The sequence below is a fragment of the Enhydra lutris genome, unplaced genomic scaffold (assembly GCF_002288905.1).
Source record: "Enhydra lutris kenyoni isolate GAN:26980312 unplaced genomic scaffold, ASM228890v2 scaffoldscaffold93, whole genome shotgun sequence".
Taxonomy (NCBI): Eukaryota; Metazoa; Chordata; class Mammalia; order Carnivora; family Mustelidae; genus Enhydra; species Enhydra lutris.
The window spans coordinates 2,600,220-2,739,393 of record NW_019154177.1 but is presented as its reverse complement, the minus strand read 5'-3'; the positions used below and the strand labels follow the sequence as shown (position 1 = coordinate 2,739,393).

The 139,174-nt window shown below is 47.1% G+C and overlaps 5 protein-coding genes, 18 non-coding genes and 1 pseudogene across 27 annotated transcripts; 19 read left to right on the top strand and 5 right to left on the bottom strand.

The window, feature by feature from the left end:
• Positions 1 to 16,244: 16,244 nt before the first annotated feature.
• LOC111162579 (butyrophilin subfamily 2 member A2-like) lies at positions 16,245 to 25,885 on the top strand. The gene is made up of 7 exons (XM_022527081.1): positions 16,245 to 16,329; positions 17,069 to 17,416; positions 21,904 to 22,185; positions 23,477 to 23,677; positions 24,048 to 24,068; positions 24,167 to 24,193; positions 25,260 to 25,885. Exons 1-7 carry the CDS (start codon positions 16,245 to 16,247, stop codon positions 25,883 to 25,885), a joined length of 1,590 nt encoding a protein of 529 aa, XP_022382789.1.
• Positions 25,886 to 28,761: 2,876 nt separating this feature from the next.
• LOC111162589 (endogenous retrovirus group V member 2 Env polyprotein-like) lies at positions 28,762 to 44,565 on the top strand. The gene is made up of 2 exons (XM_022527092.1): positions 28,762 to 28,982; positions 42,145 to 44,565. The coding sequence occupies exon 2, from the start codon at positions 42,386 to 42,388 to the stop codon at positions 43,667 to 43,669; it is 1,284 nt and encodes a 427-aa protein (XP_022382800.1). The 5' UTR covers positions 28,762 to 28,982; positions 42,145 to 42,385; the 3' UTR covers positions 43,670 to 44,565.
• A 3,900-nt stretch (positions 44,566 to 48,465) lies between these two features.
• On the top strand, positions 48,466 to 61,357 carry LOC111162578 (butyrophilin subfamily 1 member A1). 2 transcript variants are annotated; one of them, XM_022527079.1, is made up of 8 exons: positions 48,466 to 49,438; positions 54,115 to 54,250; positions 54,459 to 54,806; positions 56,682 to 56,963; positions 58,399 to 58,548; positions 59,026 to 59,046; positions 59,136 to 59,162; positions 59,563 to 61,357. In XM_022527079.1, the coding sequence occupies exons 2-8, from the start codon at positions 54,172 to 54,174 to the stop codon at positions 60,228 to 60,230; spliced, it is 1,575 nt and encodes a 524-aa protein (XP_022382787.1). In that variant the 5' UTR covers positions 48,466 to 49,438; positions 54,115 to 54,171; the 3' UTR covers positions 60,231 to 61,357. The 2 variants fall into 2 exon arrangements, with proteins under 2 accessions (XP_022382787.1, XP_022382788.1); XM_022527080.1 differs by lacking the exon at positions 59,026 to 59,046.
• Positions 57,735 to 58,240, bottom strand: LOC111138580 (annotated as a pseudogene).
• Positions 61,358 to 64,184: 2,827 nt separating the features above from the next.
• On the top strand, positions 64,185 to 64,267 carry TRNAL-CAG. The gene has a single exon. It is a non-coding gene; the product is annotated as a tRNA-Leu (tRNA).
• Positions 64,268 to 67,784: 3,517 nt separating this feature from the next.
• On the bottom strand, positions 67,785 to 67,858 carry TRNAT-AGU. The gene has a single exon. It is a non-coding gene; the product is annotated as a tRNA-Thr (tRNA).
• A 3,582-nt stretch (positions 67,859 to 71,440) lies between these two features.
• On the top strand, positions 71,441 to 71,513 carry TRNAR-ACG. The gene has a single exon. It is a non-coding gene; the product is annotated as a tRNA-Arg (tRNA).
• Positions 71,514 to 71,954: 441 nt separating this feature from the next.
• On the top strand, positions 71,955 to 72,027 carry TRNAV-CAC. Its single transcript has one exon. It is a non-coding gene; the product is annotated as a tRNA-Val (tRNA).
• Positions 72,028 to 72,301: 274 nt separating this feature from the next.
• Positions 72,302 to 80,535, top strand: LOC111138558 (high mobility group nucleosomal binding domain 4). 4 transcript variants are annotated; one of them, XM_022490577.1, is made up of 4 exons: positions 72,307 to 72,423; positions 75,881 to 75,925; positions 76,046 to 76,183; positions 78,803 to 80,535. In XM_022490577.1, exon 4 carries the CDS (start codon positions 78,889 to 78,891, stop codon positions 79,159 to 79,161), a length of 273 nt encoding a protein of 90 aa, XP_022346285.1. In that variant the 5' UTR covers positions 72,307 to 72,423; positions 75,881 to 75,925; positions 76,046 to 76,183; positions 78,803 to 78,888; the 3' UTR covers positions 79,162 to 80,535. The 4 variants fall into 4 exon arrangements, with proteins under 4 accessions (XP_022346286.1, XP_022346285.1, XP_022346287.1 ...); XM_022490578.1 differs by lacking the exon at positions 76,046 to 76,183 and having other exon boundaries at positions 72,302 to 72,423; XM_022490579.1 differs by lacking the exons at positions 75,881 to 75,925; positions 76,046 to 76,183.
• Positions 80,536 to 87,476: 6,941 nt separating this feature from the next.
• Positions 87,477 to 87,549, bottom strand: TRNAK-UUU. Its single transcript has one exon. It is a non-coding gene; the product is annotated as a tRNA-Lys (tRNA).
• Positions 87,550 to 89,420: 1,871 nt separating this feature from the next.
• Positions 89,421 to 89,492, top strand: TRNAA-CGC. The gene has a single exon. It is a non-coding gene; the product is annotated as a tRNA-Ala (tRNA).
• A 518-nt stretch (positions 89,493 to 90,010) lies between these two features.
• On the top strand, positions 90,011 to 90,084 carry TRNAI-AAU. Its single transcript has one exon. It is a non-coding gene; the product is annotated as a tRNA-Ile (tRNA).
• Positions 90,085 to 91,123: 1,039 nt separating this feature from the next.
• TRNAP-AGG lies at positions 91,124 to 91,195 on the top strand. The gene has a single exon. It is a non-coding gene; the product is annotated as a tRNA-Pro (tRNA).
• An 881-nt stretch (positions 91,196 to 92,076) lies between these two features.
• Positions 92,077 to 92,149, top strand: TRNAK-CUU. Its single transcript has one exon. It is a non-coding gene; the product is annotated as a tRNA-Lys (tRNA).
• A 5,511-nt stretch (positions 92,150 to 97,660) lies between these two features.
• Positions 97,661 to 97,732, top strand: TRNAA-CGC. The gene has a single exon. It is a non-coding gene; the product is annotated as a tRNA-Ala (tRNA).
• Positions 97,733 to 98,250: 518 nt separating this feature from the next.
• On the top strand, positions 98,251 to 98,324 carry TRNAI-AAU. Its single transcript has one exon. It is a non-coding gene; the product is annotated as a tRNA-Ile (tRNA).
• A 1,039-nt stretch (positions 98,325 to 99,363) lies between these two features.
• TRNAP-AGG lies at positions 99,364 to 99,435 on the top strand. The gene has a single exon. It is a non-coding gene; the product is annotated as a tRNA-Pro (tRNA).
• An 881-nt stretch (positions 99,436 to 100,316) lies between these two features.
• Positions 100,317 to 100,389, top strand: TRNAK-CUU. Its single transcript has one exon. It is a non-coding gene; the product is annotated as a tRNA-Lys (tRNA).
• A 12,959-nt stretch (positions 100,390 to 113,348) lies between these two features.
• TRNAY-GUA lies at positions 113,349 to 113,437 on the top strand. The gene is given in 2 exon segments: positions 113,349 to 113,385; positions 113,402 to 113,437. It is a non-coding gene; the product is annotated as a tRNA-Tyr (tRNA).
• Positions 113,438 to 115,195: 1,758 nt separating this feature from the next.
• TRNAA-AGC lies at positions 115,196 to 115,268 on the bottom strand. The gene has a single exon. It is a non-coding gene; the product is annotated as a tRNA-Ala (tRNA).
• Positions 115,269 to 118,787: 3,519 nt separating this feature from the next.
• Positions 118,788 to 118,876, top strand: TRNAY-GUA. The gene is given in 2 exon segments: positions 118,788 to 118,824; positions 118,841 to 118,876. It is a non-coding gene; the product is annotated as a tRNA-Tyr (tRNA).
• An 8,321-nt stretch (positions 118,877 to 127,197) lies between these two features.
• TRNAY-GUA lies at positions 127,198 to 127,286 on the top strand. The gene is given in 2 exon segments: positions 127,198 to 127,234; positions 127,251 to 127,286. It is a non-coding gene; the product is annotated as a tRNA-Tyr (tRNA).
• Positions 127,287 to 129,186: 1,900 nt separating this feature from the next.
• On the top strand, positions 129,187 to 131,602 carry LOC111162610 (activator of basal transcription 1). Its single transcript, XM_022527122.1, has 3 exons — positions 129,187 to 129,461; positions 130,056 to 130,261; positions 130,416 to 131,602. The coding sequence occupies exons 1-3, from the start codon at positions 129,221 to 129,223 to the stop codon at positions 130,776 to 130,778; spliced, it is 810 nt and encodes a 269-aa protein (XP_022382830.1). The 5' UTR covers positions 129,187 to 129,220; the 3' UTR covers positions 130,779 to 131,602.
• A 2,439-nt stretch (positions 131,603 to 134,041) lies between these two features.
• TRNAN-GUU lies at positions 134,042 to 134,115 on the bottom strand. Its single transcript has one exon. It is a non-coding gene; the product is annotated as a tRNA-Asn (tRNA).
• Positions 134,116 to 139,174: the final 5,059 nt, after the last annotated feature.

Here is a 139,174-nt window from a genome sequence, read left to right as displayed (position 1 = left end):
CAGGGCGACCGGGGCGAGGTTCGAATTTGTTTCCCGAGCGTGGACTGCAGCTGGTGCGGAAGGAGGTCGAGGCGGGGGCAGCGCGGTGTGAGGTTAGGGACCTGGGAGAGGGATGTGTTGAAGCCCGCAGCACTGGGAGGTGGGATGAACCGGCCTTTCGGAAAGTAAACCACCAAAGGTTGGGAGAATCTGAGGCCTCTTACCGAAAAATGGGTGTACAAGCGTGCTGCTGCCGGAAATTTCAGCGTGATCGTTGTTAGCTGAGACTTGTCGTCTATACTTTCCTCACCTACCTGTAAAATGGGGATAGTAACAGTATTGCCAGCCGCCTAGGATTGCCTTCATACATGTCATGTGCCCTAAATGAGTTTATATATTTTTTTATGTTTAGAATGATGTCTACCGGGCTCAGAATAAGCTCTCAATAACGGTAACTGGGGTGTCTGGCTGTCTCAGTGCAGAGAGCATGCAGCTTATCATCTGTGGGTTGTGAGTTCAAACCCCATGGCAGATGTAGAGGTTATTAAACAAGTAGATAAACTTTGAATAAATGTCAGTGTAACTACTATCACTATAAAGCTTGGTAAAATTCTTTTAAGTAACCTCTACACCCAACATGAGGCTCAAACTCACAACCCCAAGATCAAGAGTCACACACTGCACCCACTGAGCCAGCCAGGTGCCCCTAAGGCTTGCTGGAATTCTTAAAACATTTACACACATCGCCAGCCTGGTTTGGCAGAGACTGTGTAAAATGTACGTTTGTCACTTGTTAGTTTCCTCCGTGGATTTAGAGTTCGCTGTCATCAAACAGAATTAAATGAACTGGCTTATGTCAAATGGTAGAACTATTTTTTTTTTATATATAAGTAAAAATTTTTAAATTAGTTAAAAAAAAAAAAAGCTCTGTATTGGAGTGGTTTGGGATAATATTTTTAAATCAAAGTGTTATTCATCCTCACAAACACGTTCCCAGAGCACCAAGTTGCTTCTCTCACTCCTTGCTTTGTTTTGCTGCAGGCGTAGCACTTTCTTTCCTGGAGACCCACGGTCCCAGGCGTTGCAGACTCGTTTCACTAATTACCCTATTCCAATCTGAGGCTTCAGGCAAGTGAATTTTCAGGATCCCTCCAAGCCGGGGTCTTAGCACCAAATCACGTTTATAGTTTATTTTGATCTTGAGCCTCAGTTCTGATAGCTGGCCTTGTCTTTGTGTTCATGTTTTCTGTTTCTACCTAGTACCTATTCCAGAAACTTGGATCTAGTCCTGGAGAGCTCAAGAAGGGGACTCCAGGAATAAGCCCTTTGGTTCTGGCCAGGCCCCTCCCACAGACCGTCTCCCGCCCACCATCATCCACCTGCCAACAGACTGCCTCCGTTTCAGTAGCTGGCCCGAGGCTCCAAATGTCTTTGTTCCTGTCACACACCTCATTCCTGAGATCTTCACACCCTCTTTAACAAGATACATTACTGAAATCTCCTGACTGCTCACCTGACTGCTCACCGACCACCCCCCCACCTCCTCTGAGGGGTCCCCCCTCTTGGCTGAGTTCTCTCCTGGTTCCTCACCCTCAAGCCTCCCCCACCTGCTGGGCAGGCCAAGTTTCAGGCTGCTTCTGCCATGTCAACATAAATTTGTGTTTGGGGTGTAATTCTGTGTGTTTAAAACTAACCTGAAAGATTCACACCCATTATAGTGGTTATTACCAAAAAAGAAAGACAAAGGACACTGGGTGTTGGCAAGATATGGACAATTTGGCACTCTCTTGCATCACTGGTGGAAATTACAGTGACACAACCACTTTGGAAAACGGTATAGTGGCTCCTTGAGAAATTAAACATAGAATCACCATACAGTCCAGCAATTTTACTTCAAGGTGTATAATCAAAAAGGTTGAAAGCAGGGACTCAGACACTGTACTTGTGATATTTTACCGGAGAATTCCATTTACATGGGGGCTCCTGGAATAGTCAAATTCAGAGACAGAAGGTAGAATGGTGGTCACAGGGACGGAGAGGTGGGAATGGGGAGTTGTTTAATGGGGACAGAGTTTTAGTTTAAGATGATAAAAAGTTCTGAGGATGGATGGTGGTGATGTTTTCACAGCAATGTCATTGCTCTTCTCGCCACTAAATTCACACTTTAAATTTGTCCAAATGGAAAACTGGGGTATGCATATTTCACTACAATAAAAAGAAATACAAAACTCATTAAAAAAGAAAGGCAGAGGGCAGACATAAGGAGGAACTGGAGGTTAGAAAAGACAGCCACAGAGGGGCAACATGATGACTTTTCACTGTCCCCTTTTTGGATGTGGAAAAATGACACACTGGGTGTGTTCTGGGTAAGGTTGGCATCTCCCCACCCTCCTTCCTTTCGGTGCTCTGTCCCTGCCGCACTGGCCTCAGTAAGGGAAAAATCACGGAACTTTCTTTGAGAAGGGAGGCAATGTCCTCTTCACCCTTACTTCCTTAGTGCATCTCCTTAAAAACACAGTATGTTCAATATGAGGTCACACTTTTTGATTTTACAATTCCAGGTCTGACCCTTGGCTGTAAACCCATGCCATTCATGAGCTATAGAAAAGATACAAGGCAGTAGCACCTGGGTGGCTCATTGGGTTAAAGCCTCTGCCTTCAGCTCAGGTCATGATCCCAGGGTCCTGGAATGGAGCCCCGCATCGGGCTCTCTGCTCAGCGGGAAGCCTGCTTCCCTTCCTCTCTCTCTGCCTACTTGTGATCTCTGTCTGTCAAATAAATAAATAAAAAAAATTTTTTAAGTATTAAAAAAAAGATACAAGGTGTATCCTTTGTATCTCGGGGAAATTGAACTTTGAATGGATACATTTTACCAGGCAAATTATTTTAAACTGTATAAATTTGTGTGAATTCTTTCCAGACTTTTCAGCCACTTTTGTGCTACCTTATACACCTGTAAATGTGATAGTGTGTTTAAGTAAGTCATAAATTGGATTCCCTCTTCTAATTGGTATAGAGATATCTTTTGTTGGCAGGATTAGTTAATTTCCCCAATATCTCCCTGCTCCAGGCTGGTCCCACCTCAGGGCCTTTGCACTTGCTGTTCCTGCTGCCTGGGCTGTTCTTTCACCAGATTTTTTTCAGAGGATGTCCCCTCACCTTTGAGGTCTTTGTCAGCTTCCCCGTCCACTCTGATCAAAGCTCTATGCCTCCCTCTCTGCACACCTCTCCTCCTTGCTTTCTTGTTCTCTGTAGTACTTAGCAGCCTCTAGCGTACTATATGTTTTATTCATACATTTATTTATTACCTATCAAGACTAACTAAATTAAGAGCCAAGACACAGCCACTTCGGGGCTCTGTGTGGGAGGTCCGCTTGCCCTCCACATTGTATGTTCCCAGGGGTTACCACACCCCCTCCCCACCACATCAGGTGTACTGCTCCCTACAGAGAACAAACACTAGGGAGTTTACCCACAGGGTTGGCAGCCGCTCAGGAAAGCAGACTCTCAGACTAGCTACACATCTTTCCCTTGGTTATGGACCTCCTGTGATCCAGAATAAATGGTACATTATTGCGGCAGAGGCTGCTCTTGTCGGTTTATCAAAGTCCGTTTCCTTTTCCTGTTGGAAACACACCTGTCTCATCCCACTCAGGGAGCGAGAGCAAAGACAGCACAGACTGGGGAGCTGAACAACCAATGTTTCTTTCCCACCGTTCAGGAAGCTGGGCGTCCCAGTTCCTCCAGATGGCAATCGAGAGCCAGCGACTCTTGGCCTCGCGGGCACAGCTCAGAACTCTTCTCTTCATTCCCCCGAGTGAGATACAATTCCGAGGTAACAGGGAGCCCCTACATTAACTCCTGAGTTTGTGGCCCACAGAACCCAAACAGATTCACGGGATCTTCTAATTCTATTACAACGTTCTTGCCGGCAAAACCCCCGTCTTTCAGTTCTTAGGGTCCTCACGGTGCGTAGCCCTTGGCTTGTGCATTGCCAGGACCCTTCTCTGATCTCCCGGCACAGGTGGCTTGCTCGGCGGCGCGGGGCGCGTGCAGACACGCGCAGCGGCCACTAGGGGGCGGAGAAGCCTAAAAATGACCAAGTGGGACAAAAACGGAGGGTGAGGCCGTGGGAGAAGTGGAGGGAGCAGGGAAGGGAGAGAGGGGGGGAGAGAGGCAGCTGGAGGTCCGCCCCAGAAACAACGAGAGGTGGAGGGAGCCGGGGAAGGGGGGAAACAAGTTATTGGGGCGGGGGGTGGACGTAACTGTCTGGGTGGCAGTTAGGATACTTCACATCTGTTAAAGATAAAAGATCGAACTAAATAAATTTGAAGATCTAATAGGCTCTATTGGGGGAGCCCTCAACCGGGAAGCTTCCAATCTAGCAAATAGGTGGGGCTCTGAGGGGTACTATAAAATGGGAGGCTTTTATAGGAAGGAGGGTGGGGCGAGGAGGTTATTAGCAAAACAAAAGGCAAGATTGTTTCGGGCAAAGTTGCCTTCGCCCCGGGACTATGAAGAGGAATTGGAGCAGGCTCTGGGAGAAGACCACCTCGTTTTGGTGGGGACCAGAAGTTTTCTGACTGACCTGTTAAGACTGCATTTCTGGGGGAGATTAAAAGTGCAATTCGGTCAGGTCTAAAGCCCTGGTTTGGTAAGTGTCCCCATTTGAGGCCTGTGGTTTTCTCCTTGACATTTTACAATGGGTTATAGATACTGTTTCCTTTTCTCCTAACAAAAACCCAGTTGGATCATGATTCCTACGCACTTTTGTGTTCAACCTGAAATACTGTGGATTAAAACAGAAAACAGACTTTATACGTGAAAAAATGAAGAGAAAAAGTTGAGGTGGGGCTGTCCAGACTGCTGGAGCTTTACTCGATCTTACACTTTTATTAAATCCATTTCTTTTTTTTTTTTTTTTAATGACATCTATAGGGCTTTTTTTTTTAAGATTTTATTTATTTATGTGACAGATCACAAGGCAGAGAGGCAGGCAGAGAGAGGGAGAGGGAAGCAGGCTCCCAGCCAAGCAGAGAGCCAGATGCGGTGCTCCATCGCAGGACCCTGAGATCATGACCTGAGCCGAAGGCAGAGGCTTAACCCACTGAGCCACCCAGGCGCCCCCTAAAGGATTCTTTTTACTATTTTCTCTACTTCCGTGTATATTCAGAATTTTCCTTAATACACATTTTTAAAATAGGCTGAAAAAAATGGCATGAACATCTACCTAGTACACTGTTGAATTATAAAATTGCACAAAACTTTAAGAATTCATTTGGGAAGGAAAAAAAAGGAATTCATCTGGGAACAGATACATACATTGATCCATTCCACAAATAATTAGCAAACCCCTACAATGTATCAGAGACTGTTCAAAGCACCAGGGAAAGAGTGGACTGAGACCTACAGTGACATAGACAGAGTTCATGCTCTACAGTGCTAAGAAACAAACAAGATGCCTGAAGAAAATTGAAAAGAGGTAAAATAGAGCAGTGGTTCTCAGCCAGGATGGAGATGATTTACATGCCCTCAGGGAACATTTGGCCACATAGGGAGGCATAATTGATTAACACAAATGGGGGGGGGTGATGCTCCTGGCACCTAGAGGGTAGAGTCCTGGGGGGCTACTAAACATCAGACCACGTACAGGATGGCTCCCCACCGTCCGGGTCTAAACGTCAATAGTGCTGAGGTTGAGAAACTCTCCAGCAAGATGGGGTGGTCAGGAGCAGCCTGTTTGAGGAGGTGCTGGCTGAGCTGAGCTGAGACAGGAATGATGAGGAATAAGGCATCTTCTGAGAGGAGAGTGTGCAGGCAGGGGAGCAGAGTCCTTGGAGCTGGAAAGCTTTCAGCAGAAAAGGAATAGAAGGCCTTTGAAGGGAGGTGGCTGAAGGGTAAGTGGGGGGGATGGGAGGTGGGGACAGGTCACAGAGGATGTTCCACTGGGGTCCATGAGCCTGAAGCACCAAGCTCACTCAAAATGCCAAGTCTCAAGCCCCACTCCAGATTTACGGAGTCAAGTCTATATTTTAATGAGATCCCCATGGGGGGCATGGAGACACACATGTCAGGGAAGCACCCTCTGGAGAATGGTTAAGGAACTTGGATCTTATTTAAGCAGCAAGTGTTGCCAGCTGAACTGGGAAGACCCCAGGCCCTGGGGCCTTGACCCAGCCAGAGCTGAAGGAGACACCAAAGGTTCTTGGTCGTGTCAGGAGGAGGAATTCAAGGACAGACGCGCAGCAGAGTGGACAAGCGACACCGTGGAAAGTTTACTAAAATGGAAAAGTACACTCTGGTGAGATGGAAGGGGAGGGGAAGAGAGAGGTGCACGACCTGGGGGGTGGATTTCTATCTTTTACTGACAGTTGTTAACGAGGGGGCAGGAATAGTCATTACTTGGAGCCGGAAGCAGGCGCAGGGGTTTCCGGTCGTGGCGCCGCCATCTTGGGCCTGTCTGGTGGGGTCTGGCTTCTCGCCAGGCTTCTGACCTTCCCCATATAGGTCCGTGGCCTCCTCCTTGCTGGCCTCTGGGCATCCCGTTAGAGCCTCAGTAACTATCTACCCTGACCCAAGGACCACTGGGGGGCGTGGGGGGAGCCTGCAATGGTGACCCTCCTTCCCCGTGATGTGAGGTACGCGGGGCAGGGCCAAGTGCAGAGGAGGGAGACAGCGGCTGCCGGCTGTGCCAGAGATGGTGGCGCGGGCTTGTGTCGTGGTGCGAACCGTGCAGTCGCAGAATGTAAATCAGGGTTTATTTGGAAGTCGAGCTGATAGGACTGGCTGGTGGCTTAGATGCTGGTGGAAATGGGAAGGATGGAAGCAGGGACTTTCCAGTTTGGGTTGAGCATATGCGCAGATGGCAGGCCACTAGGAGAAAAGTAATTCAACCGGGTTTCCTTTGGTGTTGGGAGTGTGTGTGTGTGTGTGTGTGTGTGTGTGTTTTGTGTTTAACACATGCTACTTCTGTGGTCAGAGCTCTTCTCCTGTCGCATAGGACCAATTCCCCCCCAATTCTTCTGTTGTCAGCCATGTGTCTTTGCCGTGCAACATTTCCTTTTTTTTTTTTTTTTTAAGATTTTATTTATTTATTTGACACAGAGACAGCAAGAGGAGGAACACAAAGCAGGGGGAATAGGAGAGGGAGAAGCAGGCTTCCCTCTGGGCAGGGAGCCCACCCGACTTGGGGCTTTATCCCAGGACACTGAAATCATGACCTGAGCCAAAGGCAGACGCTTCATGACTGAGCCACCCAGTCCCCCACACCTCATGCCACACCTCCTTAACTTTGGGCTTGGCCAGTGGAATATTGGTGAAGTGGGCCAGAGCTCTAGATGGGCTTGATACCATCCCCTGAGATGTTTGGTGTTTGTTTTGAGGCCTGGTTACAATAGAAACCTGTCTACTAGACATGCACCCAGTATAAAGTAGGTGTTATTACCATTATTTTTTTAAATATAAGAATGGTAAATCCTTGCCACTGATTAGTTGGGGGATTATTTTGGCTATATCTGAGGTTCCTGTTTTGTGACTTTGAGCCACGTAATCATTGCTGAGCGTGAGGGGGCAGGGATAGGGGGTGGGCAGAAACCTGACTGAGGACAAAGGACCCTTGCTTAACTCCAGGGCCGAATCTGGATAAGGGATAATTCCAGGGACGAGAAGGAAAAACCTGTTTTCCAACATGCTCACTATTTCATGAAGTCTATTTAATGAGGAACGTAGCCTTTTATTCAACAATTAGAAATCACAGATTTCAAATGCAGGATAAAAAAAGTAAAGCACGGCACCTGGGTGGCTCAGTTGGTTAAGCGACTGCCTTCGGCTCAGGTCATCTTCCTGGAGTCTTAGAATTGAGTCCCAGGATCAAGTCCCACATTGGGCTCCCAGCTCCGTGGGGAGTCAGTCTGCTTCTCCCTCTGACCTTCTCTCTCTGACCTCTTCCTGCTCTCTCTCACTCTCTCTCTCTCAAATAAATAAATCTTTAAAAAAGAAAAAAGTAAAGCAAATAAGTTTTTAAGGTAGATAATGATGATCTCCCTCACTCTCTCATCTCTTTTGTTCTGTTTCTTCAGCCAGTGGTTTGGGTACCTACCTCGGTCTTTCAGGCACTAACTCCAGTTCTGCTCAAGTACACCAGTGCGAAATACAAGAGGCTTCACCTTACAGAAGCTCATCTGATAAGGGGTAGGGTTAAAAAGTCAGCAGGGCCTGGGCATTTGAAACTGAGTACCCAGAGGAGACTGGATATTCTAAAGTCAAACTTCTCGAATTCCACAAATTGGCCTCAGGTAAGGTCTATTTTTAAAACAAACAGAAACAGGGGCTAAAGGTATTTGCTCCATTCCATGCATGGATTAGCCTGTCTGTGCAAGCCTTCAGACTCTGTCAGTTCGAAATTACCATCGCCGGAGCTGAGAACAACATTTCTGGAGGGTACCTCTCTCTTGGCTGGTGACAGCCCCACAACAAACAAACAAACACAAAAACAAAGCAGAAGAGACTGCCAAGGTTTATTTGTTCTCTGGAGTGGGGCTCGCCTCTCAGGTGTGCTCCGAGTAACAACAGCTTTCCCCACTTAGGCTGAGGAACTCATCCGCCAAATTCATGTTTTCCTTCCAGAGTATAGCATTATCTCTGGTGATTAGCTGTCCAGCAGTGGTGGGGGATGGAGAGGGGAACCAGAACGGGACGCATTTCCCAGCATCCCTTGCAGCTTGGAGGGGGGTTGGTCCACAGACTGATTCTCTGCAATAGAATGTGGGTGGAAGTGAGGTGTGTCACCTCTGGGCCAAAGCCTTTAGGAGATGGTTACATTCTCTTTCTTTTTTCTGGCCCCATGTGGAGGACTCTGCTGTGAGAGATGGGGACTCCCAGATAAGGGGTCACACCAGCAAAACCTACCTGCCAACCAGAAGCAAATGACAATTAAGTGAGCGAGACATTGATTACTGTTGAATTAAGCCCCTGACATTTTGGAATATCATTGTTACAGCACCTAGCAGTAGTCTAAGCAATATATATGCCTTCCGTGTTCTGGAATATACAGACATAGCAACCGGTCTTCAGGGAGGCAATGTTTACAAAAGTTTCCTCACTTTCCCCAACTCAGGAACCCGTCCTGATGCAAATGACATCAGAGGAATTTGGTGACATGCGCCTTGTCATGTGCCTGGGCACATGACCTTATCAACAAGTCTAGGGCTTTGGCATGTCTGTCAGGCAGTATCTGGGCGGGTGGGGGGAAATGCATCTTCCGCAGCCCTTGCCTGAAGTTTAACATCCAGTTTGGAAATCAGGCTGCTGCTGCGAGTCAAATTAACATGGATCCTCCAGGCAAGAATGGAGTGTTTCATTCTCATTGATAGGATTTCGAGCTTGAAGCTTTTGGTAGCCTTTGGATTTGAAAGATCACATTTCCCAGCGAGTAAGAAAGCAGGAAGCACTCAGAGAAATGGCTCATTTGCGTCTTTGTGGGGGCCTCATGACATGGGGAGAGACAGTATTCCCTGTTAGCTATGCAGTTGGCTTTAGCAAACGTGTCTATTATCCCAGCCTGCCGACCGGACAGGCCAAATTTTTACATTCCGAGCTAACTCGCGCTTCCTCACTCCTCTTTCATGCCATGCCCACTCCTGTTTTACTGTGTCTCTGAACTCAGCCCCATCCCTGTCCTCAGTCCTTCACAGTTTTATGGTTTTTGTGCCTGTCATTCTTCGAGGGATCTCTGGGGCCCTCGGGTCCTCAAGAACGTCTGGTTTCTTCTTGCAGGAGCACTTCTCCCAGCAGGTGCTGGGAATGGACAGCAGGGAGCCCTCCTGCTTCCAGAAGCCCTTTTGGAGGCAGTCTTGATTCTCATTGGGCGTGGCCCGGTGCCTTGGGCCCCACTGCCAGTAATGTCAGGAATGGCCAGGCATTTAGGAGCTGCGGATCCCCAGATAAAAATAATCCACTGATCATTCAGAGTGGACAGCGGAAAGGTATTCCTACACATATTTCGAGTGCTGTATTGGTGCCTGGAGAATTTCGTAACTGCATTCTTCTGCTTGACGGGTGAGCTGAGTATCCGGGGAAAACGCACTGATGTCTGCTACTTACTCTAAAAGGCACGAAACAAAAAATAAGGATTGAAGTACATCAGAGAGAGAGAATAGGGGGCTGAATGGAAGGCTATATTACGTACTAAGTAGCGGTCCAGATCTGGTCCCTTCTGAGTGTACTCTGCCCTCTCAGTCCCTGGCCTCTGGGGCTTCTGCTCATGTCTCCGTGGGACCTGGGGGCAGATGCAGAGTTCAGGCTCCAAATCCACCTTGGAAGTCTCCTGGCTTGTCACTAGGAACTCCTTCCCCCACCTTCCAGCTGTTTCTGTGATGCCTTTGAGAAAGACCCAGGTTTTCTTCCAGGAAGAATTCCTCCTGACCCTGTAGTATCAGGTAAAGAACTTTCTCGTTCTGCTCCATGGGGTCTGAGGGTTTACTTGTGTTCCCAGTAGCTTCTGTGGTCCTCTGTGTGCACACAGCTGTGGGCCCCAGGAGGCTGACCTGTAGGCAGCCGAGGTTCTCCAACCGAAGGCCCCCAGGCACACATCCATGGCCGAGCAGGTGGTCTTTATGACCTGTTGCAGCAAGGGGAGCGTGGGCCAGGTGGGAGCTGCAGGGTGTCTCCAGAAGAGGGTATCAGAGAGGCATAGAGCCTGGGCTTGAGTCAGGGAATTTGGGGGAGGGCTTATGGAAGCGGGGCTTTGCTCTGGACTGGGAGCTCCCAGGGAGGTGGGGAGGTGTTCTTTATCCAGCTGCTTAATAGGTCTGATGGAGGAGGAAGACTGTGTGCAGGGAGGCAAAGGCTGTACCGGGTAAAGGTTCAGCAGTCTGCCGAAGCCTCTCTCCTGGCGGGATGTTTGGTCCCCGCAGCGGCAGGGACGGTGTTCATGTTTTCCTCCACGTTCACACACAGCTGTTGAGTGACCTTGTGTCATCTCCATCCATCGTAGTGACGGAATGCTCTGGTCTGATGTTGCTGTCCCGTGAAATCGCTTGTGTTCAACAGAACACTGAGACCGGGCTGATGGGCAAGGGCTGAGGGCCGCATTCCTCCTCCTCGGGCACCCTTTTGCCTGTGGCTTCTGGCTCGCCATGATCCATGGGGAACCACAGCAGATGCTGGAAGAGGGAGAGAGGAGAAAGAGAAGTCTGGGTACTTACGCCCCCAGGCTCTCTCCCTCCTGGGCCGCCTGTGGCTGGCTACACGTTCCCCTTCAGAGGTCGCACACAGCACCTCTTCAGAGAGCCTCTCTACATGCCTCGGTTCTTCTAGGTCTTCAGAAGAGCCTCCTCTTCTCCTCCTCCTCGCCTGGGGGGTGGCTGGTGCCAGCTCCACCATTCCTGGCCCTGCAGTATAGCTCTTGCCCACATTTTGTAAACAGCTCCTTGGGAGACCCTTCTTGTGTTATCCAAGGTGAGTGTGCTGTCTGATGCCCGTTGAGAGTTTCCCCGAAACAGGAGGCTCCCCAGAACGCAGGCTCATTATTCCTTCCACAGTGCTAGGCTCTGATAGCACTTTGTTTGTTTGTTTTGTTTTTTGAAGATTTTATTTGACAGACGGAGATGACAAGTAGGCAGAGAGGCAGGCAGAGAGAGAAGAAGGGAAGCAGACTCCCCACTGAGCAGAGAGCCCCATGAGGGGCCCAATCCCAGAACCCTGGGATCATGACCTGAGCCAAAGACAGAGGCTTTAACCCACTGAGCCACCCAAGAGCCCCTCTGATAGCACTTTGTATTGAAGTTAAGCATTATGAAGATGGCAGGATCCTTCTGGAGCGCATGACCACTGGCTTTAGTCCCCAGCCCCAAACCCGGTGGAGGAGTGCCAAGGGAAAGAGCCCGCCAGCTAAGGCAGCACCTTTGGGGGCAAATAGAGCAGGTCAGTGTGCAGAACAGCAGCTGTGAGCCTGAAAAGGGCTCTGGGGCAGGCAGGTCCTGTGTCATCCCAATTCCCTCCTGGGCCAGATGAAGACAGCCCGTGTCTGCATAAGAGGAGGGGCCCCTGGACAGCCTCGGGGACAGTGTGCTGAGCCAGGCTCCATAATGGAGGGTGTAGGTTCATCTGCTGTTGACTTAGTTGACTCAGGTCCTCGCAGTGAGTGTGGGGCACAGAGCAGTCATCCCAAGCCTCCTTGCTCCAGACAAGCTTCTTTCCCCCACAAAGCTGTTTGGGCCAGAATCTCTGCTAGGCAATGAGAATTGGTCAATATTAGACCTTTAAGAAAGACAAATGGTAAAGATGGGGGGAAAATACAGACAACTCGTATCTTGGAGAAAGAGCTAATCTCCATAAAATAGAAAACAACCCAGGAGAAAAAGGAGCAAAGGACATCAATTCTTCGTTCACAGGAAATGACACATGAAAGTTTCTCTATAGAGAACAGGTCTATATGTCAGAGGGCACTTCTCCAGAAAAGATCCTTCCAACTGTTGGATACAATGCTTGGTAAAATGTCTACCTAATTCCATCTCTTTGTTCAAAAGCTGACTTTTGAGTCAAGGACTTGGGTGCCCGCAGTCTACTTGGGAAGTGACCCCAGGAAACCCAAGTTCATTTTCTTTTCTTTTCTTTTTTTAATTTTATTTATTTATTTGACAGAGAGATAGCGAGAGAGGGAACACAAGCAGGGGGAGTGGGAGAGGGAAAAGCAGTCTTCCCACTGAGCAAGGAGCCTGATGCAGGGCTTGATCCCAGGACCCCGGGATCATGGCCAGAGCCAAAGGGAAATGCTTAACCAATGGAGACACCCAGGTGCCCCTAAACCCAAGTTCAGAAATAAAGGGGGAAAAAAGTCAGCTAAGTGAAAAGTGGCAGAAAGGGTATGTTAGCTAGTTGGTCACTGGTCACCTGGGCCCAGTTGACCCACCCCATATGCTCAGAGCCCTCCTGGCAGGGGTGGGGAAACCGGGCCACTTCCCCACAGTCTCAGCCCCCCTTTGGTGAGGGTTGCCCCTTGGGGTGGCATCTGCCCTGCTCTCCAGGTTGGGCTGCATTGACGCACAGGAGCAAGCGTCCTCAGTGTTAGAGAAAGCTCTCGGATGGAGAACAGCAGCAGGCACCTGGGAACTTGTTACCTAACAGGAAACTGCCTGCCTGACGTGGACCTAGGGGACATGGGGTTATACATCAACAGCATTCTTTACAAGGCTCTGCCTCGGAGAATGTAGGGAACACCTGGTAACATCTGTCCCCCCCCCCCCCCGCCAGCCCCATCCACATAGCAGCTGTTACTTCTGTCTTCCAGTACATGTCCATGTACTGTGGCCCTGCTGCCCACGGCCGATGCACAGAGATGGGATATCGTCCAGACACCCTACCCAGGCCGGGCCAGAGGGAGTAATGAAGTTCTAGAACATAGGTGAGGGTCGGTGGGGTGAGGTCCGGAGCCAATGACCAAGAAAGAATTCTTGAGACATCTTTGGTGCAAAATAGTGGTTTATTAAAGCCTGGGCACAGGACCCGTGGGCCAAAAGAGCTGCTGCCCTGGGGTGGTGAGGGATGGCAGGTTACGTAGGATAGGGTAGGGGGAGGTAAGGAAAAGGGAGATTTCGATAGAACTTTCATATGCTAAAGAGGACCTAAAAGATACCGGGGGCCTTGAGCCTTTGCCATTGTCAAGGTCATTTTTCCCCTCTACCAAAGTATTAACATTAAGATAGCTGGGGGCTTCCTAAAGAATGTCACATGTGTCCCACCCAGGAGTGGGGGTGGGGGAGGGTTGCAGGGGGGTCAGCTTTTGCTTTGTCCTCAGCCTCCTTCATCAAGAGGACTTGCCGGTTTCGACTGAATGGCCCAGCGCTGCGCCACCTGTCACACGTGTAGCAGGAACGTGTGAGAGGTTCTGGAGGGCAATTCTCATCCACGGTGTGGTCCTGAGAAGGAAAGGTAGGTGGTGTCTGGATGGACAACGTTGGGTGGGGGGCCTCCCTCTTAGCTTTCTCACTCAGGCATTGAACAACAGCTGAGTGCAGAGCAAGGGCGGGGCCCTGTAAGGGAGAGAGGACTCGGGGCAAGTGTTGCTCCCAGGGAACACGAACTCCAGTCCCTGCTAAGATGTACACTCGTGCTGATGGGGTTGTAGAATATTGGTGAGGTTCAGTGGGGTGAGGTCCGGAGCCCACGACCAAGAAAATTCTTGAGACGTCTCTGGTGCAAAATGGTGGTTTATTAAAGCGCCTGTGGGCAGAAGGGCCTGCTGCCCGGGGTTGTGAGATGAGGCTCATTGTGTACGAGGGGGTTGGAGGAGGTCAGGAAAGAGGGAGGTAAGGAAAGAACTTTCATATGCTAAAGAAGTCTCACTGGATACCGGAGGCCTTGCCATTGTCAAGGTTGTTGACCCCTCAAGTGAGGCATTAGCATTTAGATAGTTGGGAATTTGGGGGAACAGTACACTTGGCCTCTGGCCTGCAAGTTACAAAGACCTTAATTGTATTTACATTTCCTTCTGGAAGCTCTTGCTCGGGCGTTTTTAAGTAAGCTGAGGGAGACTTGTAGAGGACTGTGATCTCTACAAGTTAACTATTTGTTTTAACTTTAGGGCAGCCAGGAGTACCTGAGGATGTCACACATACCCATAGAGTGGGGGTTGCGGGGTGTCAGCTTCTGCTTTGTCCCCAGCTTGCCTTCTCTTCCTTCATCAATGCCACATACACAGCAATAACAGGACAGGATGGAGTAGCAGGCAGAACCGGGAGTCAGAGGAGTCTGAGAACACTGCCGCCTGCCTCCACACTCTGAGCTATTCTCGGAGGAGGGGGGACAGGAAGGCTAGGCTGGGCCTCCAGAGGCTGAAATGGAGAGCGATGGGGGAGTGAGGGGGTGCGGGAGAACGGGTGTCAGGACTTTGAGCCCTGGGATACAAGGCCAGTGCAGTTCTGAAGTGAATCAGGGATTTGGAAGCCTCTGGAGGAAGCATGTAGGCACTTGGGGAAATACTAAGAAATGTGCATTGGAAGATTGTTCTAGAAGAAAGCTATACAGTAGCCGGAATGGGTTCTGGGAGGGGAGCACTGTGTGGCTGTGGGGGTGTTGGCTCAACCAGACCATCCACAGGCAGACCATGAAGCCCAACGGAAAAAGCCTTTGCTGGGTGCCATCTTCCAGCCCCCACTGGAACGGGGCTCTCCTCAATACCTCTCAGTGGTTTTTGAATGAATAACAGGGCGTCTATAATGGCTACTGCAGCTCCCCTACCCCTCCTGCATTCCCTCCCTCTCTCTCCAGCGTCCCCACTAGCATCCGCACAACCCCAGCAACTGGAACACATTCCTTGGGCCTTGGAAGGGAGTCCACTTCTGTTTCCCTCATCACCTCCCCATCTCTAACCACTACACGCTCATCAGTCTACACGCAAGAGGCCGCTCCTGGGGGTTTTCCTGCTTCTGAAAATTAGAAAAAAGACTTTTAAACATTCAGATAATCCCAAAAAGCTACACGCAGCTATGTGATTTTAAACTTAGTGTGTATTCTGCCTAGTGACTGGTGAGAAAGCAGGCTCAGGGATACCATTGGCTGGTTGACACACAGCTGGCCAGCCCTGGGCTCTAGACCATTCAATGACAGTTAGGGACTCTGTGGTCACAGTGGACCGGGTCCCAGGTCCCAGGTCCCAGGTCCAGCGTCCGCACACAGAGAGACTAAGGGGTGGCGAAGAAAAGGGTTTCTCTCTCCGACAAGTTTTGTTTCCCCATTGTGATTATGAGATTAGAGAGAAGAAGGACAATAGGAAAATCTTCATTGGAAAGTCGGAGGAGATAAAATGCAGTGGAGAATTCAAGAAGGTAAGAAAGGGAGGGTGGGGCGGCAGGTGGGGAGTGAGATGGGAAGGCGGGGGTTCCCGGGAGTGGGGCGGCCTCGTCTGTCTTCCGTTACCTCCCCGTGCCCTTCGGGATTCCAGGGGAGGTTGGGGGTGGGGGGACGAGGAAGGGTATGGGATGATATCAAGTGACACCTGAAGAAACTCAACTCTGGTTAGAGAAGTGAGCTTGAGAGGGCAGAAAACTGCCTCCCGGATCCTCGCCTTGTGGCTTATCTGTGGAATGTTTAAGGAGTCAGTCTACAGAGAGAGGAAGGGCGCTGCCCAACACAGAAGTTGGGGCGCTGAGGATCCCAGTGCGGGTCACAGGAAAGTTTGACTTCCATCAGAGCTGGTGCCAAATTTCTCGTCTGCACCCCCAGGGCTTGCGTCGCTGCTTCTCCAGGGAGCCCAGTCTTTGGCGCGGATGGAGGCTGCCGCTGCTTTGCGCTTCTCCGCGCCCCGCTCCCTTCTGTCCTTCATGTTCGTCAGCGGCTTGGGCCTGCTCTCAGGTAGGGGCTCCTGCCTCGAGCTCCCGCCAGCTCTTCAGAGGGGAGAGAAGGCACTGCCGTCTACAGAGAGGAAGAGCGAAGAAGGCCTGCGGTTGGGGTCTGGCAGCTCGCATTCTGCACGCGATACCCGGATGTCGACCAGCACTGTCAGCCCCCCAGGGAGAGCCACAAAGGCGGGCTGCACGTACAATTTTAGGTTTTCCAGTAGCTGCCTTTAGAACAGCAGAAAGAAACAGATGAAATAGATTTTGATAATGCATTTTGTTTAACCCCGAATAACCAGAATATTGTTATTTAAACTTTTAATTAATGTAAAATATGAACAGTGAGCTATTTGACCTTTTTTACTCTAACATTTCCAAATTGTGTGTATTTCACACTTAACAGCACATTCCAGCAGGCGCTGGCCTGTGGCTGCCATAACGGACAGCTTGAGTGTTAGGGAAAATCAAAGCACAGGGTCTGCAGGAGGTGCTCTATGGACTCTGTGGTCACAGTGGACCCGGTTTCAGGTCCACGGCTTTCCATATGTGAAGCATATATGTGCTCCAATAAATATAAGCCTCACTGGGTACCCCCACCAGGCATCTGTGGCTGCTAGCCAACCTCAGCGGCCTGCCCCCAGAATCCTCTGGTGTGGCCTTAGGAAGATTACTTTTGTCCCCTGGAATATCTGCTTCCTTTCCTGCCTTAGATCTTTGATAACTGTGTCCTCTGATTCTGCTCCTTTGTTGAACAGCCCCGTTTACTGTCGTGGGGCCAGCTGACCCTGTCCTGGCCATGGTGGGAGAAGACACCATGTTCCACTGCCACCTGTCCCCCGAGAAGGACGCAGAGCACATGGAGGTGCGCTGGTTCCGTGCTCAGTTCTCCCCGGCAGTGCTCGTTTATAAGGGTGGACAGGAGAGGACCGAGGAGCAGATGGAGGAGTACCGGGGAAGAACCACCTTGGTGAGCGACCACATCAACACGGGGAGTGTGGTGCTTGTCATACACAATGTCACAGCCCACGACAATGGCATCTACCACTGTTACTTCCAAGAAGGCAGATCCTATGACGAGGCCATCCTGCGCCTGATGGTGGCAGGTGCGTAATTTCATTTTGCTGGTTGCTTTTTCAGGGTGACCCTTAGGGGAGGTTTCTCTCCTAACTTCAGGCCCTATTGCAGCCCAGCAGGTTTTAAACAGGGAAGGTGGTGGGAAGCCTGGGTGGCTCAGTGGGTTAAGCATCTGCTTTCAGCTTAGGTCATGATTCCAGAGTCCTGGCTCCTTGCTCAGCTGGGAGCCTGCTTCTCTTTCTCCCTCTGCCTGCTGTTCCCCCTGCTTGTGCTTGCTCTCTCTCTGTCAAATAAATAAAATTTTAAAAAACAAAACAAAACAAGAACAGGTAAGGTGACTTCCTCCTCCCCAAGGACCAAATGAATGGGTTTGCCCTGCTACACTGTGGGCATCAGTTCCTGAGAAGCACACATAGCACTCCACTGTAGCCTTGAGCCAGAGAGAGTGTTTAACGCCTACAGATAATTTTTTTTTTAAAGATTTTATTTATTTAATAGAAAAGCAGGGGGAGCAGCAGAGGGAGAGAAGCAGGCTTCCCACTAAGCAGGGAGCTCAGTGGAAGGCTCCATCCCAGGACCCTGGGATCATGACTCCAGCTAAAGGCAGACTCTTAACTGACTGAGCCACTCAGGCGCCCCGCTCTTCCTCTTTAATAGATACTATAAATTTGTTTTCTAAATTTCTTTTAAAGTGTTTTTTTTTTTTTTTTAATTTATTTGACACAGAGAGAGTACAAGGAAGCAGAGCAGCTGGCAAAGGGAGAGGGAGAAGCCTCGTATCGCATTGACCAAAGCAAGTCATGTGGTGGTCCTCCCAGTACAGGAGAGGGAACTATGATCCCAACCTCATTGCCTGGGGAAATGACAATTTTTTTTTTTTAAAGATTTTATTTATTTATTTGACAGAGAGACAGATCACAAGTAGGCAGAGCAGCAGGCAGAGAGAGAGGGGGAAGCAGGGTCCCCGCGGAGCAGAGAGCCTGATGTGGGGCTCGATCCCAGGACCCCGGGACCATGACCCCAGCCAAAGGCAGAGGCTTTAACCCACTGAGCCACCCAGGTGCCCCGACAATTTTTTTTTAAAGATTTTATTTATTTATTTGACAGAGATCACAAGTAGGCAGAGAGGTAGGCAGAGAGAGAGGGGGAAGCAGGCTCCCTGCTGAGCAGAGAGCCAGATGCGGGGTTGGATCCTAGGAGCCCAGGATCATGACCTTCTAAAAGGAGAAAAAAAAAAAAAAATTCAGAGTGGGAAAATTGCTTTTTGCGCTCCCTCACATCACAGACATTCGATAAGTCGTTCAGAAAACACTTAACAGACTACTTCTATGTTTAAGTCACTGTTCCAAGTAACAGATCAAAACACTGAAGGAAAGACACGAAGGTTCCTGTCCTCATGGTGCCCATGTTCTAGAGAGTGCAGAGAGCCAATCAATACGATATTTAAGAAAAAAATATAGAATATTTAAACTATCCTAGCTGGTGATGAGCACTGTAGAGAAAATAAAGCAGAGAGGGGTTGAGACTGCAAGGTGGGGGTTGGGAGAGTAGCTTTCCTAATGGGATGACAGGGGAGCACAACGAGAACGAAGTGAGAGTGAATTGCACCTCTCGGGAGCTCAGAGGACCCCGCATGAAGTCCCAGCACAGCACCCAGAAGCTGGGTTTGGAGAGGGGACCATAGACTTTCTCATCGAACTCTGACTGTCAGAGTGAGAAGAGCCACTGTCCGTAACTGCATGGGGACAACATAGGGACATCCTTCATCTTGATAGTAATTTTGCCGTTTCTGACCTTTCCCCAAATGCCAGTGTAGTGAGAGTGTCTGACATGTCCAGATGATTTCTTTAAAGCCTGATAAAGTATCAAGCCTGTTGGCCCCACAGGAAAACGAGAGAATTTGACCAGAGGAGTTGGGCAAGGCTTCAGAATAGAAGTGGCATATAAACCAGGATTTCTAGGAGTTTATTAATAATGGTTTTAAGGTATGACCTCACTCTTGGGGCCAGTGTATTATACTTTAAAAGAAATGTTTGAAGGCTGGAAGAGCTTTATTTTTTTTATTTTTTTTTTTAAAGATTTTATTTATTTATTTGACAGACAGAGATCACAAGTAGGCAGAGAGGCAGGCAGAGAGAGAGGAAGGGAAGCAGGCTCCCTGCTGAGCAGAGAGCCTGATGTGGGACTCAATCCCAGAACCCTGGGATCATGACCTGAGCCGAAGGCAGCGGCTTAACCCACCGAGCCACCCAGGCACCCTACTGGAAGAGCTTTAAAATACACCTAAATAAATCAGTGGCATTTCAGTCAGTCTGACCAATGGAAGTAAGGCTTAGAGGACAGGGGCCTCAACTCGTAGATAGTAGGAGACGCCATCTTTGTCACCTAGAAGGGCATATGAGATTAATAGAAAATATTGAAATATTGTGGCAGGAGGGTTTCTCAACCCTGGTGTCCTGACTCTTCATAGCAGCACTGCACGGCTCACCAGAATGGGTATGTATGTGGCAGGAACCCTCTGTTCTTTCCCTGTAAACATGACCTTGGCCTGACCTGCCCCAGTCTGAACTGAGTTGTAGAACTGCTTATTGTTTTTGTTGGTTGGTTGGTTGGTTGGTTCACTGGCTGGCTGATTTTGTCTTTAAGTCTATTGTCTCAAACTTGCCTTGACTAAACCCCGTGGAACCCCATTTTGTTCGTAGAATTTCCTTCCAACTTGCCGAATTCTTTTGAGTCTTAATCACAGTTCAGAGTTTCTGCACCAGCCTTTCAGTGTACAGTTGTTTTTTTTGTTTTTGTTTATTTCTTTTTGGCAAGAATCAGATGGAGCCCGTAGTACTGAGACTTACATGATTGCTTTAATTTTGTCTTTTGTTTTCATTTTGTCTTTTAATTTTTTGGATTGCCTTAACAAAGGAATTACTTAAAAGAAGTTTGGATGTGAGGCTTCTGTGGCTCAGTGGGTCTGCCCTTGGCTCAGGTCATGATCCCAGTGGCCTGGGATGGAGTCCCGCCCCAGGTCCCTGCTCAACTGGAAGTCTGCTTCTCCCTCTGCCCTTCTCCCCCCACACTTATGCTTGCTCTGTCTCTCTCAAATAAATAAATAAAATATTTTTTATAAGATTTTTAAATTTATTTATTCGAGAGAGCGGGGGTAGGAGCAAAGGGAGGGGGCAAGCAGATTCCGTGCTTACTGCAAAGCCCCACATGTCTCGATCTCAGGACCCTGACATCATGACCTCCGCCAAAACCAAGAGTTGGATGTTTCACTGGCTGTGCCACTCAGGTGCCCCAATAAATAAAATCTTAAAAAAAAAAAAAAGATTGGATGAGACAGTGTTGTCCAACAATAAACAGGAATTTTATTTTGCTGAGCTGTTCTAAGATAAAATCTAATTTAATTTCATTAAGAACTTTGGATGATCTCTAGATCCCTGGCTGAAGAAGCAGAAGTCTCCTAGGTCTTGAACCACTAATCTATTTTATTAGAGATTTTTTTCTTTTTAAGATTTTATTTATGTATTTATTTGACAGAGACACAGCTAGATAGAGAACACCGCAAGAGGAGTGGAAGAGGGAGAAGCAGGTTTCTCGATCCCAGGACCCTGGGATCATGACCTGAGCTGAAGGCAGACCCTTAACAATTGAGCCACCCAAGCGTGCCTTTTAAAGACAAGAATAAGTTGGGAAGAGCCTGGACTCGGGATTTTCTGTGACGTTCTGCTGACATTGAGCAGGTGATATTGTGATCCTGAGGATCCCAGGAGCACCCAGATCTTCCTAATTGGTAGATGTTGTGGAGAGATACAAGGACATCCCCTGGCTAATTGAGCCCCTGGGAGGTACATGTCTCTGAACTGGGGTAGGGGTTGGTTCTGCATTCTAGTTCTCTCAAAAACCAACTACTCCGGATGACCTGTGGTTCACATGCAGCCTTTAGCTGGGACAAAAGGGACTGTGTCTTGAGGGCAAAAAGTTTCCCAAGATTCTGCTGGCCTGGCAGGCTTCTGTCCTTATCAGATTATTCCCGAGCTTGGGAGACAGGCACTGTGAAGTCCTCCCGGGACGGAGAGTGAGATCCTCGACCTGATTGTTTCGGGTTGAGCAGAGACACTCACCCACAAGTGAGACAAGGAGACCCTCTAACTGAATGAATCAATTGGCAGTCACTTGGTGGGAGACAGACGGGGGTGCCTCTGTGATGGGGTCACGGGTGGCACACGAAGCCAAGTGCATTGTCAGCCTGCCCTCCGAGAGCTCACGATTTATTGGCATATTGGTCTTATGGTCTGTCCAGCACCAGGGCCTTCTTCCTTCCTCTCCTCCATCCCTCCCTCCCTCCCTCCCTTCACAGAAGGGGGACTATGGGAATGCAGGGAATACACCCAACCAGTTCTCTGGCCACTGACCCCTTGCTGCCTTCCCCATCCTTGGCTCTCCCCGTGGAGAGCTGATCCAAGACACTTAGGCTGAGACACCATTGCCTTGTTAGCTGCTTCCTGGTCTCTGTCCCCAGGCCTGGGCTCTAAGCCGCTCATTGAAATGAAGGGCCAGAAGGATGGAGGCATGCAGCTGGAGTGCACGTCCGGAGGGTGGTACCCGGAGCCCCATGTGGTATGGAGGGATCCTCACGGCGCGATCATGCCGGTGCTGGAGGAGGCTTACACGGTGGACACAGAAGGCCTCTTCATGGTCACCACGGCCGTGGTCATCAGGGACTGCTCGGTGAGGAACATGTCCTGCTCTGTGGTCAACACCCTGCTTGGCCAGGAGAAGGAAACCATCATTTTCATCCCAGGTTGGTTCCCTGCCCTCTGGAGGCTCATCACGCCAAGGTAGGGTCTTCAGACAGACCAGAGCCTGGAATAGGGATGGGGAGATAGAAGCAAGGGGCCCTGAACCCCAAGGCCTCTCCTCCTGTCTTTTCTCAAGGAGAAAATCAGAGTCTTCTCTGAGAGTTGTTTCTCTGTCCTGGTCCTTATCCTGCAGCATTTTTTTTTTTAATTTATTTATTTAAGTAATCTCCGCACCCAGCATGGGACTCGAACTCATAATACCCTGAGATCAAGAGTCCCGCGCTTTCCTGACTGAGCAAGCCAGGTGCCCCCTGCAGCCATTTTTAAGTATTTAGAACAATCATAAACGGAGAGCGGTACAGGCAAGGGAGCCCTACACTCAGGGAGGGGGTGGATTTTCTATCTACAGACATGCACGAATTCATCCAACAAATACTTAACAAAGTATCACCTGTGTTCAAGGCACTGTTCTCAAGATCGAAAATAAATCAGTGAACAGCATACACAAAGATCCCTACCATCATGGGGCTAATATTCTAGGGTGGCAGAGAGCTATAACTGAAATAATTTAACTGTAGATTATATCAGATGGAGAGATGTACTGTAGAAAAACTTAACTGGGGGAGAGGACGGGGAGTGCTAGGGTATAGGGGAGTTGTAATTATAAAGAGGATGGTCAAGGAAGTCTTCACTTGAAAAGATGGCAGTTGGGCAAGTAAGGAAGGAGCTGTGGAGATACTTGAGTTGTTTGCTTCTCTGCAACCAGGGAGCAGGAACAGCACATGCAAAGGGCCTGAGGCAGGAGCATGTCTGGCAGCTTTAAGGAACCCCAAGGGGCAGGTGTGGTGTGTGGTAAGGCAGGAAGAGTTGGGTGAGTCTGTGTGACACAGGGTTTTGAGCAGAGAAGTAGCAGAATCTCACTCAGCCTGCTGGGCTGACAGACTGCAGAGGGTATGGACAGAGGCAGGCATTGGGGAATTGCAAGCTTTCAGGCAAAAAGGAGTGGTGGTTCGTGCAGGGTGGTGGCTTGGTGATTCCGTGGTGGCTGTGTTCACCCTGGTCCTTCCCATGGTGACCCCAGGGGTCCCTGCTTTTTTGGCTCCTGGGCCCCCAGCCCTGGCAACTGCTATGGGATGAGTCAGTGCAGAGTCAGGGTCTCTGTCCCGGGTTTTGGAGAGAGGAGCCAATGGAGAGGGGACCCCAGGGAGCACTTCCCATGGGCATCGTGAGGGGCTCTGTCATCGGGGGTCTCCTTTCTCTCACTGAATGGGACTCTTCTGGTTCCCTTTTTAGAATCCTTTGCTCCCAGCATGTTTCCCTGGGCAGCGGGCCTCGTTGTCCTCCTGCCTTCTCTGCTTCTCTTCATCACCGGGAGCATCTGTCTCATCAGGAAACTCCACAGGGGAAAAGAGGTTGAAAAAGAAGAGAAAGAAATTGCATGTAAGGAACTGGAGACAGACCAGATGGAAAAAGAGAAAGAATGTCAAATAAGAGGTAAAAGAATAGGAGGATAGGTCGCTGTCCCATAGGGCCACGGTTCTGTTAGCTAGAGGCCTGGGGACAGGGAGGAAATGACCAGAGACCGCAGCAAGGGGCTCGGACCTGTGGCATCCGGGGACCCCCCCCCCAACTTCTGCCTGCTTGCTCCCATTCTGCGGACTCAGCACCACGCTGCCAAACAGACACAAACCTAATAAGTTCCCATAACATCGAGCCACCTGCGCATGGATTGTTCCTGGAATCTCCAGAAGCAGTGGGGGGGGGGGGTTGTTCACGAAGGGCCCACCCTCCCTCGTTTAACACAAACTCAGATTCTCTGATTTCTTCTATTGAAGACATGAAGTGGTTTCTGTTTCTTTGTCAGAGCAACTTGAAGAAGAACTACGTAAGTGTACCATTTCCTGAAGTAGTCCGTGCAGGTTTGCGCTCTGCTCTGTTAGCCAGCAGCTCCTGAAGCTCGTCTGTCTGTCTGTCCCATTGCAGGATGGAGAAGAACCTTGCTACATGCCGGTGAGCGCCCCGGACATGCCCTCAAGCCTCTCCCCGCTGGCCCTCAGGCCTCTCCCCAGCCAGCAGGACCTATTAGAGGAAGTGGGCAGGGGGCGCTGGGCGGTAGAGGGGCTGGGATGCGATCGCTAGCCACACCCCTGCAGCACTGGGTCCCAGCTCTGCCATCAGGGAACCCAGGTGATATTAGCATAATTTCATCTATTACCAGAGCCTCATCCTAATGAGCACTTTGCATCTTACGAGTTCTCCCCTTCTGCTCAAAAGCACCCAGGAATCCAGGCTTTACCAGTTACCATGGTACTCCAACCTTTCCTCTTTAGGTGAATTTCAAAACTCCCAGTCAGACATCTCAACAACGTGGGGAGAGGAGAAAATCACGTTCACACGACAGCAGTGTAGACCAGCTGAGTAGCAGGGAGGTGGTAGTACGTGGGCGATCTGCAGAATGGCAGGGCTTGGAAGCCTTTCCTACATCCAGAGAGGTCAGACCCTTGCAGAAGCAGGTTGTGGAGATGTGACCTTCCCTTTTTCCCTTGGGAAGGGGATGCCCTTGGGAGTCATCTCAGTCAGTAGTCAGCTGGTGAAACTGGTAGAATCTGGAGAACCAATGAAAGGAACTTTGACTACCCAGGAGTCTGCTGGGGAAATTGGCATTAATTGCTTCACTGGGAGAGGGGGTGGGGTGGGCCTCTTGGTTGGTTTAAGCCAAATTGGAACATTCCTGACTAAAAAGAGTCCCAGAGACCATATGTCTTGAATAGAAAAGGGAACAGAGTGGAGAATGTTGAGAGAAAGCGGGAGCCATGAATTTCGGTTCCTTTGCTAAACTTCCCACGTTTTTAGAGCCCAGATGATCCCCTACCTGAGGCCAGGCTCCTGTCAGACAGGGCGGAAGTGCAGTCTCAGGGGTTCTGTGAGCCAGCTCCCTGGGAGTTGTGATCAAGGGGCCTTCGTGGAAAAGGCCACCACACAGGGGTCTCCCACCACCTTTCTGGGACCTCCCTGGGGTCCAGGAATAGCACCATCCCCCAAGACCCCAGGCCTAAACCAGAGACTTCTTCTGCAGCCGATGTGGTCCTGGATCCGGACACCGCTCATCCTGAGCTCTTCCTGACAGAGGACCGGAGAAGCGTGAGACGAGGCCCCTCCAGGCAGAGTGTCCCCAACAACCCGGAGAGATTCGATTGCCGGCCTTGCGTGCTGGGCCTGGAGAGCTTCTCCTCAGGGAGGCATTACTGGGAGGTGGAGGTTGGAAACGTGATGGTGTGGGCTGTGGGGGTTTGCAGAGGCAGTGTTGAGAGGAAAGGGGAGGCCCTACTGGTCCCCCAGAATGGCTTCTGGACCCTGGAGATGTTTGGAAACCAGTACCGGGCCCTTTCTTCCCCCGAGAAGATTCTCCCCCTGAAAGAGCGTCTTCGCCGGGTGGGCATCTTTCTGGACTATGAAGCCGGAGATATCTCCTTCTATAACATGAGGGACAGATCACACATCTACACATGTCCCCGTTCACCCTTTTCTGGGCCCCTAAGGCCCTTCTTCAGGCTGGGGTCTGATGACAGCCCCCTCTTCATCTGCCCAGCCTTCACGGGGGCACGGGGGCTCCTGGTGCCAGAGGGCGGCTTGATTCTCCACAGGATGGGGACCCATCGCCGCAGCCACCGTAAAGAGTTTCCTGGCCTCAGAGCCAAGTAGAGAAGCCTTGGGCCGTCTCTGCTACCAGAGCACAGCATCCCGGAAGGAAATGGGCCCTTCTTCCCTGTGGACCCATGGAAGAACTGAGGGGAGGGAAGCCACAGCTGGAGGTCAGGGACTGGGGAAGCAGCCGGGGAGGTGAGAGCCACCAAGGGGTACGAGTGCTGCGAGCCTCACCCTCACAGCCGAGGGGCTCAGCAGCTGATGGTCCATTTCCAGCCCTCCCCTGAGCTTTCCAGACCACACAGCAAAGCTCTCCCGGCCTAGAACTGAGCTGAAGGATGAAGACACATCTTGGCCTGGCTCAGGTGTCCTGTCAGTAAACTGAGAGTCAGTACTCCATTCTGAGTATGGCCTGAGGTTTAAGGTCCCTACTGAGCAGGTGAGTACTGAACCAGGTAGATCCCCAGGTTCAGGTTCAAGGGGAAAAGCAGCACTTTCCAACTTTTTGACCTCAGGCTGCCTTTAGACATTAAAAATTATTGAGGGGGGTGCCCTGGTGGATGAGTCGGTTGAGTGTCCTACGCTTGGTTTTGGCTCAGGTCTTGATCTCAGGGTTGTGAAATTGAGCCTTTCATTCAGCTCCGTGCTCAGAACAGAATCTGCCTGAGATTCCCTCTACTTCTCCCACTGCCCCTCCTCCTACTCCTTGCTGTCTCTCTTGCTAAATAAATAAAATCTTAAAAAATAAATAGATAAAAATTATTGAGGACCCCAAAGAGCTTTTGCTCATTTGGGTTTTATCTGCCCGTATTTATGGCATCGCAGATGGAAACTGAGACATTTTAAAATGTATTTATGACATATTAAATAGCAATAATAAACCCATTATAAGTTAATATAAAAAACATGTTTTATGAAAATTGTTTCCAAGGCAAAATAAATTGTATTGAGAAGTGTGGCATTCTTTAAGTTTTCTACAAATCTAATATCTGGCTTTTACTAGAAGATGGGCTGGACCCTCACATGCGTGTCTGCACTGAATGTTGGGGTATCACAAGCTGGGTCATCTCTAGAAACTTCACTGTACACTAGTGAAAGAATGAGAGCAAAAACAAATAATATTATTATTATGTAAATAGTATTAACCTTGCAGACTCCTTGAAAGTATATCAGGGACCGCCACCTAACCCCCCGCCAAAATCTGCAAATCATAGGTTGAGAACCAGGATAGAGAATCCTGGGACAGAGTCAGGAGTCAGGTATCTAAAGTGATGGTCTAAATGGTAAGTAATCCAATTGTAAAAAGTAGGCTGAAACAAAGAATATTTAAAAACTTAAGGCAGTGACACATGGCCACCTTCTGGAAAGTACGGGGCACTGAACTAGCTGACTCGGTAAGATGCAAGACTGGGTTATGAACGTGGATGTGTTTTTATTTTTGGTTCTCTTGTTACAATATTGTTTGAACAGGTTTAACCAAAAACACAGGTCTGCAAGTCCAGTCGGAGAACCAGGGCTGCTCATGATTCAGCAGGCCAGGTCCAGAGACCCGCCAAGAGGGTCCTGGGCTTCGAGCAGGATAGAAATCAAATGTGAGCTGGGAAAAAAGTGAGAGCAGCATTTACGGAATAGTGTGACAAGAGTAGAGCAGTCAGAGTGTCTGGGAGACTGAAGGGAGTGTCCTCTTCCTATGGGGATTTATGTTGGAAAGGGGTCCGGGGTGCATGTTCCTTAAGGAATCTAGGGTAGGGTCCAATCAAAAGCATCAGGTGTTATTCCATAAATCACCAAAGGTGGGGGATGTTGACACCAGTGAAAACGGAGGTTTGTTTGGAAGCTAATGTCCTGAAACATTCTTCTCAGATGTTATCAGGTGTACAGGGGCCTAGGAGGAAACTCAGAATGATGCACTTTCTTGCCTCCCCCTTGGAGTGGGAACAGAGCTTCTTTGGCTCACTCAGATGCAAGGTGAGATATCGAACATGAGTACGTGGGGCCTGGCAGAGATGGAGCCTTCCTAAAATGCAGTCCTTTCAGCTTCCCTTTGTCACCAATAACTCCTGTGCTGATTTTGAGCAACTTGAAGCCTTGCAGTGTTCTGGCATTCTGTACAGTAAAGCTTTGAGCAGGTTTGTGTATCATTAAACGGGTTCACCTATGCCGAACTCAACCCTGACCGCCTCAGAAAGGTTCTGACTCTGAGAGTCGAGTGTGTGTTGGTGGAGGGAAGGGTGGGGGGGCTTGGGGGGTATACTGTGGGAAATCGCTTCTAAAATTAATAAAATCACTTGGGATAAGCATTTAAATTTCTCCAAACTACCTTAAGATGGGAAATGAGACAGGGGATGGAGTTAGGAGATGAGTCATGCGGGCGCCCCGAGCAGGTGGCCCCCAAAACGTTCTGATTCTTTCCTAGTCCTCAAGGAAGTCCATCACTTAAGGAGACCCTTCCTAACTTTGCCATTAAAAGTGGTCCCGAGATAGAATAGGGGCTGCATTCCGACCCCATCTCTCCCCTCACTAACCACAAAGCCCAAGGCTCCCAGCGTGTCACCTAAGAAGAAAAGGTTGAGCAATCTTTTTTTTTTTTTGAGCAGTGTATCTCATAGGAACGCGGAAGCACGACGTTTGCCAGAAAGAACTCCGCGGGAGAAACCGGCCTAAACCAGCCTGTGCCGCGGTCGACCCCGGCACTGACCCGTCACCGGCTCCTCCCTCTGTGGAATCCGAACACTCGCGGCGGCCGGGGGGCGGAGACCTGACATGCTAATGAGACACGCGGGGCGGGGCCTGTGCCGCCCGCTGCGCTGGCGCAACTTCGCGGCTCGGCGCCCTGGCAGCCGGGTGCCCTTTTTCCCCGCCTCAGCTTCCTTGCAGAGCGCCGGCTGTTCGGGGAGCCGGCGGGCACTTCTGCTCCCAGTCTCAGCCCCCAGTAAACGCTGCCGCATTTTTCTCGGCTTCATGTCAGTTTCTGTTTGCGCTGAAAGCCAAAGAGCCCTGCGGTCGGGAACGTATTCTGGCGACCACGCAGGGACCCCGAGAGAGAGCCCCGGTGAGTCCCCGAGGACCCAGAGCCGGCAGACGGCGGATGGAGCCCCTCTGACCCTTGGGACTGGTGAGCGGCCTGCAGCTCTAGTTCGGCGTCTCGGCGGCGGTAAGTTGTGCCTCCTGCCTCAGCGACTCTGCCCCCTCAGTCAGGCCTCGAGCACTGCTTCGCCTGTTTTGGCCCCTCGGTCGCTTGGGTTTGAATTTTCCGGCGGAGGAAGGTTTTTTGGCCTCGCGTTCCTGGGTCGAGTGTCCCCCGCCCCTTGACTCTCCCCTCCCTGATGTTGGTACCCCGCGGGTCACAGGAGGACCCTCTGGTGGGTTGAGCCTGGTCTGAGTGTCCCCTGACTCTCCCCTCCCCGTTGTTGGTCCCAGGTTGAGCACGACCTGAGTGTCCCTCCGCCCTCTGACTCTCTCCGCCCCAGTGTTGGTCCCCTGCGGGTCACTGGGGAACCCTTTGGTGGGCTGAGCCCAGCCTGAGTGTCCCGGGTCCCCTGACTTTCACCTCCCTGGCGTTGGTCACTGGTGGGTTGAGCCCACTCTGACTGTCCCCGTCCCCGTCGCTCTTAGCCCCTCCCCAGCTTTCCTTCTGGCTGGTCTTTTTCCTGGGTTTCTTTAAAAGTCCCATGGATTACATCTGCTAGTCAGCTTTCACCTTTTTTATGTCACCAGATTTGTTCAACTTCCCAAGCTGGGCAACACCTTAGATGTGATAAAGGACTCCCTTCTAGGAAGGGATCAATTTAAATTGGATGGTTTGAAGAAAAGGAAATTACTATTATTATTTTTAGCACTGGTCCCAATATAACTTGGGGGGCCAGGAATAGTGGCCCCAAAATGGATCATTAAATTTTAATACTGTCTTGCAATTGGGGTTGTTTTGCAAAAGATCTCAGAAGTGGAGAGAAATACCAAGACCCCAGATTCAGGGACTCTTGTAGAGTCTTTGGTAGAGTCTTGTAGAGTCTGTGGTAGGCTTTGTTGCTACCACAGGCACCCATCCACTCACTGCTGGGTTGAAACCAGACATTTTAAATGATCCCCTGTTCCAGTCAACTGGGACCTAGTGCTCCTTCACTGGAGTCCCCTCCCAACCCCCTCTACTCCTGCAACTTTGACTCAAACAACCTCCCCTCCCTCTCCACCAGCTCCCCACCTCCTTATTCAAATGGAGCTTCCACGCCCTCCTCTGGAGTGAGCCTCACTGGCACCCACAGCAGGACCACAGACTTAGGCCCCAGCAGGATCTGGTTCCCCTTGGGGAAGTGCTGTACCCGAGGGAGGGGTTCCTGTCTCTTTCTCCCTCACAGACTTGGGGCTATGTAAGGAAAAGTTTGGTCATTCTTCCAAAAAACCGTCTCCCATTTAGGGATGCATTTATTAAGTTAAATCTCACATCCCTCAGCTGACAGATGGCATCACAGTCGCGTCTCACTGTTGCACCCTAGATGAGTGGGACGAGATCCTTAGGAAAGCTGGGCATTCTGCTGACAGGGGTCTGCCAACCCAGGAGACAGAGCACTTTGGGTAGGAGGAAACGCTATCCCTGACTGGGACCCACAATGGGATCCTGAGGGCAGAACCGACAGGGTGCTGGTGAGGCCCTTTATTACCTGCCTTTCTGAAGGGTTGAGGAAGTGCATGGGGAAACCAGTTAGTTACGACCAAGTGTGGGACAGAACTCAGGAGGAGGATGAGAATCCCCCTGTCTTTCTAAACCAGGGCTAGAGGCCTTGCACGCGCGCTCACACACACACACACACACACACACACACACACACACACACCCCATGGGAGACCCAGAGGCAGCCGAGCCTTTTATCGTCCGGACTGCCTCTGATATTAGGGGGAAGCTAGGAAAGTTAAGAGGACCGCTCTCAGACCCTGCTCACAGCCTTGGTGGAGGAGGCCTTCAAGGTTTTGAATAACTGAGACAGGACAGAGGAGGCCAATACAGACAAGAGGTTAGTGAACAAGGCACAGATTTTGGCTTCCCTGGTACAGCCGCCACTTGGGGTGACTCCAGGAAGCCCAGAAGACCACAGCCTGAACCATCTGACCAGAGCAGAGGCAGCCTGGATGGAGAAAATGTGCCTGTGGCAGGTGGGAAGGTCAGGGGAAGGGAGTGGGCCCCATCCTGGCCATTCTCTCAGAAGTGGGGCCACCCCACCACAGAGAAGAGGCCGGAGGACATGCCTAGCTCCCATACCCACTGGGCCCCTCACCATCACACTGGTGGAGCCCGGGGTCACTTCTGATGTGGCAGGTGGGAAACTAAATTCCTGGTGGATATGGGAGCTGCCGCCTTTGTCCTGCCTCACCCTGTTGGCCCCTTTATAACTGTGACCATGTGGGGACTGGGATGGACAGATGGACGGACGGACAGACAAATGGATAGCCAAAGGTAAGACAGCTTAGTCCCCTTATTGCCTGCGGGGCCTGATCCAGTGTTTTTACTCATTCCGTTCTGAGGTCCCTGCTGTTGGGGAGAGATCTGCTAAACAATTCTGGAACCACAATTTATCTTGAAAATGGTGATATTAAAATGGAGATAGAATAGAAACCAGGAATCCATCCATGGGCACTGCTGAATGGTCCCAGGTTTGAGCCCTCAAATATTGCTCTGAGCACAAAACCAAGGAGATCCATTTGCATGGGATATTCATGTCCGGGGTAAGGTAAAAATGTCTCCTCCAGTCAGATAAAGTTAAAACCCAGTGCACGCTGTCCTTGGAAAAAACAATACCCCATAAAATAAATCTTTAAGAGGAATCCAGCTGGGGCGCCTGGGTGGCTCAGTGGGTTAAGCCGCTGCCTTCGGCTCGGGTCATGGTCTCAGGGTCCTGGGATCGAGTCCCGCGTCGGGCTCTCTGCTCGGCGGGGAGCCTGCTTCCCCCTTCCTCTCTCTCTCTGCCTGCCTCTCTGCCTGCTTGTGATCTCTCTCTGTCAAATAAATAAATAAAAATCTTTAAAAAAAAAAAAAAAAGAGGAATCCAGCTGTTAATTTCAAAATTTCTCAAATATGGACTATCAAGCCTTATCAAGCCCCATGTAATACCTCAGTCCTCACAGTGAGGCAGCCCAGTGGACAATTTTGCCTTATACAGGATTTGAGGGCTATGAATCAAGGAATTGTTCCCACACACACAGTAGTACCCAACCTATATACTCTGCTTACCCAGGTTCCCAGCTATGCTTGAGTTCTCACTGTCCGAGACCTAAAGGATGCCTTTATTATTATTATTATTATTATTATTATTATTATTATTATATTCCTTTATGAGGAGAGTCAGTATTTACTAGCCTTTGAATGAAAAACACCTGGTACTCAAGGGAATGCTTAGTACATCTGGACTTTAGAGATCACCTATTTGGAAAGGTACTGGCAAGAGAGTCAGGACGGGAATTAAGAGTGAAACATGGGATCCTCTTACGGTATGATGGTGATTGGTTCATAGCCAGTTTGACCAAGCAGGCCTCTGATCAGAATACTGGAAAAACCTTAAATTTTCTACTAAGGGAGGATATAGGGTTACCCCATCAAAACAAAAACAGGGCCAGCATTTGGGCTTCACTCTGATACCAGGCCGTGGATCCCAAGAGGACCATCAGCGCCTTGTCTGTTCCCTAAACCAGAAAGTGACTCTGACTTTCTGGATACAGCTGAGCTCTGATTCCTTAATTATGGCCTAACGGTGGAGCCCCTTATAAGCCTTGAAGGGGGGAGAAAGGGGACCCCTACAAAAGACTGATGTTAGTGGGCCTTTTTTTTTTTTAAAGATTTTATTTATTTATTTGACAGAGACCACAAGTAGGCAAAGAGGCAGACAGAGAGAGGGGGAAGCAGGCTCCCTGCTGAGCAGAGAGCCCGATACAGGCTCCATCCCAGGACCCTGGGATCATGACCTGAGCTGAAGGCAGAGGTTTAACCCACTGAGCCACCCAGGCACCCTGTTAGTGAGCCTTTTTAAAGCCTTAAAAACCGAGTTGGATGAGGCCCCTGCACTGGGGCTTCTCAGTTTGGATATGCCTTTTACCTGTATGTCCATGAGAGGCAGGAGATTGCTTTGGGGGTCCTAACTCAAAAGCTGGGCCCTGATCAGAGACTGGTGGCCTATTTTTCAAGATAACTAGACCAAGTCACAAGGGCATAGCCCAGCTCCCTTAGTGAGTGAGGCCTCAAAGCTGACCCTGAGTCACCATCTAACTCCCCATCAGGTTCAGACAGTATTAGAAATTAAAGGACACTATTGGCTGACCGGAGGAAGGCTAACTAAGTATCAGGCCCTCTTGCTAGATAGCCAGATGTTATTTTTAAAGTATGCCAGACTCGACCCTGCTGCACTGCTCCCGTCTGCAGAAGATGAGGGTCTCCAGCGCCCGTGTGTGGAGACGATGGAACAGATGGAATATTCCAGCAGACCTGACTTTCAAGACAAATCCCTCGATCGTCCAGATAGGGTTGAGGTGGAAAGCCCACAATGGCCACCTCGCTGAGATGAAAGGCCGCCGAAAGTGACATGGCATTTCTCCACCAAGTCAGTTCTGCATAGCTCTAAGAACTACCACGAGACTCCTGAGCCAATCAGCAGCGAGAAACCGCAAAAAATCTCTAGTTTACCTATAAATGACTGTCCCAACAAAGGCCGGATGCTCAGACTTTGGGAAGGATCCCGCTGAGCCCACCCGCGTTCATAAGCTGTGTTCTCCCATTTCTCCGCGTGCCTCTTGAGTTTCCTTGGTCGCCTCAGATTTTCCGCAACATTTGGTTCCCTGACTGGGAAACTCAACCATGCTGGCCCATTGTGCCACCGGTGTGGGACAGGAGACAGGCTGCGGAGGGCAACGGAGCACCTGCCCTAGGGTTTAGGTGCACCCTGCTGATTTCAGCAGACCCAAGGCTGGGTTCTCCCCAACAGCCGTGGCTTGCCTCCCCCCGCCAGACCAACAGCAGGAGACTGGGGACAACTGACTAGATCCACCCGTTGAACCAGGGAAGCCCCAGGGCCACTGTCCAAGCCAGACCCACCCCTGTGGGTGGAACAGGAGACTGATCACCTCCCATCAGTCCAGGATACCCAAGGGGGGTGTCCAGCCTGTTTGAATCTGAAGAAACACTTGTATGTATGAATGTGTCCGTACAGCTCCACAGCTTCCGCTATGGAGTCTGAGTGGGCTGCACCCTGAGCCTCGCGGAGCGTCATACAGTGTAATGGTCATCTACTCTATGGAGTAGCCTGTCCCGGGGCTTATATGGATAGACCTTAGCTACGACGCTCCTAAGTTCCCGCGAGGGATGGGAGCAGGACAGCAGCTGAAAGTACCCTACCCTTTGTTTGCAACACTTCATGATGGATGGGAAACCCAGCAAACCCGTTGTCTTAGATTGCATGCTTAAAAACTTCAGGAAAGGCTTTAGTGCTGACTACAGGGTACATATGACCCCAGGAAAACTGAGAACCCTATGTGAACTGGAGTGTCCCACTTTTTGATGCTGGCTGGCCCTCAGAAGGAACCTTAGACCTCCCCACCGTCCAACGCATTTATCTTGTAGTCCCAGGAAACCCAGGACATCTGGACCAGTTCCCATACATTGATTCCTGGTTAGAGATAGCCAGGACCCTTCCCGCATGAGAATGGTTCTGTGCCAATGGCAAGGGACAGTACAGGATTCTCGTGACACAACCGACTAAAAGCATCCGAAATAAGTCTATACATCAAGGGCTCCCACCACTCTATGGGCCTCCGACCTCTCAACTGCCTCAGCCCTCCCAACTGCACCTGAAGTGGAACCCAACACACCACGACCTTCCGTTTCATCATCAGGCATACCCTCTCCACCTTCTCTCACTCGTATGCCGTTAGTTGCCCCACCAGTGGCTCTGGCTCCACCAACAGCAGCAATTTCCCCACTGCCTCCGACTCCCCAGATGCCAGTAACCCCGCAGCCAGCACCAGCCTCCTTGCCAGTTCCTAATGGGGACCCCTCCCCAGACTCTTTGCTGACTGTTCCTGATGAGGATCCCTCCCCAGAACGCGAGCCATGGAACATCAAACGTCGCCTCCGAATGCGATAAATTCCCACTTACCAGATGCCCCTCCAAGAAACTCAAGGTCCTGACAGAATTGGAGTAGATGGCACCCCCCAACCAGGCAGACCCATTATCTACTACCAGCCCTTCACCCCCACAGACCTGAACTGGAAGCATAACACTTCTGCCTTTTCAGAAAAACCACAGGCAAGGATCAACCTTATGGAATCCATCTTCCAGACCCACCTACCAACCTGGGAAGACTGCCAGCAGCTTGTTGAACACGGAGGAAAGAAAAATTCTCCAGGAGGCACGTAAATGGCTCGAAAAGCTGGCACCATTGGGCTCCTTAAACGCAGAGGGATGGACCCAAGAGTCTGCCCCGGACAACCGGCCCGGCTGGGACTTCAACACAGAGGAAGGCCGGAATGCCATCAAGTGCTACCAAAATGCTATCCTGCGGGGCCTCCGCCAGGGAGCCAAAAGGCCTACTAATATATCAAAAACAGCTGATGTGACTCAGGACAAAGAAGAGGTTCCCGGTAATTATGATGAGCAGCTCTGCGAGGCTTTCCACATGTACACTCTATGTGATCCAGAAGCACCAGAGAATCAACGAATGGTAAATGCAGCATTTGTGGCTCAGTCAGCCCCTGACATCCGCCGCAAACTCCAAAAACTTGAGGGTTTCGCTGGGATGAACATCACTCAACTACTAGAAATAGCAAACAAGGTCTACCGCAACTGAGACACTGAAGCCAAACGAGAGGCTGAAAAGAAATGAAACAAGTCACTCTGCTAGCCGCGGCCCTTCAGCAAGGCTCCCAACCACATGAAACAACAGGGCAATCAGAGACGCAACCTCAGCAGCGCAGAACCCTCAAAAGGGACCAATGTGTATATTGCAAGGAAATGTGGCACTGGAAAAATGAGTGCCCAGATCGAAAGCCCAGGTCACAAGCCCTCCACCCAACCCAAGATCCAGGCAAACCAAGGTCCTGACTTCATCGGGCTGGCCAATATAGATTTAGATTCATGGAGACCAGGCTCAATGATACTAGGCCCTCCAGAGCCCACAGTTAATATGAACTTTGGGGGCCAGAAGATCACTTTCATGGTTGACACCAGAGCATAACACTTTGTAGTGACCACCCCAGTGACACCCCTAACAGGATGAACCATAACCATCATGGGGGCCACGGGATCGGACCACAAGTCAACCCTTCTGCCAATCGCGGACCTATAAACTAGGAGGACATATAGTCTCCCATGAATTCCTATATGTCCCAGACTGCCCAATACCGCTGTTGGGAAGAGACTTACTTTCAAAATTACGGGCACAGATTTCTTTCGAGCAGTCAGGACAGGCCACCATGAATCTAAGCCCCACCAAGCCCTGGATTATCATGTCCCTAAACACACCCCGATGAGGAATGGAGACTATTTGAACAAGACCATCCTGAAACCAGCCCTGAAGCTTTCCAGACCGCAGTCCCCAGTGTATGGGTAGAAGATAACCCACCCGGGCTTGCTGTCGGCAGGCCCATTATTATAGAACTAAAAATTAGAACTCAACCCCAATAGCAAAGACAGTATCTGATCTTGCAGGAAGCTCAGTTGGGCGTACAGGCTCATCTGTAGCGACTGAAAAAGGCAGGCACCCTAATTGAGTGCCAATCCCCTGAAACACCCCGCTGCTCCCAGTCAAGAAACCTAATGGTGACTACCAACCCGTCCAGGACTTGCGTGCTGTAAATCAAGTTACTCAAACTGTATATCCAGTAGGCCCAACCCCTACACCCTTTTAAGCCATATCCCACCAAACGCTGCCTGGTTCACCTGCCCCGATTTAAAGGACGCCTTCTTCTGCATTCACTTGGCCCCAGTAAGCCAGCCCCTATTCACCTTTGAATGGGTTGATACCAGCACAGGGTGCCAGACGCAGCTAACCTGGACCCAGCTCCCACAGGCTTCAATAACTCACCAACAATATTCAGTGAAGCCCTGGCCTCGGACCTGGCTGACGTTCCCCGAGACCAGACTGGTTGCACAGTCCTCCAGTATGTGGACGACTTTCTCATCACCAGCCCCACTGAAGAGACTAGCCATCGGGAAACGCTTGACCTCTTATAACACTTGTCGAAGAGAGGATATCGAGTCTCTTGGGAAAAGGCTCGACTATGTAGACAAGAAGTTAAATATTTGGGATTCATAATAACTCAAGGGAAGCGAGCCCTCAGCATAGAATGAAAGGCTATAATAGCTAGCTTCCCACAGCCCACTGCTAAGTGGGACCTATGTGAGTTCCTGGGAGCCACAGGATTCTGCCGGATCTGGATACCGGGGTTCTCAGTCATAGCCAGGCCCCTGTACAATCTGCTAGTGGGACTTGGAGACACAACCTTTACAATGGAAAGGCACACAAGAAAAAGCCTTTAAGGAACTTAAGGACCTACTTGGAAAAGCTCTAGCCCTGGGCCTGTCTGACACCGGAAAACCTTTCTGCCTATATGTCCATGAAAAGGATAAAACAGCCTTAGGGCTCCTAACTCAGCCCATAGACCCCTGGAGAAAGCCAGTTGCATACCTGTCCAAAAAATTAGATCCCATTGCTTCTGGATGGCCCCCTTGCCTGCAAGCCCTGGCAGCTACCATACTTCTTATCAAAGGAGCTGACAAACTCACTCTTGAACAGCAGCTAACGGTAAAGGTTCCCCACTCAGTAGTAACTCTAATGTACGGCCAAGGTCAAAAACAGATACCAAATGGCTGGCTCTCTCAGTATCAAGGACTACTCCTGGAAAATCTCCACATTACCTTGCAGACTGTACAGGCTCTGAGCCCAGCCACATACCTTTTGACGGCAGAAGGAGAACAAGAACATAACTGTCTGGAAATCATTACTGAAGTATACGCCACCCGTCCGGACCTCAAGGACTCCCCTTTAACAAACGCTGACCTCACCCTATACACTGATGGCAGCAGCTTCCTGAGTAATGGTTCAAGGAAAGCGGGTTATGCTGTCACCACAGCCACGGAGGTCCTGGAAGCTAAAGCCCTCCCTGCAGGATGGTCTGCTCAAAGGGCTACCTCTGGGCCTTAATATGGGCGCTTACATTATCGAAGGACAAAAAGCTCAACATATACACAGACTCAAGATATGCCTTTGCCACCTTACATGTGCACAGGGCAATATACAAAGAAAGGGGTCTCCTGACATTATTAGAGATGATACAGGCCCCCCAAAGCCTAGCTGTCCTTCGTTGTTGGGGACACCAGAAAGGGGATGATGAGCCTGCCACCGGGAACTGCCGAGCTGACCAAGCGGCCAGGGAGGCTGCACAAAACAGACAACCTGCCACCATAGCTCCCGTCACTCCCTCCCTGCAAAATCCCACATTACGTGGCTGCTGAAGATAGTTGGGCCAAGACCGAAGGAGCAGTCCAGCACCCGCAAGGATGGTGGATCCTCCCAGACGAGCGATTGTTCCTTCCCGCGGCCCTCGCCCCTCATGCACTTGCGGAACAACATTCAACCTTGCACCTGGGAAAAACAGGACTGGAAAAACTTCTGGCAAAACACTTCTACATTGTCAGACTGGCAACACTGTGTAAGTCGGTCATGGACCGTTGGGTCACTTGTGCTAAACATAATCCAAAAACGGCCCACTCTGCCCCTGGGCTACAACACATAGGGACAGCACCCTTTGAAGATTTAGAAGTAGATTTCACCGAGATGGTCCCTCACCGAGAAATCAAATGTCTCTGTCCTAGTCTGCACCTTTTCAGGATGGGTTGAAGCCTTTCCCACTCAAACTAAAAGGGCCAGAGAAGTCACCAAGCTACCGCTCCAGGAAACTGTCCCCCGATATGGGATTCCGCTCACCATTCACAGTGACAGTGGCCCTGCTTTCATCTCAGAAGTTCTACGAGGACTAACTTCAGCCCTTAACATCTCCTGGAAACTCCATATGGCCTATCAACCTCAGAGTTCAGGGAAAATAGAGCGCATGAACTGTACCCTAAAGGAAACCCTCCAAATTACATGCTGAAACCTCCCTGGGTTGGACAGAGTTACTCCCCTTAGCACTCCTCCATTCCTGCTGCATTCTACAGAAACATGGATACTCTCCTTTTGAAATACTCTATGGCAGACCGCCCCACCTTATTAATCCCCACCCTCAGCAATCTCAAGGTCTTAGGGGATACACATCTCCAAAGCCAACTAAAATCCGTAGGACAAGTCCTTACAAAACTACATGCCCACCTGTTGGCGAGAGCCCCTGTATCACTAGGAACTCCCATCCATTCCTTTCGCCCTGGGGATGAAGTCTGGGTAAAAGACTGGAAACATTCACCCATCCGTCTACTTATAACCCCTACCGCCCTCAGGGTTTCCGGCCTCACACCATGGATCCACCACTCATGAGTAAAAAAGACCAATCCAGAACAGATCTCTTGGACTTCACATCCATCACCATCAGACCCCCTAAAAGTTACTCTCAAAAAGGGCCCCCAAAGTACCGGACTCAAAACTGGGGAATCCAGTGTGGAGTAATACTTATTCTCCTCCTGGCACCCCTAGAGACTCAGGCCAGTATCCATGTCTGGACACTGACTAGAGAATGGGTGGGGCCATCCAGGGGGCAAGGGAGGAAAGAAATTGTTATTGCCAACCAGACCACCTCCCCAACCCAGCGTCCTACCTTCCAAGTACCACAGTGTCAGCTCCTGCCTTGGCCCTGGGCAAGCCTATGTCGCCCTGGGGACAATATACACATTTGTCCAGGAGACAACGGGATGTGGGGGTAAAGCAGATGGCTTTTGTTCCCGATGGGGATGCGAAACTCTCGCCCCCTGGACGGAAACGGACTCACATCTCACTGTTTCCCCTCTTGAAACTGGAAATCCAGCAGCAACTCTGTCTTTCACTCCACGGCGGTGCAAAAGTGCTTATTGGGATCAACAGAGGTCCTGGGGACTCCGGCTGGATGTCACGGAAAGGACCCAGTGGCCATACTTTTCACTCAGACATAAGGGGGGACGGACTCCTATTCCCTCCTGTGCTCCTCCTGGTCCCTCTATTGCTAACTATACTCGCCAATTCCTAAATACCACCTGCCACTTCTGGCTTCATTCTACGTCTTCTCTTATAAACACTGCTTGCTGGATCTGCCTCCCCTTAACTGATTTAGGTTTTGTCGGCATTCCTGTTCCCCCTGGATGGTTGATGCCCAACAGAACAGATTCCAAAACTTTCGGACCAGTATAGTTAAAAAGAGTTCCATTAACCCCAGCACCCAATCTCACTTGTTTCCTACCTCCTGGTCTCTCTCAGACCCAAGATAAATGCTGCCATAAATTTACGGCCCCACTCTCTTATTGCCCCCCACCCCCGGCATTTTCCTTTCCTGCAATGGCCTCCTCTTGAGGTGTCGTAATACTGACAGAACCATTTCTGGTCGCATACTTGTCTTCTCGTCTCCTGTTTCACTTTACTCGGACTTGAAGATCCAAACCTGAATAACCTCTGGCATACGGGACCAATGGGCCATAGCATTACCTTTCCTGAGAGCCCGAAGCGAGGCTCGATCCCAGGACCCTGAGATCATGACCTGAGGTGAAGGCAGCGGCTTAACCCACTGAGCCACCCAGGCACCTGAAAGATTTTATTTATTTATTTGATAGAGAGAACAAGCAGGGGGAGCAGTAGAGGGACAGGGAGAAGAAGAAACAGACTCCCCGCTGATCAGAGAGCACAATGCGGGGCTCGATCCCAGGACTCTGGGATCATGACCTGAGCCAAAGGCAGACGTCTAAGGGACTGAGCTGCCCAGGCGCCCCCAATCAGCTGGTTAAACAGGCCACCTGAGCTCAGGAGCCAGCTCAGATTACCACCATGAGTTCCCCAGTCACCCTCAGAACCCCCTGATGGAACAGGAGGAGGCGAAGAGATACGAATATACAGAAAAAAGCCCTGGCTGGCTTATGAGAGAAGACAAATTTCTCATTCCCGAGGCCCAACAGTAAAAGCTCATTCAACATTTCTATGATGTCACCCATTATGGAAGAGACCTCCTATAGGACTTGGTGTGAAAGGTCTTTTCAGGATAGGGACTTAGACTATAAAACAAGTTACCCTCGCCTGTGCCTTAGGCACCCAAAGCAAACCACAGACCCATCCAATCAGCCCCCACTTCTTACACCAGCCCAACACCAGGGGATGTATCCTGGGGAAAATGGGCGAAGTAGCGAAGTAGTCTTTAGTCTGCTGCACCATGAGCCGGCCACAAATACCACCTTGTGTTTGTTGATACTTGTACTGAATGGGTAAAAGCCTTCCCCACCTGGTATGGGAAGGCAATGGAGGTCTATAAATTCCTCCTAAAAGAAAGTTCCCCAGTTCGGGCTCTCCAAGTCTGCAAAGTGAGAGACTCCTTTTACAGCTGAAATACGCAGAGCCTTTCAGCGGCCCTGGGAATAAATTATAAATTGCATGCTCCCTGAGCCCCCTATTCCTCAGGCAGGTTGAAAAGATGAATCATGGGGTGCCTGGGTGGCTCAGTGGGGTAAGCCTCTGCCTTTATCTCAGGTCATGATTTCAGGGTCCTGGGATCGATCCCCTCAGCAAGGAGTCTGCTTCTCCCTCTTTCTCTCTGCCTGCCTCTCTGCCTACTTGTGATCTTTGTCTGTCAAATACATAAATAAAATCTTTAAAATAAAATAAAGAAAAGATGAATCATACCCTAGAAAAGACTTGAGGAAAAGTGTCAAGAAACTCATGAGCCTTGGGTCCAGTTGCCTCCTACCGCACTACCCAGGATTGCCACAGTCCCTAAGACTAACCTAAGACTCAGCCCATTTGAAAGGACATGGGAGACCCCTCCTCACCCCCAATATTTTACTGGTTGGGAACATAAGCCAGAGCTTGCGTCATTTTATTTGGGCCAGGTGCAAAAAGCCATTGTGGATTATGCTAATTACATGCTACCAGCACCCCCTAGAGGTCATTTAGAAGTGACCCCTTCTCCCCGCCACCCCAACCTGTGCAAATTAATCCAGGGGATCAGGTCCTCCTGAAAACCTTGGAAGGAGGGCTCCCTGGAGGATCAGTTGCTCCCCAAGTGGAAAGTTCCCTATTGACTGATTTTAGCCACCCCAAGAGCAGTTAAGCTGCAAGGAAACCCTAGCCGGGTACATCTTTCTAGGCTAAAACCTTTTTCTCCTGGACATCCTCAGAAATGCCCGGAAGGCCCAGAACCATCTGACTCATGTGAGCCTGTGGAAGACCTCAAATACTTGTTCAAGAAGCGACCCTCAGAGTCAGATAAGTGTTTAAACCTTGGTGGTTTGGTTTGCTGACGTTGCTTTTTGTTGCCTTTGTTTTACTTTTCCCTTCTCTGTGAGTACTGTTTTGGGTCATCTCTCCTCCCTGGGAAAGACCCGTTCTGCCCCTGCGGGGTCTAGAAGATCAAAACCAATGATGAGACTGATGAAGTGGACTCTTCTCTTGGCCCTTCTCCCGGGGATGAGTTGGGAAGAAAACAACAAAGGCGGGGAAACCTGGAGAGAAAACGCAATTGTCAACATTTCTAGCATTGTGGCCTCAGGAAATAACCTCTCTGATTGTTGGATCTGTCATCCTCCCCCACAAGACGGGGTTCCGAAGCTCCAGTTTGTACCTGTCAATGAGGATATTACTCTCACCTTGACTTCTGGTCCTATTAGGAGCACAGCCCTTCTAGTAGTAGAACTCGATGATCGCGATGATATGAAGTGTGTCGGGCTTACAGACTCTTGGAACCAAACCGGTCTCCAGGTTAAGCGGCCTCTTCTCTGTCGAGAGCAAGGACAGCCCTGTTGCCCCTGCCAGACACACACTTGCCTTACCAATGTGGGAAGCTTGCCCTCTATTTATCCTATGTCATTTTCCTCTTCAAGCTCTTCATGTACTCCCAACCAGACCCACTGGTGTGTGGACTCCTCTCTTCTCTCCCAAGGCGACCAACCTAACTTCTCCTGTACCTACTGGAAAGGAATAGCAACCCCTTCCTGGAGGCTCACCTATCAGACCCCATCTGCCTTCAATAGCCAGGAGGGAATAGAAGAGGATTCAGACCTCGGTGGGGGGCCACTGGATGGAGGGCCTCTGTCCCCCAGATGCAAGAGTACACCTAACTGGGGTCGCCTTTTACGAAGTTGGTTTAACTCCTCTTCACCCCGCCAAGCTTGTACCCCACCAGGGTATCTGTTTCTCTGTGGTACCCCCCAAAATAAGCTACCCTACGAAGGGAGCCCTAATTCCTCCTTCTCCAAGCCTCTTCAGGCAGTGGCCTATTCGTGTGTAGATAATGTTCACTTCCAGGGAGAATGCACTTTGGGACGATTGGGCCCTAAAGGGTTAGGCGCCACTATATATAACATCACCTCTCAAACCAGACATAAAAGAGCACTTGGGCTTATCTTGGCAGCAACTGGAGAAGCCATAGGACTGGCTGCCCCCTGGAGGGGGTTTGCTTATCATGAAACAACCTTAAAAAACCTTACCCAGCTCATAGAAAACCTGGCCACACACACTGGTGACAGCTTAGAGAGCCTCCAGGAGTCCCTGGATTCCGTGGCTAATGTACTTGACACGCGGTTAGCTCTAGATTATCTTCTGGCCAAACAAGGGGGTGTCTGTGCGGTAGTCAACAACACTTGTTGTGCCTACATCAACAGCTCTGGGGAAGTGGAACCAAACGTTCAGGAGACTTACAGATGAACCAGATGGTTGCATGGGTTCGATAATCACACTGCCCAAACTATGGGACGCAGGCAGAGGCTCTCTGCCTAACATTGTGTGATTCCTCCCTTTCCTGGGCTCTCTTGTGGTCATCATTCTTTTGTTATTATTCAGGCCCTGCCCCTTTAATCGTCTGTTTAAGTTTGTGTCTTCTAGATGACAGCAGTTTCCTGTGGAACTGTGGTAGCACAAGGGTTCCACATACCGGTCCCAAGAGGAGCAACGTCCCTATAGGGCGTTAGAGCATTTGGTGAGAGATTTGTACCCCTCCAGGTTAGGACAGGGACAACACCCCATTCAGCAAGAAGCAGTTTCAGAAGGTGAGACCTTCGGCCCCTACTCCCTAGGAATAAGCAGGGTAAAATCTCTCAGGGGGGGACTGAAATAGAATAGGGGCTGTGTCTGGGACCCTATCCCACCCTAACCACGAAGCCCATTGCTCTGCGTATCACCTAAGAAGAAAGAAAAGGCTGAACCAACCACTTGTTTTTGAGGAGTGTATTTCAGGGGTGCAGAAAGGAGATGTTTGCAAGAAAGAACTCTCGAGAAGAATCCAGACTAAACCAGCCTGTGCCGCAGTGGACCCCAGCGCTGACCCTCCACCTGCTCTTTCCTCCAACAATTCTAAAGACAGTCATAATACTCGGACAGTCCTAACACTCTTGGCCCCAGGATGAAGACCTGACATGCTAATGAGACACACGCTGCCTGTGGACGGAGTTACCCGCTGCGCCTACAAGCAGTTTTCTGTATCTCCACCCCTTCCAGCTGGGATGTCCCTGCTCTCTTGCCTCATCCCCTTTGCAAACTCCCAGGGCCTTTGTTCCCAGTGCTGCCTCCCCGGTACTGGGGCATGAGCCTCAATAAACACTCCCTAAATCTTTTCTTGGCCTTGTGTCAATGTCTGTTTTTGCTGAGAGCCAAACAGCCTTGGGGTTGAGAACAATCCCATCCAGTCCTCTTTCTTGCCTTTCTCCGGTCCCTATTCTCTGGTGATGTGGATGCCTTTTTACTTCTTAGTACAGGGAGGGTATTTTTCATATGGGAGATTTGCTTCCTGCTGTCAGTGGGATGGAGGAGGGTGTGGGTGTCCTTGAACTCAATGTTTCCTAAGTAACTTTAGATAATCAGTATTCCAGAGGGGTACATCATGGGGCACCCTGCTCTTTCTCCCTAGATCATTGTTGCGGGGGGACTACCCCTCCCCATCTTAGGTTTTCAGGTAGGACGGTAGCAAAAAGATTAACAAGAGAAAAACAGTTAATGCATCACAAGAGAGGAACCTACGTGAAAATAACTCTGAATGGCACTTAGAATTCCAACTTATTTACCACCTTCAATAAAGGACAGTCAATTTACAGAGAAATGACAGGGCAAAGGAATACAAATTTAGGTCGCAATGGAAGGTAAAAAGAAGGGAGGGAGTCAGAGGAAAGTTTGCAGATTATTCTGGTTCCTCTCTGGACAGGTAGATGTCAGTCTCCGGTAAAAGAATTTATATCCAGCCTTTAGGCAGAAAAGGGGGAAGGTAAAAAGCAGTGTTGGCTGTTTTTTTCCTTTTTATTTCTTTTTAAGATTTTTTTTATTTTGGGCACCTGGGTAGCTCAGTGGGTTAAGCCTCTGCCTTCGGCTCAGGTCATGATCTCAGGGTTCTGGGATCAAGCCCCGCATCGGGCTCTCCGCTCAGCAGGGAGCCTGCTTCCCCGACCCCCCCCCCACCTGCCTCTCTGCCTACTTGTGATCTCTGTCAAATACCTAAATAAAATCTTTTAAAAATTTTTTTCATTTATTTTTGAGAGAGCATGAGCAGAGAAGAGGGGCAGAGGGAGAAGCAGACTCCCCGCTGAGCAGGGAGCCCAGTGTGGGGCTCAGTCCCAGGATTCTGGGTTCCTGACCTGAGCCAAAGGCAGATGCTTAACCAACTGAGCCACCCAGGCACCCTGTTATTTTTTTTCCCTAACTTGAAAACCTTTAATTTATACAAGTAACTATTAAATACAAAAAGTAGGTTAAACAGGTTTTTGTTTTTGTTTTTGTTTTGTTTTTTTTTCTGGCAGAGTTTAAATGCACTTAATGGATATTTCCAAAGAAAATGCAATTTCACTGCAGTGTTCAGAACTAAAATACTGAAGTTTTTGCCTCTAACTGCGGTGGCTGCTTCTAAATTACCTTCAGCTCAGAAGAATTTCTGTGACAAAGTGGCATGTTTGGGGTAGCCTATTCTGCTACCTTGCATCATCAGAATTTCTGGGGCTTCTTTTTTCTCCCTTTCATCTTAAGATTGATTCTCTGCTCATTGGTCATCACATACCTGAGGCTTCACTTTTGGACAGTATTTTTATTTTGGAATGAAATGGGGCTGGGGAGGGGTACACAGGGCGGAAGGATGAGTTTGATTGCTTGTCATGGATGTTTGTGCCTTAGACGTGCTTGGATTCCATACCTTTTAAGATGACTGCCAGTCAAAAGTCATCCCAATCCAGAATCTAGAAATAAGATTCCAGGTTTTTCAAAATTGGAAGGGATTCATGGTGACCGGGTGGCTCAGTCGGAAGAGCATACAATTCTTGATCTTTTTTTTTTTTTTTAAACAGGCAAATTTGTTGTTGTTGTTGTTGTTTTTTAAGATTTTTAAAAAATTTATTTGACACAGAGAGAGAGCATAAGTAGGGGGAGCAGCAGAGGGAGAGGGAGAAGCAGGTTCCCCACTGAGCAAGGACCCCGATGTGGCACTCGATCCCAGGACCCTGGGATCATGACCTGAGCTGAAAGCAGAGGCTTAACCTTCTGAGCCATCCAGGGTCCCCAGAAATTCTTTTTTTTTTTTTTTTTTTAAGATTTTATTTATTTATTTGATAGACAGAGATTACAAGTAGTCAGAGAGGCAGGCAGAGAGAGGAGGAAGCAGGCTCCCTGCTGAGCAGAGAGCCCGATGCGGGGCTTGATCCCAGGACTCTGGGATCGTGACCTGAGCTGAAGGCAGAGGCTTTAACCCACTGAGCCACCCAGGCGCCCCTCCCCAGAAATTCTTGATCTTGATTGAAGTTGAGTTCTGGCCCCACGTTGGGTATAGAGATTACATAAATAAATAACCATTTTGAAAAAATTGGAAGGGATTCTCAAGGTTATAAAATCCCAAATACCTTTAGATCTGAAGGAGATTGTGGTCTCTGAGAAAGTAAAAACCAGGTATGACCGCTGCTGTCAACATCAGACTAGACCATTCCGTAACTGTGGAGACAAAACACCTCCCCTCTGTAATCAGGCTGGAGCACAGACAAAAATACAAGACCACATGCAAACCACAAAAAGGACCATACATGCCTGTCTCAGCTCGCTGCTGCTTTACCAATTACAGTTTTAACCGGCTCTGTTCTACTTCCTAATAAAAGTTGGAATATTGGATCCCAGCCTCCTGGTTTCCAACAGCATCCATCCAGAGCAACCTTTCCAAACTCCCAACCAAACTGAAATCCTGCAAATTCCTCCCACGCCCTCTCACTGAAACCCCCCACCTCCCAGCCCCCCCACTGTGTGCGGGATCCATGCTGCTTTCACAAGTACCATCAAAGTCAGCTGGGTTCCGCCACAGGTGGGCTTTAGCTGGTGGGGTCCAGCATGACCACAGAAAAGTCAACCCCATCAGGCTCCCAGCCCTCGTTCCCATCCATCCCAAAGTTGGCTCCAGACTTTTGGGTAAGTTCCCCAAGTACAGCAACATTTCTTAACATCCAGCGCCAAAAGGAACTTCCTGCAGATTTCTAAGAATTTAAACTGAAACAAAGTGCATTCTTGTTCATGATTTATTGATCCGTTTTCAGTAATCAGGTATTCACAGAAGGGAACAGTCACTCCATTGTGTGAATCATAAGCACTTTCCATCCTCCTTCCCATGTCTTAAATCTTAATTACTTTAGTTCTGTTTATTTTCCAAAGAAACTCCTAAAAGAGCTTGGAGAATTCTGGGGTTATCCCACATTTTTCTTTCTTTCTTTTTTTAAGTGGCTTTTTTTTTTTTTTTTAAGATTTTATTTGTTTATTTGACAGACAGATCACAAGTAGGCAGAGAGACAGGCAGAGAGAGAGGAGGAAGCAGGCTCCCTGCTGAGCAGAGAGCCTGATGTGGGGCTCGATCCTAGGACCCTGAGATCATGACCTGAGCCGAAGGCAGAGGCTTAACCCACTGAGCCACCCAGGCGCCCCCCACATTTTTCTTTAAACAAGGCTTTGCATCTCATAAAACCTCTCTGTTATGGCAGAATGGAAGAACCACAATTGTACATATATCAGTGACTCTTCATTACTCTGGGATTCTGGGCTTCTGCTTACTGGATTTGAAGCCTCAGGATACATGAAAATGAAAAATAATGACAGCATTTTAGCAATAAGGGCAGAGAGAAGACAGTGTAAATTGCCTCAGCTTTCTCCTTAGGAGACATCTAGGCCTCTTGGAAAGTGACCCTAAGATTAGTGAACTCATTTCTCCCAGAGTAACTTGAAGGCATATCATCTGTAGCTGATAATTAGGAAAGAAGTTGAGGGGGGAAGGGGTTGCAGGCAGGAGTGTGGTGGCTATGGGCTGGGAGTGGAGGCCAGGGAACAGGCTGGAAAAGGTCTTTTCATGAGGATAATAGACGATTCTTAGCATGGTGTCTCATTTCTTTGGAGAAAAAAGAGGAGCCTTCAGAATCTAGCATTCACTCTCCCTCCCTCCCTCCCTTCCCCTCCTTACCTCTTCTCAGTCTCCCTCTGCGTGTGTGTGTATGTGTGTGTGTCTGTCTTGTCTGTTTCTCAGTACTCACCTGCATGCATACACTTTTCTGTGATACTCACCCTGAAAGATCCTCAGCCAAAAAGAGGCTAAACTCTGTTTTTTCAGGTTTTTATAGCCTCCCCAAAGAGGGTGAATGCATGTAGCCATGCTTTGGAGGGTTTGCCTACCAGGTAGCAGGAAAAGAGGCTACATTCTGGAAAGAACTCAAACAGTGGCCCACACAACCCTGACCCTTTCCCAGGATCCTCCTATTTTCCCCTGTTCGGTCCAATTGCACTTGGCCGGCTCCAGAAAGTTCCCTGTCTGTCCCTCCTCTGTGTTTCCTGGAACTCTCCATTTCGAAAGCATTTCCAGGAATATGACTCAAAGATGTCCCCACTCAATCAGACCTCAGTGTCTTCTTGCTCCCCAGGGCACACTTCATCTCCATCTGCCTCCACGAGCCCCTCTAATACACAGAAATCCGTCTGTATCGTCTCCAGGTCTCCCCCCTTCCTTTTTAGCCGCCCTTCATACATGCAAAGCCTGGTGTGGCAACTCACGTAAATTGAACACAGGCTGGGTAAATAGGGGAGTGGGATCACTGTTACAATGTGGACATATCATTAGGTCACTTCTGATTATTACCAGCGTGCCAACCATGTGTGCCCCAAGAAAGAGCGGTTGACCACAAAGCTCCCTCACAGGCCACTGCGTTCAGTTCGACACCTGCTTGGTGCCCATTTGCTCTCATCCTTTCTCCTAGCTCGGTTCAGCAAAAGAAAGAAGCGCGAGACCCTGAGCCAGAGCCGCCCCTCAGGGCCATCTCCACAATCATGGAAAGCCCGGAGCCGCCGCCTCACCTGCGGCTTCTGAGTAAGGATCGAGGTAAAGCTCTGCAGACCAGCAGCGGGGGGGAGGACTCGGATCCTGCTCCAGGCCGACCGGATCCGAATCTGCTATTTAGAAAACCCTCCGGGGAAGCATAGGCTCCGGTAAGTTAAAGAAGCCGGACTCTGGGAGGGACGGGGTGGGGCGGGGATGACCGAGTGCTGATAAATCATCCGGAGTGTTCTGTGGTGGAAACGGTACTCCGGCTGTTGGAGGGTGGGAAATATGCCTGATGAGAGCACAGAAAAGTAAGCAAAGGAATGAGATGAACCATTTAATGCCTTCTCTCCTCCGTCCCCGAAAAGCACAAGAAGTTGTACAGGAAAAGAAATGACATCAGATGTGATACTTAGATCCATAAAAATCACAGCTACATAACCAATAGCATTGGAAACATTGAACAGAAGGGATCTATTTCTGTTGTATTAGGGTTCCCCAGAGAGACAGAACCAAGAGGATATATACAGATATATAGAAAACCATGTGTTAGGAGCGCTGGTTCCTGTGATTATGGAGGCAGAGAAGCCCCCTGATTTGCCCTCTGCAAGCTGGAGGCCCAGGAATAGTGGGAGCGTAGCTCCAGTCCAAACCCCAAGGCCTGAGCACCAGACAGAAGGATAAGATGGAGACCCTCCCGCCACCAACTCAAGCAGAGACCAGACTGTCCTTCCCCCGTCTTTTTGTTCTCTTCAGGCCCTCAGTGGAGTGGATGAGGGCCATGCACATTGTGGAGGGAAATCTGCTTTAACTGTCCGGATTCAGATGCTTGTCTCTTCCAGAAACATCCTCACAGACACACCCAGAGATAATGTTTTATTAGCTCTCTGGACATTGCTCAGCCCGGTCAAGTTGACACATGAAGTTAACTGTCACAAGAATTAAACTGTCATTGACTTCAATGATAGGGCTCTGCAAAGTAATATCGAAAAATGGGTATGTCACAAAAAGTGACAGAAGCTGGGAGGCTCAGTTCGGTTGAGCGACCAACTCAGTTTCAGCTCAGGTCATAATCTCGTGGGTTGGTGGGCAGGGGGATCTCTTTGAAGATTCTCTCCCTCTGCCCCCACCCCTGCATGTGCACACACTCTCTCTTTCTCTTAAGTAAATAAACCCATCTTTTAAAAAATTATGTTAAAGTCTTGAAAAAAATGTAGATAAATGCCAGATAAAACAAGCAAGCAGGTGAGGAGCTGTTTCTGGGCAATGAGGAGAGGGGGAGCGGGACTGACAACTTTGCTTAAAAGCTCTTTAACTGGATTTTTTTTTTTTTAGATTATTTATTTATTTATTTGACAGACAGAGATCACAAGTAGGCAGAGAGGCAGGCAGAGAGAGAGGAGGAAGCAGGCTCCCCGCAGAGCGGAGAGCCCATGCGATGCGATGCGGGGCTGGATCCCAGGACCCTGAGATCATGACCTGAGCTGAAGGCAGAGGATTTAACCCACGGAGCCACCCAGGCGCTCCCTGAGGTGTTTTTTTTTACCTGAGTTGGGCAGAGCTGCAAGCTCCTTCCTAAACCCCCTTTGGTTATGCTGCTCAGATGGGACCCCAGGAAGGTGCAACAAGGGAAGGAAGGAAGGTCTAGAAGACTGGCGGCACACACTTGCTTCTGGAAGAGGTTGCCCTTAAATGAGCTTTTGAGGGAAGAGCAGGAGTTTGTCCGCAGATACGAGGAAGCAGATGCTCTAGGAAGAGAGGCCCTGCCTGTTGTTAGCAGGGCCATCTGGAGGCCTGAAAAGGTGTGGGTTGAGCCCCTGGGTGGTCCTCAGAGGGGAGGGAGAAGAGGCCCAGAAGGAAGCAGGGAGACCGCTAGATCCTACAGCATTTTCTACACTGTAGTGTCTGAACTTGGTGCTGGGGTCACGGAGGGAACATGTAGGGGTTTTTAAGCAAAAAGTGACAGGATCAGATGAGCACTTGGGCAGAGTCATCCTGGAAGTCTGGCAAGTCAGCTGGAGTCCTACTCTTCTGTTAGTCTTACTCATAGTCTCAATTAAAAGGCAAAGTACAGATTAGGGTGGTGAGGAATTTAGGCCACAAGTATAATACAGGACTGACATCTTTGATTTATACAAAGTGCATACAGATTGACAAGAAACAGCAGCAGAATCTTTCTGGGGCGAAAATGGACAATTTGCCTGAAAAGATCACTTCCAGAATACATTAAATGGTTAATATGAAAAAGAATCAGCCCCATTGCCATATAAATGCCTAGCAAAGTACTATTTGACTGGTTTCACCCCTTGCATTAGAGATGTGGGCCGTCATGGCCATCAGCGATGGCAGGAATTAGATGAGAAAGACATTTCCATTAAGGGTGTGATCAGTTCAGGAGGGAACTTTGGCAAAACACTCCTGATTCAACTTATAGACCTGATGACTGTATTTCTGAGAATTTATCAGAAAATTTGTCAGGAAGTTATCAATGATGTGGACAAAGACTTATGTATAAAGTGCACTAGTTATAGTGGGCAAAAAAGAAGAAAAAAGAAAAGGAAAAACCCACCCAAAAACTTACTAAGATGTCCCACCCTTTTGGGACGATATGATAAGGAGTAGGCATAAACAGTGTTTCAAATTACGCATATCTTCATCAATTCTGCCAAAATGTGAATCGAGGCTATCATTAGTTGGTGACATTATGAGTAATTTCTACTTTTTTAAAAATGTTTTTCCAGGATTGGGCGGCCGGCTTAGTCAGTAGAGCATGCAAGTCTTGATCTTAGGCTTATAAGTTTGAACCCTACATTGGGTGCATGGGTTACTTAAAAATAAAATCTTAAAGGGACACATGGGTGGCTCAGACAGTTAAGCATCCAGCTCTTGATTTTGGTTCAGGTCATGATCTGAGGGTCACAAGATGGGCCCCGAGGTGGGGCTCTGGCTTAATGTTCTCTCTTCCTCTCCCCCTGCCTACATCTCAGCTCTCTCTCTCTCTGTCTCTCAAAATAACAATAATAAAAATAAATATTTTAAAAGTCAAAATGTTTTTTCCATATTTTAAAATTTTTTTTGTAACAATAAGAAATTGAGTCCAAAATAAGGAAATGCAGGCCGACTTCCTTACAGGGAGTAACTTCCAGGCCTTGAAAACTGAATCACACAGGCATTCCCAGCTTGCCTTTAATTTTCAACTCACATCCACAGTAGAATAACAGTTCACCCTCTTCTAAACCCCTGTGGTATTGAGCACTTTACTTGTGTAATCTCATTTAATCCAGTGCCTTTCCAAAGAAGGCATTATTAATGACATTCCTAATTTAGAGGTAGAAGAAGTGAGCTTGAAGAGGTGAATGAACTGGTTTAAGGCCTTAGGATCTCGTTTTAGTGTTGTCTTGACCCTCTTCCTTTTTCACCCGACTGCCTTTGATTTAGTACAGCTCATCAACATATATTCTGGGCTTTGAGCTGAAGACCACAAATGCAGACCCCCTCATCTCTCTGGGAAACTACCCCCGCCCCCACCCAAAGTAAATGCATCTGGGGCCTGGGGGCAGGCTTTGCTGAGAGCACTTCCCCCTTCCTTCTTCCTGCCCTTTAACTTTGCCCCTGGGGCCAGGAGCAGCTCTGTCACTCCGTGGCCAGGCTCCTTGGTGCCTCTTCCTCCAAGATCCGAGGTCAGTACCTGCGCCTGCCCTGGCTCCCCTGAGAGAGCCAGCAGCCAGGAGGGCATCTGCTGTCCTTCCGGCTCCTTCCTCCCTAGTCCTGGGCCCTCTAGCCTGGACCCTGTGCTCTCTCCAGCTCCCCTTTCTTGTGACTTCCCTCTTTTCTCCTCCAGTTCAGTCCCCTGGCTTCTGTCTCTGCCTGCATTGCTTCGTCTTTATGGTCATTGCAGAAATTGAATATCAAACTACCATATTTGGGGAAAAAGAGGCTTTTTGTAGAGCAGTGAGTGGTTCCAAGACTTGTTCATTGACAGGCAACCCATTACGGGGTGCTGCACCTCACAATTCCCTTCTAGGATTATCTTGGGGTTTTAGGGCCTGTGATGTGGCAGTGTACATGCTTGACTGTTATGCCCGAGTTTTCGCGTCTGGGAGACCACCCAGGAGCCAACACCGATGCAATCACACGAGGGTTTATTTGACAAGCTTAAGCTTGGGCCCAAGTATACCCGACACAGAGGAGTAGGGACTTGGACCCTGCACCAGACTACAGTCAGAGTTTTTAAAGGCAGAGTAGGGGTGGACTTGGCGGTGGGCGAGGACAAAGGGGGTGTTCAGAAGGGCTATCAGGGTAAAGAAGACTGTCAGAATATTGGAGTCCTGGTTATTATCAAGCCAAGGCCATTTGTCCCTCTAATGAGGCACTAACATGAAGACAGTTGGGAGTTTCCTGGTGGAATGTCATATTCCTCCTATCAAGCGTCCTTGTTAGTGAGATTTAGCATTGAGACATTTGTAAACCGAGGGAGACTCCTGTCTTGCAGGATTGTGATTTATGCAAGTCAACTATTTGTTCACACGTACTACCGAGGGGAGGGGAGCGGGAGGAGAGGGGGTGCAAGGTGCCGGCTTTTGCTTTGTCAGGATGGCTGTACTTATGTCAGGGCTGGACTTGAGGTGGGTACAGCCTTGTTTTTCTTGGCCTCCCCATGACCAGACTGGGTGGTGGGTGTGCGGTGCCAACTTCTGGACCGATGGAGAGTCTGCAGTGGGAGGAGACAAGGGGGAGGCTTCAGGTGCAAAGATCTAGAGCGTCCCAAGTTGGAAAGAGCTGGAGGGAGAACGCAGCAGAAGGGGGTTGAAGAAACTTCGTGATCTGTGCATTCATCTCCTAGGCGGAAGTTCTGACGACAGGAGGCCACCAGCAACGTGCTGCCCCAGAAGGGCTGGAGATGGCGGTTTCCCCGAAGTCCTGCCTCCACAGCTGTCTGCTCATCCTCGCTTTCCTCCCGCTGTCCAAGCCGGACTCTGGTAGGTCCCGCCTGGGTCTCCCTCTCTGTGCTGCCCCCCACAACCCAGGCTGAAACCTCTCCGTACGGGTGAGGCACCCACGTGGCTCTCGCTAGCGCCCTCCGCGGGGGTCCGGGTGGACTCAGAGCTTCCGTCGCGGGGACCAATTCGGATCGGAGTCGGTGCTCAGCTCCCCCCGCACACCCCGTCTGCCCCCTGCTTTTCGCAGCCCAGTTCGACGTGATCGGGCCGCCGGAGCCCATCCTGGCCGTGGTGGGTGACGACGTCGAGCTGCCCTGCCACCTGTCCCCGAACGTGAGCGCCGAGCGCATGGAGCTGCGGTGGTTCCGCGGGAAGGTGGCGGCCGCGGTGCTGGTGCGCCGGGATGGGCGCGAGCAGGACGGGGAGCAGGTGGCCGAGTACCGCGGCAGAGCCACGCTTGTGGACCGCGACATCGCGGCGGGGCGCGTCGCCGTGAGGATCCACCGGGTCAGGGCCTCGGACGACGGCGAGTACCGATGCTTTTTCCGGCAGGACGGAAGCTACGAGGAGGCCAGCGTGCACCTGAAGGTGGCCGGTGAGCGCGCGGGGTTTGGCTTCCCCGGTGACTTCTAGGCGGGGTACCTTTTCTTAGGGCCCCGTGACTTTGGAAACCACCGGATTCTTTGCCTAAATCCCTCTTAGGATGGAAAGGGTTGGCAGGCCTGGAGTGGGAGGAGACTGGCAGGTTGAGAGTGGGCGCAGAGCATTTCGCCATGTAATTAGTTCAGTAAATGCAGCATTCTTCGGGAGTACACCGTAATATGCTTGACCCAGTCTCGGAACTGAACATGTAAGTCGTGTCCGTTTTTCACCATCTGATGAGGCTGTGGTTCGCATCTTTTGAGGCTGCTTCCTGGGTTCGTACCTAAGGTCGGATTTCCTGAGGTCCTAGAGCCAGGCTGCTCCTTAACATTCTTGATCCACCAAGAAAAGTTTTTGGTTTTTGTCTTCTTTTTGGCATCAAGCCCAAGTTCAGGGTGGAAACCATAATGGAAACGGTAAGCAGTCAGGAGGAAAGCCTGCATTGAGCTCTGACTTTCCCACTTACTGGTGAATGGAAGCGAACAAATCTCTTTCTGACCTTGTTTCCTACTGCAAAACTGGGCGTGCATCTATCAAAGATTTTGCAAGAATGAAATAAAGTTAGACAATACCTAAGAAACTGCCTTGTCGAAGCTTGCAGAAGCATTATACACTTGTGAGATATTATTACTGTGCCTCAGACTGCCCCATAATTTGCAGCATACGGATGCATTGCCTTTTATTTATAGATTAAAATAAAGGTAAAGTTTAAAAAATACTGGGGTGTGATTGGGGTCCCTGCCTCACAACAGGGTGTCCCGTGTGGTGGCATTATGTGTAACTCACATTGCCTTTTCAGGGAATTAGCTTCAAAGTTGATTATAAAATCCTAGAGATGTGATGGCATAAAACTATCATTGTTATCTTTATGAGTGATAGACGTCTTTTTTTTTTTTAAGATTTTATTTATTTGACAGAGAATGAGAGAGCACAAGTAGGCTGAGCAGCAGCAGAGGGAGAAGCAGGTTCTCCACCAAGTGGGGCTCCATCCCATGACCTTGGGATCATGACCTGAGCTGAAGGCAGCCACTTAACCGACTGAGCCATCCATGCGCCCCTGGGTGATAGACATCTTTGAGATGCTGCTGAAAGTGGGAGCCCTTTTCATGAAAAGAATCCACACTGTCATGTAGACACACACCCTGGAACTTGGATTTCAACTAACAGTGTGGACATGTGTTTGAGGACTTTTCTCTGCAGCTTGATGTTTTTCTGTACTCTATAGAATTGTAACAGAATAATCAGGATGAAGACAGAAGGGAAAAACAGCTTTATGTTGATATGTTAGGACATAACTGTGTGTGGGGAAGACGAGGTTGAAACCCATTTAAGAAAATTCCTGTATCAGTATTGCAGGTAAAGGAAACTTAGGCCATCAGCTACAATCTCAATGCAAAGAACCTCTAATCCCCTTTCTCCTCAAGGACACTCCTTCTCTGATCATCCTCAAATGCCCACTCCTAGTTCTCTTTCTCAAATTCATTTCATAATACCTCCAACCTCAAAGCCCTCTCCCCTCTCTGGAGCTCCCTTACCCGCCTCTAAGCCATTGAGCTCGCTGCTCCTGCTGATTAGAAAAGCTCCCTATGTCTCTCCAGACTCCTGCCCTCACTTCAGACCCTAACTCCCAATATGGCATCCCTCTGTGATAAGGTTATGAAATGCCTTTTATTGATACCACATCTTCTGTGTGTCATGAAATAGGGGATAAGGCCCTCCCACTCCCAGTCCCTGTGTGCTTCTCTTTCTCAGACTGTGTAACCCTGTGGTTATAAGGCTCCCAGAAGGGTGTCCACTAAAGGACTAAGGCCAGCTTCTCTCGCCACAGCTCTGGGCTCTGATCCTCACATCCATATGGAAGTTCGAGAAAATGGAGAGGTCCAGCTCGAGTGTACCTCGGTAGGATGGTACCCAGAGCCGCACGTCCAGTGGAGGACATCTGGGGGAGAGCAGTTTCCATCCACCTCAGAGTCTAGGAATCCTGATGAAGAAGGCCTGTTCACTGTAGCAGCTTCGGTGATCATCAGAGACCCCTCCATGAAGAATATATCCTGCTCTATCCGGAACCTCCTTCTTGGCCAGGAGAAGGAAGTAGACATTTCCATACCAGGTCAGTGAAATCGATGCTGGAGTCCTATCGGACACAGTTTCAGGGCCCATATTACCTGGGACACTTGCCCAAGGCCCTCATGGTAGTTTTCTGCTGTCCCTACCTAAGCTCCTGACCACTGACATGAAGGAGTCCCACCAATTTCATTAGAAGAGAGAAGATTCTAAATGCATAACATCGGCCTCAATCTCAATGAAATTCTGGATTTTCCATTTTAGGAGATATATCTTAGATACAGAAGCTTTGTCTCTGGGACCTTCTGTCCTTGAGTAACAAGAAAACCCATTTCCACCCTTGCCCCTCTGTCTTCCCCATCCTGTGCTAGAGCTCTGTCTAGGTTTCCAGGGTCCGCAGGAAAGCAAATATTCTCATTATTCACCCCAAGGCTATCTCTGGTTCAGGCAGGAACCTCTCCTTATTCTTTGGTCATTGAGTCCCATTCTGTCACACATGGAGGTGACATTTTCCCTTCCTGATTTACTTCCTACATCGCCTTGGCTCCCATTCTGCATTGATAGTTAAGAAGGAATTTCCACATTAACATGAATCGATCCATTACTTTATTTATTTCCCACGTCCTCTCCTGAAATGACGCTTCTTTTTTTCTTGCCCATGATCAAAAGTTTATGGGAAATCAGACACTGAAATAGATCACTGTTGTATGCCTTACAGAATTAAACACAATTACATTTTCTTGGAACATTAACTGGGATTACTGAACCAGTAAGGCTTTCTGGAATATAACAGAAATTCAAGAGGTTGTGGGGACCATTAGTGTTGCTTTCTTCTAAATGAACACCCTTCTGCGAGTCTGGCCTGTCCTCCTGATGCCTGGCCCAGCACTGTTGATCAGCCTATACGAAGAACCACCGTCTGAGCACGGCTGACATCCAGGGTAGTCTTGTAGCAACTGGACATTTTCCATCCATAAAATAGGAATTTGGGCTTTGAACTAGCCTTTTCTTTTCATTTTGTTTCATTTCTCTTAGGGTTTTATTTATTTGACAGAGAGAGAGAGCATAAGCAGGGGTGGGGGCAGAAGGAGAGGGAGAAGCAGACTCCCTGCTGAGCTGGGAGCCAGATCCCAGGCTCCTGAGAGCATGACCTGACCTGAAGGCAGAAGCTTAACCAATTGAGCCTCCCAGGTGCCCCTAGCCATTTCTTTTGTTTTTTTTTCTCTGTCCCTTCCAAGGGCAGGTTTAGTAAATCCCTAGCCAAAGGCCTAGCCAGTCACCACCTCTAAGTCCCCACCTCACCCCTAGTGAGCAGCACGCCATCAGGCCCAAAATTTTTCTGAAAAGCTTAGAGCAGCAGCCTTGGAAGTTCTGTTGTTTGCCCTGGGAGGAGTGGGAGAGGACCAGGTCATCATCAGAAGCAGAGCTGGACCTGCTCGGAGTCGCCCAGCAACTTGTCCTTCTTGGGGCTTTTGTTTCAGCTCCCTTCTTCCCAAGGTTGACTCCCTGGATGGTGGCGGTGGCTGTCATCTTGATGGTCCTAGGGTTTCTGACAATTGGGTCCACAGTTTGTACTTGGAGACTCTACAAGGAAAGATCCAGACAAAGAAAGGATGAATTCAGCTCTAAGGGTAAGTAAGTCACAGGCTGCTTGTCAGGCATGCTACCAAGTGGGGTTGGATCCAAGTCCTTTGGGATGGCTGCCAATGGGAAGATACTCAATTCCAGAATTCTGAGAGTCGAGGGAGGGGGGATTATAAGGCACCAGAAGCCACTGATACCCAATATGAAGGTCTGGGGTGTAGAAGGAGTCAAAAGCAATGCTAACTGAGATATCAGACTGCTGTTCTCTCACTGTCCCCTCCTCAGACTCTCTCCTCACTTCTAACTCGGTTTCCCAGTAAAGATGAAAGATCTGATCTCAAGCCAGTAGGAACTTCCTGCACATTTCTTAGGAAAAAACCCATAATTCTTGTTTCTCATTTATTGATAAAGTTTCAGTAATCCTGAACTGACCTTTACTCCTTTGTGTGTCCCTCACACCAGTTTTCTCCCCTCCCTCATGTCTACTTTCAAAGGTCATTAAGGTATTTTTGTTTGTTTTCCAGAGAAACTCCTGGAAGAGTCCAGTAAGTTCTCTCTTCTTGTCATAAATTCAACAACAAGGTGTTCTCTCTCTCGTTAGGAAACCCATCACTGACTTTCTCTTTCATTGCAGGATGGAAAAAGGCTACGGTGCACGCAGGTCAGTGGCTCTGAACTTCTCAGACTTCTCAGGGGCTCTGAGGCTCTATCCCCCAGGGATTCAAAGTCCTGTCATACTTGGAAATAAAAACGCTAACCGATTGTTGTGGTGAGGATAGATAGGGGAAGATGATGGCGAACGGCCTCCACATTTTCCTTGAGGCACATAGAAGGCCCTTGGAAGACATTTAGAAGACAAGCCCCTCTGACAGGGACCCATTAGGCATTGGTGACAGTCAGCTCACACATGATGGGTGACAGGAGGAGGCCAAACAGCTCTCCTCCTGAGGGGGCCTGACAACTTCTCGAACAGTCCTCTATTTCTTTTTGGAGAAGAAAGAATAGGTCTTGTAGCACCTCATGCTCACTGATGCTGAGACTTGTTCTCTGTCTCTCTCTAGTGGATGTGACTCTGGATCCAGACACTGCCCACCCCCACCTCTTTTTGTATGAAGATTCCAGATCTGTCCGGCTGGAAGATTCACGTCAGGAGCTGCCTGAGAAACCAGAGAGATTTGACTCCTGGCCTTGCGTGTTGGGTCGTGAGACCTTCACGTCAGGGCAACACTTCTGGGAGGTGGAAGTGGGAGACAGGGCTGACTGGGCAGTTGGGGTGTGCAGGGAGAATGTGGTGAAGAAAGGGTTTGACCCCATGACTCCAGAGAATGGGTTCTGGGCTGTGGAGTTGTATGGGAACGGGTACTGGGCCCTCACCCCGCTGCGGACCCCTCTCCCCCTGGCAGGGCCCCCTCGTCGGGTTGGGATTTTCCTGGACTATGAATCAGGTGACGTCTCCTTCTACAATATGACCGATGGGTCCCATATCTATACTTTCTCCAATGCCTCATTCTCTGGCCCCCTCCGGCCTTTCTTCTGCCTGTGGTCCTGTGGCAAAAAGCCCCTGACCATCTGCCAGGTCACTGATGGGCCTGAGAGAGTCACTGTAGTTGCTGATGCCAAGGCCTTCACTAAGGAGATCCCACTGTCCCCCGTGGGGGAGGACTCGGCCTCTGGGGATACCCTCCATTCTAAACTAATCCCTACCCAGCCCAGCCTAAGGGCATCTTAAGGAATATCCCAGCCCAACTGCTTCCCTTTGTCCTAAGCCCCCCACCCCCCGTCCCCCCTGACACACCAGCTGCCAGGTCCACCCAGGCCCTGTTTCTCCCTGTTGGGTAGGAATCAGTTGGTCTTGGGGAGGTAGTGTTGTTGCTGCTAGAGAGTGTGGGGTGTAGGGCCTTCCTCCTCTGTTTCTGTGCTGATACTCAGGGCAGGGAGGTGACTCCGAAGCTGCTTCTAGCATTCTCCTATTCCCAGAGACCAAATCCTATAGGGAGAGAGAACTCAGCGATCAAGATGGGGTTAGACGGGCATGGGGTTATGACAGAAACATCTGAGTCTCGAGAATAGGGATGTGTAAAGGAACAGGTTTTAGGCAAGCAGGGAACTCAAAAGGTTCTGGGAAGATAAGATTCAAGGCTGAAATCCCATAAAAGAACTTGGGGGGACATCACAATGGAGGACTGTGAGGGGAACCTAGGCCAATGATGAACACCTGGCTGGCTTCTAGACTTTCGGGGCCTATATGTCCAGTTGTCGAAGACATGTCCTGGAGAGTAGAGGAAACTGGCCCTACTAGTGTAGGATCTGAGCCATCGGCTCGGGGGCTTGGGAGGGGATGAAATGATCAAGGCTGAGGGCCAAACTCTGATCCAGGAGAAAACTTCAGAGGAAACCCAGTCTGGGTGGCTGGTCTTGCTCCTGATCCTGCTGTCCTGTCTGCCTCAGCCGGCCTGTTTCCGACCCCAGGGGTCCTTCCAACCTCACTCCCCAGACCCAGCACAAGTTTCCAGCTCTCGTCCTCTTTTTATATAGAATCTGTCCATTCCAGAGCCTTTCCAGGACCTTTCTCAGTGACATCACCTCTTTATCTGCCAGGGTCGGGCCTCGGGGCCCCTCAGCCCTCCACCCTGCCTCTGGGTTAAACCCCCAAACGCACCTTCAGTTCATTCCCCCACCAGCCTTCACTCCCCCCGCCCTGTGTCCCCAGGTCTGCTTCTCCCCAGGCCCCAGACGCTACTCCATCCCTGGGTGGGCCCAGCTAGGCTGAGCACACTTGCTCAGTCTGCATTTTCCTGGCTACGCGTGGCTCGTCATGCCCACGGACTGCAGATTTTTCCGGGCTCACACCTTCCATTTCCAGAATTTTTTTTTTCCAGTTTCCAGAGTAGATGTTGCTCATGGTCTTAAGCTAATAAATAAGTATGTTGATTGCTGAAGGCGGCATCTGCAACTTTTCTTTATCCCGACAAGTGGAAGTGACATAAAAACAGGAAAGCAGCTGCGTGGGAATGCAGCCGGCTGACCACTGGGGGTCTGCGTGTCCAAGACTCCCCTGCAGGCAGGGTTGAAGGGGTGGGGGTTGGGTGGGAAGGGGGTTTGGGGGGACCCCATCTCTCCTCCTAGAAAGGTAACCGGACTCCTGGTGTAGGTGAGTGAGGCTACCTCTTCAAATGTTAACAGTACTTTTCCAGGAGGAGGCAATATTGGGGAAATTTTAAATGGTAATACCTTGTAATTGGAAAACAAAACAAAAAACCCTGGTGATCTTTAGAAACCCCTTTTCCGAAGATTCCTGTTTGAAGAGCCTTAGAAGTTACCAAGGTGACATCCGTTGGCTTGGGAGAGTCTTAGGCGTGAAGAAGGTCAGGAGAAGAACAAAGCAACTAAGTGGGCCACCTTTAATTTGGCCCCAAGGGCCTGCACCCGGAGAACCAGATAGAAAGGGCCCCTTCCTCCGTCATTTCATAGATCCCCAACACCGTGTCCTCTTTCCCATGCCTCCGCCTCTAACACGTCTCACCTGATGCTCTCCACCCCGTGCCACCCCTCCCCCATGGTCCCCCTGGGAGAAAAACATTATTTACCTAGCTTTAAGTGTTCATTTGTGCTCAAATTATTCTTTTAGAAAGTCAAAGAAAAACAAAGTCCAAAATTTCTTTAAAAATACTTAAGAACCTCCGGCCGTTGCTCTGGTGATGTAAGGTATAATGTAGAACCTGAAATGTACACATGAAATCATCCAGAATAGACTGGACTGCCCCAAGAACCCTTCTCTGAGAACAGAAAGACGATCACAGGTTTCAGTCATCTCTGTGATTCCTCTCCCCTTCCCCCTTGACCTCCCCAAAATCCATGATTTCTTTGACCATTCAAGGAAAATGGCCACCAGACAAGAGTATTGAGATGACAGCAGATTCGTTGGAAACATTTGTGTTCCTTTCCAACCCCTCCCACCTCCCCCAGGTCTATCCTCTTCGCATGAGACACTAATGAGGAAGAACTTACCTGATGAGACTTGAGGCTCTCTTTCCAGCTGGCACCAGCTACCAGGGCCTAGAGGAAATGATCAGTGTTGGTAGGTCTGGCTTTATTTCCCAATTTTCTAAAAGAGACGACAGTGGTCATTGCTGGACCTCTAAAACCCAGAAAGTTTATCTGCATCCTTGAGAGAGATATTTGTCTTCAGAAAATGCTTACATACCATCTCCTCCCATACAACCACTCCAATAATCGGATTTTAACCTTCTCTACAGATTGTTTCCATTTTTTCTCCCGGAGAGGTTGGGCTCTGGCTTTTCAGGTACCTGGGAGCACCTTCCTTCGGGCATAGTCACCGTGGCGATCTGCAGCGAGTCACGTGCAGACATGGCGGCACAGGTGGGCGCGCGCACGGAGACCACGCGCATCCCTTGCAAGCGCACTTTGAGCTCCTGCACTCTGATTCACACCTGTTGGGGCCAGAGCCCTGTAGCACAGAGGCTGGAACACTTCTGAATGGGGCTCTTCCACCTTGCCCTTAAACGAAAGATTCACCCTAAAATAATGATCTCAAACTTGGGTGCACAGGAGCATCCCCTAGGGGTGGAGGGAAATCTTACCAAATACCATTCCCAGGTGGCACTATCCACAGGCTTTCCGGTTTCACCTCCTGCGGATGGCAGAGCGGGGCGTCCGTGAGGAGCTACAGGGTTGTGCCTTAAGCGGGTACCTCGCACACCTGGGCACGGCTGGGAATTACGCGGAGCGCCTGCTAGCCGCGCACGGCAGGACTCTCCCTCCCGCGTCCGATTCGGTAGGTAGGGATGGGACTGGGAATTTGCCTTCAACTGGTTCCCTGGGGGTGGGGATTTGGTGCATAATTGAAGAGGCGAAGCACTGGAGTTCTTTCACGGAATTTTCGTAGCCGTGAAGCGCCCAGGAAAGCACGTTCTCGGGTGGACAGAGGCGAGACGACGGGTCTAAAATCCGCCTGGCGGTCAACGGTCTAGTTCGAGCTTTGTCTGAAACTCGCGCTTCCGGTCGGTGCTCTTCTGGGCACAGGGTCCTGACCGTAACGCCGGGCGAGAAAACCCGAAGCAGGTCGCATCTGACCTTAGGTACGTTCGGAAAGCGGCTGCAGGAGACGCCTGGTGTCGAGGGCGCCCCCCGCCGGGTTTACGAGATACAGAAACTACTCGCTTTTTGTTTCCTTTTGGAACGATGGCAGTAAAACATCCGTACAGCGACGCCCGCAAATCCTCAGTGCACAAGAGCTAAATGCACTCAGAACGAGAAGCCGGGCCAGCCGGTTCCCGGGGTGGGGGTCGGGGGCTGGGGGGCTAAGCACCGGCTGGGAGGTTTACAGGAGAGGCTGGGGAGTCTGCGAGCACCTGCGGGCCCGGCCTAGCGCCTCCTGGGACAGCGTGTGTACTCCGGCGTCGCGGGGCCTTTCACTATCTAACTAGGATGCCGCGGAGAGGAGAGAGAGTGCCCTGCCCGCACCCGGCCCGCCCCTCCCGGGGGCCCGAATCCGAGGTTGCACCGCCCGTGCCCATCGACCGCCCAGCAACCGAGCGCCCCGGGCGGCTCTCCAAGGCCTACTTTCTCTCACTCTTTCACCAGAGTTCTCGCGTCTTGAGCAAAGGGAATAGTGTTTCCGCAGACCCAGAAATAAATTTGGAGCAAGGCTCAGACCTGCCGGGTCAGGATGGCCGAGCGGTCTAAGGCGCTGCGTTCAGGTCGCAGTCTCCCCTGGAGGCGTGGGTTCGAATCCCACTCCTGACAAGCCGTTATTTTTCTATTGTTAAACTACTGAACGTATCCCACCACCTTTTCCTATATTCCCCACCGTGGAATGATCAATTTAAAAAAATTTCTTATCATCGCTCTAGAATTAAGCACTCTGTACCTGGAAGCCTTTTAAAAACTAGTAATTTTCATCTTATCTCCTCTTTCTTACATTCAAGAAATTGAAGGAATGTTGACTCCTAAATTACACTGATCTTCCCAGGACCCCTCTTTTGTTTTGTTTACTTACAGATTTCTTTCTAATACCCTTTTCTCAATCTCATTTCCTATCCCCCACCCCCATAAGAAATTACTGGAGAAAGTCATCTTTTTCTTTCTAAACGTGTTTGCAGAACATATGCTTTTGGTTTTAGCTCTCGAGTTTTTAATTCACGTAAATGACGCTGTTTCATGTATCCCATTCTATTTTTACTTTATTCCTGTCCTACTATGGTGTTTAGGTTTATTTATGTTGCTAGACCAATCGCTTTTAATTGCTGCACAGAGATCTGCAAGCGTGTCTTTGCCTACTCACGCAGGGATGACTCCCAAATTGGGCCCCATGCCTTGTCACCACAGAAAAGGGTGCCATCAGTGAACATCTTCCTGCATACTCCATTGTGAAGCTTTCCTTGACATACAGTGGGAGCATATGGCAGGTCATGAGGGCCTGGCAGTTTGCAAAGTTTGCACTTCATAACAAGATCCAGGACCCAAGGAATGTGATTTAGAAACACAGAAATTCATGTTTAGTGACATCTTCAGAAATATCCCTCAGGTTCAAGTTTCCTGATGTCCAGCCTGTTTATCTTAAGCATTAATAGCTAGTTACAAATATTAGCATAGAGTGTTTCTATTTTGAACTCTAAACTTGAGGATATTATTATTCTTACATGATTTATTGCAAAGCCACAAGTAATGAAAAATCTCAGGTAACTAGAATCTTCTCACCTTTCCTTTTTTAAAAAGAAATCCAATCTAATACCTGCTTACAAAGACGGAAAACAGGGTGAATCTGTTTTATGATCACTGATATTCAGAATCATTCAGCCTCCTCCTAAATTCCTCAAAATTCACAGAAACGTCCATACATATACTGAAAGAAAAGTGAATTGGTATTTCGTAGAAAGATTGTCATCAGTAAGGTTAGAAAGGAACAACCAAACAAGGTTTCCTCTTATTGCCCAGGTGGCCACATGTTCAGTCCATTTCTGCCCATTTCGAGTCCCCACTTGGGCCTCGGCAGCATAGGACAGAGGAGGAAATGGCATATAGGTGCAAAGAGGAGGAGCATTTAGAGATATCTGGAGGCCCAACAGGTTGGTTCAATGCTATTCAGGCTACATGGGCTCACCCCTGACTCTGCCACTTCTAAGCTGTATGACTGTGTACCCCCGTGCCTTGGTGCCTCCTCTTTAAAGTAGGGGAAATAACGGAACCTTCCCTTATAAGGATGCAGCGGGCATTGCGTGACTTAGCATATGTCGAGTGCTTGGCAAATAACAAATGCCTGGAAAAGAATAAACACCAGATAAATGGTACCTTTTCCCCTGATAGGGCATCTGCTATCTCTGGGGCCTGTGTGGAACTCTGGAGATCCAGAGACAGCACTTGCCCCAGGAGGTAGACAGGTTGGCCATAAAGTCAGATAAAAAGCAAGTAGATGAGTGTTGCTATCCAGGGTCAAATGGGAAACACAGTCCCTTCTTTCTCCTTCTCCTCGCAGGAGAACCACAGCAGTCCAGCTAGAGACTCGACTTACTTTCACAACCAGTAAATTCAAATGCCACCCTTACTGCTTTGGTAACACATGGTCTGTTTGAAAACAAAACAAAAACCCACGAAGCAAAAACAAAACAAAACAAAAACCCACGAAGCAAAAATAAAATAAAACAAAAACAAAAACCCCATGAAGTACATGATACTTATCAACTGTCAGGTCAAGCGCATCTGGGGTCTTCATGAGGCCACACATGGTGAGGATACTCAAAGGCCTTTGGTCATGTCCACACAAAGAAGAGTTTGAGGTGCAGACACACCTTCTCCCCTCATTGCTTCCACTTACCCACCCTGGGCATCCTCTTTATAACCTCTGGTCACATGTCATTTCCTTTGCCTGGAGCACTTTGTCTACGTCTTCTCCCCAGGCTGCAGAAGTTGGTTAGAATTCTCACCTGGAATATTCCATTGCTTCAGTAACCAGTGCCCTTACCTCAATGGTGCAGATCTACTGAGGGCCTCTGGGCAGGAAGCATCCCAGGAAAGGCATTCCTGGACCCTGATGGAGCCGGATAGTGAAGCTTAAGTCAGATTCAGTAACAAGGAAAAGTCATGGTCTAGTGTTGACTTCTACCTGGTGACTCAGCTGTCCTCCGCATTTGATAGACGTCTGTACTCGAGACCTGGAAGAAAGGCTTTCATGAGCCCAGGATGGGAGGTTGTAGTGAAAAATGCCTTTCCATTGCTGTCTGACGCCTATAAAGAAAAGTGGGAGTTAAGTGGCAGAGTGCAGTGGAGGAATTCTCCATAAGAATAGAGTTGTTTCCTGAACTAGTCCTCAAAGTCCTGGGACGTTTTGTTTCTACAGATAGGACAAGAGATCATAGTCAACCCTTGACCATCTACATAAAATAATGTGCTCTGAAGGTAAAAGCCAACTGGTGGAACTTTCTGCACCGGGTGGTGGGGAGCTTGGTGGTGGGAGATGAGCAAGAGAGCTGCTAACAGCTACAGTGAGGTTCCATTTCTCTTGATTTGGTTTCTGTAGGGCCCTGGCTGCGAGTAGAACTCCAGACTACTTTTCCACTTCCCTTTTTTTTTTTCCTTCCCTCTTGGAGAGTTTGGGAGTAGGCGCCTCAGCTCTTCTGGACTTCCTCAAATCAGCCTGGAAGCTGCCATTTTCAGGTCTGCCTGTTCTAGGGGGCTAGCCACTCTGATAATATAATCAAGTAGATGCTTCTCCCTGACGACTTCTTTTCTGAAATCTTGATGACAAATATGTGTTCCTGTTTGATTTTCCCTTCCAAAAAACTCCGGGCACAAAACCACCTTTTAAATTACTTACTTATGGTTTGTGTTATGCAGCTGGGTTTTAGTGGCTGCCAACAACACATTTATCAATCATGGCTGAGGTTGGCCTTTCTAAAAATACCGCCTGCAGATTGGGAGCGTGTATCCGTTTGGAATTCCCTCAGGAAAGAGAATAGAATGACCTGAGATGATGCTGTTGCTTGTAGTTTAAACTTGGTGATTTTGCGTGCTGCTTTCCCCGGTTCCTTTAGTAAAGTGATAAAATGTATTACATGCGAAATAAAGATGTTGACATCAAGAAAGATAGAAATTCTTTCTCCCTAAAAGAACGCAACTTCATCTTCATACCTTCTCTTTGCAAACAGTCAAAGCGCCTACCGTTAGGCCCGTATAAAACGCTTGAGTTAAATTCCATAGGGGAATTTACCCCTAATATTACACTTTGATGGCTCGTCCTCTTCGTAGAGGGCGGGAAAACCACAAAAGGCCCCGCTGGGATTCGAACCCAGGATCTCCTGTTTACTAGACAGGCGCTTTAACCAGCTAAGCCACGGAGCCAGCACGACTGCTTGGATTCAAATCGACAGTGAAAAGGAATGATCTTTGTTTTTGTTGGGTGCATTTCTGGATTTTTTTCACCATTGAGGGTCAGGAGCAGTCCAGATGCTTCTCCAGACCCTAAAGATGAAGCAGTTCCCGCTTCGCCTCGGGAAGACCTAAGAAACCGCGCGGCTACAGGAAAACTGAGTCCCCTTCCGGCGGCGCCAGAGGCGTCTAGTCCCAGAAACTGCGGGGAGAGCGGTTCTTCTGCCTGCGAGGGGAGTGTGACCTGCGGCCCGAGGCGGGGAATGCGCTCTGCTCACCCCAGAACACTTCCAGCACCGAGAATTGGTCCCTCGGGAAGCGAGCTCTCGGTCCTGTAGTTCAGTGTTTAATTAAAAGTCCAGTCATTCCTTACCCCATTTCTTTCCGTAAAATTGGGTTTCACCGGCTTGCTTCTTGCTTATAATGTTGGTTAATGGAATTCCAGAGTCACACCTTAAAAATACAAGACTTCATATTTAAAACCCAGTCTTAGACAGAAAGGAGCGACCCCCTCTCCTCTGCAACTAGAGAGGGGGAGAAGCTTTCTAATCCCAAAACTTGTCCAAAGGATCTGTTTGATAAGGTGTCAAATTGAGAGCATTCACAAGAATTTCTATATTGTCATGGGGACTTGTGTATTTGTAACTGTTCCCGGTTTATTCTATTCTCTGTAAAATAAATCTGTCCTTGGGAATGAAATTTGAACAGAGAGCATCAGTGAAACTCCCAAGATTTTACAAATCACGGGGCCATAACTGTGAAAGTAACCTCCCCAACGAAATTATGATTGGTTATGTTGCTTAAAATTTATTGTCATGGTGATAATTCCGAAATCCACATTTCAGTTTTTCTACCCCGTGTCGACATCTGAAGGATTTTGCTGTCACGCCCTAAACGGCAGCAGTTGGCAGTTAACCTGCGCCTACATGCATGACGGGGAGTGAGGGGCTGAGTGTGAAAACGTGACTCTACTAGATTTCTCATTTCAGTAAAACAAAGTCTCTGAACCAGTTTGAGACTCCATGAAGTAAGCACCTATTTCTTTAATATTATAAGATTAACCTCATATTATTATTAGGGTGCCTGGAATCAGTATAATCACAAACAGCACAGTCACTTCACCAACAGCTTTGACCTAACTGTGGCAGGCAGAAAGATGGTAGAGCCAACAGTATTTTGCTTGGGTTTTTCCTTTGGTGAGCAGCTGTCAAAAGGTACACAGCAATTCTTGGAAGTCAGCTGTTTAACAAGCCAGACACAAATCTTGGGGGGTAAAAACTAAGACTTAGAGCAATCATTTCCAGAAATCTGGGTGTGAATTCTACCTTCTACTCAATTCCCAATGTGACTAGCAAAGACCATGGAAGGGACTCTCACATTGGCTCTCTTGAACACATCTGAAATTGAAGAAGGTGCAGATCTCCACGTCATAGACTGCTGACAACAGGCGAGCGGCAGATAGTGCCATTTTCCATACACTTGAGAGAGAAACCGGAAGGACAGTGTACTGAGACACAGAGGATGGAGAGGAGTCCAGCACTGTGATGGTTAGCCTGATGTGCTCGCTCGGCTAGTCTATGCTATCCAGTTATTCAACTGAACACTAATCTACAGATTGCTACAAAGCTATTTTGTAAATATGGTTAATATCTACAATTAGTTGACCATAATATATATAATATAATTATAATATAATATAATATAATATATAATACTATAATATCTACAGTTAGTTGACAGTAATATGGGTGAGCCCACCAGCTGAACCAATTATTTCCAACCAGTTGAAAGGCTTTGAAAATAAAATGGAAGTTTTCCTGAGGAAAAAGAAATTCGGTTTCAAGACTGTCGCATCAGATCCTGCCTGACATTTTCTTAAGTACAGGCCCTCCCAGCAGAGTTCAGACTTGCCAGTCCTAGAAATACTTCTTCATTCATTCATATTCTCGTACTAGTTGTGTTTTTTCTGGACTCTGTTTCTCTGACTGGTACAGCCACTGAAGAAAAGACTGGAAACTAGAAACCGGAACTTTCAGAAAAGAAGGCATGGGAGAAAGCTCTCCAAAAACGAAATGAAAGCCTGCCTCAGCTCATGCCGGCTTGTGAACCTGGCAGAGAGGTTTGAAGCAGCAAGAGAAGCTTTCAAAATCTGCACAACAAAGGGAGGAGAGCAAATGTGGACAGGGCCTCCAGTTCTCTGAGCCGAAGCCCATTTTAGTGGTGCAAGATGGAATCAATGGCTCCAGTGACACCTTGGGACCTACCCTGTCCATGCTGGGTATGTGATTAGCACAAAATAGGACCAAGAATTACCTGTTCGCTTCATTTCTGAAAATTCAAGCATAATTGTTCATGTTTCCAAACTTCTTTCAAGAAATCTCCTTTTGCTTCTTATAGGGAGGGGATAGTCTCTGAACTGGGTTGGGAAAATACATTTTTATCTTGACTAACTTGTTACTGAAATTATGGGTTTTCTTCGACTATGAATGTAGGCAACAGATCACGGTTGTATTTCAGACTTTTTGACTTTATTACTTTCGGAAATCATAAATATTTTATATCAAAGTACAGTTGTTAACAAATTGCTTTAAATACCATTTATGCTCATGAGTGCTTTGAAATTACAGTATTTATTAGACCTCCTGCTATATATTGTCATTTAGTGCATTAATAAAGGAGCACAAGTATTACCATATCATACATTTTTAATATTTTAATAACATATTCCAATACAATTGATTGCCCTTTGACATCTTCTGTATTTATCTTTTTTCGTTATATTTAAAAGTTATTTTGTGAGGCAGCCCATAGCCGCCAAAATGCCCTAGGGGTACAGTACAACACCTCGTCAGAAGTCCCCTGCTCTACTGTCCAGGGGGAAATTCCTAAGTAGATAGACTTTAATGTTATGCAGAAAGAGTAGCAACATGTATGATCTTCCAAAGGGCTGCTGACATCTTATGAGCTGAAAACAACTATTTTCTAAACTCATCGCGTATGTCCTCAATATCAGGCAGTTTCACTCAGTCCGTTAACAGCTCTCAGCATGTTCGCAGCGCTCCCCGAGGCATGGAGATAACAATTACTTCTCCGAAATACAGAGGCCGACTTCGCACACGGAAGAGATGCTTCTGTGCTTGCTGAGAAAGCGAACGAGTGAGAGCATCCATGTGCGTGCCGGCTGATGCTGCTTCCCTAGCCTTCCCGGTTTGTTAGCTTTCCTTCAAGGGCTTATCGTGATTGTTTTACTTAGGTAATGAATGCTTCATGGTCGTAAGCTTCGCGAAGGGCAGGGATCGTATCTCTTTTCTCCTCGGATCGGCTTCCAGCGCCTCGAACGGCAGGTAACACAAGCTGGTGAGCGAACGCGTGGATGCAGGGGGGCGCGGGCAGAGAGGACGCGGCCGCCGGGACGCAAGCAGGCGGCTGCAGGGGACCCGCCGGGCGCTTAGCTTGGGCAGCGGGGAGCGCGGCCCCAGCGCGAGCGCGCCTCGCCGGGACCCGCCGGCGCCTGCGTCCTCACGAAGGCGGACAGGCGCCCCCACACTCCCGCGCGGGCCAGTGGCGCAATGGATAACGCGTCTGACTACGGATCAGAAGATTCCAGGTTCGACTCCTGGCTGGCTCGGGCGCGTAATATCTTTTACTCCTTTCCTCTGCGCACACCGCCGAGGAGGTCTATGGAGTCCGAAAATTGGGGCGAAGGGAGGTTTACCTCCAAGTTCTCCGGAGCAAGAAGCCGGCGCTTTTAGCACAGTTGGGTCGTCACCCCCTGTCGAGCCGGGTGCGCGCGGAATGTGCACGGTGCCGGGGCATGCCCATTGCGGTCGAGTTTCATAAAGATTGAGGACTCTCTATTGTTTTCCTCCAACTGGTCATTTTCAGAATAAATGGTTAAAGATTTGGTTTTAGGTTTGTACACTGCAAGGGCTTGATCTGCGTCCAGTGGCGTGCTTCGTGTGAGCGCTCGAGGTGCACGGATGCACACGCATGTAAACACTCATCTGCAAGGACGGGAGGGCGTGTTCTGCAGGGAGAACTGCGCTCTGGAGCAGTGTTTCGCCGCCGCGTTTCCGTAGTGTAGTGGTTATCACGTTCGCCTCACACGCGAAAGGTCCCCGGTTCGAAACCGGGCGGAAACAAGTGGTACTCCAATTTTTAACTAATTGAAATTTTTTCTTATGCATTAAAAAAATATATATATATAAATACGTTCCCCGCCTTCTGTTATCTTGTGGCCGGGCCGCGGTGCGGAAGCGGCACCGCCCGAGGTGGGTCGGAGTCCCGCGGCCCCGGCGGCGGCCTGACGTATCGCGAGGGGAGAAGCCGCTCTCCCCCGCTCCGACGCGAGGCGGCCGGCAGCCCGCAGCCCCGGAAGCGGTTCCTCGCCGCCCGCCACCTTCCTGTTCCCGGCAGGGCCCGCTGCGCGCGTCTCCCCTCGGCCCCACGGCCCGCGCCGGCCCTGCCCCAGCTGAGGGCACCCGCGCGGCCCGGGCGGCACCTGGGCGCCCGCGCCTCTCGACGGCCGCGGGACTCGGGTAAGCAGCGGAGGCCTCCGCGCGCGCCTCCCGACAGTGGGGTGGCCCGGCCGCCCCCCGCGTGCTGGGGACCCTCGGGCGGTCGGGCCCGGTCGCGGTGAGGGCCGCCGCCGCCCGCCCACCCCGCCTCTCCACAGTAACGGTACCGCTGGCGGCCGGGAGCGCCAGTCTCCGGGAGCGGCGCCCGCGGCCCCGCAGAGACGCCGGGGCGAAGTTGGGGGCGGCGGCGCGGGCCCGCGGCTGGGAGCTGTCGGGCGGGTGGTCCGGCCTGGCCTGGCCGCGGCCTCGCCCTCCCCGCTGCCTGGCTCCGTGAGGCCTCGCCTTCGGGAGAGCCCACCCGGCGGACGCTCAAGGCCCGCGGCTTCCGCCACCTGGCCCTGTGCGCTCCCCGCCAAAAGAAAGAAAACGAACCCAAAGTTAAGAAACGGACCAGCTGTGGACTCCGCGTGTTGCCTCGAAGCTTGAGGAAAGCCCCTGGCATCCCCTCTTGAAATTCAGATCTTGAGCCCTGTGTGTGGCCTCCGCGACCTCTGGCTGACACACGGCCTGCTTCCGTGGTCATTGCATCCATCAGGGGCTTTCCCGGTGCAGAAAAGTCTGGATATTCCCTGACAGCCTCGGGTATATCCTGAGGGTTGTCTTGGATGTGTTATTACGACTACTCCTGCTTCCGTTGTTTTTGTTCCTGCTGCTGCTACTACTACTACTTTTAGGGCTTAGCCAAGCCTAGTCTCTCAGGCCCCATTGCTCTACGTTCCCTGAAATGAATGACTGCTATGAATATGGTGTTTTTATGGCTATGAAAAAAAGAAAGGATAATCTTTACCTAATGAGCTGTGGTTTTGTTTCTCTTCCTCTCTCTCCCCAGCTCCGTCTCCCCCGTCCATTGTCATACCTTCTCAGAAAAACCCTTGCTTTTACCATCTTGTTAATTTCCTTGTTAGCAAGACAATAGTTAGCTTTGGTATGTGCTCCTAGAGTTGTATCTGAGACATTTTCATTTGAAGTCTCTTCTCGACTGCTCAGAAATACAAGTGAGTTAATGTGGTGCCTTGAAAGGACGCATGGGTCTCAGGGGCCTGGGAGGTGCTGGGAGATCTGTCCTCTCCCATCCCTCTGTGATGCCAGTGGGCGGGAGTCCTGTAGCTGGGAAACGGAGTGTGCCCCAAGACCACCAGTTGCAGATGAGTGACCGTTTCATTGAGTCTATGGCTCTCTGCTTCTCTTCCAACTAGGTGTTTTCTGGCAAAATGCAGGAGACCTAGGGTTTCAGACACTCTGCCCTTTCTCACCTCTTTCTACCACCCTTTCCTCCCCCAGTCTCCCTCAATGCCAAACAGAAGCTCAGGCTGCCCACCGTGGCTGATACTTCCTTTGGAAGGTGGAGAACAAGTGGGCTCTAGATTGTGGCCCATATGCCACGAGAGCTCTTGCTCCTGCGGCACACTGCACCCTACCTACAGTCTTTTATTTTGTTATAGCCTTTATCCTCTCTTTCCTAAGCTTGATGTTAGCAGCCTTCTCCCAGGTCTTCCCTGCAACCCCAAGGTACAGAGCGAAGAAGGTGGCCTTCTGACTTTGGGGGTGGGATCAAGACTAGAACCCAAGTTAGAACTATTTCCCAGAAATCCGGGTCAGTAACAGTCCAGGGAACCAAAGGATGCTGCTGAAATGTGCCTTGTACCCGTTTGCTGGAAATGGGGTGGGGTGTGTAGGATGAGGTAGGTTTTTCTCCATGGATACTGGAGTCAGGCCTGTAATGAAAGTGAAAAAAAATATGGGAAAAGGATTTTGAGAGCTATGCAAAACCTCAAAATGAATCTGATCCGAGATGTGTTGTAGGTCCCTAAGGTCTTTACACTCCTTCCTCCTGTGGTAGTCCGCTAGGGCTGCCGCAACAGAATGCGTGTGGTGAGCCACGGAAATTTATTTTCTCACAGTTCTGAAGGCTGGAAGTCCAGCATCAAGATGGTGGCACTTTGGTTTCTTCCGAGGCCTCTCTCCTTAGCTCACAGATGGTCACCTTGCTACCTCTTTGCACGGTTACCCCTCTGTATTGTCTGTGTCCTCATCTACTCTTATATGGGATTGGGACCCACCCATATGACCCATTTTTCCTTAACTACCTTTTTAAAGTCCCCATCTCCAAATACATTCACGGTCTGAGGTCCTGGGGGTTAGGACTTCAGACTATGAATTTGGGTGGGTGGGTGGGGGCACAAATTGAGCTCACATCTGGGGACTGAGATTGACGTAGTAGATATATTATTGACAGAATTTGGAGATTTCCCAGCAGTTAACCTCACAGAAGACGGTAGCACACCTGCATCTCCTCATTTTACTCATCATTTGCATATTTTTATTGCAGCTGAAATAACTCTTTGCTTTTTATTTGACTTTTGTGTTTTTAAAGCTACTTCTACCAGTTAATTTAAACTTCGTGGGTCTGCTTCTAATGAAAATATGCAAGTCTTCGTAGCTAACAAAAGTATTCTTTAAAAAGGCTGGAGCAGATGTTCCCTCTCCCCTGAGGCTGCTGAGGGAGAGAAGCTTTCCACATTAGAGAACAAGCAGTCTGGTTAAATGAAGAGTTAAATTGTGAACTTTCCCAGGAATTTCAGTCCGATTCTTTGCAATGCGAAGATGAATGATTCAACGCTTTCACTATTTTGTTTGTTCTGTTCTCTGTTAATATAATTCTGTCCTTGGAAGTGTTATTTTAACAAAGGGGAATTGTTAAATTCCTAAAACTTTAAAAATTGTTGCCATGTCTTGATAATTTATTGCCCTGGCGATTGCATTGAAAGTCCTATCTCTGTGTTCCCAAAGTTATACAATTACTTATATGTTTTATCTGCCCGTTCATAATATTTCTTTTCTCTCACATGCATGATGGGATATTTGTAGTCCTGTGACTTCTCTATTTTATTGTCTAACAAATTATTTCCCCCTTTTTTAATTCTTAAAATATTTTTTTTTAAATTAGTTGACTTTATTTTTTTAAGACCGGTTTTAGTTTTTCAGAGACTTTATTTTTTTAAAAGCAGTTTTAGTTTTTCAGACAAATTAAGCAGAAAGTAGTTTCTCCTGTTCTTGAAGTTTCTCTTATTAATAACAACTTGCATTGGTGTGGTACATTTGTTACAACTGATGAGCCAGTGTTTCCACATTATTCTTAACTGAATTCGTTGTTTACTGTAGGCTTCACTCTTTGTATACAGTTGAGTTTTACTAAATGCATAAGGCCATGTATCTACAATTATAGTGCGTACAGAATAGCTTCATTGTCCTTAAAAGGTCCCCGGTACTCCACCTCAAGTAATTTCTTTTCAGTTAACACCACTGTATGGTGAGAACGCTGCCCTCCCCATCCCTCCTTGGCCTTCACGGAAATGAAATGCCTTTTACCCCACTGGCCCTTTTTCCTTATTTGTGTATCTGTCTCCTAATTTGTAAGGTCTCTGGAGAGTCAGCCCGTGGTCTCCTGATAAGCTTCCTAAAGGTGAGTTTCAAGGAACTAATCCATATTCGTGTACTCAGATACAGCATCCAGACAGTGGCCTGTTTTCCTTGAATTTATCTTTATTGTTACCTGCTGTGTTTCGGCCTTTGACATGTGGAGATCATGGCCCCCCTGCTTGGGATGGACTGCAAGGGATCTAACATGAAGAAGACTGAGCCCAGGAAACAGACTGTGAGCATTCCCACACCAGGACTTGGGCTAAGAAACACAGTTTTGGAGTGAGATGGAAGGAGAATGGTATGGAGTGTCCATTCTTTAGGGAAGTGTGTCCTAGAACAAAAGCTCACCCTTTGGTTTTCTCTCTCATTCTCTGGTAACAGAAAGGTCTCTAAAAATATATGCAGAAGGTTTAGAGTGACATTTTCATTTTCTATTCAAGCTAGCACACCTTTGAGAATGAATGGGAGCATTATAAATAATTATGCCAGGGCAACAGGTATAGACCACATCACCCTAATACTAGACAGATGATTTTCATGCCATAAAATATCTATCAATGTTGGTTTGCTCATTTTAAGAACAGCTGTCTTTTCCTACCTGTTCCTTTGTGGGCACACCTTTACCATACCCAGAGTAGACCAATGTGATCTCTGGCGTCTTTCTCAATTATTTTCCTTCAAAATTATTTTCTTTATTGTGTCAGAATTTGGACTTAAAAAAAAAAAGCCTTTTGTTCTGTAAGGATTGTTCACACATTTCTTTAGTGATACATTTGGTAGAGAGAAAAAAGGGAATAAATTAGGCATAAATTCATTCAATGTCTAGGGAAGCATGTTCTCGGCAGAGAGCAGGCGGAGTCTCCTGGGTCGGAACGGCAAGCGTGCATCTGAGGCAACAGGGACTTTTTGGCCCTCAGGAATTTAGAATATTTAGAGGCAAGGGAAGAGCACAGTAAGGGAAGAGAAGGGTCCAGCTAATTTCACATTTGCTTTTCAGTGAGTCGCTTTCAGCATGAGAATGTAAGTGTTTCTCCTCTCAATTTCGCTCTGTCCCCAAAGTTTCTTACAAGGTTACCAAGGAAAAAATACTGACTGATTCAAGGCACTTTGCTTCTCCTTTCTTCTTTATACGAACACGTTTCTCCCTGTGTTGCACATGAGGGAAAGAAAAAAATGCAGAATGTCTGGTAATTTTAGTTATGGTGAAAAAAATGGGGAGAAAAATAGATAAATTTGATGTTTTAGCACCATTTGTAGGTGCTCACTTTTGTTAGCCAAGGATCATGTTTGCCCACTACGTATCCACATAGTGAGGTCCGGCAAAAACAAAACAGAACAAAACAAGATTTGGAGCAATTTAGGGACAAGATAACACAATTTTTTTTTTTTTTTTTTTTTTTTTTAAAACATTGTAGAGTGGGACAGGGCATAAGGTTACAGAAATCCCCAGGGAATGTTTTTGAGGGTGGGGCAGAGGTGTGAGGAGCTAGTCCTGGCTTAAAGCTTTAAAAAACTTCACACAGTGCTTGTGGGTGCCAGCCATCCGCCCAGGTCCTAATGACCCAGACTAAAAATAAATCACTTTCCATTTCGTGTATCCCTGAACCTGTCCTTTGGGCTACATACGTTTTAAATGTAGTTTTTAGGGGCACCTGGGTGGCTCAGTGGTTAAAGCCTCTGCCTTCGGCTCAGGTCATGATCTCAGGGTCCTGGGATCGAGCCCCGCATCGGGCTCTCTGCTCAGCAGGGAGCCTGCTCTTCCCCCCTCTTTCTCTGCCTGCCTCTCTGCCTGTTTGTGATCTCTGTCTCTATCAAATAAATAAATAAAATTTAAAAAAATAAATGTAGTTTTTATTAATTCTTGGGCAGATACATAAAATGTCTCTGTGTAGAATCTAGAGAATAGTACACCAGCCATGTCGTCCTCCCTACCCACCTCTGTTCAAGGGAGAGGATTTTACCTCCACCCCTTTCTCTGGACCCTCTTCCTCTCTCCAACCACCATCCCTTTCTCAACCCCCTTTGATGTGACTACTGTCCCAATTTTTATCTTTATCCCTTGTTTGTTTGTGGGTTTTTTTTTTTCGGTTTTACTACATGCTTATAGCCTAAACGTGTCATTCACTTTTGTACTTGGAAATGGATCTGTACTACACATATCTTGCAACCTGTCATTTTGCCCAACAGTATGTTCTTGAAGATTCATCCGTGTTTTTGCATGTCACTGCCATCTGTTCATTTCTGCTTCTGAATAGCATTCCCTTCCAGAGATGCTACTAAACGTATTTACTCTCTTATTGAAGGCCAGTGGGTGATGTCGGGTTTTGAAATTACAGAGTCACCATAAGCATTCTTGTAGGGATCTCCTCTGCATGTCTCCAAAAATTCCTCTAGGGAAACACTCAGAAGTAAAATTGCTTTCAGAATGTTTTCAGATTTAATACACTAATTTATACACACAGAAACACACATCCCAGCAATGTATAGCATTTTAATTGTTGTACATCTGCTGAGCCCTTGATTTTGTCCATTTAGTTTCCACCAGTTTGATGGGTATAAAGTGTTAGTATGCATTTCTCATACTACTAATGAGGTTGAGCATACTTTATGTGCTTCTTCAGCATTTATACTACATGTATGAAGTACTTGTTTGCACTTTTGCTCATTGTTTTAAAATTTTCCTTTTGTCCTTTTCTCATATGTCTGTAGAAATTCTTTATATATCCTGGATTCAAATCCTTTGTCAGTTGTGTGTGTTAGGAATATCTTTGCCCTGCTTATAACTTACCTTTTTACTTTTTCATACTATCTTTGATTTACACAAATTATTCATTTTATTATAGCCAAATTTGAATTTTAATGTAGTTAAATTTGTCAGTCTTTCCCATTTGGTTGACACTTTTTGTGTTTGTTAAAGAAATCTTTCTAGGAGCAGTGGGAGGAAGACAGAAACCGCCCCCCTGCCTGGTCTGGCCAAGCCACCTGCCCAGCGCTGCTGCCACCATGCCCAAGAGAAAGGCCAAAGGAGATGCTAAAGGTGACAAAGGGAAGGTGAAGGATGAGCCGCAGAGGAGATCGGCACGCTTGTCTGCTAAACCGGCTCCTCCAAAACCAGAATCCCGGCCTAAAAAGGCCCCTGCAAAGAAAGGAGAGAAGCTACCCAAAGGGAGAAAGGGGAAAGCAGATGGTGGCAAGGAGGGGAACAACGCTGCAAAGAACCTAGATGCTTCCACAGTCCAGTCACAGAAAGCAGAAGGCAGTGGGGATGCCAAGTGAAGTGTACTTTTTTGATAGTCTGTACTTCTAGTGACTCTACTGTTTGAAATACTATTTTTCTTTAATCAAGTTTTATAAAAATGTAGAATTTGGGTGTTGTGTTTTTTTCCCCAAACTTAACGTTGTTAGCATACAAGATGCATTGTTGTTGTCCTTTGTGGAAAGTGCAAATACCACTAATAGAATGTCTCAGAAGCTGGCTTGAAATGGGGGAAGATGGGATTTTCTGTCCTTGTTTTTGAAGATTATTCTTGGTTCCCAGGAGAGATTCTCTGACATTCACACATGTCAGCCACTTTGGCTTAGAAGCCTTACAGCACAGAGAAGCAAAACTTCATGTCTTCTTTCCTGATGCCATCAGCATATACTTGACTTCCTGAAATAGTTGTGATGTGGCCTTGGCTCCCCTAAAATCCCATGCTGGGTAACAGTACTCAGGCTTCCTGGTGATAACACCAAGATGGTGTTGCTCCAAAGAGCCAAGATTCCTTTGTAGTTTGTAGATCATTGCATTGATGATCTTAGAGTTTTTAGTTCCTTTCTTCCGTGTCCGAGTTGACCTGTGAAAAGATCTTCCATGCCTCTTGTGAAATATCCACCCCTTCTGAGAACTCCCGCCTTTTCAAACACAACAGAAGACTGTTGACTTTTGGGGGAGGGGAGTTTAAAAGTTGTAAAATGTTATGGATTGTCCTCCTGGAAATAACTGGTTTTGAAAAGTATCTGATAAAGCTGAATACAAATTAGCTTGGTGGGAGGGGGATCATTTCCTACCCAAAGTCATAGAGATATTCTTTCCTGCATTGTAAACCTTTTATAGTCTTGCTTTTCACATTTGTCTTTAGTCTGCTCTGAACTGATTTTTGTGAAAAGTAGGAGATAGAAGTTCAATATAGTATTTTTTCCATATGGATAAGTGGTTGTTGCCCCAGCACCATTCTCTGAATAGTTTATTCTTTTCCCACTGATCTATAACACCAGCTCTTTCATAAGTAAAGTCTCTGTGTGGGTGGGTCTGTTGATTATTTCTTTTCAGTCAATTTGTCTAACCTTGTGGCTGTACCATACAATCCTGAGTACTACAACTTTAGAAACAGGTCTTCATATCTCAGGACAAATCCCACATCCAAAAAAATCACCACCAAATTTTTCTTCCTTGGGAGTATCTTGGCTCTTAGCCATTTGCTCTTCTGTACAACTTTTAGAATTAGATTGACAAGTTCTAAAACAAAACAAAAATGTTGGAATTTTTATTGGATTTGTACGGAATTTATAGACTAAATAATACAATGTTGAGTCTTCCAATCCATGAACATGATACAGTTCTTCATTTATTTAGCCTTTTTAAATGTCTTTCAATAAAGTTTTATAATTTTCTCCATAAATGTCTTTTGTTAATATTTCCTAGGGACTTTATACTTTTTGATGCTGTTCTTATGGTGTATTTTTAGTTACTGCGTTTTTCCATTTTTAACTAAAGCTGATGTTTATATCCAGCAACCTTGCTAAACTCTCACTAATTAATATGTCTGTATGTTCTTTTGGGTTTTCTACATAGGTAAACTGTATGTTGTGTATGTGCAGATAATTTTGTTTCTACACAGTTTTATTCCCATTTTTACTCTTTTTAATGCTAGGAATTGTCCAAGTGCTGGGGGCAACAAAGTCTCTTCTTTCACCAAGCTTATATTCTGGTTGAGCCTGGGGAGAGAAGTAGAAAATACACATATTTATGGGAGGAGGGGCCTTAAGTAAACAACTAAAAGTGGGTGCAATTTCGATAGGGTGGTTAGGGAAGTCATCGATGATGAGATACTTGAGCAGAGCCCTTAATGAAATAAGGGAGGGGATGTCAATATGTGGGGAAAACACTCCAGCAGACCGGAGGTGAACACGTGTTTGGCTATTTGGCTCACTGAGGAAGAACAAGGAAGTAGAAGGGGCTGAATTGGAAAGAAGATGGATAAGGATGATAGCTGATATGATTGCAGAGATAGCTAGAGGCCAGGAAATGGAAGATGCTCCAAGCTGTGATTTTCTCTGAAAGTGATGGGATACCGTTAAGAGTTTCCAACACAGAACACAAAGTGTTGAGGGTGGGGGGTGGACAATAGGCTGTCAGGGGAGGGCAAGAGTCGAAGGAGGAAGACCAGTTAGATGGCTGTCACACTGAATTGCAAGAAATTCTACTTTATCATGCTGTATTACTGTCCTTCCCTCTGTTTAACTATCCCCACTCCATTTTCTTTGGTAAACGCAAACATCTATCTGCTTTCTCTTTGCTAAGCAACAGGTCAGGACTGGGGAAAAACATCCCTGTCCTCAAAGTCCAAAGTCAAATGCAATAAAGTCACCACAGGGTACTGTGCTTAGTGTTGTGGTAATAACGGCAGGAGCCCTGCCCCTGATGTCAGAGCATAAAGGGGTTTTAGTGAGAACTTCCTGGGTCATTTTGACACTGAAGCAGCAAGATGAAAACAGAAGTTGGTCAAGCAAGGAAGGAGTGGGGGAAAGCCTTCTAGTAAGGGTAAAAACATCTGCAAAGATGTTAAGAGAATATGGTGCATAGAAGATGTTCAATAAATTGTTGAATCAGAAAAGATTTAAACGTATAACCAAATTCTAGTAGGTTTTTTTTTTTTAATAATAATAAGGTATTTCTTTCTTTTTTTTTTTTTTTTTTAAGATTTTACTTATTTATTTGACAGACAGAGATCACAAGTAGGTAGAGAGGCAGGCAGACAGTGGGAGGGGGAAGCAGAGAACCCGATGTGGGGCTTGATTCCAGGACTCTGGGATCATGACCTGAGCTGAAGGCAGAGGCTTTAACCCACTAAGCCACCCAGGCGCCCCAATAAGGTATTTCTTAAGTGCTCATTGTTTGCCACTCTATCTGTCCAATGATTTCCATGCATAATTTTATTTCCACGACCCTATGAGCTGAATATTACTATTCCCATTTTACTTTACATTCAGTGAAACTGAGGCAAAGAGAGATTAAATAATTTGCTTTGAGATCAGACAATGAATAGAAAAATCCAAATTAAGACCCAGGTCTACAACTCCAGGGCCTAGAAGATTCCTCATTGTTGAAAGATCAGTGGTATAAATTTCAAATGTAATCCATCTAGTTTCTGAGTAAATCAAGGAATTTCCCAAGATACCATTAGGAAACAATGAAATGCAAGAAATAATAATGCTGTGGCTAAACAGTTATAATTTCCAGTGAATAAGGGTAGTATTGAAAGGACCCTAAATTCCAGGGGGAAGTGGTCATATGGAATTTAGGCAGTACTTCTCTAGCAACATAAAGCTAGAAAGGTTTATTTTTTCTGTACAAAGATGCTAGTTTTTTAGACAAATATTTCTAAGCAGGGAAGAGCAAATTAGGAAATAATAAACTACACTATAAACCTCCTTGCCCACTTTTTCGGTCCACTTGGCACTTACATTCCCATCTGTAAATTCATAAATTAACATCCCGGTTTATGAATATTTTGAGAATTTGGGTGTCTGATACCAAACAGACTGAGTGATCCAGAGGGCTCCATAATTAAATTTCTGACCCTTAAAACTGAGCATTGGTTCCCGGAAGAGCTGGAAAGACGTGGGAGGGAAACTTCTTTTCCTGTATCCACCCTTGTCCGGCTTAGTTCTGTTGGCTGGTGAGCTGGGGAGGTCCCCGGCCTCATCATGAGAAGGAATTCAGGGACAGACGCGCAGCACAGCGGACCAGTGACACACGTGGGAAAGTTTATTAAAAAGTACAATCTCCAGACTTGAGAGCACACAGCTCGAGAGAGACAAAAAGAGAAAAAGAGCGAGCGCGCGCGCAAGCTGTGCAACCTAGGGGTTGTGTTTCTTTTACAGTTAACTAGGGGGCGGAGTGTTCATCACTTGCGGCGGGAAGCAGGGTTTCCCGCTTTTTCCCTCCTCCCTTGCCCAGGGGTTTCCGGTCTTGGCGCCGCCATCTTGGGCCTGCCTGGTGGGATCCAGCTTCTGGCGGACGCTACCAGGACGGGCCTCTGACCTTCCCCACAGCCGGCCGTGGCCTCCTCCTTGCTGGCCTCCAGGCCTCCTGCGAGAGCCTTACTGCCCACTCTAAAAGTCCTGTCCTGCAGAAGCATCACAGGGATCTCCGTAGCACCCGCGCCAGGCCTCCAGCGGCCCGGGCAGGCCGCTGCACGTGGGCCAACCCCGTGAACGCCGAGGGCCCGCCTGCATCCGCCCGGGGCGCGGCCCGCGAAGCACTTCCGGCCCTTCTAGGCCCTTGGGCGGCCTCTGTGGACCCTACCTGGGAGCAAAGGGAGGCTGGGGCCGTGAGGCTCCTGCCCTTATCACTGCTTGGACCCCGCACAACCTTGCTCAGGCGTGGGGTCCCAGGCGCTCACCCCAAGTTCCCTTCCGCAAGGGGTGGTCGGAACCCGCCGTGTCTCGGTGCGCGGCCTCTGCCTCTGTTAGCTTCCCCGAGGCTCTTTGGCCTCCTGAAGCGGCCCGGGGAGCCCTTCTCGCGACTGCTTCTAAAGAGCAGTACGAAACCCCTAGAAGGACGAAAGAGCCAGTCGAGCGACACAGCAGTTCCCGAACGAGTGAAATAACAAGTGACACGGCGTGAACGCACTGTCCCCTCAACGACAAGACCCATCTCAGGACGCGTCACGTCGAAACAGTGAGTACGAGATGTTGACATGCTCTGAGGGGGGGGTCCGGGGCGAAGGGCCAGGAAAGAATTATTGGGACGTTTTGGGTGCCAAAAGGTGTTTCTATGACAGCACAGGGTCGGGACAGTGGGCAGGAAGAGCTGCAGCTGTGATTGTGGGAGGGACCGATGAGACACGTTTAAGTTTGTAGAGGGAGGGAAGGTAGAGCTAAGGGAAGTTTCAGGAATTTCTGGGTGCTGAGAGCAGGGTGCCCAGGACCCTGGAGGTCTGGCTATCGTTAAGGGAGCTTTAGGTTGTTAATAACACGTGCGCATTAAGGCAGCCGTGAGTTCCTTGAGGACTGTCAGGTGCTGCGTGTCTCAGGATTTTTGAATCCGTGTGCTGCGGGTTGTAAGGAGATTAATGAATTCATTAATTTAAGCTACATCTCTCTTGCCTGTGTTGCCCTCCTCAATGAGAAAAATGTCAGTGATTTTCCTTGGTGACAGAACCACAGGAACTTCGGACCATAGTTTGTTCCCTACATTCTTACGGGAAGGATATGCCAGATTTCAGTTCAAGGTTAGAGATTTTGAGAATGTAGATATTTTTCCCATCCAAGTTCACCAGTTGCCAAGCTAAGAAAACCAGCAAAGGTGCTGACCACAGTGTCTGGCTCCTTGAGGGTTCCCCAACCCCCAGAGATGTAGATACTAGTGATTTAACTTATTTTTCTTGGGCGTGGTGACATTTCTTATAGGTGACTATGATGAAGTTTTGAGCGATCCTAAAAATAAATCAGAATTCACCCCTTAATTCGGTCATTTTTAAAAATTTATTTCTTTTTTCTGAGGTACAGTTGACATACAATGTATTAGTTTCAGCTTGTACAATGTAATGATCCAGTATTTGGGAACATTGTGAAGTGATCACCACAGATCACTTCACAGATAACATCTGTCACAGAACATAATGCCAAAAAAAATTTTTGTGTGTGATGAGAACATTCCAGATTTACTCTCTTAGCAATTTTCAAATATGTAACACAGTATTAACTATATTAATTTTAGTTATATATATATGACTAAATATATGTATTAAATATATAACATACCTGTATTTACTTACATGTATGAATTCATTTAGATAGGGGTGCTAAAGAATGCTGTCCACACCCTTCCTTCCCTCTAGGAAGAGAGCGTGGGGTTGATGAGTGCCAGGAAATGTGAAGGGTCGGAAACTTTACCCAAACTTTGCAAACTAAGCTTGCCGCACACAGTTTCCTGGATACTCGTGTAACTCACTCGACTCCTGGGTTAGGGACAATGGAAAGTCTATTATTCTAGTAATAGCACTAGCCAGACTCTCAGCATTTTTTTTTCTCTGGTTTCCTGGCTCTAATTCTCAGAGGGCAAAACCATGACATCTCTGCATTCAGTGGGTTCTAAGAGAGAAACCATAAACCGTGGATCCCCATTATTTTATAATGAGCAGTAAGCATGCCTGTTGTCACTCTGGAGAGACTGTCTTCCGGGGGTGTTTGCTGTATAAGCACCCTTAAAAAGAAAATCCAGAACAAAGAGCATTCAGTGCCTTGCTAGCAATACATGCAGAAATGTGAGAGATTCATCAAAGAAGGATTATGGTCCAACAATGAGTTGCTTTCACTCACTGAAGTTTTTTTCTTTTGTTTTCTTTCTTTCTTCTTTATCTTTTTTTTTTTTTTTTTTTTTTTAAAGAAGCTTGGCTTGGGAAATTTAGATCTGAATGTTTGCCTAAACTCACTTGCCGAATAGAAGGGACCCAGGGACACTTCTAGTAGCTGTTTCCTCTGGGCACCAACCTCAGGGCTGCTGGGTTTCTTGAGTGGAGGGTGCCAGCCCCGCATTTGGCTTTGTCTGGTAAAGCAGATGATTAGCACTAGTTGAGTTTCAGGTGGTTGAAGGTTCATGGAGACAGGTTTAGAGATCGGACAGTAGTGTAGAATGGAATTACAATGTGTCTGTTTCCTTAATCCAATGTCAGGTTATAATGATCTAATGTGTAAGTCCCTTGTCTCCTGGAACTGGGGAAACATTCTTGGCGAGTCTGTCATTTGACCAATTGCAGCCAGGTGGGCTCTTGTTGTTGGAGCACAGATAACAAGCAGCACAGCAGGGCTGGGGTTTCAGCCCACTAAGATCCGGAATGGAAAAGTGGAAATGGTTGTCTTCTCCTTCTGTCCCACACTTCCCCTCAAGACAGAGAAAAGAAAGGGAGTCTTTCAACACTCATCTAGGTAGGCATACTGATGTATTGGTAAGTCCTTTGTCTTCTTAAACAGTGTAGCTGCTCAACACTGATTACTGCTTAGCACATTCTCTGAGACCATGTTGGAATCATTTTGGAATTAATGTGACTCCCTCCCACTGCTTATTTTAAAAGGTTGTGAGATACAGTTGCCCTGTTGTGGTTAATTAAAGTTAATGGAGGTTTCTTTCCTTTCGAAAAAGCTCTGAGCATTTTAAAGAAACCCAAGTGGATTGCCTAACAGGAAAAGTTTTCAAAAAGTGATGGCCCTTCAAGAAGATACTGCTCCTGTGACTCTAGTAGCAGTAATAATAATGGTCATATTGGATTTCTTTTTTTTCCCTGCAAAATGCTATCCTTTTTCTGAGGACTGAGCTCAAGGCCCTCGTATTAGGAGGCCAACCTGCTCCCGACTGTGCCAAGGCAACTGACAAGGAATGTTCTGTCCTTTTTTCTCAGAGGTTTTGCAGCTACTTTGATGATTTTTTCATAGCAGTGTAAAATCCACTTTCTCTGTTATCTTCTGGATCCAGTGGGATGAAAATTCTGCTTTGGGCAGTGACCAAATGAAGTCTCAGTCAAGGGCTGCCGCGTCCTGTTTGCTCAGTGGTTCCTACCAGGGCAGAGATGGTGTTCGCACCGGTGTGCTCAGGGGACTTGAGGTTTTGGGTCACTCTAAGAAGGGGACTGGGGTTTAGGGAAGGGGCAGGGCAGGCAGGTTACTCGGCACAGGACCCCATCGCCCGGTACTATACGTTACATTGCATCTTTATGACGACTCTAAGCCCGGTGTTTCCCGATGAGGGGAATGTGAAATCAGTTTAATGGTGGGTAGCTCCCAGCATCGTAAAGAATGGGATGGAATCTGAAACATCAGAATGCAGTGCACGTGTGCGAGTAAGTCGTAATTCAGGCAATTTTTGTTCCTGCTACATTTGTGTGTCTGGTTGCAGATGTAAACTCAACTTCAAACTGGACATGGGCCAAAAAGTTTGGAAGCTGCTGACCTGAGTTCAGAGTGACCCCTGTGGTTTATGTGGGTATCCCTGGGGCTGAGCAAAGCAGAGGACCGGAAAGGAGCACCTCAGTGTAGGGCAGAGGGAGCAGTTCTGTGTTTTTGTGGCTTTTCAAACAAGAGTTTGACTTTTGATAATTTGTGGCCATTGTTAATGAAACTTTTACTTGTGCTCTACACAAAATGTTGAGAGCGCTGCGACACCTTACTAAAACGCTCTTGTATTTCCTGAACAGGTCGGAGGTTGTGATATCTGTGCCATGCTCAGGATCCCCTCTCATTTTTTAGTTAGCCTGTGATTTGAGGTTATCTTCTTTCCTGTTAACTATTTACTGGGTTAAAAATGTAAGAATAGGGAAGAAAAGTGCTAACGCCCGAACAGGGACTTGAACCCTGGACCCTCAGATTAAAAGTCTGATGCTCTACCGACTGAGCTATCCGGGCTCACAAAGAAAGTACCTTACACATCAGCTGTAGTCAATTTATCTACAAACTTGCAAGGAAATTTACAAGTTTATCGTGTGATTCTGGTTCAGAACCACTCATTCAGGAAATGGTTTTAAGTATACCAGTCAGCATAGAAACTCAGTCACAAGGAGGGAGCTCTTTAATACTGAAATCTGTGTTAAATTAAATATAATACTGCCCCAAATTCTTTTTCTATATAAAGTATAGCTGTACACTATATGTATAGGTCAATACTATATATATAGATATATGCTATACCGTACAGAATTCAGTGCAGTCAAGAACTACAGAATGCTGGCCTTCAATTCCTAGGCTTCCCGGAGACAAATATTCTACATTTGGGCTCAAATAGAGCATTTTCAAAAGGAAGCTGATCCATTGCCAGTACTTCTAAGGTTTTAGACAACACTTTGGACACCTGAGTATGGGTTGAGAAATGGAGTGGTTTGATTTTGTGCTGGGTCTCGACTGTCTTTATTAGTTTTTTTATTTAAATAAATTTTTAATTTTTGAGGAGTTTTAGATTTACTAAATTACAAAAATATACAGAGTTGCCATACACCCATTGTCCTTGGTTATTCACATCTTAAATCATAAATGCATTTTAAGAAGACTAATGAGAATACTGTGCACATGTAATTACAGATATATTTCTCAGCTTAGAAAGATAATTCCCAACATTCATTTGTCCCCCAGGGTCCTATCTCTTCATCTTTCCAGGTAAGCACTGTTGAATTTGGGGTTTGTTTTCCATCTCATGTTCTTTATAATTTGGCATCTATTACAGTGTTTTTAAGTTTCTGAACAATATACTGTGGAAACTTCCATGATGAAATTCAAACTTAAGGATTTATTAAAAAAAAAAATCAAAACAAAAACAAACCAATCTCAGGTTTATTTAGGCATCTCTGTTTACTTAATCATCTTCTCAGTGTCCTTCAGTACCAGCACATTTTGGGCATGAAATTCTACTAATCACTGACCACATTCCCTCAAACACTAGGGTTCCCTAATGTTTGCAGGCCTGGGACCAAGGGTCCAAAATTCAAAATCAGGAGGCCTGCTGCTGACTCACTCCTCCCTCCTCTTCCCAGCTTTGTGCTCCAGAGACTCCATTCTTGGAAGCCAGCTTAGGGGTTTGGGGCTGGGAATTCTGGATTCTGGGAGTGGACTAGAGGGCATTGGGGTGATTAACTCTTTCTAGTTTTAGTACTGGAATTCTGAGTCCCAAGGCAAACTGTGACCCTAGAAGACCTGCTTCATGTGGGTAAGAGGCGCCTGTGTTACTGGGATCTGTTTTACCTAGGTGGAAGACTTTTCTTAGGTCATTAATTCCTCAGCCAATTTATCTTCAAGTAAATAAATATCCCATGTTGTGAGACATTTCTCATCAGTTCTCTACCACTTGTCTCTCAATTCAGCTGCAACTTTCCTGTGATCTTATCATCCTGTAGACAGCCTAGCATGGCTGCAGTACCCCTCACTTGTCTTTAAAGTAAAAGAAAAAAGGAAAGAAGCTGATTTTATTTTCAAATATATAAATTTGAGTTAGATAACATATAGTGAGAAAGAAGCTTTTGAATAGTGTCCCCCTCTCCCTTTTCTCATCAGAGTTTTAGGTATTTCGTTCCATCTTTTGGTCTCCAGGTTAAGTGCTTGACAAGGGTCCGATGGCTAGAAGACTTACTTTACTTGGAACATTGATGTTATCCCTTTAACCATTTCATGATTTAGCTAAATAAGTAAAGAAAAATGTAACTAGCATTCAAAAAAATCTTATAGTTGCTGGGGACAAAAATAGGATTCAAAGAATTGGGAAGAGTTACAAAGATATATGTTACAGGGTTGGGGATGTAGCTCAGTGGTAGAGCGCATGCTTCGCATGTATGAGGCCCCGGGTTCGATCCCCGGCATCTCCAAGCTGTTTTAGCTACACAATCAGAAACTATGTTTTTAAAATGTGGTATCATTAGACTTTTATCCTCCTATTCATCAATTTCCTACAGTGTTCTACCCACTTCATTTAGAGCTGTGTATATAGAGAGAGGGAAACATTTGGGGATATCTTTATCTGAAACCAATAAAACTGGAAACGTAGATAAAATCACCCAAGGGAGAGATGGCCAAAGCAGAGCAGCTTGGAAATCAGCCCAGGACCCATTAATATCAGGCAGTTTGTAGTATCTGGCTGGCCTTAAAAGGCAGAGATAATCTTGGCCTGAAAATACAGAGAGGAGATAAAGGGTTATTGCTAGAGTCTCATTGCTGGCATGAAAAAAAAATAGGACAAGTATTGGGAAAAGGAGGAAGCCTAGCTCGGTGGGGGCAAAATGGAGGTCAGCAGCTGGGATGATATACTGTGTAGCCCACAGCATAAAAAGCAACAGTAACAAGAACACCTTCTTACTAGAACTTTGGAGATTCTTTCCTTGTGCTTGGCCGGTTAGCTCAGTTGGTTAGAGCGTGGTGCTAATAACGCCAAGGTCGCGGGTTCGATCCCCGTACGGGCCAGTGGTTTGTTTTCTATCCTCTCTCCTTAGCCGCTTTCGGGTGGAAAAGGAGGACCACCATCTAAGGTTGGACAGTTCACTGTGTCCCCACAAGGGACATTTTGCCACGAGTCCAAACCATCCTAGGAGAACTCAAGAGAACCCCTCTTGGTAAGCCAGCGAGCTCAAAAAGCAGCAGGACTCCTGAGGGACCATTAAATTCATTAGAAGGAAACATGTCACCTGTTTGTGCAGCGCCCTAAACACTGCCCTTGAAATAGTCCAGAAACAGGTTTCCGCCACGCGGACACCTGTGAGATGAGAAGACAGGGCTCATTTTGCTGACTGCTTGGCTGAGGGTTTGGGTTTGGGTCCAGCAGCACGCAGGGCAGTGGGGAGTCCGTCTAGAGGCAAGCATGTTCTCAGGGAAGGGCGGACTCAGCCCTTGTGCCCCGTCTCCGTGCGGATGCCCGCAGCCCCGCGGTTCTGGCCGGGTCCCGGGTCAGCCTCATGTCCCACGGAAGCCAGCTCTCGGCTCCCTAACTCTGTGTCTCGGTCTTCCTGGCACAGCCGATTTCCTTTCTTCATTCGCGACCCCACTGATTTCAGTCCCGTTGAGGGGCTCCCACGCGTCCGCTCTGGGCCTGGAGAACCCCGGGATCCAGCCGACAGCCCCCCCCGGCAGTCGGGGGCGCGCGAGCGGCTGGCCCGGCTCCCGCTGCCGGGCTGGGGGGCCTCTCGGGCCTCGCTCCCGCACGCCGACAACGTGCAGGGGACCAGGAGCACCGGTGGGTGCTATCTGGACAGCCGCCGCGGTAGTCTCCTATGGAGCAGGGTCCGCGCTTTGCGAAGGCATCGTGGGCTCCTTAAGAGGATTGGGTCGCGAAAAGATCCGGGGAAGTGCTGGGAGCTACGTTTTCCCAGTTTCAAAAGTAGAAGGGAAGGAGGGAGAGTCAAAAGCCGGTTATGGTTGTATGCACCTAAACGTACATGAGATACACACACACAATTTTTTTTTTTTTACTAAATATTTAATGTATTCAGAGGGACATGGCATGTGTGGCTCGTTGGTCTAGGGGTATGATTCTCGCTTAGGGTGCGAGAGGTCCCGGGTTCAAATCCCGGACGAGCCCGTCTTTTTTTGCCGTCCCATCGCTCAGCGTTGATTAACTCAGCGTTAAGTTCTAACACCACAAACGCATACAGCCGCCATCCCATTCAGCGGCTATACCTTCATGTAGAAATGTGTAGGCTGCACATGCACTCAATCCCAGGAACTAACGTGGTGACTCACTTAAAAGGGACAAGCACTTCTCAATTTTACCTTTTATTCCGTGTTCTATCAGCTCTAAAGTGATTTTTGCAAAGGCTGATGTTTCTGGTTCTTCTAGATGTTCCAGCACCACAGTTGTGATCATGTGAAAGCATAGGAAGACTGTGGTCACCTCTCAGTTCGAGGTCATCCACCATTCATGCATCACTTTTTTATGGAAAAATAAAACTGAACCAAAGAGTTGGGGTTTTGGCAACCTTTGTACAAGAGATTTCGGCTTTCCTTGTTAGCACAGCGTTGACTGTTCCCCCATCTTTCAGGGGATTGGGGTTCTGCTTCCTTATTGGGAAGGGGAGCTTTCCCCTCACCTCCTGCAGGTTTGGTTCTCATTAAGCACATATTTATTTAGTATCTATTTATTTTATTTAGTATTTATTATATTTAATGAAATTCTGCAGTCAGCGGTAGACAAAACAAAAAAAAAAATCACTGGGTCCTGTTTCAGGGGTTGTCAAATATTTTATATTAAAATGAAATTGCACCTCCCCTCCCTTTTCTGTGTGTGTAAGCCTTGATGGTGGAGAAGTACAAAAAATTTCAGATAATGCTTATATGCTTTGCCTTTCATGTCATCCTCCTTAGAAGACAAGATCAGACAAAAATCTAGAATTCTGTGTTCCTAGTGAGTCAAGAGGAATGTGTATGTCCTCATAATAGATAGGGGGAGGCATACTTCTAACTGCCCGGCTAGCTCAGTCGGTAGAGCATGAGACTCTTAATCTCAGGGTCGTGGGTTCGAGCCCCACGTTGGGCGCATACTTTTGCTTTCTCTTCCAGTGTTTTTTCTTAACTGAATTTCTGCACATTCAGAAAGGAGGTCCCACACCGCTGCCAAACAAGAGGAGTTTTGGAGATCAGCACTTCTGAGGTGTGGAATTAATGGAATCACGGTGAGTGACCACAGTTCACTGGCTCTGCAGAGCTCCTCGGACCTGCTCTCTTAATCTTGCAGATTGGGCTCGTTGCCCCCTGGTGGGAATGCATTTTTTTTTTTCTGGCCACTTAGAGATTTTAATACTACAAGTCTGTGGTAGGCAACCAGCTCTGTACATTTAAGCTCCTCAGATGATTCTGAAGTACTACCTCCCGAAAAACGGTTTAGGATACGGGGAGAAGGATGCAGAGATGTTGGAAAAGGTAAAGTCTGAAGGTGGAGAAACAGTTCAAACACAGGGACCAGTTTGATGGGCAGCATTGTCCATGCAGTTTCAAGAATGGTGACTCCACTTCCTGGCCCAAGCAAGTGTCATTTTCCCCTTTCTTTTCTTTTCTTTTTTTTTTTTTTTTTTTTTTTGGTGGGGGGTTCCAAGGTAGAGTTCAGTGATTCATCAGTTGCATATAACACCCAGTGCCCATTACATCACCCACTTACCCTCATCCCCCGCCCCAGCAACCCTCATTTTTTTCCCTAGAGTTACCTCTCTTATGGTTAGTCTCCCTGTCTGATTTTGTCTTATTTTATTGGGGTGAATTTTCTATGACCACTGCCTCACACACCTGTTCAGTTCCTGTTCACCACACCTGGACAGCACAAGGGACCTCCCAAAACAAGGCTCTTTCCAACCTTTCTTCATATATGACAAGTGGAAGAACCAAACAACCAACAACAAATTGCAGTTGCCTACACAACGGAATCTAAAGATGTAGGCTTGTTTTCCAAAATCCAAACTGCATTTCTACCTCCAACTCGTCTGAACTCTCCACCCTCTCGAAAAAAAACCTGCCCTGTCCAGTCCCTGATGTTCGTTCACATCATGCCTACCGTGTACCCTTTTCCCGCCTACAGATCTATGCTGATTGTGGACGAGGTCAACTCAGCTCTGCCCAGGGGCGCTACTATCTCAGATATGAGTGGACTTTGCTGTTACTGAGTGGCCTGAAAATCATTCCCATGGTCAAATTGACCAAGACTTGTTTCGTGAGATTTCCCTGTCCCTCTGTGAACATTCCACCGTGCCAGTCTTCGTCATTCCTTTGAAGCCATCGTGGGCTCACTAGCATTGACTGACAAAATGCCCCAGCCATAACGGAGAAAGCACACACGTACGTACCTCTTCCTTGATTCTTAAAGCCCAATTAGCCGCATGGGGTTCTCTCTCTTCGCTAACACTGTCCTGATGTTCTCTTCAGGCCTCAGGACTGTCCAGCGGAGGTGCCGTAACTTGGGTATCTGGATCTGGCTGTGCATGTGAACCATCTGGTGAGTTTCAAAAATTTGATTCCTGGGCCCCATCTCAGCTGCTGTAAAGCTGAATCTCTGGTGGTTTAGAAACCGGTGCTTCTTTCTAACATGATGGACATGGCAACTTGGTGGCCTAGTCAGGCTAGAATTCCACAGGGAGCCAAGATCTTACGGGAAACTGATTCTAGGTGTGTAACATGAGCTTTTGGGTTCAGAAACCTGATGTTATGGGTTTTTCTGCCCCTCTCTCTCTCCATCCCTCTTCCCTGTTCAGGTAAACTCTGGAGGGATGAAATGCCGATGACCCAAATGGAACATACTTGGCCATTTATTCATCCCACACATGTACTGCTCGCTCCTGTGTCAGGCATTGTTTTGGGTGTTTGGGATTTATCAGTGAACTAAGCAAAGGTCCCTGCCCCTTACAGTCCATGGGGGGAGGCAGACAGTAACAAATACACATACGAGTCAACTGAACTTGATGTTGGATGTGGTCAGCGTGCTGCGGAGCGCGGAGGCGTGTTGTGGTAGCAATCAGGGCTGTCGGGTTGGGTGTCCTGAAGGGGGCATTTGAGCACAGAGAAACCACACTGCTTTTTTCAAGTTTCTAAATAGAGGGATCAGGCAGAACTGAAGGCAGGAGCACGTTTGCGGTAGTGTGGCTGCAACAGAATGTTTGGAGAGAAAGTAGGGGGAGGAGGTAAAAACGTATGAGACCTTACAGGCTTTGTAAGGACTTTGAATTGGGTGAGACAGGAAGTCTCTGAAATTTCTATGCAGAAGGGTAATAGGATCTAATCTACCTTGTAAAAGGAGAACTCTGGCTGTTGTGTTGAGGATGGAGCTCAAGTGGAAAGTGGTAGAAACAAGGACACCGGCTGGGAGGCTTCTGGCAACCAAAGTGTCAAGTCAGACCAGAGTAGTCGCAGAGCAGGAGTGGAGAAGTGAGTGGTTTTCTGGGTATGTCTGGAAGGCCGTTCCAGGGGTTGTCTGGTGGCCATGAAGGATAATCAGGAATCACTAATTTAGAGTGCCAGCTTGATAAACTTAGGCCAAGAAACAAACTTAGGCGGCTCTGTGTGTGTGTGTTTATAACTGCCCTCGTCTCAGAGGCCAAAATTCCTATGAAAGGTTGGCTAGTGTATAATCAGAGCAAAAGGAGTCAGACACCAACATTATTTATGTTGTTGTGAACACCTGATATTGCTCACTGTCCGCCCCCCACCCCCAGACTACCTTGAACCCTGGCATATCCGAGCACGATGGCATCACCACAAATTACCACTCTCCATCCTTTCCCAACCAAACCTTCCTTTTTTCTTTACCCAGGAGCCTGAATATTGTCATTCATAGATCACTTGCTCCGTGTGAGGTTATATTTAGTTCTTAAACTCTTCTGTATTTTGCCTATTTAGCTCAGTCATACCTGTAAGTTAGGGACAGGGAATCACATGGTTTAAACTAGGCGGATTCCCTAGTGTTTGGAGATATTGTCATTACATACACAATGAAACCAAGAATCAAAAAGTAACTTTCCTAGAAGGGTACACTGAACCCTGTTTTCCAAGTCTCTTTTAACAAGGCAGAGTTTTTCAAATCAACTTTTAGTAAGCACCTTTCTCGTGCTGGATACCTAAAATGGAAACACACATACAACATGGTCCGTGCCTTCTTGAGGGCTGTTTTCCACCTACTGGGTGAGTGTAACTGGCTCAGTGAGAATTAAATCCTCTGCTGTGTTTCAGCTGTCTGTCCCTAGGAAACGAGGGGGCTTGGTGTGACTGATTTAAAAATAGATGATGGTGACATGATTTGGATAGTTAAGAAATCATAAGCATTTACCGAGTAAAATCAAAGGAACAAAGACCTTATATCTGATTCATATATTCTGCCCACCTGACAGGACAACAGGATTTCCAGACCACATGTTGTGGATCTCCCTTCCTCACCTGATAGCTTCTGCTTGATGCTTTGATTTCCAGGGTGCTGCAAGAACTGTAATGGGTTATCCTGGGTACAACAAGTATTACTAGTATTAATAAAGCACATAGCCTTCTGTCAATAAACTTATTAGATTTCTGGATTATAAACATCTTTTGGGTTGCTTGGAACATATGGATTTTTCCTGTTTTTACAGCTCCTTGGCTATATTATTAAAACTGAGTTGACATATTTAAAAATTGAATTCTGAACCTAAGACCTGTGGCATCATCTCCATGACCAAGGCTGTCCCTAAGCTTGGTCCTGAGCACCAGCTAGCCTAACTCCTTTGAAATAACATTTTAACTGCAAAGGAATCCTTGATGAAAGGAGGTTAGAAAGGGCCTGGGGAGGGGGTGGGTTTTACTCTGCTGGGGCTGCCAAAGCAAAACACGATACACTGGGGGGCTTAAACAACAGAATTTATTTTCTCAGTTCTGGAGGTTGAGAAGTCCAAGATCAAGGTGCCAGCTGATTCATTTTCTGGTAAGAGCTCTCTTCTTGGTTTGCAGAAGACTGCGTTCTCATTGTGTCCTCACATGGAAAAGAGAGGGTGAGTTCTCTTCTTGTAAGGACACTAATCAGAGTGCATCAGGGCTCTACCCTTATGACCTCATTTAACTTTAATTACTTCCTTATTCTGAATACAGCCACACTGCGGGTTCAGTGTATATATCAATAAAGCTTTAATATACGAATATGGGGGCACAATTCAGTCCATAAGAGGGGGACCAAAAAAACCCCATTCAAAACACAAGGTGACATTTGGAACTCAGAAACTTCTCTAGCACATGGTAAGTACTCAGATATTTTTTGAATGAATGATTTCAACTTTAGTACGCTCAACACCATCTTTAATACATATAATGCTGTATTATAAATACTACTAAATTAAAAAGCCATCTTACAGGGGTTTTTTCTCAGGATAGTTAATCTGGAAGTAGAACGCACAGACTCTGATCATGACTAAAGCTTGAACGGTACTGGACTGAGTCAGGGATGAATAAAAAAAGCCAGACCTTAGTAATGTGAGGGGCTGCCGACCCAGCTGTGAAAGTCTAGAGAGAAATCTGAACTTGGGAGGTCAGTCTCTGGAAAAAAGCAACGGGAGGCAGAAGCACAGTGTTGTGAACATAAGGTTCTGGTCTGGCCTGTCCAGGGAAGGAGGGCAACAGCAACCTGTGCAGCCCAGTGTGCTTCGGAAGCCTGGCTTGGTGGGCCGGTGGGCCGAGTGAAGGGTAAAGGAAGGCAATGGCTTCATCCTGTTTCTGGGGCAGACTAGGAAACCTGTTAGAGGCCCAGCCGTAGGCCAAGGAGAAAGGAAGCATCTTACTCAAGAGTGGTTATCTGTACCAGTGCCCCAGAGGATGACCCCCCCACCCCCGGCATTCCAGAAACAAAAGATAGTAGTATTTCCAGAAGCGATAGAGAGGAAAATGTAACGAATGACGTCAGCTACTTTCAGAGACTATAGCTCAGAAAACTGCTGCACGCATGACCGGATTCCACGGTAGCGCTTCTGGGAAAGGGGCCTCAACTATCCTGTAACAAAGAACAATGAAAGCAATCAGTTCCTGGTGTGGTGTAAAGATTAAATTAACATGCTTTCTTTCTAGCCCGTCACACTCTTTCGAGTCTCATTAAGGATAAGGCACTGCCCCCTTTGCTTAATGCGTCTATGAATAATCCTAGGATCTGAGTGGAAGAAACAGTATCCAGAAAAAGTTAGCTATGTCTGGGAAGGTCCCTCCATAGGCCCCCTTCTAGGAACATGTGTTCTCATTTGAAATATATCAGCGTTCAATGCGGAAACAACAGACTCAAAGTAGGCTTCAGAAAGGGAAAACAGTATGATAAAAGGAGGTCAGAAAAGGGATACCTCTCGGGATGCCTGGCTGGCTCAGTGGGTTAAGCCTCTGCCTTAGGCTCAGGTCATGGTCCTGGGATCGTTGGAACATTGATGTTATCCCTTTAACCATTTCATGATTTAGCTAAATAAGTAAAGAAAATGTAACTAGCATTCAAAAAAATCTTATAGTTGCTGGGGACAAAAATAGGATTCAAAGAATTGGGAAGAGTTACAAAGATATATGTTACAGGGTTGGGGATGTAGCTCAGTGGTAGAGCGCATGCTTCGCATGTATGAGGCCCCGGGTTCGATCCCCGGCATCTCCAAGCTGTTTTAGCTACACAATCAGAAACTATGTTTTTAAAATGTGGTATCATTAGACTTTTATCCTCCTATTCATCAATTTCCTACAGTGTTCTACCCACTTCATTTAGAGCTGTGTATATAGAGAGAGGGAAACATTTGGGGATATCTTTATCTGAAACCAATAAAACTGGAAACGTAGATAAAATCACCCAAGGGAGAGATGGCCAAAGCAGAGCAGCTTGGAAATCAGCCCAGGACCCATTAATATCAGGCAGTTTGTAGTATCTGGCTGGCCTTAAAAGGCAGAGATAATCTTGGCCTGAAAATACAGAGAGGAGATAAAGGGTTATTGCTAGAGTCTCATTGCTGGCATGAAAAAAAAATAGGACAAGTATTGGGAAAAGGAGGAAGCCTAGCTCGGTGGGGGCAAAATGGAGGTCAGCAGCTGGGATGATATACTGTGTAGCCCACAGCATAAAAAGCAACAGTAACAAGAACACCTTCTTACTAGAACTTTGGAGATTCTTTCCTTGTGCTTGGCCGGTTAGCTCAGTTGGTTAGAGCGTGGTGCTAATAACGCCAAGGTCGCGGGTTCGATCCCCGTACGGGCCAGTGGTTTGTTTTCTATCCTCTCTCCTTAGCCGCTTTCGGGTGGAAAAGGAGGACCACCATCTAAGGTTGGACAGTTCACTGTGTCCCCACAAGGGACATTTTGCCACGAGTCCAAACCATCCTAGGAGAACTCAAGAGAACCCCTCTTGGTAAGCCAGCGAGCTCAAAAAGCAGCAGGACTCCTGAGGGACCATTAAATTCATTAGAAGGAAACATGTCACCTGTTTGTGCAGCGCCCTAAACACTGCCCTTGAAATAGTCCAGAAACAGGTTTCCGCCACGCGGACACCTGTGAGATGAGAAGACAGGGCTCATTTTGCTGACTGCTTGGCTGAGGGTTTGGGTTTGGGTCCAGCAGCACGCAGGGCAGTGGGGAGTCCGTCTAGAGGCAAGCATGTTCTCAGGGAAGGGCGGACTCAGCCCTTGTGCCCCGTCTCCGTGCGGATGCCCGCAGCCCCGCGGTTCTGGCCGGGTCCCGGGTCAGCCTCATGTCCCACGGAAGCCAGCTCTCGGCTCCCTAACTCTGTGTCTCGGTCTTCCTGGCACAGCCGATTTCCTTTCTTCATTCGCGACCCCACTGATTTCAGTCCCGTTGAGGGGCTCCCACGCGTCCGCTCTGGGCCTGGAGAACCCCGGGATCCAGCCGACAGCCCCCCCCGGCAGTCGGGGGCGCGCGAGCGGCTGGCCCGGCTCCCGCTGCCGGGCTGGGGGGCCTCTCGGGCCTCGCTCCCGCACGCCGACAACGTGCAGGGGACCAGGAGCACCGGTGGGTGCTATCTGGACAGCCGCCGCGGTAGTCTCCTATGGAGCAGGGTCCGCGCTTTGCGAAGGCATCGTGGGCTCCTTAAGAGGATTGGGTCGCGAAAAGATCCGGGGAAGTGCTGGGAGCTACGTTTTCCCAGTTTCAAAAGTAGAAGGGAAGGAGGGAGAGTCAAAAGCCGGTTATGGTTGTATGCACCTAAACGTACATGAGATACACACACACAATTTTTTTTTTTTTACTAAATATTTAATGTATTCAGAGGGACATGGCATGTGTGGCTCGTTGGTCTAGGGGTATGATTCTCGCTTAGGGTGCGAGAGGTCCCGGGTTCAAATCCCGGACGAGCCCGTCTTTTTTTGCCGTCCCATCGCTCAGCGTTGATTAACTCAGCGTTAAGTTCTAACACCACAAACGCATACAGCCGCCATCCCATTCAGCGGCTATACCTTCATGTAGAAATGTGTAGGCTGCACATGCACTCAATCCCAGGAACTAACGTGGTGACTCACTTAAAAGGGACAAGCACTTCTCAATTTTACCTTTTATTCCGTGTTCTATCAGCTCTAAAGTGATTTTTGCAAAGGCTGATGTTTCTGGTTCTTCTAGATGTTCCAGCACCACAGTTGTGATCATGTGAAAGCATAGGAAGACTGTGGTCACCTCTCAGTTCGAGGTCATCCACCATTCATGCATCACTTTTTTATGGAAAAATAAAACTGAACCAAAGAGTTGGGGTTTTGGCAACCTTTGTACAAGAGATTTCGGCTTTCCTTGTTAGCACAGCGTTGACTGTTCCCCCATCTTTCAGGGGATTGGGGTTCTGCTTCCTTATTGGGAAGGGGAGCTTTCCCCTCACCTCCTGCAGGTTTGGTTCTCATTAAGCACATATTTATTTAGTATCTATTTATTTTATTTAGTATTTATTATATTTAATGAAATTCTGCAGTCAGCGGTAGACAAAACAAAAAAAAAAATCACTGGGTCCTGTTTCAGGGGTTGTCAAATATTTTATATTAAAATGAAATTGCACCTCCCCTCCCTTTTCTGTGTGTGTAAGCCTTGATGGTGGAGAAGTACAAAAAATTTCAGATAATGCTTATATGCTTTGCCTTTCATGTCATCCTCCTTAGAAGACAAGATCAGACAAAAATCTAGAATTCTGTGTTCCTAGTGAGTCAAGAGGAATGTGTATGTCCTCATAATAGATAGGGGGAGGCATACTTCTAACTGCCCGGCTAGCTCAGTCGGTAGAGCATGAGACTCTTAATCTCAGGGTCGTGGGTTCGAGCCCCACGTTGGGCGCATACTTTTGCTTTCTCTTCCAGTGTTTTTTCTTAACTGAATTTCTGCACATTCAGAAAGGAGGTCCCACACCGCTGCCAAACAAGAGGAGTTTTGGAGATCAGCACTTCTGAGGTGTGGAATTAATGGAATCACGGTGAGTGACCACAGTTCACTGGCTCTGCAGAGCTCCTCGGACCTGCTCTCTTAATCTTGCAGATTGGGCTCGTTGCCCCCTGGTGGGAATGCATTTTTTTTTTTCTGGCCACTTAGAGATTTTAATACTACAAGTCTGTGGTAGGCAACCAGCTCTGTACATTTAAGCTCCTCAGATGATTCTGAAGTACTACCTCCCGAAAAACGGTTTAGGATACGGGGAGAAGGATGCAGAGATGTTGGAAAAGGTAAAGTCTGAAGGTGGAGAAACAGTTCAAACACAGGGACCAGTTTGATGGGCAGCATTGTCCATGCAGTTTCAAGAATGGTGACTCCACTTCCTGGCCCAAGCAAGTGTCATTTTCCCCTTTCTTTTCTTTTCTTTTTTTTTTTTTTTTTTTTTTTGGTGGGGGGTTCCAAGGTAGAGTTCAGTGATTCATCAGTTGCATATAACACCCAGTGCCCATTACATCACCCACTTACCCTCATCCCCCGCCCCAGCAACCCTCATTTTTTTCCCTAGAGTTACCTCTCTTATGGTTAGTCTCCCTGTCTGATTTTGTCTTATTTTATTGGGGTGAATTTTCTATGACCACTGCCTCACACACCTGTTCAGTTCCTGTTCACCACACCTGGACAGCACAAGGGACCTCCCAAAACAAGGCTCTTTCCAACCTTTCTTCATATATGACAAGTGGAAGAACCAAACAACCAACAACAAATTGCAGTTGCCTACACAACGGAATCTAAAGATGTAGGCTTGTTTTCCAAAATCCAAACTGCATTTCTACCTCCAACTCGTCTGAACTCTCCACCCTCTCGAAAAAAAACCTGCCCTGTCCAGTCCCTGATGTTCGTTCACATCATGCCTACCGTGTACCCTTTTCCCGCCTACAGATCTATGCTGATTGTGGACGAGGTCAACTCAGCTCTGCCCAGGGGCGCTACTATCTCAGATATGAGTGGACTTTGCTGTTACTGAGTGGCCTGAAAATCATTCCCATGGTCAAATTGACCAAGACTTGTTTCGTGAGATTTCCCTGTCCCTCTGTGAACATTCCACCGTGCCAGTCTTCGTCATTCCTTTGAAGCCATCGTGGGCTCACTAGCATTGACTGACAAAATGCCCCAGCCATAACGGAGAAAGCACACACGTACGTACCTCTTCCTTGATTCTTAAAGCCCAATTAGCCGCATGGGGTTCTCTCTCTTCGCTAACACTGTCCTGATGTTCTCTTCAGGCCTCAGGACTGTCCAGCGGAGGTGCCGTAACTTGGGTATCTGGATCTGGCTGTGCATGTGAACCATCTGGTGAGTTTCAAAAATTTGATTCCTGGGCCCCATCTCAGCTGCTGTAAAGCTGAATCTCTGGTGGTTTAGAAACCGGTGCTTCTTTCTAACATGATGGACATGGCAACTTGGTGGCCTAGTCAGGCTAGAATTCCACAGGGAGCCAAGATCTTACGGGAAACTGATTCTAGGTGTGTAACATGAGCTTTTGGGTTCAGAAACCTGATGTTATGGGTTTTTCTGCCCCTCTCTCTCTCCATCCCTCTTCCCTGTTCAGGTAAACTCTGGAGGGATGAAATGCCGATGACCCAAATGGAACATACTTGGCCATTTATTCATCCCACACATGTACTGCTCGCTCCTGTGTCAGGCATTGTTTTGGGTGTTTGGGATTTATCAGTGAACTAAGCAAAGGTCCCTGCCCCTTACAGTCCATGGGGGGAGGCAGACAGTAACAAATACACATACGAGTCAACTGAACTTGATGTTGGATGTGGTCAGCGTGCTGCGGAGCGCGGAGGCGTGTTGTGGTAGCAATCAGGGCTGTCGGGTTGGGTGTCCTGAAGGGGGCATTTGAGCACAGAGAAACCACACTGCTTTTTTCAAGTTTCTAAATAGAGGGATCAGGCAGAACTGAAGGCAGGAGCACGTTTGCGGTAGTGTGGCTGCAACAGAATGTTTGGAGAGAAAGTAGGGGGAGGAGGTAAAAACGTATGAGACCTTACAGGCTTTGTAAGGACTTTGAATTGGGTGAGACAGGAAGTCTCTGAAATTTCTATGCAGAAGGGTAATAGGATCTAATCTACCTTGTAAAAGGAGAACTCTGGCTGTTGTGTTGAGGATGGAGCTCAAGTGGAAAGTGGTAGAAACAAGGACACCGGCTGGGAGGCTTCTGGCAACCAAAGTGTCAAGTCAGACCAGAGTAGTCGCAGAGCAGGAGTGGAGAAGTGAGTGGTTTTCTGGGTATGTCTGGAAGGCCGTTCCAGGGGTTGTCTGGTGGCCATGAAGGATAATCAGGAATCACTAATTTAGAGTGCCAGCTTGATAAACTTAGGCCAAGAAACAAACTTAGGCGGCTCTGTGTGTGTGTGTTTATAACTGCCCTCGTCTCAGAGGCCAAAATTCCTATGAAAGGTTGGCTAGTGTATAATCAGAGCAAAAGGAGTCAGACACCAACATTATTTATGTTGTTGTGAACACCTGATATTGCTCACTGTCCGCCCCCCACCCCCAGACTACCTTGAACCCTGGCATATCCGAGCACGATGGCATCACCACAAATTACCACTCTCCATCCTTTCCCAACCAAACCTTCCTTTTTTCTTTACCCAGGAGCCTGAATATTGTCATTCATAGATCACTTGCTCCGTGTGAGGTTATATTTAGTTCTTAAACTCTTCTGTATTTTGCCTATTTAGCTCAGTCATACCTGTAAGTTAGGGACAGGGAATCACATGGTTTAAACTAGGCGGATTCCCTAGTGTTTGGAGATATTGTCATTACATACACAATGAAACCAAGAATCAAAAAGTAACTTTCCTAGAAGGGTACACTGAACCCTGTTTTCCAAGTCTCTTTTAACAAGGCAGAGTTTTTCAAATCAACTTTTAGTAAGCACCTTTCTCGTGCTGGATACCTAAAATGGAAACACACATACAACATGGTCCGTGCCTTCTTGAGGGCTGTTTTCCACCTACTGGGTGAGTGTAACTGGCTCAGTGAGAATTAAATCCTCTGCTGTGTTTCAGCTGTCTGTCCCTAGGAAACGAGGGGGCTTGGTGTGACTGATTTAAAAATAGATGATGGTGACATGATTTGGATAGTTAAGAAATCATAAGCATTTACCGAGTAAAATCAAAGGAACAAAGACCTTATATCTGATTCATATATTCTGCCCACCTGACAGGACAACAGGATTTCCAGACCACATGTTGTGGATCTCCCTTCCTCACCTGATAGCTTCTGCTTGATGCTTTGATTTCCAGGGTGCTGCAAGAACTGTAATGGGTTATCCTGGGTACAACAAGTATTACTAGTATTAATAAAGCACATAGCCTTCTGTCAATAAACTTATTAGATTTCTGGATTATAAACATCTTTTGGGTTGCTTGGAACATATGGATTTTTCCTGTTTTTACAGCTCCTTGGCTATATTATTAAAACTGAGTTGACATATTTAAAAATTGAATTCTGAACCTAAGACCTGTGGCATCATCTCCATGACCAAGGCTGTCCCTAAGCTTGGTCCTGAGCACCAGCTAGCCTAACTCCTTTGAAATAACATTTTAACTGCAAAGGAATCCTTGATGAAAGGAGGTTAGAAAGGGCCTGGGGAGGGGGTGGGTTTTACTCTGCTGGGGCTGCCAAAGCAAAACACGATACACTGGGGGGCTTAAACAACAGAATTTATTTTCTCAGTTCTGGAGGTTGAGAAGTCCAAGATCAAGGTGCCAGCTGATTCATTTTCTGGTAAGAGCTCTCTTCTTGGTTTGCAGAAGACTGCGTTCTCATTGTGTCCTCACATGGAAAAGAGAGGGTGAGTTCTCTTCTTGTAAGGACACTAATCAGAGTGCATCAGGGCTCTACCCTTATGACCTCATTTAACTTTAATTACTTCCTTATTCTGAATACAGCCACACTGCGGGTTCAGTGTATATATCAATAAAGCTTTAATATACGAATATGGGGGCACAATTCAGTCCATAAGAGGGGGACCAAAAAAACCCCATTCAAAACACAAGGTGACATTTGGAACTCAGAAACTTCTCTAGCACATGGTAAGTACTCAGATATTTTTTGAATGAATGATTTCAACTTTAGTACGCTCAACACCATCTTTAATACATATAATGCTGTATTATAAATACTACTAAATTAAAAAGCCATCTTACAGGGGTTTTTTCTCAGGATAGTTAATCTGGAAGTAGAACGCACAGACTCTGATCATGACTAAAGCTTGAACGGTACTGGACTGAGTCAGGGATGAATAAAAAAAGCCAGACCTTAGTAATGTGAGGGGCTGCCGACCCAGCTGTGAAAGTCTAGAGAGAAATCTGAACTTGGGAGGTCAGTCTCTGGAAAAAAGCAACGGGAGGCAGAAGCACAGTGTTGTGAACATAAGGTTCTGGTCTGGCCTGTCCAGGGAAGGAGGGCAACAGCAACCTGTGCAGCCCAGTGTGCTTCGGAAGCCTGGCTTGGTGGGCCGGTGGGCCGAGTGAAGGGTAAAGGAAGGCAATGGCTTCATCCTGTTTCTGGGGCAGACTAGGAAACCTGTTAGAGGCCCAGCCGTAGGCCAAGGAGAAAGGAAGCATCTTACTCAAGAGTGGTTATCTGTACCAGTGCCCCAGAGGATGACCCCCCCACCCCCGGCATTCCAGAAACAAAAGATAGTAGTATTTCCAGAAGCGATAGAGAGGAAAATGTAACGAATGACGTCAGCTACTTTCAGAGACTATAGCTCAGAAAACTGCTGCACGCATGACCGGATTCCACGGTAGCGCTTCTGGGAAAGGGGCCTCAACTATCCTGTAACAAAGAACAATGAAAGCAATCAGTTCCTGGTGTGGTGTAAAGATTAAATTAACATGCTTTCTTTCTAGCCCGTCACACTCTTTCGAGTCTCATTAAGGATAAGGCACTGCCCCCTTTGCTTAATGCGTCTATGAATAATCCTAGGATCTGAGTGGAAGAAACAGTATCCAGAAAAAGTTAGCTATGTCTGGGAAGGTCCCTCCATAGGCCCCCTTCTAGGAACATGTGTTCTCATTTGAAATATATCAGCGTTCAATGCGGAAACAACAGACTCAAAGTAGGCTTCAGAAAGGGAAAACAGTATGATAAAAGGAGGTCAGAAAAGGGATACCTCTCGGGATGCCTGGCTGGCTCAGTGGGTTAAGCCTCTGCCTTAGGCTCAGGTCATGGTCCTGGGATCGAATCCCACATTGGGCTCTCTGCTCTGCAGGGAGCCTGCTCCCCTCCACCCCCCGCCTGACTCTGCCTACTTGTGGGATCAAATCCCACATTGGGCTCTCTGCTCTGCAGGGAGCCTGCTCCCCTCCACCCCCTGCCTGACTCTGCCTACTTGTGATCTCTAATAAATAAAGTCTTCAAAAAAAAAGGGGGGGGAATACCTCTCCCTAATACCTAGAGGAATCCAGGTAGGAGACACCTTCCACAGATCTTGGCTAATGACTCAGTAGGTGTTTAAAAAAAAAAAAAAAATGGTGGTGGGGGCTGCCCTTTGAGGCGGGACCAGGAGTTGGGATAAGCCTGAGGGAGCTGTGTTGTAAAAGGCTTCTTGAGGGAGAAGTCCCTGCATTATTGGGGGAAGGGCACTGTATGAATATAAGAGGACTGGGGACAATCAGAGGACTGGGGACAATCAGATAATGAGTTCTCACATTCAGCTTTCATTTACCTTTCACCAAACTTGTCTGCAACTCAAAGTCCTCTACCAGTTCTCTATGTTGTACTTTCTCTCCAGAGCATCAGCCAGATGCCGTGATTCTCCTGGTGCCTGTCATTGCTGTGTCCAACAGGTGACGGTATCACACAGGTCATCTAGTGTCAGGATAGACTGTGACTGTGTTTCTTAGCAGTCTTAACTTGGACAAGTTACCTCTTTGAGAATATTAACTCCTACCTCATACAGTGTCACAAGAGCTACCTATGACCATTCTTTTAGTCACCAAAACTTCCTTATGAAGCACTAATAACAACAATGACCACTTATAAAGCCCTCGCTGCACTGAAGGCACCACGCTCTATGCTCAGGAGCCAACTTTTAAACACATCAGCACGGAAAGTTCCTGACCTCAGTCGGTAGAGGGTATGTGATGCCTCGTACCTATCTGTACTTGGGACAGGTTAGGTTCTTTTTCCAGATGGTTATCTAATGTCTGACAAAGTTTTATAGACTTTTCCTTTACTTTTATTACATTTTCTTACATTCCTAACTTTTTTAGCTTTTCCTTTCTTCAGTCTTACGAGTATAGAATACCGCTTCCGGAAATCAGGGAAGAAGGAGAAGTTACAAAATCAATTAAAAAACAAAACTCAGTGGAAAAAATGTAAAATTTTACTTTGAGAAACTCCTGGAAATACTTAACGTCTGTTGATATTTTAACCATCTCATGACAGTCTTCATGTGAGGTATTTGCAACCAACCTCTACAGTGTACCAGAGGCCAAATGACCTTCCTTAAGGCAGGGCCCATGTGGACAAAGATTGGTTTACTCTGGCCTTGGCCAATCATCTTCACGTTTTGTGTTTCAGCACATACGCATCATCAACTGGAGTCCAGAGTTCAAGGAATTCTAGGACTTTTTCTGAAAAACAAATGTTTACATTAGTAGAATACACTTTTATTAAAGTATGGTCCAACCACAGAGGTTCCATTAAGTTAAATACCACACATCCTTAGTTAAGCCTTCAAAGCTACAACCATTAACTCCATGACCTACTCAAACTTATTCTTTGAGCTCTTTAATTCTGACCGCTCCTGGGGACAGAGACTGTCCTATTTACTGCAGTGTGTGTTCCAAGCACTTAGCCCACATAGTAGCTGGATAGTCAGTGCCTGATGCATGTTTGTAAATATAAAGGTCACTGTTGTGTATAAACTGCTGCTTTTCATTAATTGAGTCTCAAAACTCTAGCAGCTGACTTCTCATTCAATTATGACTACTGAGCCCAATGTAAAAAAAAAAAAAAAAAAGTAGCTTTAAGACCTTGCTTACACACACACACACACACGATCTTGGAATCAATGAAAAATGTCTCTACTTTTGTCAAAAGTGGTTTTTATCAATCACCTCTTCAAAATTCCTGTCTAGAGAATTTCATTCCATCTAGGAGGGTTTCCTTAATTAATCTCACTCAGATCTGGTCATTTATGTAGTCTAAATTCCATGTACCTGTATTTTTTGTGAAATTGTTTGCAACCTGTTGTTTTAAGAAGTAAACGGTTACCCTTATGCTTCATATGGTATATTCTTGAACTTTTCCACTCTGAATTATCCAAAGGTGGGACCTAGATGAAAACCTGTCAAAGACCCTGTGAGGGTTCCCCTGCTTGAGCCGGTGGGGGTGGGACTGAGGAGTGCACCCTCACTTTGCTTTACAAATGCTGTTTCATTTCAGACTCACAATAAACCCCCTAAGGATATGTATTATCTGTATTATCATGATCCCCATTTTGCAAGGGCACAAAGAGGTTTGAGGGGTCACACAGCCAGTAAGAGACAGGATTCAAAGTGGCCTAAGTGTTCTAAACACTAATAATGAAGTAGCACAAAGAGAAATTAAGAAAATAATCCACTTACAATTGCACTAAAAAGAATAAAATACCTAGGAAGAAACTTAACCGAGGAGGTGAAAGACCTGTACTCTGAAACTGTTAAACTCTGATGAAACAAACTGAAGATGACACAATCACATGGAAAGATAATCCACGCTCACGGGCTGGAAGAATTAATATATTTTTAAAAGATTTTATTTATTTATTTGCCAGAGAGAGAGAGCACACAAGCAGGCAGAGTGGCAGGCAGAGGGAGAAGCAGGCTCCCCGCTGAGCAAGGAGCCCGAGGTACTTGATCCCCCCGTCGTGGGATCAGGACCTGAGCCGAAGGCAGATGCTTAACTGACTGAGCCACCCAGGTGTCCCTAATAGGCTAAAATGCCTACACTACCCAAGGTAATCTACAAATTTAATCCAATCCTTATCAAACACCAACAGCATTTTTCACAGAACTAGAACAAAATACACTAAAATTTGTATAGGACCATGTGGTTCTATACTAATTTTAGTGCATATTTTATTTGTGTGTGTATATATATATATATCACATATAATAACATGTACTTCAAGATTACTACAAAGCTATAGTAATCAAAACAGTATGATACTGTCACAAAAACAGACACCAGATCAATGGAACGGAATAGAGAACCCAGAAATAAACCCACATATATATAGCCAATTAATCCATGACAAAAGAGGCAAGAATATACCATGGGGAAAAAGTCTCTTCAGTAAATGGTGCTGGGAGAACTGGACAGCAAGGAAAAGAATGAAACTGGACCGGGGCACCTGGGTGGCTCAGTGGGTTAAAGCCTCTGCCTTCAGCTCAGGTCATGGTCCTAGTGTCCTGGGATCGAGCCCCACATCAGGCTCTCTACTCTGCGGGGAGCCTGCTTCCACCTCTCTCTATCTGTCTGCTTCTCTGCCTACTTGTGATCTCTGTCTGTCAAATAAATAAATAAAATCTAAAAAAAAAAAAAAAAAAGAATGAAACTGGACCACCTTCTTAGACCATACACAGAAATAAACTCAAAATGGATTAATGTGAGATCTGAATGTGAGATCTGAAGGGATATGAATGTGAGAAAGGAAACCATAAAACCCCTAGAAGAAAATACACATGGTCATTTCTCTGACATGGGACTGATAACATTTTTCTAGATATATCTCCTGAGGCGAGGGGAACAGAAGCAAAAATAAACAACTGGGAACACACTAAATCAAAAAGCATTTGCACAGTGAAGAAAACCATCAACAAAATGAAAAGGCAGCCTACTGAATGGGAGAAGATATTTACAAATGACGTATCTGATAAGGGGTTAGTAAACAAAATACCTGAAAAATGTACACAACACCCAAAAAGCAAATAATCTGATTAAATAATAGAGGAGGGGTGTCTGGGTGGCTCAGTGGGTTAAGCCTCTGCCTTCGGCTCAGGTCATGATCCCAGGGTCCTGGGATTGAGCCCCACCTCTTTACTCAGTGGGGAGCCTGCATCCCCCTCTCTCTCTGCCTGCCTCTCTTCCAACCTGTGATATCTCTGTCAAATAAATAAAGTCTTTTAAAAAAAAAAAGGATCCAAATCGACATTTTCTCAAAGAAGACTTAAAAATGGCCAACAGACACATGAAAAGATGCTCAACATCACTTATCAGGGAAATGCAAATCGAAAGCACAATGAGATACCACCTCACACCTGTCAGAATGGCTAGACTAAAGACGACAAGAAATATCAAGTGTTGGTGAGGATGTGGAGAAAAAGGAACCTTCATGCACTGTTGGGAATACAAACTGGTACAACCACTGTGGAAAACAATATGGAGGTTCCTCAAAAAATTAAAAATAGAAATACTATATGAACTGGTAATTTCCTTTTTTTTTTTTTTAAGATTTTATTTATCTGATAGAGATTACAAGTAGGCAGAGAGGCAGGCAGAGACAGAGAAGGGGGGAAGCAGACTCCCTGCCGAGCAGAGAGCCCCATACGGGGCTTGACCCCAGGACCCCGGGACCATGACCTGAGCCAAAGGCAGAGGCTTTAACCCACTGAGCCACCCAGGCGCCCCTGAACTGGTAATTTCACTGCTGGGTATTAACCGAAAGAAGATGAAAACACTAATCTGAAAAGACATATCCACCCCTACATTTATAGCAGGATTATTTACAATAGCCAACATATGGAAGCAACCCAGTCCATCAACAGATGATTGGATAAAGAAAATGTAATATATAGGTACACATATAATGGAATATTACAAAGTCATAAAAAAGAATGAGGGCGCCTGGGTAGCTCAGTTGGTTAGGTGGCTGCCTTCAGCTGAGGTCATTATCCCTGGGTCCTGGGATGGAGTCCTGTGTCTGCGTCGGGCTCCCTGCTGGGAGTCTGCTTCTACCTCTGCCCCTCTTTCCTCTCAATCTCTCTTTCTCAAATAATAAATAAAGTCTTAAAAAAAAAAAAGAATGAGATCTTGTAATTAATGACAGCATGAATGGACGTGGAGAGTATAATTTTAAGTGAGATAAGTGAGAGAAAGACAAGTACCACATGATTTCACTTATATGTGGAATCTAAAAACAAAACAAATTAAAAAAGCAGACTTAAATACAGAGAACAAACCAGGGGTTGCCAGGGGGAGGTCGGAAGGGGAATGAGTGAAACATACAGGGAAGTAAGAGGCACAAACTTCCAGTTATAAAAGTAAGTCAGGGAGATGAAAAGTACAGCATAGGAAATGTAGTCAGTAATACTGCGCTAATACTGTCTGACGACAGACGGTCACACTTGTCATCCTGAGCAATGAGTAATGTTGAATCATGTTGTACCTCTGAAAGTAAGACTACACTGCTAATTACACTTTAAAAAAAAAAAAGTTGCCTCAATGGCTCCAAAGCCCTTGTTCTCTCCATTACATCACACACACACTAAATAACCTGCCACGTTGCTGTAATTTCTACCAGCGAAATTCGTTCTTTACTTTTAAATTCTGTTAAACCGGCCCTGCCAACGGGAAAGGTCTACATGTATTTTTGGAAGTATTACAGCGCAGCAGCCCGAGGGCGCAGGCCACCGAGAGGCGCCGCGCACTCCTCCGCAGGCCGCACCTGCCCAGCCCGCTCGCGCCCCAGCGGCCGCCTCACCGCGCAGCCCCGCCCGCGGCAGTCGGCTCCGGGTTCCTACTCGCAGGGCCTCGGGCCAGTAGGCGCGCAAGGAGCCTCACCGCATGGACAACGGAAGGAGCGCCCTATGGCGCGGTAGCGGCCGCCCCACTTAAAACGAAGGGACACTTACCGGGCCGACAATGCGGCGTGGCCCCGCTCAGCCGCCGGCTCTAAGCGCCGAGCCCACCGCGCTCAGCCGCGCGGCCCACGGGCTGCACGTCGCGTTTCGTGCGGCCGCCGCGCGCCCCGCCCACCACGTGACCCCGCCCACCGCTCGGACCCGCCCCCCAGCCGAGGGTCCCCGCCCCCCCGACCCCATCCGGATGGTGGTCCACTCCCGGCGGCTGGAGAGGCAGTCCGCTGTCCCACGCGGAGCGAGCCGGCCGCAGGGGGCGGGTGAAGAAGCCGAGAGAGGTGGAAGAGCGGGAGAGTGCCTCCGGCGGGGAGCCCAACACGGCCGTCGGGGCGCGGCCACACGCAAACCCCCTCCGGCCGAGGGGCGCTCCCGCGTGCTTCCGTTTTTGGGGGGAGCCTGCGAGCGGTCCCACCTCCGTCTCCAGACTCCCGCGGCTCTCTCAGGAGCCCGGGAGTGCGCAGCGCCCACGTGCACCTGCGGCCGCGGCGTCCCGCACAGCCTGCTGCGCTCTGATCCCGCGCGGGACGTGGGACCCGAGTTCCTCCTCAGCCTGCGCCCAAGAATACTTAGGAAGGAGAAAAAGGGACACCAGCGCCTTCCTGCTTCTTCCCGTTTTCACACTCGGTTATATTTTATTTTGAAAATATATAGAAAAGAATTATATATAACTTAACATAAATATAATTAATTATACACAAATTATATAATTTTGTCTGGTAGATATGTTTGATATATGTATATCTGAAATATATATACCAGAATTCACCCGCAAGACTGCAGGTTATACACACACATGCCAGAATCCCTCAGATCTACTGCCTGTACCCTCCCCCTCTTCCTCTCCCTCAAGGCTCCCTTAAGTTCTTTTAAGTCTGAATCTTCTCTAATGTGGAGCGGAACAAAATCAAGGACTTTTTTTCTTTTACATTTGTGTTAGTGTCACGCATATAACTTTCTGAAAGGTGTACTTTGACAAAATGGGGAGTGCTAACTACATCTACAAAATAACTCAGTCAATCGGGCTTGGAGAGGAGACAAAATTTTACATTTAATTCATTCAGACCGACCCCTCTTCAAACAGATGTTTTTCATAAAGACTTGAGGTTAATGGCCAAATTAAGTGAGGAACAACTTGTTTTCAATTCTTCTTCAGAAAAGAGAAATCTTTCTTTTTGCCACAGATGGTCTCAATGTCCTGCCTACACAAGGAGGATCGTCATTTGCCTGATGTCGGATGCCACTTCGGATCGAGTTCACTAACAAAGAGAGTAACAGACCTTTTGAGATTCAGACAGTCCCGTCTGAACTAGAAAACTAGACTAAAACCTCACATTTTGCAAAATTACTAGTATTTGAACGGCATTACTTTCTACCTTGTGTTACGATACAGGAATTCGAAACCATTGTTTTAGCTCCCTGTGGATAGGTTTTGCCGAGTTTAGATTTAGTGTGATGGGCTGGTTTATCTACAAAGACTAATGTCAATTAAAGAACATTTAAGGATGGTTTTGGAGAGTTTAATCCTATACTTCTTTCTTCCTCTTCCTCATTCTGTTAATTATCCTGTTAGAATTGCAGATTGAAGTATTTACAATCCTATTTATAAGTTGAGTCAAATTGGGTAAATTCATTTCTCATAATAAAAAATGCTCATTGCTAAGTTCTTATCAGTTCCTGTGTCTCCTTATTTTTTATTTTTTTCCTTTTCGAAAACCAGTGGATGCTCCCGTTTTTCTTCTCCAGGGCTGTGGACCTTTGAGTGTCAGTTCCGACCGGGTGCTGGATTATTTAAAAAAAAAAAAAAAAAAAAAAAAAAAAAAAGTGGGCGCGGCTGGGGCAGACCCGGGAACAATAACAGTGAATCACCAACCAGCACCGACACGCTCACACCCTCGCGCACAGATGGCATCCTCTGCGAGAAAGCCGAACAGTGTGATTCCTTCGATAGCTCAGTTGGTAGAGCGGAGGACTGTAGTGGAAGCTCCGCAGGCATCCTTAGGTCGCTGGTTCGAATCCGGCTCGAAGGAGTTCGTGTTTTGCATCGTTTTTTTTTTTTTAATCCCCACCTTGAAAAGGCGTATCTCAGCTACATATATCCTCGATGTACATCTACTAAGGCTGTTCCCAATGTACGGCGAACCCAATTTTTAAAATTATTAATTTCTGTAACAATGACTAGTACGCGCCATCAGACGTCCACCCCATACTTTACATACAATACAGCTGGGGGCCGCCGAGATATACCGAGCTCAGACGAGGCGGAGCAGAGGCGGCCCCACTGGGCAAGGGGTTTGTAGACGCGTCTCCGCACCCGCACCCGGGATCTGCAACCCCCCGGGAGGAAAGACGCTGCCTGCGTAGGAAGGACACGACCTGCGGGTAATTGGTGGGACAGGCGCGCCCCCTGGTGGGCTTAGAGTCCCGGGTCTCTGGAAAGGTGTTTTTGCCCGTGAAGGATACGGAACCCCGGGCAGTCGGCTAGCCTCAGGGCCGGTTGAAATTCAGGGGCACTGCTCCCCCTTCTCGGTTTAATTCTGTAACCGTGGCTTTCAATCTTGGCTGAGAAAAGTTGGTGGATATAGAATCGCCTGGGCAGATTTTACAAAGCGCCTTTGCTTGGGCCAGTTTGAAGGTGGGACCTGGGCACTGGTAGTTTGAAAACCTTCCGGGTGACATTTACTGGGTCGCAAGGTTTGAGAACCACTGATACAAGAGAAACAAAAATTTTAGAATTGACAATGACAGACGGGGGGATGGGTAGAATTTTCTACCCATTTGGGGAACTAGCTCAAAAGATAGGGATCTCTCTTAACAAAAGAAAGCATTTGCTAATTTGGGGCCAATCTCATTGAGAGATGTCACCCCCCCTTCTGCGCTAGCTCAAAACTGTGACACCAAACACCTGCGGAAGAGCCCGCAGCTACGAAGATAATAGATCAAAGTAAAAAGAGTTGTGTGAGAATTTTGTCCCTGGCAATTTTTTGTATTTTCCTTCCTATGCTTCCGAGCTTTCATTCTTTAACGATTCGCAGACTCTGGTGTATGTCAGAACACAGACGCCCAGGCGGGTAGTGGTTTGAGAGCCACTCCCTAAAACGAATTGGAAACTTACCCCTATGAAGGTTGGTCTAAACTGGTAGCTCCTGATTAACTTCTCGCTCCTTGAAAGCGACCTGGGACAAAAGAATAAAGAAGAAAAATGGTCCATTTTTCTTTTCAAAGAAAAGAAATGCAAAGTTTACCAGATAGCCCTGGGCTGAGCTTCTCCCCAAGGCACCACAGAGGTTTTCCATCCTCCCGTAATTCTACCATAGTCCAGGATCAGAATCAGCATTACCACCCGCACCTCCGAAGACGCGGCCAGACGACCCCAGAGGAGGAAGAGGGCATGTATAAAAAACAAATCTCAAACATACCTACACATCATATGACTTCACCATCATTAAGAAATGGGAATCATTCTTTCCAGTTTGAAGAACTTGAAGTTGCCCTCAGTAGGTCGGATATGTGAGAAATAGATTCCGAGAATAAAAGTGTAATATTAATGCATAAATAACTGAAGTGTAGATTTGTAAATCCACCTGGCAGGGACCGATATTCAAATCTGCAAAAACGTGAGCAATCCTAAAGAACTCAGCCACGCCTATCCCAACACTGTCTGGGGACGAAGGATGGAGAGAGCGTGGCTTCGGAAGGAAACGCCATCCCTGTTAGGAAATGGGCCTTGCTCTCGGCTGTAAAGTGTTAGCTCGGTATTCAGAGCAGGCGCACAGGGAGCATAAAAGTGGAGAATGCGGGCATCGATCCCGCTACCTCTCGCATGCTAAGCGAGCGCTCTACCATTTGAGCTAATTCCCCGCTCCGGCGCGCGGCCGCGCCTCTCTTACTCACTGCGCTCCCTGCGGTCATGCGCGGTTGCCGGCTATTCGCAGTCGGCCTTGACCACGTGAACCAAGGGCGGGGCCGCAGACAGGAGGCTGTTGTGTCCCTCGGCGCCGCCTACCACCTGTTGTCCTACGGTTCCGGATCCCGTCGGTCCAAGATCTCAGACGGCGGCGGAGTCCGGGCCAGGGAGGCCTCGGAAACTCTCGTCTTAGACACTGGGCAAGAAGTCAACCCGGAATCTGCTCCGAGGAAACAGGGAACCGGAAGGAGATGGCAGGTGCTTCCAGGAGGGAAAACCAAGCTTCTCAAGCAACGAGGGTCGGCTTTGGCCTTCGCAATGGTTCCTGACAATCCCTGCACCCCTAAATTTTCCACCAGTTGACTCTGCTGGCTCCAGAAGCAGATTCTCCAGAGTCCCTACAGACACCTCTTAAGATCACCTGTCTGGCTTTAAAACAACAAAATAACGACACCACCACCACCACCACCACACTGCCTGTGGACACATGGCCAGGAGGGGGCGCGCGTCCCAGTTAATTTCTCCTTCCATTCTGGCTTCTGGAGTCCCGAGTTTGTTCAAAGGGTACAAGTTATTTTCTATTTTTCTAAGGTAAACATTACTAGGATGCTAAGGTAATTATGACTGCAGGCTTAGATCCAGAGTCTTTGCAAAAAGACGGTAGTCGGTCTTTTTCTTCTGGACCTGTTGGGTACCAGGTACCAGGGACTGTGCTAGGTGCTGGTTGGGAGCCAGGAGCCCATCCCGTGCAGGAAATCCATATGAAGGCCTTCAATCGACGTCTACTCCTTCAACTATTTCTTTGCCTGATAACCCATCTTTAGAGACTTCCTCTCTTTGATTTCGTGTTATTTTTTACTCTCAATAACACTGAAGCAAGTGATCAAATGCAAATGCAGGAGAAACATCTCATTAAGAAAGTGAGTCTATGTCTCTATGCAGAGCAGGCCTTTCCAAGACCCTTAAAACACCCTTAATATTTGCTCTTCTTTTTTGCCTTTTCATTGCAATCAGGGCTTATAAAAATGGGTGAATAACTTTCTGAGGGGAGAAACCTTCCACCTACTTGCCTCCCCACAACTTAGACAATAGAGTTCAGGTGTTCCAAGTGGGTGTAGAAACCACCATTCATTCCAAAACTTGGTGCAAGGACAGCTTTACCCGGATTCTCTCCATCATCTGGGTGTTTTCCCCCTACTCTTCCCGCGACAGAATTTGCAGAGCAACAGAAGTCAGCTTGGCCTTCGCTCATTTTTTTTCTCCCTGTTCATTTTCCATGATTCCCCTAGGGGTGTAGGTGTGGAATTTTAGTGACAGAATGTAGCCCAATTCCATAGCTCAGATCCACGGACTGGGCATGACTGACTGAACTGGGAGTGACTGGTTTGTCTGGGAGCTTTCAACCCTGAGCTGGGAGTGCTGGTTTCCAGTAATGCTAGATTGGGGATTACATTTTACAACACTCAGTTTCCACAGAGGTTAAATGAAAATCAAGACTATTATTTTAAAATTCACATGGAATGCTTACCTGGCAGGGGAGATATCATGATCACGAAGGTGATTTTCCCAGGGTGAGGCTTATCCATTGCAATTCAGATGTGCTGACCCCTGCGATTTCCCCAAATATGGGAAACTCGATTGCATAATTTATGGTAGTGGGGGACTGCGTTTGTGCTTAAAAAAAAAGAAAATAATAATAAATAAAATAAAATTCACATGGAAATTTTACCAGTTGTTAAGCTATTGACTCAATGCTAGCTTCTCTGCTCTGGTCTGAATTGTGTTCCCTCCAAATTCTTACGTTTCAGCTCTAACCCCCAATGTGACTGTATTTGAAATGGGGAAGTAGTTAAGGTTAATAAGGTTGTAAGGGTGGGGTCCTGAGATCACGGGATTAGTGTCTTGATAAGGGGGAGACACCAGAGAGCTCACTGTGTGTGTGAAGACACAGCCAGGATATGACCATCTGCAAGCCAAGAAGAGGGCTTTCACCAGGAACCGAATGACCATCACCTTGGTCGTGACTTCCAACCTCCAGCACTGTGAGAAAAATTAATTTCTGGTACTTTGCCACAGCAGCCTGAGCAGACTAAGACAATAATCCTTTTTAAACCTGCTGTGTGATGAAGGAGATGAGACTCTGTAAACCACATTACTGATGTCCTGCTTGGCCCCCTGTTAGGCTTTGCCAGAAGGGAAGCTAGAAGAAGAATGCAAGACTGGAGAAGGACGGAAGGTGGGCTTACTCATTCGTGTTTCCCTTCTGGAGATTTCCTGTTTCTTGAAGCGTTAACCCAGTAACCAGCACCAGCCCAAAATTTCACCACTCGTTGGCAACTTTGCTATTTTCCACTTGGTATTCAAGGCATGGGGAGGACACCCGATAATGTCAAGAGAAACTGTCCACTTCTTAGGATTCTTTTCCTCTAGCTGCAAATTCTCTATTAGGTCAGAAACATTGAAAGAAAAGTTACTAGGCGCTGTGCTCTTAGTTTCTCATGGAAAGGGATTTAATTACTGAGTTCCAGAACAACTATATGCTTTCAACATTTCGCGTAGGAGGCACTGGTGATGGCCATTTGAAAAAAAATTTGGAATGTTTCAATAATATAGTTTTGTAGAAATTTTATTTTAATAAGCACACATGTTTTATAGATAAATTCACTTTTTTCTTAAATACATTAGAGGAAGGACTTTTTGCTCCAGATAGTGTAGCATGTTTTCCCTCTGTGTCTAGTTTTTGCAGTTGGTACAAGGAACTGATCAGTCTCTGTTGAAACTCAATGTTGGGTGATTTGATTTGGAAAAGGAATATTTATATTTCCATTTAAGAATTTTAAGGATTTGTGTTTCATTTTAATCGCCCTATTATAGCTATGCAATATAATATGAACCACCCAAATCAATTATCCAACTAAAAAAATTTACACACACACAGGCACACACAGAACATATTTTTCATCATTATAGTTATGAACATGTATGATTTCCCATTAGACTTTCAGAACGGAGTACTGCAGTGTGCCAAAATGCAGGGGGCATTGCTTTGTTCACAACTTCGAGAAGATCCAACCTAGTTGTCTGCATTTAGGCCAACTATAACATTTATTGAGCAATTTTTTACACTTTTTAGAGGAGAAGGAGGAAGTAACCAGAGAGGAGGGAAGGAAATCGGGTGTAATTCAAGGCATTACTTTCAGCTATATTATTCCTAGGGTAGAAGGATATGGGATACGCTTTGGGTTTTTTCTTGAAACAGACAAGTAATATCCTAACGTCTTAGATGTACAACTCAATGAATTTATAAACCCACGGTCCAGCTTAACCAGATCACCATATCAAATACATTCGGTGTCTAAGCAGACAGCTTAAGGGTGTACTTTTTCTCTAAAAGTGAATATGAACATTATCAACACAGAAACCATCCGGACGGACATTATTTTAGGAATCCTATAATAGTCTCTCCCATGAGTCCTTCGATAGCTCAGTTGGTAGAGCGGAGGACTGTAGATGTTGACAGTTGGGCATCCTTAGGTCGCTGGTTCGAATCCGGCTCGAAGGACAAGACTTTTGGAAGTCCCAGGCTCCTCCAACGAAGACACCGTAAAATTTAGATCCTTCGGGAGGACAAGTGGCGCTTTCCGTGGACACGAGGACGCGCTGAGCTCTTATTTGCGAAGCGGGCGGCCACGGTGGCGGTTGTAGGGAAGGGCCGCCGGCTCTGCGGAGGACCTTCCCAGCGGGCTTCGTCCACCTTTTCCCGCGTGAAGCGCAGCCGTGCACACAGCCTCCAGGGCTCTCCCGCTCCGCAGGTCCCGCACGCAGCTCTCCCGACCCGCGCCCGGACTCCCCGCGCCACACCCCGCGCCCGAAGGAGGGCGCACGGGCGTTGCAGCCGGGCGCGCCCCGCCCCCAGGACTCCAGACTCCGCCCCCGGGGAGTTGTGTCCTCGTGGCCGCGGGGATCCCCGGTCACCCCGGTAATTCCTGAAGAGGCCTTTTATTGGAAAAATTTCAGACCCACCCAAAGGTGGGCAATAGCATCATCAACTTCACCGGACCCGTCGCCCACATACAGCCACCCTGTTGGCACCTTCTACCCCAAATCCACATCCCTGACCTTTCTGCACAGATCCGAGATGTGGACAGGACCAGCCCATCAGCTCTGACCCCTCTGCACACGCCAAGAGTGGAGGACAATTCACATACTGCGGAGGTCCCCGGGCTGGGACGCGGCCGCAGAAAACAAGGTCGAGCGCGTCCGCGCCCAGCCATCAGGACTAAAGGTGGGGAACAAGACAGCGGCCCGGTTTCCCGTAGCTTTTCCCGTAGCTTTCAGCCACGAAAGAAACGCGGCACACACACGTGACCCAGTCCTGTCACTTCTCAGAGAATAGCATGCTCAGTCTGTTTACTCATAGCTTGCTGTACCACTCAGCATTTAAAAATTATCTTGAATGGTAGTTTTCAGGAGTAGCGAGGAACTAGGAGGGTTTGAAGACTCCTGCTATAATCTCGTCTGTCTCTGGGAAACCTGTTCCCTCTCAACGGCTAGGAGAAGCTACCAAGAAAAAAGGAAAGCAGTCTGAATTCTGAGAGGAGGACAAGAGCGGTCACTGTGGCTGACGTGGCAAGTGACACAGAGCCAGGGAAATGCCTCTGTCCAAGCATTTAAATGAAGTCCTTTCTGCTGGAGCTCCTGCAGTTTCCGATCTTGAAAATTTGCCGTGGTATGTTCAAATTCCAATCCAAGATTTGTATTCACTCCAATAAATTGATTCTACTTTTAGCTCAACACTTAGGAATTCCACAAAGAACCTCAGCCTTTTATTAGCAATTATGTCAGAAAACTTTCCTAGAACCCATTCCTTGGAGTGACTGAAAAAAAAAATACATCTCTTAATGTAGTATAAAATGACACTAGGCTAACAGGTAGGCTCTTGGCAAAAATTGAACGGGCTTTTTCTTCACTCAATGATAAAACATGGACGATTGTAAAAAAAAAAATAAATCTCAATACTCTTACCATATATCTTGGCGCAGAAGTTCACACATTTTTGGTTGGTATTTTCCTCAGAGAGGAATAAGCCTTCTTAGGGGATTCAGACTTTCAAATTTCCTGTGTGTATCTACCTGAATAGGTTACCTTACAGTGTAGCGACGAGCATTGCCCCCACTCCCGCCGAACATGGTGGCTCATAACCAGAAACTCTTCTGTGTCATATAAATCATGGTTTGGCTGGCGAGTTCTGCTCCGTTCTGGGACACTGACTTGTAGATCCTCTACAACTCAGATCGTAAGTTATTTTGTCAGGGTAAGGGTACGGAGGGGTGTGGTGGATTGCTCATTAGCTCTCAAACTTCCAGAAGGGACACCCCATTTCCAACAGTGGCATTTAGGAGAACTACAACTGTTGGATATAATACACTATTATACCAGCTTGAAAGTACTGGAAATTTTAAAATGTGGTAAAAACAAATTTGTGCAATGGTATATAATATGTTGAGAATAAGTACCATGAGCAAAAGGAAAGAAAACAAGTTAACTGGGAATCTGACAAGGAGGTAGTGCGCAGCAAGACATGGCCTGCTCAGAAAGACATCAAACTGATGTTGAAGTTTTTGTGTGGCCGATTAGTTTTGTTTTGCTTTGAATGACCTCTCTGGAAATGTAATTTAAACACAGCAAAATTCCTTCCTTTCTAAGGAGTTTGATGAGTCTTGAAAATTATATGCAATCTTCTAACCACCACAACACTCACGACAGAGAACCTTTCCATCTCTCCAGAAAGCTGGCCTGAGCCTTCAGAAGCACTGACCTGCTTTTGGTCACGGCACTTCTGCTTTTGCCAGATGGTTCTAGGACAGACTCATACAGGCTGCAGCTTTGCGTCCGGCTCCCTCCGTTTAGTGCAGCACCGCGGAGGCTCATCGTTGTCGTGCGTGCACCCGCAGGTCACTCCTTATCGCCCAGGCCGCTGTAGGGCTGTTCTGCTACAATTTGTTTTTTCATTCCGCAGCCGATGAAATTTTTTAGTTTTTATTATTATTAATAAAACTGCTCGTTATGGACTGAATTATGTTGCCCCCCGCCCCCATTCATATATTAAGGCCCTAAATTCCAGTACCGGAGAATGAGACTGTATTTGGAGACAGGGCCTTGAAAGGAGTTACTACATTCAAATGAGGCTGGTAGGGCGCCCGGACCCAATCTGACTGGTTGCTTTGTAGGAAGAGGAGATTAGGGTACAGAGACACTAGGGGCAGGAGTGTACAGAGCAATGCCCATGTACAGAGGAAACAAGAAGGCTCCTTTCTCCAAGCCAAGCAGAGGTCTCAGAAGAAATCAGTCCCACTGACACCTTGATCTTGGACTTCCAGCCTCCAGAACTGGGAGGAGATGAATTTCTGTTTAAGTCTCCCAGTCTGTGGTATGTTGTGACGCCAGTCTTCGCAAATTATTACATGGCTGTAAGTATTTTGGGTATAAATCTTTGTGTGGCCATGTGTTCTATTTTCAGTAAATGTACAGGCATGCGACTGCTGGGTCCTGCAGTAGGTGTATATTTACCTTTCAAAGAAACTACCAACTGTGACCCAGTGTGGGCCGTACCATTTTACAGTCTTACAGCGAAGGACAAGAGCTCGTTTCTCTACATCTTGGACAATACTGGGAACAGTCTTTTAAATATTAGCCATTCATATTTGTAACTAACAAAACACATTCACATGTCCTACCCATGTTTATGGGGCAGGGATTATTCAGATATTTTGAGAGGTGGGTGAAATCTTGGAGCCGTCTTAGAATTTTGCCTCCTACGATGAGTGTAGAGGCATGTCGTGTGGTTTTAATTCACATTTCCCTCGACTAACGATGTTTACCTTTCCAGGTAGTTGTCATCTGTATATCTTCTTTGGTGACGTATCTGTTGAAATCCTTCCCTTTTTTTTAAAAAATTGAATTGTTTGCCTTCTTACTGAGTTCTAGGAATGCTTTATATATTCTGGATATAAGTCTTGTCTATCAGGTGTTTGTCCTGCAAATATTTTCTCCCAGTCTGTGTTTCTTTTTCTTTTTTTTTCATCTCCTTAGCAGTATCTTTTGAAAAGCAAACATTAAAATTTTGATGAAGCCCAATCTATCATTTCTTTTTCTTTTATACATTGTATTTTTTGTGTTCTTTGGTGTTCTAAGAATTTTTTACCTAAACAAAGGTCACAGAGATTTTCTTCTGGAAGAAGACATTTAGGCCTCTGGTCAAATTTGAATTATTTTATGTGATATTGACGCAGGGCCAAAGATTTTTTTGTTTTATATACGAATATCCAGTTGTATCAACATCAGTTACTGAAAGCTTATCTTTTCTCTATAGAATTATCTTGTTGCCTATGTTAAAAATCAATCAATAGTATTTTTAACAAATGGTGGTTGAACTGAATATCCACATACCAAAAAAATGAATCGCAACAGTTAACTCAAAATTATCATACACCTAAATGTAAATTGCAAAACTATAATATTACTAGAAGGTAACAAAGGGAAAAGTGCTTAAGTTATCCCTTGAGCACAAGGATAACTTTGTGTGTGTGTGATAACTTTTAGATGCAACACCAAAAGGCATACATCATGAAAAAAAAATTGTTAAGTTGGACTTCATTAAAATTAAAAACTTCTTCAAAAAGACACTGTCAAAAGAATAAGAAGAGAAGCCACAGACTGTGAGAAAATATGTGCAAAGAACATGTCTGATAAAGGACTGCTCTTTGCTATAAAAAGACCTTTTAAAACAACAATAAAATAAACAACTTGGACAAAAGATCTGCACAACTCACCAAAGATATACAGGTGTCAAATAAAAGATCCCCATCATATGTAATCAGGGAATTGTAAATTGAAAAACCAACAAGAAGCCACTACATGCCTATTAGAATGGCCAAAATACAAAACACAGCACCAAGTGCTGGTGAGGATGGGAGGTCAACAGGAACTCTCATTCTGAGGCTCATAATTTGCATTTTCCTAATGAATAATAACATCGAGGATCCGTATCATGGGCTTATTGGCCACCTGTACACTTTGTTTGGTGAGCTATCTATCCATATCATTTATTTGCCTATTAAAAAAATGGCTCACTATTGAGTCATACAAGTGGGTTATACATTCGGGATCCAAGACTTTCATTACTTATCACTTAGACACTTACCTAAATGTTTTGCATGTATTTTTCCCCTGACCTGTCACTTGCCTTTTAATTAAGTTCTTTAGCATCTTTTGAGGTTTTTTTTTAGACTTTGATGAAGTCTAATTTATCATTTTTCTTTGTAGTTTATGCCTTTTGTGCTCTAAGAAATTTTTTGCTTAACCTAAAGTTACAGAGATTTTTCTCCTAGTTTTTCTTCTAGAAGTTTTATAGTTTTAGTCATTATGTTTAAGTCTCCATCCATTTTGTGTTCTGTCCATTATGCTGTGGAGGGTCTGAGTTCATTTAGTAGCGTGTGTTTATCCACCTTGTCCAGCACCATTTGTTAAGGTCTCTCTGGTCAACACTGAATTATCTTGGTGCCTCTGTCAAAATCCACTGATTATGTGTATGTGCTGGTATATTTTTCTGGACTCTCTCCAGCTGTATAGTAAGTCTTGTAACCAGGTAGAGTCAAGTCCTCTAACTTTGTTCTTCCCCTTCACAATCGTTTTGGATATTTTGCATCTTTTGTAGTCTATATACATTTTAGAATCAGCTTGTCATTTTTACAAAACTGCTCATTGAGATTTTGATTGGGATGGCGTTACATGGGTAAGTCAATTTAGAAGACTTTGCCTCTGAAAAATGTGGAGTTTTCTGTTATAGAATGTGTTGTTTTTATTGTACTTTTTGTTAAATTTATCCCTAAAAATTTCACTTTTTATACCCTTCCGAATGGTATTGTATATTTCAAGTTCAATAAACCAGAATACTTATTAATAAATAGGATTATAATTTATTACATCTGTGTCCTGTAGCTTGGGTAAACTTATTATTTGCAGTAGATTCTTCAGCATTTTTTTCATAATCATCACATCATATGTGAGTAGAGACAGTTTTGCCTTTCCTTTTCAAATCTATGCTTTTGTTTCTTGACTTGTCCTGGCTAGAACTTCCAGGGCAATGCTGACTAGAAGTCAAGGTCGGATATCCTTGTTCTAGACCTGATCTTAGTGACAAGGCATTCAGTCTTTCACTACTCAATACGCTAATGGTAGGGCTTTTCAATATGTCTTTTACAGGTAGATTAAATTCCCTTGTGTTACTAGTTGGCAGAAATGTAATCCATGAAAGCATCCTAATTTTGTCATGTTTGTTCTGCATCTATTGAGATCAGAGAGGTCTCTTCTAGTCTGATAATAAGATTAAATTGCTTTCTAATAAATTCTTACTTACACTTTAACTTTTCACCTGGTTTTGTTTTTTGGGAGCTTCTTTTCCCACTTGAAAAATTCAGGCAACATTTACATACAATGTCCCTTTTTAGTGCCATGAGTCTGACAAAGGTACACAGTCACATAACCACACCCACAATGAAGATATGAAATAGTTACATCACACACCCAAGCTTCTCCCAGCTCCTTTTGTAGTTAACTCCTGCCCCTGCAATTCCAACCTGCTAACTACTGGTGTTTTCTATTCCTTTAGTTTTGTGCTTATATAAGAATGTTCTATGCAGCCTTTTGCATCTGCCTTCAGGATAAGGAAGATGCATCCGGCATTACATCAAGGGTTTGCTCCTTGTGACTGCTGAGCATTCCGCTGGAATATGGTCTGCAGGCTTCAGGAGCCGGCAAGTTCGAGTCAGTTAGCTAGAGAAGCATTTCAGACTTAAATCAACTCTGCGACACCACGTGCGACTGAGACAGAGCCTCTGGGATCTCAAATGAGCACTTGGACATTACCTAGCACTGGCTGATGAGAAACATACAGAACCTTTCTCAGGTCCCTTTGTGCCCTTTGTGAAAATTGGGTTGGAGGGGAGGTGGGTGGAGGGGAGAGGGTGACTGGGTGACGGGCATCGAGGTTACTGGATGGAATGAGCACTGTTACATGCGACTGATGAATCACTAAATTCTATCCCTGAAACTAATAATACACTATATGTTAACTAACTTGAATTTAAATAAACTCTAAAAAAGAGAGAGAGAGAGAGAGAGACTGGTAGATCGGGTAAGAGGAAAATTTTGACTGACCTACGGGAAAAGCTAGAGTTACACAAGAAAAAAGATGCTGAAGATGAGTAGACACTTGGAAAGTCAAAAGCCAATAAGCACTGGCTAAGAGAGAGAGTTTGGAAGTTTATAAGAGAGAAAAGAGAAAGAAATTTGGATTCGCTGCTGTGTTATGGCAAGGGAGGCTTCTGAGATGAGGAGAGACGTCTGAAAGGAAGTGTCCTGTGTGATGAATACTGTGTCCATCTGTGTGTGTTCGAAGACACTTAAGTAAAATTTAAACATTTTTTTCCATGAAAAACAAGAAAGAAAATTGGGGAAGCTTTTATTTGAGAGACAACATGAACTTAGATCCTAGAGTTTGGCTGCTTTCATGTCTGTGGTGTTCAAGGCTCTACCACAGCACTCAGTGTATGGAAGCGATGGTTGTTTCTCTAAGGCTTTTCTACTCTAGCTTCTCACACTTCCCCCAGATTAAGTTAGATTATTGCAAAGAAATGTACCAGCCCATATATTCTTAGTTTCTCATGAGATATCCGAATAAGTGAATTAAATATGAATTCTGTGTTGCAGATTCCTCATGGAAATCACTGGATAGGACCTTTTGAAGAAAAATTTGTTTTTTCAAGACTACAGTTAGTCTTTTTTAATAAAAAAGATTTTTAATAAAAATTTTATTTTAAATAATGAAAGATTTTTAATAAAAAATAATCTTTTTTAAGTTCACCAGCAAGCCTTCCTATAGATACATCATCAAGAAAAGTCTGTCCAGATGGCTTGCTGCTTTCTTTTTTTTTTAAAGATTTTATTTATTTATTTGTCAGAGAGAGAGAGGGAGAGAGAGCGAGCACAGGCAGACAGAATGGCAGGCAGAGGGAGAAGCAGGCTCCCTGACGAGCAAGGAGCCCGATGTGGGACTCGATCCCAGGACGCTAGGATCATGACCTGAGCTGAAGGCAGCTGCTTAACCAACTGAGCCACCCAGGCGTCCCAGCTTGCTGCTTTCTTCACTGGTGTTCAGCCAGGAAGCCAAATGCCGTTACAGGTGTTCATTAGCAATAGACAGCATCCCTACAAACACATGTCTATAGTACTTTTTTTTTGATTGGGTAGGGGTGTTTCATTTATTTGCCCCACTAAATATAAGCCACTCAATTCCTAAACACACACACACACACACACACACACTGCTTCTCATGTTTTGGGTGGAGTACTTCTGTGTCTATACATTATTTTCATTCTTTCAAAAAGAGTTGCAATGTTTCCAAAATGAACTCAGCAGTATGTCCACTTCAAGACAATAGATTCCTCTTTAACCCAGCATAAATCATCATTTATCCATCATTTTAATTGAGAGGCGGTGAGTAGAAGGGACAGAGAGACAGCAGGAGAAATAAGGGTGATGGCCCTGTCTATATTCTACATAAGCAAGCAGGACATGGAACGTGGATGGTATTTTCTTTTCTTTTTTTTTTTTTTTTAAGATCTAAATCAGAAAGTAAAACACACAAAACTTAAGTGTTCAAGGGTATTAATTTTTCAATATACCTCTATGATTACCACTCCTACCAGTTTTAGAACATTTCTAGCACTCTAGAAAAAGCATTTGCCTGTAATTTTAAAAAGATGATTAAAACCATGGGGATAAACATTATTAGCGGTATTCTAACAGGGCCTACCACCAATCCTTCGATAGCTCAGTTGGTAGAGCGGAGGACTGTAGATGGTTGGCGGTGGTCATCCTTAGGTCGCTGGTTCGAATCCGGCTCGAAGGATTCAACCTTTTTGATAGGTTTCCATTGATACCGCTTGCGTGGACCCTTCACGCAGGGAAAAAACAAAAACAAAAACTTGAACAGTTGGGAACATTGTCATTTGTGCTCACAGACGAACTTGTAAGGCTGAAAATAATAATAAGAAATAAATAAATGATCCACAGGCACATACACGAGAATCTGCGTCTTTGTAAGATCTGGTCTCCAGGGAGACTGACTTCTCATGGAGTTTAGGCAAGGGTGATGGGGCGCGTGGAGAACGGGAAGGACCTCTTGGCCCAAGGTTTTCATTTCATTTTGGAGGTCGCATGGTCTTTCTGTTATGTTGATATTTAAGTGAATAAACACTTTATTAATGGCAGTTTCAAATACAAAGTAGAGAAAACAGCATCAATTACAGGCAGAGGCGTCACACCTGTATGCTGGCATCCTCTATTCTCCCACGTGCCCCCTTCCTACTCCCAACCTTTTAGAAAAAATACCAAGATGTGCTCTCTTCTCATCCATCGTCGCTCAGTGTTTTGAAGACATGAGGAATTCAACGCGGCCAGAGTCTGTTTCTCTCACCGCCCCCCTCACTCCTCCAAAAAAGAAGTTCACTCCCATAAAATTAATGAAACTGGTGTGAGAACTCGAGGAGGCTGGTTTCTTAGGCCTGTCGCCCACTCCACGGAAGAGCGAGGCGCCAGGTTCCGGCAGAACTATACTGGGAGGCTGCCTGGCCAGAGCTGTCCCTCGGATGGAAGCAGTGGACCCCTGGCCCGGTTCCTTTGCACAGCCGCCAGTTCAAGCAGGATAGGAAATTCTGTCCCGCTGCAGCGAGGACGGGTTTATACTCTCCTTACACTCGCTCGGGGTCCCTTCCAGAGAGCCGGCTGCACCTTCGGTCCGCAGCCCTGGCCGCTGGTTTTCGCAGGCCGCCCAGCAGCAGGTGCGCGTGGGAGGAACCGCGGCGCCAACAGCGCGCGGACCGCGCCCCCTGCCGGGAGGGCTCCGCTCTTCGTGAAGGGGCTGTGCCCGGCGCCGGCGGGACAGAGGCCTCAGCAGGGGCGCAAGGACAGCCCACCCCGCAGCCCAGCCGGGCCGGCAGCAGACACCCGCTCCGGGAGAGCGGGGTTAAGCGCGCCGCCCCGGGGTCGCCTCAATCAGGGCCGTGTGTACACATGACAACAGGTGTTTATAGTATCAGTACGTATCACGGGTCAATGCCAATCGCGCTTTGAAAACAAGAGAAGTAACTGTGGCCCATTAAAATTTTTTGGACATCTTAGTCACAAAATCAAATTGAAAGTTAATATTTTAAAGTAAACAAAAGGTTTTAAACTAAATGAGGTCACAACTTAAGTCTTCAAAATCTGAATTTCCAAAACTTGCATTTGCAAAGTTAAACTACATTTTCAAAACCAGAAACACTCAGAACTCGAAGTTTTGAAAAATAATTCAAATTTCAAAAATCAAGACGGTTTTAAAAACTGAAGTTCAAGTCCACTTTAAAAAGATGAATCACCCCCCCCACACACACACCGGAGTCGCACCCTGGTCCCTCGGATAAAATGCTCTTTTGGTTGCTGAGACACACAGAAACCTCTCCCAACTTCCCCAGGTTTTCTCACATTCTCAGAAGAGCCCGCCTCCCGCGTTTTTCCCATCTCGCCGAGGCGCTCTCTAGGGCACGTTCACTTGGGAACCTACCTGCTCTACTCCCACCGCCCAAGTCCGAACCTCGCCACTTCGGCCATTCTGAGCCTAAATCCTGCCTTTCCGCTTCAAATCCCGCGGCTGACCCGGCCCCCACTTCCGCTCTCTCCACCCAATCCGGTCCTTCCACTCATCTCCGCCCCTTCGGCCTCGCCCCCTTCCTGACGGCAGTCGCAAGCGGTGTGCGGCAGACGGCGCGGAGCTTTACGGCTGCTGTGCTTCTCTTCTCCGCCGGCATGGAGGGAGAGGAGTTGGAGAGGGAAAATGTGGAGCAGGAGGCTCTGGAAGGGATAGACGAGAAACCAGAGAAGGTGGAGGAGCAGGAGGAATCCGAAGAGGCGGTTTGTGGCGCCAAAAAGAGGGTGGTGCCTGGTATTGTGTACTTGGGCCACCTCCCGCCCCGCTTTCGGCCTTTGCATGTACGGAACCTTCTCAGCGCGTATGGCGAGGTCGGGCGCGTCTTTTTCCAGCCCGAGGGTAAGTCTTTTTCGCAGGCTCTGGCTGTGCGGGGAGGAGGGTGGCGCTTGCCGGCGAGTGGGTTCGCCTGTTCGTGCCCGAGGCTCGGCGGCGGGGGGCACGGGACTCAAGGCAGGCGCCCGGCCCCTTTGGGGAAGCCGGGGTTGGGTGTGGGTAGCTCAGTAAGCACAGATGAGTCTACTCCGCACACCCCCCTTTCCTGAACCGATTTTACCGGCTTGTTAAATGATTTCACACTGAATAAAAATCTGAGAGGCGTTTTCACAAAACTGAATCCATCCCCTTTGTCATCGTGACCCAGATCTAGCGACAGTGTATGATCACCTGACCCCAGCTTCCCTACAGGCACTTATTGAATTGGGATTGGGGTGTGTGTGCATGTCTGCACATGCATTGGCGTGTGCATGTGCAGAGCAGATCTGATGCAGGAGTTGAAGTCTGAGGAAAAGACTGAAACGTAGGGAAAGGATGGACCTTGGAGTTCTCTTCCGGACAAGGACCTCGAGGTGGGATCCTGGCCCGTGGACTAGTGGGAGGTGAAGTTGATTGGGTGCCGCGCCGGCTTCCTAAACCACTGCTGTGTTTTTGGCACAGACGGGTTCGTGAGGCGCAAGAAGAAGGCAGCGGCAGCCTCGACAGCGGGAGGCAAAAAGCGGTCCAAGTACAGCAAGGACTACACCGAGGGCTGGGTGGAATTCCGGGACAAGCGAATAGCCAAGCGCGTGGCGGCTAGCCTTCACAACACGCCCATGGGGGCCCGAAAGCGCAGCCCCTTCCGTTATGATCTATGGAACCTCAAGGTGAGGGGGTAAGCTTCTCTGTCGCATCCCATCCTCCCGCCTTCCCAGCCCCAGCCTGGGCATCTCATTTCCTTTTGTTGACCCCACTCTCTTTGATCTCCTCTCCGCTCCTGACATGTCCTACCCAGATCTTTTCATGTTTTCCTGTCCACAGTACCTGCACCGTTTCACGTGGTCCCACCTCAGCGAACATCTCGCCTTTGAGCGCCAGGTGCGCAGGCAGCGCCTGAGGGCCGAGGTTGCCCAGGCCAAGCGTGAGACTGACTTCTATCTTCGAAGTGTGGAACGGGGACAGCGCTTCCTTGCTGCTGAAGAGGACTCTGCTCGCCCAAATGGCACCTGGACCTTTGCCCAGCGTCCTACTGAGCAAGAGCTGAGAGCCCGGAAGGCAGCTCGGCCAGGGGGACGCGAGCGGGCTCGCCTGGCAAATGCCCAGGACCAGGCTCGCTCCAACCGAGGGCTGCTTGCTAAGATCTTTGGAGCCCCACCGCCTTCAGAGAGCATGGAGGAGCCCTGAGTAGTCAAGGACTCTTGAAGGGCAGGGAGACCCTTTCCATCTCCTCGCCCTGCTTCCTGTCTACCTGATAACAACTACTGACAATGAGTATATTATCTTTCTAAGACCAGGAGTCTGGTGGGTGCTTAGGCATAGATGTCTTCTGGGACTCTGGTCCCCCCTCCAACTCCTGTTGCCTGGCCGAAGCACCTAATTCATACTAGCAAGAGTATGACTACTGCAGGATGCCAGTTTTGCTTGATTCTTGACTGTCTACTTCCTGCCCAGTGAAATCCTCTAAAAATCCCACTTCCTGGGCTGAGGAAGAGCCTTTACTTCAAGCTAGAGTGATAAGGCCTACTCCAGTCAGCTGTTCCACCAACTATAGATGAAGGGAAGCTGCAACATCCTTTTTATTTGAGAAAATTAACGGGGCCTGGGGGTAATGGGGTGGGACTGGGTTGGGAGCCACCTTCCAAGTAAATGTATAGAAAAGAAGAAATATATATATTCATATGCCTTTGTAGTTTATTGGGGCGTGGGGGGGTGTTTTATAAATTCTGACTTTTCCTCTCATGTCCCGTTCATCCCCCTTAACTTCATTTCCTGGTCTCATAGCCACCATTCCTCCCCGACCCTCCCAATTCAGTCTGGACCCTTTTCTATGTATCGGATTAACTTCTTAGCCCATTTTATCAGTTATCTAGTTCAGCCTTTACTAAGTCACTATATGAGGATATAGGGATAGTAGGTAATAATAACAGATAGCCCTTGGCTTCAAGAGTTGCCACTAGAAAGAGACATTAAAGAAATAAATGTACAGATGGGGCGCCTGGGTGGCTCAGTGGGTTAAAGCCTCTGCCTTCGGCTCAGGTCATGATCCCAGGTTCCTGGGATCCAGCCCTGCGTCGGGCTCTCTGCTCTGCAGGGAGCCTGCTTCCTCCTCTCTCTGCCTGCCTCTCTGCCTACTTGTGATCTCTATCTGCCAAATAAATAAATAAAATCTTAAAAAGAAAAAAGATTAAAAAAAATAAAAAATTAAAAAAAAAAAAAAAGAAATGTACAGAGGTACTGCAGGCATCATGGTAGATGTATCTAATGGGGAAAGTAGGGGCCCTGGGAGGGTGTGGTTGACTCTCCAGGAAGGTTAAGTGGTGCTAAATACACAGCTGATACCCGATCACACTCTTCAGACATGGGTCCATTTTCACCAGGCTTTCCAGATCATTCCTGAAAAATGAACAGAAGTCTGACTAAAACTGGTGTAGTCCTGTTGGAAACAAGTTGGTGAGTGAATTGTTGGGTTCAAATCACTGTAAAGGTAGACAAAGCCTGGGAGGTAGTTGGGCACAAACGATGCTCCACAGATACACTTCTGGTAATTAGAATTGGCTCAGATGAGGGAGGGTTCACAGGCAACATGCAGAACAGGCCTGGAGGCCACAAAGAATGTATGTAAGCCACTAAGAGAAACTGAAAACAAGTGTCACAGTAAATGAAAATAAATTCAATAAATAAATACATAAATTAAAACTGGTCAGGGGTTCCTGGCTGCCTCAGTTAGTGGCACTTAACTCTTGATCTTGGGGTTGTGAGTCTGTCTAATGATGGGTGTAGAGATGACATAAAAAAAGTTAGAAAAGGGACACTGGGTGGCTCAGTTGGTTAAGAGTCTGCCTTCGGCACAGGTCATCCCAGGGTCCTGGGATCGAGCCCCACATTGGGCTCCTTGCTCCACCAGGAGTCTGCTCCCTCTGCCTCTCCCCCTGCTTATGCTCTCTTAAATAAAATCTTTAAAAAGCTGGCCAATATCTAGTTCATTAAACTTATAGGAAGTAGTGGAGTGATTATAATAATATGGGTTTTGCTTGTGCTGGTTTTTCCCCCCAATGTCTTCAATATTTATTGATTCGTTCTTTGGGCAAAGTGGATTAATCCACTTATTTGGCTCTAAAATAAAATCTTGGTCATGTTAAGATTTTGATTTGGTAGGTGCACTTAATTTGGGAGAATGAAAATGACCAGTAAGAGATGGTTACTTGGTGTAACATTTCCCACAGTGCCTATACCTCTCCTGCCCATCAAAGAAGTGTAATTTTACACCCTCAGTCTTAGGAACTCCATACCCTTGTTTCTGTGTTCTTGTTCTGTGTTTCTTGTGAGTTTCATGTGGATTGTTTTCCTCCGGTCATGATGTCTTCCAACTGAGCCAGAAAAATCCAGTGTCGGAATTTGATAAGCTATTCACATACTCAGAATTCTAAGTTCCCATTCCCCCCTTTGCTAGATAAAGAGAATATCAAGATTAAGAAACTTCTTATCCCTTAGGTTGCTAACAACTTCTAAAGTAAAACACATAATAGGGCTTAATTTTTTGAATGAAATAAACTTGTTGGGGTGGCATTAGGTCAGCATCAATATATTCGAGGTCAGCATTGCAGGCTCCAATTCAATAGTTCTGCACAAAGCTCATCCCCACAGCCTGGTAACGGGTAAATCAAAGGTGGAGTGAGAAATGGAAATAAGAATGTCTGGAAGAAAATGAATTTCCCAAGAGCTGTCAGCCTGATTCCCTGGAGACAGCCTTCTGAGGGCAGGAAAACACATTTTTTACACTTAAAATGTTATTCCTCTTTGAAATGTTGCCATGAGTGACCCTGACATGGGTCAATTTTAGTTGTACATATATAATAATTGTATACCTTTCCAGAAGTGAACTTGCAGAGTAATTTTGGTAGATAATGTCAAAACGCCTCTTACAAAAAGTGTAAGCAACCATTTTTGGGATTCCAGTTATAAGCAAGGAAACTGATTATTTAGAAAAATACCAGTCGCTGGAAACCAGCTATCCCAGACAGAAGCCTCCAGCACTCTTCGCAGTCTCTTACGGATGTCCCCAGGGTCCGACTCAGGGAGAGGGTGGGCCGCTGCGTGTGGAGGGCAAGCTTTGTGCGGCTTTGGCCAAGTGGCCGCTGCTGCTCTTGGCGCTGTGCACGCTGCGGGGTGGACCAACGCAGATGAAGGAGAGGGAACCTGGAAACAAACTGAGTAGAATTAGGTACAAAATGACGGGGCTGGGCTCACGTTTGATGGCATACTGAAGGCATTCGGTACATTTTTAATCACGGAACAAGAGAAAATTACGCCTATCCCAAAGATGATCTGGATAAATATGTTAGCTAGATCTTAATTTAATTTGTGAGAATGGTCAGAAACAATATCATCAGACAAAACTTAGGAAGAAAAACCGCAACCTCTAAGCGGTGTCCTTAAATAGAGAGAACCGTCCCTGGGTGGGCTCGAACCACCAACCTTTCGGTTAACAGCCGAACGCGCTAACCGATTGCGCCACAGAGACGAAGTTGGAAGCGCTTCTCTTGCTAAACATGATCTTTTCATTTTTCCAGTCTGACCTGTGAGATACACTTTACAAATAAAGTTTTTGTTGGGTATATGTATTGAAGAAATGTCCCCTCGTGATTTTTGTTGTTCTTATTCTTGTTTTCAAATAATATAGATATTATTTAACCCACTGAGCCACCCAGGCGCCCCTCAAATAATATAGATATTATTAAAAGAGGAACCTTGGTATGTAGATTGGGTGGGAAGCAGGGCGGGGACTGCTGTTTACCCAAATACATGTGAATATAATAATTTAAAAAAGGACATCTAGCCAGAATTTATTTTCAGTCCAAAAAGAGTTTCTACTGACGTTTCAGTTGGTAGAACAGTCCCCATAAGGATTCTGTATAGATGAACATACATTAAATGGGAAAGATACCAGGAAGAGCAATGAAGGAAATACAAACCATTTAGGGGAAAGTCTAGAGGATCATCAATGCATCCTTAAGTTATCAGGTAAAAGTGTGCTTCCTGGGAAATAGGATATTCTCATGTACCAAAGTATCAGCGCAGAGCTATCTTGCTAATTGCAAAGCAAAAAACAAATCTTTACAAAGGAGAAACTTATGTCTCCACTGAAACTAGGGATCAAATTTGGCATCATTAACAATGGGAGAAATTAACATTATATGCTTCCTGATGAAGTCACAGGAAGTCCACAGCACACGATATTTTGTCAAAAATGATTAACTTGGATGTAATTTGCACTATTAGACAACTTCTAGCCTTGTTGCTTCATGTAGCTATTGCTGTGTAACAAGATACTAAAAAATGTTAGTGGCTGTTTGATGGTTCTTCCAGAGAAGCAGAACATATATGGTAAATCTCCTTCTCTCATCTCTCTACCTCAGTCCCTCTCTATAGAGATCTTCCCGCTTCTGTCTCTATGTATTGATCAATCCATCTCATCACTTACCGATCTAATTGGCTTATATGTAGAGTGGGCCAGCAAGCTGGAAACTCAGGCAGGATATCTATGTCACAGTCATGAAACAGAATTCCTTCTTCAGGAAGAAAAGATGTGAAACATTAAGAATTTAAAATGTTGGTTGAGTAAAATAAGATCTTGGAGATTTCAAAGTCAAAAATCCACTTAAGCGTCCTTGGCAGAAACTTGAGTATTTTGGAATACAGGGTACATGGAAAGGTCTGGAAGGTAGTGCAAAATAGACATGAATATGTTCTAGAAAGAGACAGCACCAGCTGGGAGCAGGCATAGAGGCAAGTGATCAGAAATATTATAAAATTATAATGTAATTTTCTTTGCTAGGAGAATAATAGGTAGCCAAATAATGTGCTATTTTGTCTTAGATAAAACCTAGACTTGGAGAGGTTGAGTGACATGCCCAGGGTAACACACTGTTGGATTTCATCATGAATGAAGTCCCAAAGCTGAGCTCTGAACTGTTAAGCTCTAGAATATTTCCTACTACATTTTGACAGTGAGGAGTACTTCAAAGAGAGTTTCTGATCTAGGGTAAAGAGAATAGTGTCGTGTAAGTTAACATACTGGCTAGTTTCTAGCCATACTTGAGGATAACAGATCTGAGGAATGGAAAGCTGAAACACCGAGTCTCTTCGCTTAAAATGTGCTTTAGAAATATCTGATTATTCTGACCCCACACCAGAGAGAAGCCAGTTAAGTTCTTGTGATACGTCAGCACTATTAACAGTCAAAAAGAGGCAACGACATTCCTAAGGGGAAAGGAATTTGGAACCAATGATATCAGATGTCTATAATTCTCCATCATCATATCCCAGCGTAAACCCTTCTGTTCAGAAGCCAGTGGAACCTTGGTGAATTCTACAGCCACATCCTTGAATGTCGCTGTTTCCTGAAAAGTCAAACAAACCCAGAAATGCCTCACTGAGGGGTTACAAGTGCAGAAGTGAATGGAATGTAGAACAAAACAAAGCAAAGCAAGATATAGTTATGACAGAATAAAATATTCTCAGTCAAGAAAACCAAGTCTATTCATTCTTACTTTGTATCTAATACTGTGTTTGAGTCCGTGTGAAATACAAAAACAAAAAATACCAGTCCACAAGTGACATCATAAAGCACATGAAATCATAAAGCACATGAAGAAATCGTGAACTTCTCTGCTACAAAGAAAAGGTACTGAGGGCATTCCAGGAAGGATGATGCCGGGGTATGCAGAAAGCAAGGGAAAGAGTTCACTGAACAGTTCTCCTCTTCAGATGGACAGTCCAAGCAGCTAGAGAGTCTCTAAAGCGTAGGGGTGTCAAGGCCCAACTCACTGGGATTCTGATTTAAATTGTCGAACGGAGGGCCAAACATCAGTGTTTTTGTTTGTTTGTTTGTTTGTTTTAGAAGCATGCTAGGTAATGCCAATGAGAAGTCACTGGTGAGAATCCTGCTTTTAAAGAAAAAAAAAAGCAGGACTCAAGTCGTACTAGATTCACTGGTGAGCTTGTTTGCTCAAACTAAACCAGAGACCGCAGTAGCAGAGTGAACAAAACATCAACCACAGGCTCAGATACCGATGCTGATTCTTTGTTCCATTATTTATTGGCTGTGTGAATTCTCTTTGCAACTTTTTTGTATGTTTGTTTTTTGTTTTGTTTTTTTAAAGATTTTATTTATTTATTTGACACACAGAGAGAGATCACAAGTAGGCAGAGAGACAGGCAGAGAGAGAGGGGGAAACAGGTTTCCCGCTGAGCAGAGAGCCTGATACGGGGCTTATGTGGGGCTCGATGTGGGGCTCGATGTGGGGCTCGATGTGGGGCTCGATGTGGGGCTCGATGTGGGGCTCGATCCCAGGACCCTGGGATCATGACCTGAGCCAGAGGTAGAGACTTTAACCCACTGAGCCACCCAGGCTCCCTTTAACTTTATTTATCTGAGAGAGAGAGAGCACAAGTTGCGGCAGGGAGAGGCAGAGGCAGGGAGAGAAGCAGACTCCCCACTTGGCAGGGAGTCCAACAGGGGGCTGGACCCCAGGACCCTGGGATCCTGACCCCAGCCAAGGGCAGATGCTTCACTGACGGAGCTCCCAGGGGCCCCTGCATCTCTTAGGAGCAGCTCTTTCTGAATGTTCTGCCCCAGGCCTTTGCTTACGTCTCTGTTTTGACTGATGGTGTATGGACGAGAACATATACTTTACATCCATTCCAAATCAAATCTTCCTCAGTACAGCGGTCTTACAGCTTCCCCAAACAAATGATCTCGGCATTTTCCAGGAACTTCCTTCCTACTCTGTATCTCCACTTTTTTCATTGAGTCACACTTCTTTCTCGGAACCCCTGTTAGGGTACAGGGAATGAGCTGGTCGTTCACCATCCTCCCTGCTCTGGCTCACCCCTGTTTTTCTCAGGAACTTTGGTCTCCTTTCTGGCCCTCACGCACGATACACCCATCCCTAGCACCACACCGCTGATCATGCCTCCCACTCCGCCTGCAGCACCCTAAACTCGTACCCGTGATTCAAGACCCACTGCAAACTCCACGTGCAATATGGAGCTTTCCCTGCCTCCCCAGCCTCTCCCTTCCCAAAACTCCTTTAACACTTACCTTGACCACTTAATCACATACTTATATATGCATTTAATATGTATGTATAAGCGCACGTGGATGTGTGTGTACACAGAGACCCAAACGCTTCTGTAATGCTCGTGCAAGGCTTGGTCCAATGCACACTTTCTACTGCCGGCAGGGCCAAGAACAGAGCCGTGCGTGTGACTAGCCCAGATGATGGATGGCTGTGTGTAAGAGAAAGACAGTGAGGGGAAGACACCAGAAGAATGGTTAGTGTTCCTTTCAGATACTGCCTCTACCACAAAGTATTCTATCTAGTTATCTACCAAAAAATAGAGCTCAAGTTCCAGTGCAGGAACTTGATTAGTCATTGGTTGATTGGCTGGTTGTTAGCTAGTCACTACAGAGCCAGAATTGAGGAAGAATACCAATGTTTAGGAGCTGAAAATAATAAATAAATCAAGGAACAGATAAATCTACTTATCCCAACTTACCTGGTCCTGGCTATCATAATAGTATTCTTCTTCAAAAGCTAGAGCAATTCTAAGGCGTTAGTGTCCCGGTAGGACAGGACTAAGGGAATAAGAAAGGCATGACATAGCCTTCCCTGCTGAAACTTCCAGCCTTCAAGTCAGAAATGTACTCGTTTGCTTGATACATATTTACTGAATGTCCTTCACGCGCCCTGGGCTCAGGTGGCACCATGACACATGGGCACTTTTCCAGACTTCAAGGATCTTATGGTCTAGAAGAAAAACTACAAGAACTTGGGTGAGCAGAGAGCTGGGGTTGATGTAATACATGAGGTTCACATACACAGTATGGGTGTGTGGACTGATATGTATATATATTTATATCTATATATATATATTTTAACTAAGCCATATACAGGACCAGTAAGGCTTGGTGAGTATGGAATTGGCTCAAGGCGGCCAGTCCTACCCTACACCTCCCCACTTTCTCTCTCCCACAGCTCATTCCTTTCTCCTGAGGTCTTTGGAGCTGTCTTCTCATGGTCCCTTGTGTACTATCACTTCTGCTTTTTTCCCAAAAGGATGGATCCAAAAGTTCTCTAACTCTGGAAGCCGCAGGGTCTGTTTCTGCTTGTGCATTTCTGCTTTCTTTCCTGAGCCCGAATCTGTCTGGGGCAAACAGCTAAGTCTGTCCAGGACTGTAGCAAAAGCATTAAACCCACCGGTGAATGCGGTAACTGTGAGACGTTCTGTTTCAGAATATTCCAGCTAGATGGACTGTCTGCGGAATGGTAGGCCGTGGGGTGGGGCTGGGTCGATGCTGTAAACTTCGGGGAAACTGAAAGTGAAGAAATCACAGAAGGTGAGGGGTAATGTATGTTAGGGACCAACTGATTTAATTCCATTCATTTTACTGAAGACGATAGGGACCAAAAATGTCTTCCTCCCTGTCATGAGGCTTCTAAGTAGAAGAGCGAGTGTGACCTACCTGACTTCCTGATTCAATTTCAGTATTCCTTGCACAACATGCCACGTTTCCA

Bases quoted from the DNA above. Each gene is read 5' to 3' on its own strand.
- LOC111162610 (XM_022527122.1), top strand. From the start codon at position 129,221: ATGGAGGGAGAGGAGTTGGAGAGGGAAAATGTGGAGCAGGAGGCTCTG. The intron at 129,462-130,055 runs GTAAGTCTTTTT...TTTTTGGCACAG, and splicing joins CGTCTTTTTCCAGCCCGAGG to ACGGGTTCGTGAGGCGCAAG. The intron at 130,262-130,415 runs GTGAGGGGGTAA...TCCTGTCCACAG, and splicing joins ATGATCTATGGAACCTCAAG to TACCTGCACCGTTTCACGTG.
- LOC111162579 (XM_022527081.1), top strand. From the start codon at position 16,245: ATGGAGGCTGCCGCTGCTTTGCGCTTCTCCGCGCCCCGCTCCCTTCTG. The intron at 17,417-21,903 runs GTGCGTAATTTC...CTCTGTCCCCAG, and splicing joins CCTGCGCCTGATGGTGGCAG to GCCTGGGCTCTAAGCCGCTC. The intron at 22,186-23,476 runs GTTGGTTCCCTG...TTCCCTTTTTAG, and splicing joins AACCATCATTTTCATCCCAG to AATCCTTTGCTCCCAGCATG.
- LOC111162578 (XM_022527079.1), top strand. From the start codon at position 54,172: ATGGCGGTTTCCCCGAAGTCCTGCCTCCACAGCTGTCTGCTCATCCTC. The intron at 58,549-59,025 runs GTAAGTAAGTCA...TTTGTTTTCCAG, and splicing joins GGATGAATTCAGCTCTAAGG to AGAAACTCCTGGAAGAGTCC. The intron at 59,047-59,135 runs GTAAGTTCTCTC...CTTTCATTGCAG, and splicing joins GAAACTCCTGGAAGAGTCCA to GATGGAAAAAGGCTACGGTG.
- LOC111162589 (XM_022527092.1), top strand. From the start codon at position 42,386: ATGATGAGACTGATGAAGTGGACTCTTCTCTTGGCCCTTCTCCCGGGG.
- LOC111138558 (XM_022490578.1), top strand. From the start codon at position 78,889: ATGCCCAAGAGAAAGGCCAAAGGAGATGCTAAAGGTGACAAAGGGAAG.